At 40.4% G+C, this 144179-nt stretch overlaps 1 protein-coding gene and 1 pseudogene across 6 annotated transcripts; one reads left to right on the top strand and one right to left on the bottom strand.

The window, feature by feature from the left end:
• Positions 1–29719: 29719 nt before the first annotated feature.
• GUCY1A1 (guanylate cyclase 1 soluble subunit alpha 1) lies at positions 29720–105591 on the bottom strand. Of its 6 annotated transcripts, none has more exons than XM_075543630.1 (9): positions 105456–105591; positions 71937–72303; positions 60654–60715; positions 57022–57080; positions 54457–55166; positions 52092–52577; positions 48636–48779; positions 41119–41273; positions 29720–30579 (listed from the first exon to the last, which is right to left on the bottom strand). In XM_075543630.1, exons 2-9 carry the CDS (start codon positions 72189–72191, stop codon positions 30378–30380), a joined length of 2073 nt encoding a protein of 690 aa, XP_075399745.1. In that variant the 5' UTR covers positions 72192–72303; positions 105456–105591; the 3' UTR covers positions 29720–30377. The 6 variants fall into 6 exon arrangements, with proteins under 6 accessions (XP_075399745.1, XP_075399740.1, XP_075399739.1 ...); XM_075543625.1 differs by lacking the exon at positions 105456–105591 and adding an exon at positions 105185–105413; XM_075543624.1 differs by lacking the exon at positions 105456–105591 and adding an exon at positions 105229–105413.
• LOC142443228 (anaphase-promoting complex subunit 15 pseudogene) lies at positions 77330–77689 on the top strand (annotated as a pseudogene).
• Positions 105592–144179: the final 38588 nt, after the last annotated feature.

Raw genomic sequence — 144179 nt, 5'->3', positions numbered from 1 at the left:
TAAGCTGAAATCTGGCTCCTATTTTTGGATCGTTTTGTGGTGTGGCCTGTTTTGCAGTATCCACCATTGCTTGTACAATGATTTTCTTTGTGCTCCTATGTGTCTTTCACTGGCATGGTTCAGAGCCTGCGCGTTTCTGTGTGAAGCTCCTGGCCCTAGAGTTAAATAGGTGCACGGTAATCACAGTGCACCCTTCCGGTCTTGATTTGTGACAGTGCGGTCCCTCAACACTTAAAGCAAGGAGCTTAGAGTGTTTATCAAAAAATGGGGCGCAGATTCTAAACGCTTTTTGTAATATGGTTCTGAATCAAGAACAAAGAACAGTAAATGAAGATTCTTAAAGAGTTGATACCCAGATTCCTAAAAATTTGCACATTAACTATAAATTTGTTGTTTTTAAGTGTCAGCAGATAAGTTCTGTTTCAGAGCATCTACATACACAATACCATGGAAGACTACTACTGTGTCTTGGCCACCCTCACCATCTTTGCTATGTCTGAGTCTCATTGCAGCCACTGTGCCAATCCATCCTTTTGCGGGGGTGGGGCTCCTCTTTTATGCTGACCAATCTGATATCCTTCTTCAGACATGTCCCTCCTAATAATATAGCCAGACATACAAAGGATTGGGTTATCAGGATTGCAGAGATTTCTGGACTGGGAACACTAAAATGAATATTAGAGGCCAACTAGTGTAAGTTCCCTTTTATATGCCAATAACGCCGTTTGTGTGTCTTACTGGGTTGGAGAACAAGGAAAATTAAAACTCATAATCGCTGTTTTGCCTTGTTGTCCTCAGAAACCCTGGATGATGTTAAGATCCTCAACAAATGAAAGCGCAATATACTTTCCTACCCTCACCCAGTGGTACTCAGCATCTACCATATGAGCTACCTGTGTCTCATTTGAAAGCAATCCATACTTCTTAAAAGCCTCTAGTTATTACATTAAAAGATTGCTATTTTTGAGTTTGTTCAATTACACTTTAGCTATCACTGATATGAAGGGAAACAGTACAGAATGGGGACCACTAATTCAGTTATTTCATTACTTTTCTTATCTTTCCACAATTGCAAAAGGAAAGCGCAAAGCTAGTGCCGGGGGCAATTTGACTTAGTGGGTGTTTGCAAAACTTATTTAATCAGACTGCTTGGTGTCAGCCCTGGTCTTTGGCAGTTACTAGATGTGCGGCATTGGGTCGGTCTCTTGATCTCTTTGGTCTACAGTTTCCTTGACAAGGTATATTGACACTGCGGCTGTGACAATGGCTTCAAGCATATGAATAATTGTGAGGATGGTGCCGGACGGGAGGGTATTTCATTCTGATGTGTGTCTGTGTGAGCAGGAAACAACCCAACAGCACCTGGTGAAGATAACGCAATTTCTTCACCTGGACATTAGAAGACGTAATAGATGACTGCACTCCCTGGTGGCATAGGAGGTTACCAGTTGAGCTGCTAACTTGAAGGTCATCAGTTCAAAACCACCTCAGAAGAAAGACGAGGCTTTCCACTCCAGTAAAGAGTTACAGTCTCAGAAACTCATAAGGACAGGTTTACCCTGCCCTTACAGGATCGCTATGGGTTAGATTCGACTCAACAGCAGTGAGTGAGTGAGTGAGTGAGTGAGTGAGTGAGTGAGTGAGTGAGTGAGTGAGTGAGTGAGTGAAGTACTCCTGGCTGGAGCAATGTAGAATCTTACCAACTTCTCGGGTTTGCAGTGAATAACAAATGGCTTATTGCCAGAGTGATGCTTACAGTAGAGAGTGGCACATCTCAGAGACCGCTAGCATTAACTTTGAGGTAGCTGTTGTTAGTGTCTAAAATGCTTTCTATTCATAGAATAGGACTTCACCCATATCCACTGACACCTAACCTATTTGGGAAAGAGTGGAAACATGGGAATTAGAAGGTCTGTATCAACCTTGCCAGTTACTTTCATGTGAATTCAACTTATTTGAGCCATAAGTTTCTCATTTTATAAAGTTGATGACATTTCTGGTTCATTTTTCTCTACTAAAGTACTCTTAAGTTCAAATAGGTGAACTGTTTAAAAATTATGAATTTTCAAGCACATATTGCATGAGTAAAAATAATGAAACAGAGGCGAATTACCCATTAATCTGTTAACATAAAATATGAGTTTTTGTCTGAATAAGTTCTTCATTAGCATTATGAAAAGTTGAACCAAACCTAGGCTTTATGTAATGAAATTTTTCTGATTTTCATAAACATTTGAAGCAAAACAATTCCTTTTAATGGACCCACTATCACAAGGAAGAGATAAGTCAACCAGGGTGAAGTAAAGCGCTGATGAAACACAATATTCCTCTGGTCCCTTGAGGTTTCCTCACCCCCCACTATCATGACCCCACTGCTGCCTCTCACTTCAGACTAGACTGGAGCAGGTACACAGGTGCAGATGAGATAAGACCTTATGACATGGAATGCAGGAATGGGTGCAGCGATATCAGAAGGGTCGGGGGAAGGTGGGGAGGGAAGTGGAAGAAGGGGGAACTTATACAACAATCTATACAAAACCAGACCACCACCCTCCAGGGGCACAAACAACAGAAAGCATGGGGAAGGGAGACAGCGGTTGGTGTAAGATATGAAAAGAATAATTATAATTCATCAAGGGGTCACAAGGTGGGGGGAGATAAGTGATATCAAGGGCTCAATAGAAATTAAATGTCTAGAAAAGAATGATGACAACATATGTACAAATATGCTTGATACAATTGATGTATGGATTGTCGTAAGAGCCCCCAATAAAATGATCTTTAAATTTAAAAAAGCAACAAGAAAGGCCATCTCGGGGGCGGGGGGGGGCGGGGCTGGACCTCTGTGCAGACTGAGGATACGGAGAGCTGTGACCCTGGAGGCTGGCTTGAGATGGTGCCGTGGACGTCCACACCTATGGAACCAGATGGGGCCAGTGGGGTGTCAGCCCACGGAACAGAAGAGCTGAGCACTGCAGGCAAAACTCCTCAGGAAAGAAGGGTGCCTTTGGGCACATGTTGGTGGCGCTAGAGAGTTGAGCACATTTGGATTCTTAGGAGAGGCCTGACTGTGCTTTCAGCTGAGAAGTTGCCCTCACCAAAGAACCTATTCTAAGTTTGATCCTGAATTGTAACCTATTGCAATACACCCCATAACTGTGAAATAAAAATAAGTAAATGGACCCACTATTCTGTTGGTAAAATTTCCCTAGAAATAGAATAATAGGCCGCTTAGAATATATTTTGTGTTTTTAAGAATTTTATGGCATGTCATTTGTTTCTCATATAATTCAATAGTTCAGTCATATTAATAGGAGTTGTACAATCATCACCACAATCAATTTTAGAACATTTTCTTCATTCTTGTACTCACTGTTATAAGCTTTCTGTCTCCCACCCAGCCTCCCTTGCCATATCCTCAAGAAACAATTAATCCAGTTACTGACCCTATGTATTTACCTATCCTGGGTTTCATGTGCAGAAAAACATACCACCCTCCTCCCCTAACAACAATGATATCCAGTATCTCAACCTGAAAAGCCACAGAACATCTAACTGAAATATAGAAATATAAAAACCACAAAAGCCTAACTGGTACCAGATTTTAAGGATCATAAATAATGCTCCAATGAGAAAGATCAATATCGTATGGGTAAGATTAGAGTGTGAAATAGTACCTGTCCCAATAGAATGGCTGGTATGCCATTTAAATTAGGAAACCCATATATAAAATCTCCCTTTGCAGGTTATGCAGTACTGTCACCACACTATCTCCTTTGTTTCTATAGAGATCAATGCGGGGATGCTGATTTTGGATGTAGATGTACAGCTAGTAGTGATGGCTCACACTGTACTAAGGAACATTGAGGGAGTGATTAATTCTAAACTTAGAGCTCTTCACTCCTAACATCATTTTCTTCCCTTATGTGCCTATCGAGTCCCCAGTGTTTGCTTGTTTATAATACTTGGTAGCAGTGTGGGGAAAAACAGATGAGAAGGATTATATAGTGTGTTTGCTCTGCAATTTGTAGAATTGCAAATGATTACTCTAACTTCTTTATTGTTTGTGACGTAAGGCAACATGGAAACACATGTTCGCACCTACTGCAAGGCTGCGGTAAAGATCAAATGAGATCGTGTGTGGGTGCAGTGCTTTAATGGTCACTTTATTTGTTACCTTCATTCTCTAGTTCACCATCTGAAGTATATCTGTTTTGAACATTCTTCCTTAAAAACATGAATGGTACAAGAAAAGGAGGATTACAAAACAGCTTGGCCCCATTCTGGGAAGAACATGGACAAGTTATTAAACCTCTCTAAACTGGGTTTTTCTTCTAAAGATTAGGCAATTGTGTGATTCTGGGTTGACTAGAGAAACAAATCCAGAGACACTTATATGTGCATAAGAAAGAGCTTTATATACAAGCTCAATTGAACACTGAGAAAACATCCCAGCCCAGTCCAGATCAAGTCCATAAATTCAGTATTAACCCATATAACTGATTCTAATCCACAAATTCCTCTTCAGACTCAGGAAACCCATGCAATGATGCCGAATGCAGGACTATCACAGGCCAGTGGGTGGGAAGTCTTCTAGGTCCAGTGGTGGAGGTATAAGTATCTCAGTGCTGGCAGGGGTCTCCACGTGGTTTCTCTATCTCCGAATTTCTGGATGCCATCAGCCTGTCTCCCTGTGGCTTGTCAACAAGATTATCTGGCAGGGACTGAGCTTCAATGTCTCCCAGGGAGTGAGCCTGTGTCCCGCCTCCAGCGAGCTATTTATCGCCAAAGAACCTCCAAATGAGGTCATCAAGCTGTGACCTGATTGACAGGCCAAAATCCACCCCTTCACTGCTAAGTTTCAAATTGACAACAGATTATGTAACTACCACAGCAATCAAGGAAATTAAATGAGCCAATATATGTAACAGCAAAGATGACTGTATAAACTGACTGGAGAGGCATGAATAACAGAATTGCAGGGGAACGGATACAGTGTATGGTGTAAGATATGCAATCAATCAATCAACTAATAACTGTAATATAAGAACAAGGGCTCATGGGGGATAGGGTGGGGATGGGGGGATAAAGGGGAGCTGATATTGAAGAGTTTTAAAAATAAGGGGAGTAGTAATTGTGCAATTGTGCTTGATCTAATTGAATTATGGACTGTTATAATATCTGTAAGAGCACTCAATGATTTTTTTAAAAGACTTATTTTACTGACTGGCACATAATAAATGCTCCTCAGTCATGAGTTTTGTATGTTTCTAAAGCAATCTCAAAAATGCCAACCGCCCGTTTTCACATGTGTTGCCTTTAAGACAACTTGTTTAAATGTCATATTGACAATATAGAGAATAAACCCCAAGTTTCCTGATCCCTTCTTGTATTGATCACCCATAGACAGTAGTCAGTCAGCAAAGGCAACTACCCCGCTGTGTTTTATATCATTATTACGAATGGTTATCGATTACCTGAAGGCCTTGTTTGAAGTTTGACTGACACGTCATCCACATGTCGTACAATTCAATAGGTCAATCCTATTAAGAAGAGTTGCACAATCTTTACCGCTATTGCTTTTGAACATTTTCTTTCGCCTTGTCCTAATTGTTGGTGTAGGGTTTTATTCTCCCTCTTTCAGCAACAATATGCATAACAAAGCATTCTCCAATTCAACAACTTCTCCATATAATTCCGTGCCAATGATCTTACTCTCCATGTTGTACAACCATTATAATAAACTCCAGTCCCCCTAAGCAAAGCTCTCTCTCCTTCATTCATGGTAACCACAGGTCATTTGCTCATTTGTTGGCCATGCTGCTTCAATGAGAAAACAGTCATATTGGGATAGGTTCTGAATATGGGTCATATTGTGATAGGTTCTGTATAGTGGGTCTCTGTAACCTTTTTGGAAAAATGGTATGCCTCCCAGGATTAATTTACAGATTTTTTCTATTTTCTATTAGACAAGGTGCTGAATTGCAATCACTAGAAATCCATGGTAGCGACCTAAAAAGAAAAGGGAATTATGAATATTGGATGGTTCACAAAATCATGAGGAAGAATGAGAAATAAAAACAGGAAAAAACATATTGTTCATAATGGTACTTACTATTTGACAACTAATGCAAATGATATTTATTGGAGTCGGTTGTTTATGTTACATGTGTTATGGGTTACTTTTGCAAGGAGATAGCATTATTTAATGGTGGTTTGCCTTTTAAAATATTGGATTATCTTTTTTTAATTTGGAGAGATAAGAAAAGAACGAGGCAAGTAGCTTTGTCCTGCGTATGGGAGCATAGCAGGATCTAACATTATTTTTTTTTTCTTGCCTGGCCTCTAACAACTCAAAACTGTCTTCTGCTGTCTGTTGAGAAACTGTCTGCCAAGGAAAAACCAGCAGTGATGTTCAGAAGCCTGGGAAAGGCATCTGCAACTTTTGATCGTGGAGGATAGGGATCTAGATAAGAAGATGAGTCCACTTCAGAAATGAACCTGTGAATAAAAAGAAAGTTGTTGAATATAAAACCAGTAAAATTACTGTCAATTTTTCTCAACCCTGCCCCCTACTCCCCTCCAAAAATCTACCAACTCATCTCTTGTCTCTGACTTATCTATTACTCACTGACTTCACTTTAACTTAGTCAGTATCCTTTACTGCGGGTCCCAGAGGTAACCTGATGGATGTAACCTGACATTGTCCATCTCAAGCACTGTCTTAACCTACGGACTCATGATAACTAGGATTAAGCAAAACGGAATGAATCCTAGGATACGTGATGTCCTGATTTTCCCGTAAATACAGCAATAACCCAGTAAGCAGGATTTATAAGCACTTATAACCGACTTAACAGAAACGCTAGCAGGGCCTGCCACCTGTGGTTAAACAAGAATAGATGACTTAAACCAACTTCAAGCATCTTGACTCAATTCTTGGGATAAAGATCTCAGATAGAATTTTCTAGGGAGAAGGCTTTGAAGTTTAAATTTCTGCTCATTTTCAGAAATCTGAAAGTTTAAAATCCACCTTCCCCCTCCAGCCCCCACCCTACTCCCCATTCCCACCCACCCACACCCACACCATGATTCATGGTGAGCTCTACTGCATGGTTACTAGGTGAAGACGGACTCACAGTGCTCTTGGTCGCTTTCCTGATCTCCAAGTTGGAAAATGATTGTCACCCAATGTGCAGGAAACTCCTTGTAAAAAAAAAATGGTGAGATTAGTAAGCTACGTGCTATCAGCTATGTGAAAGTTTTGTATGGACTTTTTGCAGCTCTGGCAGTAATGAGTTTCTGTCAGCAACTACTTGGCAGGGTTTCTACCTTTAATGCAATTTGTTTCCCGGAACAAAGCTTCCCCCAATGTGTAGTTGGCTGGGTTGGAGGCAACCAGTTAGTTAGAATTGATTATCCAGAGTATCTTGTAAGGTGGAATTTAAACCCTTCTAGAAATATGAACTTTCTCCCCATAACTTTAGCCAACAAAACTTCTATACCCATTAAATAACCCCTCAACAATGGGCTCTACCTTTGACATTTAATAAGAAATCATTTTTATAGGGATCTAATTTGTGGGGGTACCCGACCTTGCCCACCTGGGAGCTTGTGGATGGCATTTTCTACTTTCAATTCAGCTATGTTTCACATATCTCCAAAGCTAAGGGTACTGCACCCTGGTCCACTAGACTTAGCTATTGGTGGCCATAATCTAAAAGGCACCAGAAATGATTTTCCTAATTTGGGCAAGAAGGGAGGCTCTCTCAGATGCTCCCCCCATGAGTACTAAAATAGTTGCCTAGAAGATTCTTCCTTCACTGTCACCTACTCTCGGTGGTACATGTCTTCTGGGCCTGTCTATAAAATTCAAACTCCTGATTATATGATGCTTTCAAATAATGTGTAGTTCAAAGTATAGAACACTGTCTGATACCAATAAAATTATCAATGAATATTTGTGACAGAGATAATTTTGATCACCCTAAACATTCCTACTTCTTCCTAGCCTACCTTGCAGTGAAGGTGACTGTGTTAGACAGGGTCCTTTAGAGAAACAAAACCAGGGAACTTATGAATATAAATATATATATGAAATAAACAGCTAAATACTCCACGGAGCAGTACAGAGAGTTCAGTTCAACTCACTTCCATGAGACAGTTAATACACTGGCAGTCCTTCAACTCACAAGGGCTGCTGGGTGCAAATCAAGGAAGCAGAAAGCTGAGTCCTCTGTAGAGCAATACAGGCAGTCCGGCCACAGGCAGCAAACAGCAGTGTGGGTCACCAACAGTCAGCCAGATAACAGGGCCCAACAGTCCCCAGCTCAATTAATGTATACACCAGCAGTGTGGCAAAGGAACCTCAAACTAGAGTGACACGATCCACATGTTGGGTGTCCCACAGGCAGTGTAGCTCACAAGTTGAAGCAGTGAACTAGCTAAGGCAACTACACACTGCTCCAATCACCAGAGAACAAGAGAAAGAGAGGCACGGCTCTCCAAGCCATTTATTTCTTTGCCCTTGACTTAAACTGAAAATTTATTAATCTTACGTATGTTTATTGGCCAGGTTGGCACTATAAACCTACCATCGCAGCGACCATGCCACTTAGTTTAATGTAATAGGGTATAAACAGAATGGACATATATCAATTCCAGGATTGCTCTCCTCATCTCTTTCCTCACCTCCCAATAGATGCCTACACCAAGAGTGGCACTGAGGAGGAGAGCTCTGTCAGTCTTGGTTTGCAAACACGAGTGGGACATAACTGCATGCCTAACTCCATCTTTAGCTGCTCGTGTGCAAATTAAACTGATCACAGGAGACATCAAAATTTGGGGAGCGATTACATGACTAACTTACTGGTAGTACAGTGGGCTACACACTGAACTGCTAATCACAAAATCAGCAGTTAGAACCCACCAGAGTTCCATGGCAGACAGAGGGCTATTACTCCATTAAATATTTAAGGCTTCAGAGACTCAAACGGGAAGTTCTGCACTGTCCTATAGGGTCACTATAAGTCAGAATTGATTCAATGGCAGTGAAGTTGGGCTTACCTTAAATAACACAGAAGCACCCAAGAATCTGGCAGATTCAACACTATTTACCTCTGCTTCTTATACTATATAGAACCTTAACAGGGCAGGAGGCTGAGGAAATTGATTTCCTCATACTTGATCCATTCAAATAGGTATGCTTTGACCCTATGCTAAGAATTCAGACTACAGGAAAAATGGTACTTCTTCTATAAACAGAATGCGAAAATGTGAGCTAAAACTTTATCTCATTTCAAAATCACCAGGTAGGTGTTGATATTAGACTCTCCAGAGATTGAACCCCGTGCTATGAATGTCAGACTTTTGAGTCAGCTCCAGATGCAAACTACCAGCCCTGTGACCCTATAATATACGTATGCACAACTCCATTCTGAACTGTAAAACACCCAACCTCGCGTCTCAGAAATTATATTCTTGCTATGACATATGACTCTAATTACTTTTAATCACATCACAATTAAATATACCAAGGGAACTGATCCAAGGGAATCCTATTATGAAACCTGCTGAAAAGGAAAGACCAAGGTGAGCATATAACCTTATATTTATCATATTTTTCATGGAATAGGTCAATATATTAGTTGCTGCTATACTAGTGGTAGGATGGTATGGTTCAAAACCAGGAAAGGTATGTGTCCAGGATGTGTCCTCTCACCATATTATTCAATCTATACACTGTACAAATCATCAGAGAAGTAGGATTATATGAGCAAGAATGCTGTATCAGGACTGGAAGAAGACTTATGAACAACCTTCCATAGGCAGATGACACAATCTTGTTTGCTGAAAGCGAGGAAGACTTGAAGCACTTGCTGATGAAGATCAAGGATTACAGGTCTCAGTATTGATGGCAACTCAAAGTAAAGACAATCAAAATCCTCACAACTTGTCCAATAGGTAACATGATCAATGGAGGAAAAAGTTGAAGTTGTCAAAGACTTTGTCTTGCTTGGAACTACTATCAGTCCTCTTGGAAGCAGCAGTGAATAAATCACAAGATGCATTGCATTGGGGGAAATCTGTTGCACAAGAGAGCTTTAGAGTGTGGAACAGCAAGGATGTTACTTTGATGACTAAGGGGCCCCTGACCCCATTGCCTCATAAGCTTGTGAAAGTCAGACATGGAATAAGGAAGCACAGACAAGAATCGGTGCATTTGAAGTGTGGTACATGGACTGACAAAAGGAGAAGCAAATCTGTCTTGGAAGAATTAAGGGGGAAATATTTCTTAAAGGCAAGGATGGTGAGACTTTGTTTCATGTATTTTAGATATATTGTCATGAAAGATCAGTCCTTGGCGAAGGACATCATGCTTGGTAAAGTCGAGGGACAGTGAAAAAGAGGAAGGTCCTCAAGGAGTCAGGTTGACATTGTGGCTGCAACAACGGGCTCAAAATTAGAAGAGATTGTGAGCCTGACCCAGGACCATAGGGTTGCTATAGGTCGGAACCAACTCCATGGCACCTAACAATAACAATATTATTAATATCATATGCAAATAAAATTTGCTAAAGATCATTCAACAACAGCTGCAGCAGCTCATCGGTAGGGAGCTGCCAGAAATTCAGGCCTGATTCACAAGTGGACATAGGATAAGAGATTTCATTGCTGATATCAGATGAATCTTGGGCAAAAGCAGAGAATACCACAAAGATGCTGGACTTGTGTTGTATTGATTATACAAAGATATTTGACTGTGTGAATCATAACAAACAATAAACAGCCTTGAGAAGAATGAGAATTCCAGAACACTTCATTATGTTCTTGCATAACTTGTGCATGAATCATGAAGCAGTTGTTTGGAAATATCAAAGGAATATTTCATGGTTTTCCATCAGGAAAAGATTGATGCCTTCCTCACTTGCAGCAAGCAAGGTCATGTCATCTGCATATGGCAAGTTGTTAATAAGCCGTCCTCCAAACCTGATATTGCTTTCTTCTTTGCATAATCCAGCTTCTCTGATGATGTGCTCAGAATGCAGATTGTAAGTATGGTGAGAGGACACATCCCTCATGTACACCGTTGCTGATTTTAAAGCATTCAGTATTCCTTGTTTTATCCACACCACTTCCTCTTGATCCATGCACAGGTTCTCCATGAATACAATGAAGCGTTCTTGTATTCCCATTCTTCTCAAGGCTATCCATAGTTTGTTATGATCCACACAGTCAAATGTCTTGTCATGGTCAATAGAATACAAGTAAACATCTTTCTGGTATTTTCTGTGTTCAACCAAGGTCCATCTGACATCAGGAATGATATCCCTTGTTTAATGTCCTTTTCTGAAGCTGGCGGCTCCCTGTCAATGTGCTGCTGCAACTGTGGTTGAATGTTCTTCAGCAAAATTTTACTTGCATGCCACATCGACCATATTTTCTATAATTTGAGCATTCTCTTGGGTCACCTGTCTTTTTAATGTGTACCAGTATGGATCTCTTCCAGAACGTTGGCTCCAGCTCCTCTCTGAAATATTCTGTTGAGCTCTTTGACTTGCTCATTTCCTTCTTTCACATCTTTTTCTTTCTTCATGTATGATGTTCCTGATGTCATCCCCCAGGTCAAGAGGAAATACCAACAACAACAACAAACATAACAGATGGTTCTTGGTAAATGGCAGAGGATTATTATAAATTCAAAACATGAAGACTCAAATTGCAGCCACTGTTTCAAACATGGTTTTATTATTTTAGGAAATAATACCTTTAATAATTTCTCATTCCAATATGCAATTATTAATAATCTCAATATTTTTCTCAATTCTGGTTTCAAAGGATCATCAAGAGTGATTGGATTTCAACTGCAAGGGCAATTGAATATATACATACCTTTACCATTCTACACAAGATGCGTATTTCCTCCCTAGCACTATATTTTATATACAGGGACATTAATCAACTTTGCCTTCCACAAAATTCACACTAATTCATTACATAGATAACATTATGGTGATTGGAAATAGTAAGAAGAATTATCAATGACTAGACTTATTGGCAAAACACCTATGTGCTAGAGGAAAACTCTGGGAATTTTTTTTCTCAATACCATTTGTAGGGATCTAGTGCCGTGGGCCATATCAAGCTAGTCCTACTAATGTGAAAGGCAAGCTGTTGCATCTGACCCCGTCAACAGCTAAAAATGAGGCATAGCACCTAGTGGGCCTCTTTGTATTGATAAAGATGCATATCCCTCATTTGAGCTTGCCACTCCAACCAAATGACTTGAAAACATAGTTTTGAGTAGGGTTCAGAACAAAAGTAGAATCTGCAATAGGTTGAGGCTGCTAAAGAGCCATTCTTCCACTTATGGGCCTAAACTTAGAATTTTGTAGCAAAGCTCTGCCAGTCCCCACAGATGTTAACTCCTTTTTAAAGAAACAGTCTTTGGTTTGTTATTGGGCCTTAGTAGGGGAAGAAAACCTAACCATGGGCCACCAAGTCACCATAGGGCCTGAGATAGCCATCATGGAAAGAATGCTTCCTGACTCGCAGAATCATAAACTTGTACAGCAGCACCCTATTAGTGTAAGAGGGGTACCCCCCAAAATCAGAAAAAGAGCATCCAGCAATTTCCCAGTGGCACTGCCTAGGAAAGTTCCTCTGTTCACAGTGGATTTTTTTGTAAAAAGCAGTTTCGCTTGAACCTCCTTTTGTATAAAGGCCCATTTAAGAGAACAGAGTGCGGCTGTGGAATTTTCTTTCCTGTAAGGGAAAAATGCCACAGAAACTGTTGTGATGTTGAACATAGCTTACAAGGAAAGCACACACTCAGTGTATGAGTGGTTTTCCTGTTTCCAAAAAGGTGAAATATTGATTGATGACAAGCCTCATTCTGGACATCCATCAAATTCCTGAAAGGATGAAAATGTCAACAAAATTCATGCACTTGTGCTCAAAGCCTGACAAGGGACCATACGAGAGATGGGGAAGTTACCTGGACTATTTTGGAGCTCGGTTCAGCGAATTTTACAGAAGACTTGGGAATGAGACGGGTGGCTGTGAAATTTGTGCCTCGGGTTCTGACTGACCAGGACAAAGAGAGATGAGAGGAACCATGTTGTGCTTTTAAAGCACTGCTCCAAAGCAACCCAGACATTTTTCCAAGGTCATTACTGGTGACAAGACATGGTACTATTCTTATGACCCTGAAAGCAAACATCAATCAAACCAGTGGAAGATGTCATTGTCATCTCACCCGCCCCCACACACAAAAAAACTCGTCAAATGAAATCAAAGATAAAGACGATGCTCACTTGTGTTTTGACATGAGGGGGATAATGCACTTGGAGTTCATTCCACCAGGTCGTACTGTTAAGCTTTCTATTTAGAGGTTCTGAAAAGATTGTGTAACAGCGTGGGACAAAAAAAGGCCTGAACTGTGGTAGACAAGGGACTGGTTTTGCAACCATGACAATGTACCTGCTCGTGTGGCCATCTCAGTGTTCCAGTTTTTGGAACCCCCCAAAACAAACAAACAAACAAACAAACCAGCATGTCTCTCTTGGTCCACGGACGTCACTCACCTGACCTATCCCTGGGCAACTTCTTTTTGTTTCCCCAAATAATGAGGGACGTGAAAGGACAGCAATATGATGACATAGAAGAGGTGAGGAAACAAACGAGGGAGGTGGTGTCAGCCATCCATACAGATGATTGAAAAATGTTTCCAAGAATGGAATCGCAGATTTGACAAATGTATTAAGTGAAATGGAGAGTATTTTGAAGGTAATAAAGTTGTCTTGTTAAAAAATTTTAAATACAAGGCTTTGATAAAAAATCCAGTTTTGTTGGAGGGGGGTTGCATCCTTGTAGATTGGCTAAAATGCCTATGGTTTCCACTCCTCTCACCTCATCTGCCTTCTTCATCTGGCCCCGTGGGGAGTTGCTTATGATCAGCTAACTGAGGAAGGGAAACCCATGCTTGACTTACAGGTAGTTCTTTATAATATAGAGATGACTTTGAAAATGTGACAGTAGCAGTACGACAACCCCATTGTGGCACCTCCCTGGAGGGCAGTGGTGAAGGTAAAGCCCACCAATGGGCATGGATCTGAGCAGTACACCTGGTTGTTCATCTTGCTTGAAAGGAGAAATGACCATCTGTGTGACTCCGTGTTTATAGATGAGCTGTGTTCCATGGTTAGCTCGATGGGCAGGTACTTGAAAGCAGCATGATTAGGAAGTTTGGAGAAGAGGCGTTGATGGACTTTTCTGACTGGGTCAGAAAAGTGATGGTATTTGGGTTCCATGTGAATGCTTACCCAAAGGTTATCTTGGTACAGAAGCATTTTTGCTATCTAGAGCATAGGACGACACATTTTGTGGAAACCAGTCACCTCTTTCCTCAGCTACTCTTGTCATTACCAATGAGCTCATGAACAAAATGGCCATGGTGTCAGGAATGGGAATTATGGGTGGATACTTGGCTACTGCCAAGTACTCAGTCTGCCAGAAGCAGAGTGTTAGCTATGGGGCTAATCCTCAAAGAGATCCACTAGTAACTTGGTGGCAGGTTGAGTACCTGGGGCTGCTTCCAGCATGGAAAGGGCTGCATTTTCTTCTTATTGAATAGACAATTAGTCTAGATGAAAAACGTGCCTTCCAGCATGCAGTGCTTCAGTTAAACCTACTACTGTAGAGTTTCATAATCTTTATACACAGCTTTGGCATCCCACATGGTATCGCCTCAGGGTAAGGGACACTCTTTAGTAAATGAACCATGGCAATGGGATTCATTGGTCTTGCATGGTCCCTTGTCTACCTGAAATTGGATCCATAGAACAATGGAGTGGCCTTCTAAAGATGTAACTACAGCACTAGGTAAATGGTCTTACCTTGCAGGGTTGGGGCAGTGTTCTCTAGGATTCTCTATGTGCTCTAAACCAGGGCCCGGTATATGGTGCTATTTTTCTAGTAGCCACGGATGGTGGGTCCAGGAACAAATGGGTAGAAAATGAAGCGGCATTTTTCACTAATACCCCCAGTGAAACACTTGCAATATTTTATTTTACAACCCTACGCTCTTCAGGTCTGGAAGACTTAGTTCCCAAAGGAAATAATCCTGCCGCTGGAAGACACAGAGACACAGCAGTGATTCCATTTGACTGGAAGTTAATAATGTCTGACCACTTTGTATTTCTCATGCCTCTGGATCAACAAACATGGAAGTTATTGCCAGACAATAACACTATTGTCACAGGACTGCTATTGACACTGTTTACCAAGGAGATTTGTATTATGTAATGGAGATCTTGACCACAGCAAATTTATTAGGATATCTTTTAGTACTGACATGAACTGTTTTATGTTTGTTTGTTTTCTTTTTCTAAACATTTTATTGAGGGCTCATATAGCTCTGGTAACAAACAATCCATACATCGATTATATCAAGATCATTTGTATATATGTTGCCATCATTATTTTTTAGACATTCATTTTCTATTGAGCCCTCGGTGTCATCTCCTCATCCCCCCTCCCTTCGTGGCCCCTTGATAGATTATAAATTATAATTACTTTCATACCTTACACCGACCGCCGTCTCCCTTCCCCCATGGTTTCTGTTGCATGAACTGTCATTCAAGTAAATGGAAGCTAGAGCATCCCTGTGTTGGCTTGACTAATGATGGTCCAGACGCGCCAGGCACAGAACCACCATCAGCTGAGGTGATTGCTGAGCACACAAGAATGCAGAACGGGTGGTGAAGAAGCTAGAACATCAACAACGACAGCAAACAAATGTAAAAACCGAAAATCACTGTCAGTGAGTTAAGACCAAATAGAACCGGCCCTGTGGATTTCCAAGTCTGCTGATCTTTATGAAAGCAGAACGCCTTACTGTTCTTCTGTCGAGTGACTTGTATGTTAAATTCCTGACCTTACAGTGACCAGTCTGCTGCGTAACCCATGATGCCTCCAGATAGTGCTAACCACCAGCTAAGTCCGTGAGTATTTGCAGAAATGAGGACCGCGTTTCTTATGAGTATATCCTCATTATATGCACGTGTCAACTGCTTTTGTTCAGTTTGAAGATAGAAGGTGTAAGTGAGGTTAGTGCATTTTTGGCTGTACATATATGAGATGTATCGTGTTAGGGCCAGATATGACACTTACATACTTCATTTAGAAATTATGCATGGCTTAGTGATATGGTACAGATGCTCGGTTGATGAGGGGGGCACTGTGACAATTAAGATTTTGTTTCATTTTGGTTGGACCAGGATTGCCGTGGTTTGGTAGGTAACACCTAGTGATCCCTTAACCTGACCTAATTCAGGTTAGTCACAACCAGTCAATTAGAAGTCTCCATAACGGGATAAGATTAAGGTGTGACTCAATACTTTGACTCTTGTTATAACCTGGATGCAATTAATTGCCCCAGAGGCGTGACCTGCTTCCATTGTAAATGAATGCTATGGTAAAAATTATTTCTCTGTTTTACTTTTTGCCGAGTCCGAGTGATATATCTGGCTCATTAGTCTAGTACTTTAATCTTGAGACATCAGGATACCTTATTACATATCTCTCCTCACAATTGCCATTGGCCTTTCATCTGTCCTGCCAACATGAGATTCATCAACTCTGCAGCTACAAAACTGAGCTTCTGACCTTGAATTCATTTTCCCCTGCACCTTTCAGCTTGATGACCATCAGACTCCACAGCTCTTAGAGTCAGGAGAAACTTCTAGCCTTATATCTATCCTATAAACTTGAACACTGTCTTGGCGTGGACTTGCCCACTTCTACAACCATGTGAGTCATTTTCTTGACATAAATATTGCTCAATATATTCTTAAATACTAGTCTAAGGTGTGAATTACAACTCAATGTAAAGAAACCAAAAATCTTCATAACTAGACCAATGTGTAACATCATGATCCATGGAGAAAAGAATAGAGGTGTCAAGAATACCACCTTGCTTGGCTCCACAACCAGTGGAAGCAGCAATTAAACAACCAAATGGCATGTTGCATTAGGCAAATATGCTGCAAGAGACTCCCTAAAAGTGCTGAATAGCAAGGATGTTACTTTATAGGCTAAGGTGTGCCGGACCCAAGCCATGATATTTTTAATTGACTCACGCATGTGAAAGTTTGGCACTGAATACGTAAGACCCATCTATGAAAAACTGATACATTTGAACTATGATGTTGGTGAAGAGTATTCATCAAGAATATTAGACGTACAGCCAGAATCCTCCTTAGAGGTGAGAACGGTGAGGCACAGCCTTACATTCTTTGGATATGTTGTCAATATAGAGCAGTTCCCAGAGAAGGAAATCATGCTTGGTAAAGTAGTGGGTCCGTGAAAATGAGGGAGACCTTCAGTAAGATGGATTGGCACAGCTGCTGCAAAAATGGACTCAAATATAAGAAAAGTTACAAGGATGTTGCAGGACTCGGGGATGTTTTGTTCTGTTGCACATAGGGTCGCTATGAGCGAGAACCAACATGACAGCCCTTAACAAGAACAACAACATACTTATTTATGTCTCATTGGTTTTTCTTCTTCTTTCTTTTTTTTTTTTCTCAATGTGTGGAGGTGACTGACAGCGTTGATAAGTCATGGTGCTAATTTACCTCCAATGATTCATCTGGAACATTGGTTTTGCTTCTTAGAGAACCCAAACTTAGATATCAGCTATATCTAGGTTATCAAATCCATAGAGACAAACAGCAGGCGATGAGGATGAATGGAATAGACAATCAGTTAATGGGCACAGTTTAGAGGGTGATAAGATGTTGGAAACCGGAGAGATATAGTGATTGCACAATATTGTGAATATACCACCTACTATTGAAATATGTATTTCAAAATGTTAAATTGTATGTGAATCTCAATTAAAATATGAACACACAATGAAAGAAACAACAAGTACACATTTTCCCTTTATCCCTTACATCTTAATCCTCACCAAAGGAGCAGTGTTGAGGAGGTGATTGCTTTCTAGGGGAAGCTGCATTCTGTAGTCCACGTCTGTTAGTTAAAGGATGTTTATGAGGAAGAAGTGAAGAGAGTTGAGTCAACATTTTCAGCCAAACTTTGAGAACAATATTCTAGAATTGAACCATCCCACATGCTTGAAACGTAAATCAAATAGCTTTACCATCAGCACGCTGTTAAGTGATTTTGCAAAAAAAACAACACACCACACTCTTATTAGACTGTGAATGTCCCAGAAAGCTAAGGATGACAAAGCTTATCTTCAAGGGTTACAATAGTGTGATGAGCGTACGTTGATTGGACTTGCACTTGTTAAAGTGATCTGGAAGAAAAATTACCCACATTGTTCAGGCATAGCTAATATTTCCAAGAGTTTGTGAAATATCTGACACAGTCTATTTGGTAGTATTGGATGGGGACAGTGCCCCATGAAATATGGTCAATCTCATTTCCAGAAAATGCGTTGTGTTTTCTTAAGTCTGCTTTGAAGTGGCTGCCTCTGAAACGGAAACAGAGAGTTCTTTACTTTGTGCCTGATGAATGATGGCCAATGGCCTGTGTTTTGTATGAAGAAACAGGCAATGTGAGTGACTCAAACTTAATCAGCCCCTGAATTCCAGTCCATGGATCTCCTCAGAGAGCAGACCTGCATCATAGTCATTTATTTGAAGGAGGCAGGCAATTTGCGATTTGGCCACCAATAGAGATTTGTTTCCAAAGGTGCCTTTAACCTTCCCATCTGTACTTTACTAAGTAGCAGACCAAAGAGCAAAGGGATTATCAATAACGAAATTCGCTGCTATTGAATCAATTCTGACTCATCGCTACCCAATAGAACAGGTTGGAATGACCCTGATGGGTTTATGGAAGTAGACAGCTTTGTCTTTCTCCATCGGAGCAGTTGGTTGTTTCCCACTAAACCACCAGAGTTCCAGTCAATGACTGAAGAATAAGGGAAATTAAAACAGTACAATAGGTTTCCATTTAGAATCAGCGAACCATGCCTGGACACTTAGGCAAAACTAAATGTGAATCAAAAGTTCCACTGAGACACTGTCTTTGCTGTAGCTCCCCAATAAAAAGTGTTCTCCATAGTCTTAACTGTCACTGTTTTCCTGAAAAGTTGAAGTTTTGATGGTGAAAGGGTAACTGCATTCTTAGAAATATTATTCATTAATGGAGCGAGACTTTTTGGATCCTCCCTTCTTGTCCATTATCGTGTCTGGGTTGATTCATCCTGAAATAAAATATTAGACTGAAGAATAACAAGGCCTTTTTTTGGTAGATCTGTCATTTATTTTACAGAAAAGCCTAATGGGAGACTTCCAAAGAGAGCTTTGTGTATCTAGGTGGAGGCTGACTTTCTTTATCGCGTACTCCAATCAGCAAAGTGATCAGCTTCAGACATCTGCGAAGTGGTCGGTAGGGTTTGGGGAATCCCTAAGAACTCTGGTGGCGTCGTGGGGATGCCGTGCGCTCAGCTGCTAACCACACAATCAGTGCTTGGAACCCACTGGCTAGTCTGCAGGGAAAAGATGGGCTGTCTGTTCCATAATGATTCAAAGAGGCAGTTCTACTCTGTCCTTTAGGATCTCTATGAATTGGAAAAGACTGGATGGATGTGAATTTGTTGTTGTTTTTAACATCCTAGCATCTAGTTCTAGCTAACTCTTACTGATCTGTGAAATTTCTCCTACACTTATGGGATGAAGAAATGCAAGAAAAAACATGCCAATTTGTATCATATAGGCAGACAGATGAGCGACAGTAATAATGCATTCAATTGTCCCGAGATGTATCTCTTCCCACAAGACCATATTATCTTCCCTAGCTGTGAATCTCATTGAAGTCCCATTAGTAGAACCCAGTTGCCCAGTTCTACAAAGGGACCAGGTGGGCTGTTGACTTCAGTGCCAGTATGCTACAGAGCCAGAATCCCCTTCTCCCCAAAGTACTGGAGGAGAAGGTTCTTAAGACCTTCAATCCCTCTTTGAGCCCTTCTTGCCCTCACTTCTGACAACATTCTTCAAGACCTTTAAGAGAAGTATAGAGAGGGAGGTGGGGATCAAGGAAGATAGCAGGAGAGAGTGGCTCCATGGCAGTGAACAAGGAACATTTGCTTTCCCGTTGAAATGGCATGCCAGATGCTCGCGGCTTGAAGCAAGTGGCAGACCATGTTTTCAGCCTGCCTAACGATCTGCACCAGGTGTCACGTGGCCATGCTTTACATCAGGCATTATAATTTTGGGAAGCCTTGACTCAGCAGCCACAGCAGCATTATATTACACTCAGGGCTTTCACTGGTTAGAGATTGCCTCGCTAGGTGACTGTTATATTTCAAACACGTCCAGTTTAATCCGGGGTATTTGCTGTTCCATTATGAAGGCCAAATCAAGAAGTTCCTAAATTCCTTCCAAATTTCATATTACAGGCCAGGGGAGGTTTCTTGTTCTGTGGGTCTGAAATCAAGTTAAATCCATTTAGTCACATTCATAAGCATTGTAATTTTAATTAGGACGTTAAGAGCCTCGATATCAGGCAATGGCACATGTATAATTTCCCATATGGGAAAGCCAAAGCCATCCATTGTACCCAGGCCCTCCTGTAAACAAAACAGACAAAAAAGAAACCTTCAGAGTGCACGGATGTAAGTTTGGCATGATAGACTGCAGAAGAGACTAAGTCTCCTTAATGTCTAACTCTTGCCATTTTTCTTTAAGCAGTATCACACTTATGATGTAATTGTGTTCCATCAAAGATATGTACTGTTAGAGCTATATATAACAAAATATGCGATAACTATAAATATGATCCTAATTGGAAAAGTGTTTTCTTTTTTATGTAATGAGGTCATATTTTTGGGTGGTTTCTAAATCTAGTAACTCCTAAATGACAAAATGAGTAGAATAGACACAGAAGCACACAGAAGGAAGAGAGAAAAGAGAGACTAGAAAGAAATGCACCTAAAAGGATAGCTGAAAACTCCTAGAAACTGAAAATGAAGAACAACTTATAGACTGATAGCATGCTCAAATTATAGAATATCACTAGGCTCACATGTGGGTAAAATTTTGCTGTGCACAGGTAGTTGCCAGAATTTCAGGGCAGATTCATAAGAAGACATGGAACAACAAGGAACGACATTGCTACCATCTGAAAGCAGAATACCAGACAGACGCTTACTCGTGGTTTATTGACTATGCGAAGTCATTCTATTGTGTGGATCATTAAAAAAAATCTGGACAGCCTTGAGAAACATGGGAATTCCAGAACACTTCATTGTGCTTATGAGGAATTTGTACCTGGATAAAGAGGCAGTAGTGAGAGAAGAACAAGGAGACACTGAATAAATTAAAAGAAAGAAAAGCGTGCATCATGGTTCTGTTAGGTCAGGAATGAAAGGAAAGTGGACCGAGAGGGTGGGCTTCAATGACCAGTTTTCATTAGCGTGAACAGCCTGCCCAGGGGTTTCAATGGGACTGAGAGTGAAGGGAGCAGGGTGAGGGGAGATTGGAAGGCAGCGTGGAGAGAGAACAGCCAAAGTAGGGAAAGGGAGCGCGAGGAAGAGACAGAGGGACGGACACGCAGCCACAGGAGAAGGTGAAGACAGACAGAGAGAGAGAGAGAGAGAGAGAGAACAAAGCAATCCTGAGTTAATAAATGTTTGGGACAGAAATGATCATGTCTAACAGGAGCCCACGCTGCCCCGATGGGCTGTGGCACCAGCAGAACGGTGAAGAGAGGAAGATTTCTGTGAGATGTCTTGAGAGGGCGAGGTGTCAAAAGAATCTAGGTGGGGATGGAGAAGGAGTTAGAGAGGATGGCTATGGCTGAGGACCATCGTGTCACTGTTGGACCCTGGGGTGTCTGCTTTTGTCATGCTTATTCAGTGTCTATGCGACCAAATAATCAGAGAAACTAGATTATATGAAGAATGCGCATCAGGATTGGAGGATGGCTTATTAACAGCCTCCAATATGCAAAAGACACAACTTTGTTTGCTGAAAGTGAGGAGGACTTAAGGCACTTGCTGAGGAAGATCAAAGATTGTAGCCTTCAGTTTGGATTTCAACTGAATGTAAAAAAGAACAAAAGCCTCACAACTGGGCTAATAGGCAAAATAAGGATAGAGAAAAGATTGAAGTTGTCAGGGACTTTTGTCTTGTTTGAATTCACAAGAGGTGTTCATGGAAGTAGTAGTAAAGAGATTTTCCCATTCCATTTGGTAAAGCCGCGGCCAAAACGCAATTTAGAGTACTGAAAAGCCAGGATAAGACTTAATGGACTAAGGTGCTCCTGACCCAAACATGGTATTTTCGGTTATCTCAGATGCATGAGGGTGTTGGACGTTGAATAAGGAAGAAGAAGAATTGATGCCTTTGAATGTCGATGCTGCTGAGGAGTATTGAGCACACCCTACACTGGCAAAAGGAGAAACGCATCTGTCTTGAAAGAAACATAGCCCGAGTGTGCCTTTGAGGCAAGGATGACAAGATTTCACCTGACAATCTTTGGACATGTCAGGAGAAATTAATCCCTTGAGACGGACAGTATGTTAGGGAGAAGACCAGGTAAAAAGAGGAAGGCCCTCAAGGCGATTCGTTGACAAAGTGATTGCTACACAGTAATAATTGAGATATGGCCTGGAATCGAGCAGTATTCACTTCTGTCCTGCTATGCATTGTGGGTCGAAATGGACTGGAGGGCTCATCAACACCTTGAATCTGAAATAGAGAAGGAAGGCCCTCCTTCTAGGACCGCACCTTGAATCTGGTTCACTTCAAGTTTACAAGATGCCATTAACTTTGGGAAGATGGCAGCTCAGCGAGGTTACTATTTGCCTTGTTGTTGGGAATTACCAATTAATTACTAAATTTTAAAATTACTAAATTTAAAAAATAAACCAAACTCATGCCACCAATTCATGTGCCACCAATTCTTGTGGGTTTCTGAGACTGTGTACATGAGTGGAAAACTTAGTCTTTCTCGCGGGGAGTTGCTGGCGGTTTTGAACTGTTGTCCGTGCGAACTGCAGCCCAGTTTGTCCTCAGTCTACCACCAGGGCACAGAAATCCAGGACTATCTTCATCACAGCTTCCCAAAGGACGGCAGCTCTGCTCTGATTCCATTCCAGATGTATAACACGGAGTAGATTGAGTTGTTTAAGCTCCTTCAGCTCATTATTAGTTTGCTCTATTTGAGAAACTACCTCATAGATCTTCACTCAAATGAGATGAGTTGGCAGCATTTCATACTAAACGACCGCCTTTCATTTGGGCATTACGCTAAGTCAATTTTTGCCAAGAAATTGTACCTCTTATTTGTGAACTCTACTTGCAATTTAATTTTTATAACTGCAAAGAATCAAAGGCCATGCAACCTTACTCCAAATCTTCAATCATTGCTTAACTACAAAGAATCTAAGGTCACGCAAATCTTCAATCATGGCAATCCCGATCTTCCATTCGAATTCTGTCCTGATTTCTATATCAACGTTTAACTTTAAGTGTTAACTTTTTTTTTCTGAAGCTAGGCTTGTTATGATGAAAAAGTAGTCTGCAGTGATGAAAAACAGTAATCTGGCTTCTAGAATATCACATTTCCTCCCTCCATTTTGGCTAAATGTAGTTGTTTTTCTAAGTTGGAATTAAATCATTGTAACCATGCATGAGAGGAAATGGACATACCTAAAATAAGGGAATCGTTCTAGATAAAAAAGCATGTGCATCTAGGGCCAGCCCCTCCACAATACAAGACATCCCTTAGTGACTCATATCACTATGAGGGACAACACTGGAGGCACAGTGGGGGAATTGTGGCCAATGTGATCTCACCACACCAGGGCAAAACACTAAGGGCATGCAACAGAGCCACAAGGGGAGCAAAGCAATGAATTCCACTGGGAATACAAAAAATAGGTTGGGGCCAGGGCATGACACCCCATCAGACTCGAATGGAAAACATTCCTAAAGGTCAACAAACAAAACTATTTATAGGCTTTCTTTTCTTTTCTTTTTCTTTTTGTCTTTGGTAGTTGCTGTTGTTTGTTTTAGTTGTTGATGTTGTTTTTTCTCTACCTTGTTTTTGTGCTTACTATTGCCTCTTCTTATCTATCTAGATAAGATAGGTGGGATAAACAATCCAGAGGAGAAGACAACAGGACTGACGGTTCCGGGAACATAGGAGAGAGGGAGGCAGGGGAAAGGAAGTGGCTGTTAACAAACCCAGGGCCAAGGGAACAACAAGTGATCTAAAATTGAGGGTGAGGAGGGTGTAGGATGCCTGGTAGTGGTTGATCAAGGGCAATGTCACCGAGAGGAATTACTGAACCCCGAATGAAGGCCAACTATGATAGTGGGACAAGAGGAAAGTAAAAGGAAATAGAGGTAATAAGTAGGAGGCAAAGAGCATTTATAGATGTCTAAATACAGGCATGCACATATGTAAATATATTACTATATAATGATAGGGAAATAGATCTATGTACATATATTTATATGTTAAGTATCAAGGTAGCAGACAGACATTGGGCCTCTACTCAAGTACTCCCTCAATGCAAGAACACATTTTTCTAATAACCTGGCATTCCATGGTGCTCACCTTCCCAGAATGATCACTGAAGACAAAATGGGTACATAGCAAATGTGTTGAAGAAAGCTAATGGTGCCTGGCTATCAAAAGATATAGTATCTGGGGTCTTAAAGACTTGAAGATAAACAAGCGGCCATCTGGCTGAGAAACAACAAATTCCACATGGAAAATCACACCAGCCTGTGTGATCATGAGGTGTCTATGGGATCAGGTATCAGGCATCAAAGACCCAGAACAAAAAATCCTATCAATGTGAATGAGGAGGAGTGCAGAGTGGAGACCCAAAGCCCATCTATAAACAATTGAACATCCCCTTACAGAAGAGTCACAGGAAGAGATGAGCTAGTCAGGGGTGCAGTAGAGTATGAATGAAATATACAACTGTTCTCTAGTTATTTAATGCTTTCTGCCCACCATGATCATGATCCCAATTCTACCTTACAAATCCGGCTAGACTAGAGCATGTACCTGGGTATAGATAAGAGCTGGAAACACATGGAATCCAGGACAGATAAACCCCTCAGGATCAATAAAGAGAGTAGCCACACCAGGAGGGTAAGTGGAATGTGGACGGGGAGAAAGGGGAAACCGATCACAATGATCTGCATATAACCTCCTCCCTGGGAGAGGAACAACAGAAAAGTGGGTGAAGGAAGACATTGGTCAGTATAAGACATGAAAAGTTAGTAACAATTTATGAATTATCAAGGGTTCATGAGGGAGGGAGGGAGGAAAGGAGGGAGGGAGGGAAAAAATGAGGAACTGATACCAAAGGCTCAAAGTAGAAAGAAAATATTTAGAAAATGATGATGACAACAAATGTACAAATATGCTTGACACAATGGGTGGATGTACAGATTGTGATAAGAGCTATAAGAGTCACAATAAAATGATTAAAAAATAGAAAAGAAAGAGCATGTGTATCTTGTGGGTTACTTAAAACATGCCAGTACCAATATATTATGAATAATTTCTTTCAAAGAAATATGGATGGCAATAAAATGTGTAATATGTACTTATTACCATATAAGTACTTATTGCCATATAAGTACATATAATAATGGAAATATTTTAAAGTGAGGACACTTTTATCTAAGGTCTACCAGCTGACTTGCTCAAATCAGATGAAATGGGGCTCAGTAAAGACAGACTACAAAGACGAAATTACTTTGCTACTGTCCACCTCACAGATTCCAAAATGTAGTAATTTGTAACTTACTCGTTGAAAGATAAGAAATATCCCAATATTTGAAAATAATGCTGATATAGATTGTATACTACAGCACTGTCAACTTGGGTGTGCAATTATGTTGTTATAATTGTAACCTAAGTTTGCACTAGGCGTCACCAAGACCTCATTTCTTCATTCGTGCAACTTCTTTTGACTGAGCCATGAACTCTCAGACTTTGCTTGATTTAGGCCCCACGACCAAGAGACTTTTCCAATCCCCGAATCCTCAATTTACAAGGCAAGCTATCCTTGCACTTAGCCCACTTTTAAACAAACAAGCAAAAACCTTACCTCAGTGCTGAGGTGTTGTATTAGAGGAGATGGTAAGTAAGTACCTCTTTACAAGAATTGCATTGCCTCTGGTCTAGCCTCCTCCAATCGTCTCCCGCCGCTCACACATATCACATATTGCAAGTTTGCCTTCATTTAACTTTCTAAGTACAGTTATCTGCAAGTGAAGTGGCGCCCACGGGCACAGTTAGGCAAGGCAAACCCATGGTTTTGTTGCTCAGTGAGGGGCAGAGATCCTTCCAACCACAGCAACTAACAGGTCTCAAGCGGATTTATTTCCACCGATTAATGATCAATCCAGGTCACACCCATGCAGTGAATATTACCTTGCTCTAATTCATGAACTCATTCGTCTTGAGACTATTAATAGTTGTTTCAGCTGGGACTTGCATAGGGATTTATAGCATTTTATAACCCGAGTTTTATATTTATGGTTTGCAAGTAGGCCTCCAGATGGGCAGCTTGCCAGCTAAGTAATCTCGTGTCTATCTCACAGGCACTGTTTGGAGCTAATACTCCTTCTTTCTTTCACTCGCTGGACACACCATGGAACATGCTGTTCTGTCCAGGACTTACTTCTGGTCACAAGATACGACTAGACAGTCGTTCTGACAGTAACTGGGAGAGGTATTTATGAGTAAAGCTTAATTACAATTTTGAAACAAATCTTCCTTCTTACCAATGTATCTGAAGGACTGATGGTGTGTTTTCACTGCCCGGCACCCAGCCATATGCTGTCCCAAACCAAGCTCACTGCCATGCAGCCAATGCTGACAAATAGCCACCCCAAAGTTCCAGGGGAGGGAGGAAAGCGGCTTCAGTGACTTTGTGAGACTATAGCTGCTCATGGCAGTAGCAATCCCTGTCTTTCTCTTGAGGCGGGTGGTTTGGAACTGTGGACCTTGCAGCTACCAACCCAATGTGTAACCACTCCGCCACCAGAACTGCCTACTACATGTTGTATTTGTGTAAATTGCTCCAGGTATAACATGATGCATTTCCTTTAGGCATCGAGAATGTGAGTCACCCCTGCAAGTGAATATCCATCCTGATGCATGCGGGTTCTGACTCTCTTTCTAAACATGGACCCGATCATCCATTGAGTATCTGGTTCTTTCCAGTAGTTTAAAAACTATGCTGTAGGAGGAAGGCAGAAGCCTATGAGTCTGCTCTTTTTGTTTTGGGCCCCACACTCTTCTGGGTAAAACATGTTGTTGACATTTCAGGGAAACCGGTGTTGGGAATAATCATATCCACATGGAGCACACACACAATGTCTCTCCCGATTCATGTCCCTCATTTATTCACTCAAACTCACCCAGGGCACTGTTGAGGAGCCTTTGACTGGAGTGTACCAGGACACTTGAAGAGACCTTGTCCCTCCCCACACCGCTTAATGAATGTGCCTAGAGACTTCTCCAACAACAGAGTCCCCAAATTCATGCTCCCAATTACAATGGATTGTTTACCTTACTTTGTGTCTGTCTTTCTTGATAGAATGAATCACAACTTATCTTTGTGTATCTGATACATAGCATTCAATAACTGCTTGATACATAAATCCATGAAAATGAGCAAATCAATATATTAGTACTTAGAAACAAAATTTGTGTGTTCTTACCTGATTTTAATGGAAACAGAGAAGGTAAGACACAATGGGAAGGAACCCTGGGCTCAACAATTATATTTGCTTCATTGTTGCTGTTGTTATTCTTTTAAATTTTTTCAAGATCATTTTATTGGAGCTCTTACAGGCCTTATAACAATCCAGACATCAAGCATATTTGTACATATGTTGACATCATTGCCCATTTGTTTCTTGATGCAAACTCTTTAGACAATTTTAATGTGACTCTACGCTAGCTTGCTTGATATGTATATAATAGCTAACTTAATTTGTATATTGAATCAAAGAGACATTAACATTATGCATGGAAACAATAACATTATAACAGAAAGAGCCTTTTCCGGGGTTCTTAGGAGAAATGGGCTGAGCAGGAAGCCATTCTGGGACCCACACAATATTGTTTTAGGAATAGCTAATAGGGGAACCCAGTATCCTAAATCTCCAACCCTACTTGTACATTCTGTTCTCCATTCTCCATTCCACTTCCACACTCAGAGTTCTGAGCTTGGTCTTTCCTTCCACTGATAGCCTAGTCCCCAAGATCTCTGACCATAGTGCTATCAGTTGTCATGTTCTCAACATGTTTTCATAACCTCTGCCCATAAAAGTAGAGAAAAGGAATTCTTTCTTCTTCTTCTTTTTGACATTCAAGTTTTGAACGTGGATTGCATGCATCACGACAGCGTTACACGCTCATATTGCTTAGGTCACAAGAGCATTCCATGATTAACGAATCTTTATAGGGTGCCCTGACCAACATATCGCATTTCATCTACCTGGAAAAATACTTTTTTTGATTCATTTTTATTTAGGTAAAATGTTAAAATTTTAGGAAATTTTCAGAAATAGTATAAGGAATATATCTAGATAACCTTTATCCAGATTATTTACATTTACTCCATATGCTCTCTTGCTCTCTCTCTCTGCGCACACACACACACACACACACACACACACACACACACTTCCTGTTCAGCACAAACATAAATGATCCACTAGCAGCAGAGAGAACGAGTCGTAATTCCCATGTCTGAGCTTAGCTTTGCCTATTGGAGCTTTGCATGGTGGAGTATGGCAATGAAGGCTTTCTGCAGAAATCGGGCTAGATGACTGCTGAGTGGGTGCTAAGAACTGAAGTGTGTCCACAAAGAAAGTTCTGTAGTGTGAGCTGTACTGGTGGGTTTGAGCTGCCTTAACCACTGTGCCACCAGAGTTCTTAAAATGAACTAAAAAGTCTATCATCCTGAATACCTTTCTCCTAAGACATTAAAATGAACTATTATTAATTAAATAGTATGAATAATACTAGCCTTTTCCAAACCGAAATCAAGCAATTCTATTTTCTAGGTCCACTCTTTTATTCTCTTTGTCTTGTCTTTCTTGCTTCTCTATCATTATGTGCTCAGACCTATCCTGCAAACAGTAGCTCCAGGACTAGTAACTTACCTGCCTTGGAAGCATGCCATTTATATCCTGAAACTGATGCTTCTGAATTTCCGCACGGAAATTCAGTCACCCAGGGAAACCAAATGCACTGACAAGAAATTCCAAATGTATATTATAACCTCTATTCTTTTTTGATCTTCAGTGAAAATAATCACACATTTAGAAAATGTCCTCCTAAAATAGATTACTCTACTAAAATAAAGTGAAATTCACGTGTAAGGAATATATAGCAGTCTTTCCAAATTACTGATTAGACTGTGGAGCTGTAGGAAAGAAAGTAAGCAGTTTTGCAGAGATGTGTATTCTATGGCCAATTTGCACTCCTAACAGCCCGTTGGGAGAATGTAGACGTGTCCAGTAGTGTTTCCAAGCCAGAGACCTTCATGCAAGCTCACTGCCACATATTTCTCAATGGAGTGGCTGTGAGGTTCGAACTGCTGACATTTTGATTAGCACTTGACCATTTCTCCTTACAATAGCCTTTGCTGTGTATAAAATAAAAGGTAATAAGTGGCAAGCAAAAGGAAATGTTTATTGTTATGACATACTCTTTCATGGAGAATATTTTTTTAACTCCAAGAACCAAAAATCATTATTAATACTTCCAGAAGGCCTACTGTAGATTTGTATTGCATCTAACCCATAATGGCTTATTTTCTAAAAGAACTCAAAAAGAAGAAATGATAATAATCACACTTCAGTCTACTTTTTATAGGAATTACAATGCGAATATGTGATAATAAAATGCAGAGTTGAAAGAACATATTGTATCAAAGAATATAATTTCTATTCAAAAAGCTTTTTTAAGGCAAAACTATCACAAATACACTTTAATAACCATGGCATTGAACCAGGACACAAAACTGCAGGCAGCTCCATCGCTTCATAGAGTTCACTACAATGACCAGGTATATGTACAAGGTGTTCGATTCTGAGTACAGGTAGTGATTGTTACATAACAGAAACTGCCTAAAATTTTCCCTATTGAGTCTCTTATTTGAAACAGAAGCTTTGCAATATTGAAGTGAACATATGCACTTTTCATGTGAAGTGGGACAGAAAGTAGCTGGTGCCTTCAGCTGATATTTTAATACTGTTCTATGGCCATCTTCCCGCTTAGAATGCCTTCCAAGGTTCCAGGTAGCCTCAAAAGAGCCAAACCTCAAAGACAGTCAGGTATGCATTTCGCTAATCCACTCCTGATGCTTGGCCTAAAAAATTAGCATTGCCGTTTTCATCATCGAGCTTTTGGAACCATGGCTTTGAGTTTGTTGCGTGTAGATAAGCATCCAGAAAATAACAGATGCCAGGAATTTCACTGGGGAAGTTTTGTGGTAGCTCCTCCCTCGATCGAGGGGTAAACACAAAACCAGGGCAGTCTTTGAGTAATCTGAAAAGATAAGAACGGGACTTTTAAAACTGAGCACTAAGATAAACAGTGGTCTACTGAACACAGCATAACTAAATGGCTATTTCTGAGCACAAGCTGAGAAACCAGCGATGACATTGGATCTCTTTGCACTATCTATCAGTTGCAGTATTTCCCCTGCTTAATCAGTTCTACCAAATTTTATTATTTGGTACTTACAATATGCTTGTCCATTATGTTAAACCCATATTAAATTCCAGGTCTTCTGATTATGTTACTGGCTCCTCTTCCCTTTCCTGTGCCTAGCTTTCTGTCAAATGTGAACTTCATGAGCATTCTCTCTATTCCATTATCCAGGCCATGGATGAAATATGTTAAGTAGCTCTGGTCTCTAAACCAAATTCTACAGAACATCATTTATCATATCTGCCTAACCACACCAGGGACTTGTACTTCACCAGCCTGGGATGTCATATGCAAATAAGAGAGAAAGATGATATTGAATTAAATTCTGGTTCTGGATATTTTGTGTCCATGTATTGCAGCACCAACAAAATAGAAATCTATATGCCTAGAGTTATTGAGCTTGAGGAGAGTACATGTGAGTAACCTAGTACCTAATTTTATTTTGGGTGGGAGTTTTTGCACATTAAAAATTTTTTAAATAATTTTATTGGAGGTTCTTACAGATATCATAACAATTCATATATCAAGTAAACTTTTACATGTTACCGTCATCATTTTAAAAACATTATCTCTCTACTTGAAACCTTATTCTCAGCTCCTCTTCTTTCCCTTCCCCCACCCTCATGAACCCTTGATAAATTATATATATATATATATATTATATATATTCATATCTTACACCATTCGCTGTTTCCCTTCACCCACATTTCTGTTGTTTGTGCCCCTCAGCTGAGTGGGTGGGGGAAATACATCCATCATTGCTGTCAGTGCCCCCATTCTCCCGCTTCCTCCCCATCCTCCTCCAACCTCAGGGTGTCACAATTCCCATTCCTCTTTCTGGGAGGGGTTGTCTGTCCTGGCTTCTGTGTGTGTCAAAAGCTCTTACCTGTACCAATGTATATACTCCAGTCTAGCAGGATTCATGATGTAGAACTGGGGTCATGGTAGTTGGGGGGAGGAAGCATTAAAGAAGCAGAGGAATGTTGTGTGTTTCCTAGGTGTATAACTGAACCTTGGCTGAATCATCCTTTCCGTGTGACCCTTCTGTGAGGGGATGTCCAATGGTTTACAGATGGGCTTTGGATCTCCACTCTGACGCCTCTCCTTCACATCGATGTAATTGTTAGGTTTTGATCTTCTTATGCCTGATCCCGGCAACACCTCATGGCCACATAGGCTGGCATGCTTCTTCCATGTGGGTTTTGTTGCTTCCTTGCTAGATGGTCGCTTGTAATTCGAGCCTTTAAGACCCCAGATACTATATCTTTTAATAGCTGGCACCATCAGCTTTCTTCACCACATTTGTTTATGCACCCGCTTTGCCTCAGCGATCATGTTGGGAAGGTGAGTATCACACAGTGCCAGGTAATTAGGACAACCTGTTCTTCCATTGAGGGAAGACTTAAGAAGAGGCCCAAAGTCCATCTGCTATCTTAACACTTTAACATATAAATATATGTATGTAGACCAATACCCTATCCTTATATCTTAACATATTTACATATGTATATTCCTATATGTATACCTCCCTGTATAGCTTTTGCCTCCTCATTCTTTCCTCTGTTTCTTTTCCTAGTACCTGATTTTTATCAGTGCATCAGTTTACTGTATAATAGAATTAATAAAAATAACTCCTTCACTATGAATCCATAAATATATTTGAATGTCTATTGTTTATCAGGCAATTTCAGGTAAGCATTGGACTGCTGATCCTAAGATAAGGCTCTCTACTTACTCCCATAAAGATTCACACACCCAATCTGGGGTTCCCGTAAGCTGGAATCAACACAGGTGGCATTGGGTTGAATTTTGGTTATGAATTTTGGCAATATGTAATGCTGAATATTTATATGATACCAAAAGTATAAGCTTAAAAATCCTGACAAATTCACGTTTGAAGTGCAACAAGTGTGTCAATTTTTCAGTTTTTAAGATGGAGCTAATAGGAAGAGATTGCTGAATATTTTTGTAAAGACCAAATAAACATATTAAATAAATTCAATTAGATTCACCTCATGTCCATTATTAACCTGGTCATAATTAATGACCCCCAAGTTATTGGATTTGGTAGAAATATGTGGGAACCTTCATACACTATTCCTGGAATGTAAAATTAATTTGGCAGAGCTTGTAAAACTAGTTTGGACAGTCTATTAAGCTGAAAATGGGGATATTCTGTGATCTGGGAAGTTATCTTTTAGTATGTAATCTCGAGACATTTGTATAATGCTTTTAGTCACATTACTTTTTATTATAATGATAAAATATACATTCCAGCTTCCTCATACACTAGACTACATACTACATTACATGCTTACAAAGTTATGTTCTGTATCTGGCTTTTATTGGTTTATTGGAGCCAACTGTTAAGCTCTCGGGAATTCTGCAAGCTAGTTAAAGATACACAATCTAAAAGAGGCCATGGTGGGAATATTTATACTATAGGATTTCATTATCTCTCTCAGAATAGTTGAAATAAAAGTAGTCTTATATGAGTCATTAAGGGAGAAAATGCTTCCTCCCCACCCACTATTATGATCCCAATTCTACTGCAAGTCTGGCTAGACCAGAGGATGTACACTGGTACAGATAGGAACTGGAAACACAGGGATTCCAGGGCGGATGATCCCTTCAGGACCAGCGGTGTGAGTGGCGATATTGGGAGGGTAGAGAGAGGATGGGTTGGAAAGGGGTAACAAATTACAAGGATCTACATGCGACCTCCTCCCTGGGGGATGGACTACAGAGAAGTGGGTGAAGGGAGACATCAGACAGGGCAAGATATGACAGAATAATAATTTATAAATTATCAAGGATTCATGAGGGAGGGGGAAGTGGGGAGGGAGAAGAAAACATGAGGATCTGATGCCAGGGGCTTAAGTGGAGAGCAAATGTTTTGAGAATGATGAGGGCAATGAATGTACAAATATGCTTTACCCAATTGATGTATAGATTGTGATAAGAGTTATATGAGCCCCTAATAAAACTTTTTTTTTAATGGAGAAAATCTCAAATAATAGAGTGGGTTTGAGAGAAATTAAAAAATACTCCCCTGTTGATTGGGAACTACTTTTCTGCTTTTAATTTCATCTGGAGGGACCTAAGTGAGAGTTACAGTGTGAGGCTTTTTATGCATAAATTCTGCCTGTTAAGCAGAAGTGATACATCGTACTGGCGGGTGTTGGAGAAGACTGCGTATATGCCATTCAGCACCTCCCGGCCTCTCTCTCTGCGAGCCGCAGTGCCTGCAGGAAAGCTGCTCTTCTCAGCTGCGCCTACAAAACCGAGGGCATCCCGAGTCCAGTTTTGACTGGAAGAGGAGACGAGGAGACCTAAGTTTTATCTGCAATATTTTCTTTCTTTTATAAAACAAGAATCTGAAAGAAATATAGGTATATGGGCACTGCACTATTTTTTTCATTCTTCCATTTGTTTGAAAAATTTAATAATGGAATGTAAGGTGTATAGAACTGTATGTGATTAACACAATATACACAATACTGTATATTATTGATACATAAATTGTATAAAACTTAAGTAATTGATAAATGTAGTGATTTATTTCAATTATATTAACCTAATATTTCTTAATATGATACATTTTACATATAATTTATATAAATTATTCAGCATTAACAAATTGGCTTTAAAGATGTATAATTTAAAGCTCAAGCATTGGGTGAAGTGCCATCTTAGACAGACTATAGTATAGTTTTTGAAGACAAATTCTGTTTTCTAAAGAAACTTAGAAAAAATAACATGTCATGGAGTCAGAACCCAGGTAGGAGGAATGGTAGGGTGTGATCAAGGGCTATGTAACCAAGAGGAATTACTGAAACCCAAATGAAGGCTGGGCATGCTAGTGGGACAAGAGGAAAGTGAAAGGAAATACAGGAAATAAGTAGGAGGCAGAGGGCATACAGAAAGGTCTAAATACAGGCATGTACATATGTAAATATATTTACAATTATGGGGGAAATAGATATGTGTAATATTTAAAGGTTTAGTAGTAAGGTAGCAGATGAACATTGGGCCTCCACTCACATACACCCTCATTACAATAACAATTTGCTCAACTAAATGGTAATTCCATGATACCCACCTTCCTGACACAATCGCTGAAGACAAACATGTGCATAAGCAAATATGGTGAAGAAAGCTGATGGTGCCCAGCTATCAAAACATATAGCATCTGGGGTCTTAAAGGCCTGAAGGTAAACAAGTGTCCATCTAGCCAAGAAACAAGAAAGCCCACATGAAAGAATTACACCAGCATGTGTGATCATGAGGGGTCAAAGGGACCAGGTATAAAGCACCAAAGAATAAAAAATCATATCATCATGAATGAGGGGGAGTGCGGGATGGGGACCCAATGCCCATCTGTAGGCAACTGGACACCGCTTGCAGAGGGGTAGTGGGGAGGAGATGAATCACTCAGGGTGCAGCGTAGCATCGCTGAAATACAGAACTTTCCTCTAGTTCTTGAATGCTTCCTCCCTCCATCTCCCCCCCCCCACTATCATGATCCCAATTCTACCTTATAAACCTGGCTAGACCAGAGAATGCACAGCGGTGCAGATAGGAATTGGAAACACAAGGAATCCCGGACAGAGGAAGCCCTCAGGACCAGTGGTGAGAGTGGTGATACTCAGAGGGAAGACAGAAAGGGGGAGGGGAGGGGGAAGGGGGAACGGATTACAAGGATCTACATATAACTTCCTCCCTGGGGGAGGGACAACAGAAAAGTGGGTGAAGGGAGACGTCAGGCAGTGTTAGCTATGATAAAAAAATAATTTATAAATTATCAAGAGTTCATGAGGAAGGAGGGAGCGGGGAGGGAGGGGACAAAAGAAGAAAAATGAGGAGCTGATTCCAGGAGCCCAAGTGGAAAGCGAGTGTTTTGAGAATGATGAGAGCAGCAAATGTATAAGTGTGCTTCACACAACTGACGTATGTATAGATTGTGATAAGAGTTGTATGAGCCCCAATAAAATGATTTTTTAAAATTCATAGTCTGTTAGAAAAGTAGATTGAAAAATAAAGCTATGTCGACACAATTGTGATGACATTTACACCCAGGGAAAGCAGAAACAGTCCAGTGAGTGATGTTTCTCTCCTTCTTTCCCTCAAACTTCTGCAATGACTCCCCAGTTTTCTGTGGCACCTCTCTTGCTCCCCCTTTATTCTCTTTGTTCTTTACCCTTACAGTCCTGGTTTTCTATCATTATGTTCTGACCTCTCCTGTAATTAGGACTTCCTAGGTCTGATTACCCACCTGCCCTGGGCAGTTCGCCAATTTTGTCCTTATGATCTCTGGGTCACACAGTCAAACTTCTAACACTAATCCAATGATCTGAAACTAAAAATGGCCGACCTAATTGACTAGTTTTCCATACTGCAGTTAAAGCACAAACACGTATACAAACACATAATGGCAAGTGAGCAAGTTTACTTTTATACTGCTTAGCAACCACCACAGGAGAAACAGGGGCGGTGGGGGGGGGGGCAGTTGAATGTAAGCTTTTCTTTTAAAGATCCATCTACAAATGAAAACAAAACAAACACTAATTCCATAGACTCAACTTCAACTCAGAGCAGGCTAATATTCTGTCAGGGGAGGCAGTTGAAAAACTCATAAACCCATCGGGAAAGTTTTGATTCTTACACGAGCTAAAAAAATGATGAAGTCGAATACGGCAAGGGTGTGCGAAGGGCAGGTTGTGGCCCTAGCAGCAGGGGTTAAGGAGCCACTCTTGGTAGAAGGGACATTGACTTTGGACCTAATTACCATGAGGACCAGGAGAAAAGTGCAGAAGGCAGAAGTCAAGTATTACTTATTCATAAATCAGTTTGGCAAATTTGGTGAACAAAGTCTGACACCAGGTAGGCAAGAGTTCAGTGAATGAAGTAGAACGTGGAATAAAATGTAAGCAACTGGCAGCATCGGAGCAAACATAATAGTTTGGCGTTTGTTTTAAACGTTTACGTTTGATTCAGATGGAGGGTTTTAACCTTAGAATGACAAGGTGTGATTAAGGGTTTGGAAAGATAATCTTGCTTTTGCATGGAGGGTGTGGTGTGTGGGGAGGAGGGATGGAAGAACGAAAGGAGGGAGAGAACTGATGGTGAGAGGTGAAGGTTGCTTGGCTGGGGTTGTAACATCAAGGGTGGTAAGGACTCAGGGTGGAATTTTGTAGACCTGGTGGGTTCTGGTAGAAGGAAGGACTGGTCTCTCTAAGGCAGAAGACAGTAATTACAAGAAAACATCTGCTTTGGAAGAAGTATAGCCAGCATGATCCCTAGAAGAGAGGATAGTGAGACGTTTCCGCTCTTGTTTTGAACATGTGATCACGAGGAACTAATCCCTAGCGCTGGCCATCCAGCTGGATAGAGCAGGGGGACTCTTAATGAGGTGAAGGGATACAAGGAACCCAGAGCAACGTCTGTGAGGATGGTGCAGGGCCCTGCGGTGTTCCTTTGTGTTGTGTATAGGACACTAAGCATCTGCATCGACTCCACAGCACCTAGCGATAACAACTAGATGATGATGCCCTTTAATGAGATTGGTAAAGTTTGGCTAGGTGGGAAGTGGATTTCCTGCAGGGAGGGAACACTGGTTTTTCTAACTGGGTGGCATCTATAGTTCGATGAGCAGAAGATGTGGCAATTTGCCTCCCCCAAGGTTACAGGGTTGGCTCTACTTGGACCTGCAGGATTGCTTTGGATCAGAATTTAGTAGATGACCATTGATTTTTTGAGTAGCTCAATGGAGAACTATGGGATGAACAACAAATGAAAATGGCAAGAGTCATAGAAGTTTGGAAAGAAGATCATTCCATTGTTAAGAGATTTTATAGGCAACCAAAACATTGAACACAAGTACCCAGGAAGTAGCGGAAAAATAAGACAGTGTACTATTACAAAAGCCAAACGGGAAACATTTAATAAGAGACAGTGCTTAATCAATAGACTCAGGCATAGGAACAATTGTCAGGACTGCGCAAGATCAGGCAGCGTTTAACTCTGTCATTCATGTGGTTACTATGAGTTGGAACCAACTGGACAACACCTAACAGCACAATAATGCTAAAAATGTTTACTTGTGTTTTATGCAAAGGCATTTGACTGTGTGGATCATAACAGACTATGGATAGCCTGGAGAAAAATGGGAATTCCAGAACACTTCATTGTACTCATGCAGGACCTGTGCAGGGGTCACGAGGCAGCTGTGAGGACAGGCCAAGTTGAAAATCTTGTCTTGTGTGTGTCATAGATATAGCTTCTCACCGTACCTATCCAATTTGTGTGCTGAGCAAATGATCAGAGAAGCTGGATTATATGAGGGAAAATTAGGCATCGGGGTCAAAGGGAGGCGTATCAACAACCTGTGGTCTGCAGATGACACAACCTTGCTTGTTGAAAGTGAAGATTTGAAGCACTTGCTGATGAAGACCAAAGATCTTCAGTGTGCTTGACCCAAGTCACGGTATTTTCAATCACCTCCTATGGAAGTTATACACTGAATAAGGAGGACCAAAGAAGAATTGATGCACTTGAATTATGGTTCTGGCAGAGATTGTTGAAAGTACTATGAACTGCAAAAGGAACAAACACATCTGTCTTGGAAGAAGGATGGCCACAAGGCTCCTTGGAAGCTAGGACGGTGAGACTTAGCTTTTCCTACTTTGGACATGTTATCAACAAAGACCAGTCCCTGGAGAAGGACATCATGCTTGTTAAAGTAGAAGGGCAGGAAAAAAGGGAGAAGCAAAGAGATGAGATGGGTTGAAACAGTGACTCTTCTGATAGGCCCAAGCCCCAGAGCATCTGTGTGGATGGCACAGGACCAGGCAGAACTTCATTCTGCTGCACGCAGGGTTGCTATGAGTTGGAATGCCTTGAGGGCATTTGACACCAACAATGATGCTAAGCTGGACCATTTCAGTGATGGTAGAGGGGAAATACTGCTTGGAATGTGTTGAAGAGAATCCCACTGTGATCCAGGCAATTCTGACTCAGAGTGACTCTGCGGGACCACATAGATCAGGCTACCCCTGTGGATTTCCGAGCTGGTGGTAATGCTCCACAGGATTAGAAAGCGTCATCCTGGAGGTTTTAAACTGCTCACCTTGCGGTTGGCATCCCGGTGAGTAATCACTCTGCCACCAGGACTAGAGGCAGTGAACAACTCCTCTAAGGAGTTTTACCTTCAAAGGGTACAGAAATCTCGAATGGTGCCTGAAGTTGGACTTTGAAATAGGGCTTGCTTGCTTTTGTTTATTTTCTTCAAGAGCACTGATAGAAAGATAGGTTTGTATCTTCATAGGAAAGACCTTTCCACCAGAGATAAATCATCAGAGAGATAAGGGGTTATTTTAAGGAGAAGAATCATGGAAAGGCCACACTTGTCTTAGAGAGAGGGGCAGAGACAGCTGGCTCGTGGTAACAGGGACAAGACACAATATCGTGGTTGCTATTTTTGTGGAAAGTGGTAGTCCTGGAATCGAGTGTTACTCATGGTGACGTCAGGTCTGTAGAGTAGAGGTTTTTCAAGTCTGCTCTAGAGGGCGTTCAGGCTTGTGAACTTGTGGAGCCGTGGTTACCTGACTGGCTGCTAGCTGAACGGTTGCAGCTGTCCCATGGGAGAAAGATGAAACGCTCCGTTGGTAAAGACTTACGGCTCCAGCCACCCTCTGGGGCAGGTCTGCAGTGTCTTCCTGGGTCACTAAGAGCCAGAGTGGAGTTTATGGAAATGGGCTTTATTTAGTTTGGGACTTTTGGGAAGTAAATTGCAAGACCTTTCTTCCAAGATGCTTCAGGGGAGACTCAAACTGTCAACTTTTGGATAGTCTTAAAGCCCTTCATTGTGTCACTCAGCCGCTCCCACAAGACAGGGCCACTCTGTTGAGAGAATCTGTGGCGTGAGTGGGACTCCAGCACGTTCATCTAATACTTTCATTGTGAAATATAAATTGATGTTGCCAATGAGGGGGTTGGAGAGAAAGCTCACTGGGGCTTTAAGATGCTGTCACACAGCATCTAGCTGAGAATAAGAAAGCTAATGTGCACAGCAATATCTAGAATATGGATCTCATAAACCTATTTGCCCATGAAGAGTTTTCATTAGAACTGGACTTTTGAAGGAAGATATAATTTATACAGCAGATATATTTTTACTCCTCTTGCATTGGATGGTTTTCTGGTTGAAGAAAATGATAGTGAAAGAGTATAGTTTATTGACTTGGGCTGCCTGGTGCCTGTTTTCAGGGAGATGGCTAACACAGAGGTTGTCCTGATGGTAAATGGTACGTGGCCCTGCTTGTACTGTGTTAACATTTGTCGACAGCCCATAACACTTGTAATCTTGCAAAACGCTTTCTCTAGCTTTCCGGCAGTAAATCTTCTGTTGGGTTAGTAAGAACATTAATGCAGGCTTTTATCAGAAGGAATAGAGTCTTGAAGAAGATATGATGTCTGCCAAGGATTACACATGCCCATCACATGTTTGCATGCAATTAATCAGTAGTTAAAAAGAAGTTCATAAAAGCTTAAAAATATCCAAATGAGGGCAATGAAAGTTATGGCTTTTCCTTTCTTTGAAAAATATCATTGTGATGAGTGGGGAATGAGGAGTGAAGACCCAAAGCCCATTTGTAGGCCACTGGACATCTCCTTACAGAAGGGTCGTGGGGAGGAGACCAGCCAGTCAGGGTGCGATGTAGCAACAATGAAACATACAACTTTACTCTAGTTTCTAAATTCTTCTTCCTCCCCTACTATCATGAACCCAATTCTACCTCGCAAGTCTGGCTAGGCCAGAGGATGGCCACTGGTACAGATAGAAACTGGAAACACAGGGAATCCAGGGCGGATAATCCCTTCAGGACCAGCGGTGTGAGTGGTGATACTAGGAGGGTGGAAGGAGGGTGGGTTGGAAAGGGGGAACCAATTACAAGGATCTGCATGTGAACTCCTCCCTGGGGGACAGACAACAGAAAAGTGGGTGAAGGGAGACGTCGGACAGGGCAAGATATGACACAATAATAATTTATACATTATGAAGGGTTCATGAGGGAGGAGGGATTGGGAAGTGAGGGGAAAAAATGAGGAGCTGATGCCAGGGGCTTAAGTGGAGAGCAAATGTTTTGAGAATGATGAGGGCAATGAATGTACAAATGTGCATAACACAATTGATGTATGTATGGATTGTGATAAGAGTTATATGAGCCCCTAATAAAACAATTAAAAAAAAGAAGAAGAAAAATGTCTCAGCAAGATCCCACATGATGGAGAATGAAACAAACCAATTGGGGGAGAGTGGCCGTTATATATAAATAAAAAGGATAGATCTCAGGTGCTCAATGCGACCAGTACCTGTAAGTAGTTGGACTGACATTGATCTTCCTCGGGATACTGCATGACTCAAATTTATTAGCCAGGGTGACATTGTTTCCAAAGAGACAGTAGCGAGGCATTTTAACACCAACAACTCCAGCAAACACCGAACCTGAATGCAGTCCAATTCGCATCTGAAAGCAAAACACAGTGTTCTGGGTCACTGGTGAAATACTTTCCACTTGTGACTATGGCTCAAAGGCCTTGTCTAAAGCACTGTATTGTTCATTCTCACCATCCCATTCTTCCCCAAACCTCCAGTCAACTCCCTTATACTTTGCACATCAAATTACAAATATCTAGTTCAGCATCAGTAATCACACCTCATAGATCCCATCTGTTTGTGACACAACCCATCTTTATTCCAGCTACCTATAGTACCAGACACAAATATCCATGTCCATCCGCCACAGTCACCACATAAGAAGATGTCTGGAGCATGTGGATAAACCTACCTTGTTCATTAAGTGACATAAGAGATACTATTTGGGTTCTGGGGATTCTTTCCCAAAACTCCATCAGAAAAACAAACCCAAGCATATGGTTGTTAAGTATTGTTTAAAAGAAATGAATGCCCAAACCACTTCACTATTCAAAGGACCAATAACTGCAGAAAGAGATTGTAATATGTATGTACAAAGTAGAAGAGGAAGAAGACAGTTGGATTTGCTTAGGCTTGAAGAAGAGACAGTAAGCCAGTTGGCTGATATCAAGTCAACTTTGGCCAATGGTAACATCATGTGCATCACAGTATAACACAAGGTTAGGAATTCTGAATCTTAGTAGTGATTTGGAGAGTCATAGAGACAGAATATTATAAACTGGGATAGCCAAGAAATTCTGAATACATGATGATCTTAGAAGATGCATACTCTCTTAAATTACTGTTATAATATAGCACGTGAAAGTGGGGGTATGTTATATTACCCATACCATACTATGTTGATTATTTTAAGTTATAGATTTAGCTGACTTTTTAAAAGTTTTATTATATGCACACATTTTTTTTAAAGATGAAAGCGAGCCAAAAAAAAATCCACCACCATCTAGTTGATTGCAACTCATAACGACCCAAATAAAGTTTCCTATTTGGTAATTACAAGGCTGTACATTTGTACAGGATCACATAGCCTCATCATTCTTCCATAGTATGCCAGGTGGGTTTGAACCACCAACCTTGTGATTAGCAGTCCAGTGCTCATCCAACAGCAGCACTAGGGCTTCTTAAACAAAAGATAAAGTACTCACTAATTAAAAGGGAAAGTGATTAGAAGAATAAATATATCTTATTTTAAAGCTATTTTCAAATATCTCCCCCAAAAAGATGAAACTCTGCAATGACATTAATTGATACATAAGTTATAACAATGGGCGAGAGTGGGAAGGATGGCACCAGACCTGACAATATTTCCAAATGTTATGTGTACTGTTTCTGTGTATAATGTCTGCCTCAACTGTACAATACTTAACAATGATAATATCAGAAACTTTAAAATGTAAAGCTCATGAATCTTATAATACAATTATAAAAAAGCAGTAGATTATGAGACGGGAGATTTGTATTCTAAATCAAACTCTTTCACTACTTAGTAAATTGACTTTATGTAAATCTATTTTCTTCTATTTCTTCATCTAAAAAATTAAAAGATTCAATTATTTTAAAAGTCTTTTTGTTGTCATAATTTTACATTAAATAGCAAAACGTGTGTGTGTGTGTGTGTGTGTGTGTGTGTGTGTGTACTTAGCACGACATAGCTGGCTGGCTGGCTGGCTTCAAAGCACAAGTCTGCTTATTCTTTTTTTGTTGTTACCCTGTAGAATGGAATCAAGGTGAAAGATTAACATCTTTCTGTTCTACCTTACAAACTATGTTCTAAGCTTGTCTACAGCATGACACGTGTCTACAACATGACATTACTTATTTTATAAGTAAATATGGTGTAGTGATTTACTTGACATGGTCCTTCTGACCATAGTCTCTGTATTTTCTACCAAATGACTGGATGGAACTATGCAAATTGGGCGTATTGTTTCATTCCTTGTAGGTCTTGTTGAAAGGACGCGAGGAAGTCGCTGATAAGATTATAAGAATCCATTTGGGATGATTATTAATGGAGTTAATTGTGATTGTAAAAACATTGAACGATGACAGGGTATCGGTCAATTCTGTGATCCTGCTAGGTATAAAAGGAACCATATCAGAAGCAGGAGGTGAAGGAAAGAATCTTGCTGTCATCAAAAGACAGGAGCCAGGACTAGACCTTTGGACCCTTAGATCCCTGCACAATGAATCGTCTTGATCTGATCCAAGGACAGAAAGCTGTAGCATCAGAGAAGTGGTGGAGGGCAGCTTCCCTAATCAAGGATCAAATAAAGTGGATTACCTTAGGGCGGAGTGCTCACTTGCAGAGTGAGGTGCCTCCTGGCACTTAATTGGGGAGCTAGGTTTGCTGATCCACAGAGCTAGAGCTGATAGCCTACCAGCTGAGGCTTATGGGGGAGCAGCGTGCCCTTTGGGACATTTCATCTAGAGTACTAAAAGAGCTCTATAACCATGTCTGAGCAGGCAGAGGGTAAGGGCTGTGTGAATGGGCTAGTGAGAGACATGCCTGCCCGAATGGCTGTGTGGTAGACCGGGCAGACTACAGAAACAAATTCAGAAACACTCATGTGTATAAGAGAAGCTTTATAGCAAAGAGCAATTTTATATTGACAAAAGCTCTCAGCCCAGTCCAGGTCGAGTCCATAAGGCTGACATTAGGCCATAAGTCAGATACTAGTCTGTAAATCACCCTTCAGGCTCATGCAGCACATGCAATGGTGCTAAATGCAGGAAGCACACAGACCAATGCCGGTGGAAAGATCTCAGTGCTGGCGCAGGCCTCCACCACATGGCATGCTCTGGTCTCAGCAGGACTCCACATGACTAGCCAACAGGAAGGTGAAGCAGAGACAGTGTGTGTCCCGCCGCCAAGGAAAAGAGGAAATTTCCAGAATCCTCATGAGAAGGCCATACCCACCAAGAGGTACCATCAGGATGTGACCTGATGGACTAGCAAAACTCCACCCCTTCATTTTATATATCAGCTTGACATGAAATTATGAAACTACCACAGGCTGAGAAGAGGCTGTCCTGACCAGAACTGTGTTCTGAACATTTCTGATTCTGACTTGGGCTGACCTCTGAACTTAGCTAATACACCCTTATCATCTCGAGTTTTGCCTGTGAAGATTTTGTAGACATTGCAATGGACCCTTGAACCCAGCAAGGAAATCGAATGCCATGGCAGTGACTCTCGGTGTCAGAATATGATCAGGAAGGAGGTAGGGCAGAGGCATCTCTCACCTCGTCTCATGAGAATCAGGTTTGGACAGAGACTAATTGTGATTCTTTCCTCACCCCCCTGTGAAGTCCCATGTCAAACATGCCTCTACACCATTCTTATAGTTGTTGCTGTTGGTAGGTTTCATCAAGTCAGTTCCAACTCATAGCGACCCTGTGTGTCATAGAACAATACACTGCCCACTCCTGGGCCACCTTCACATGTTTATGCCTGAGCCCATCATTCTAGCCTCTGTGTCAATCCATCTTGTCCACGGCCTTCCTCTTTTCCACTGACCCTCTGCACTAACAAGCACGACATCCGTCTCCAGGAACTGCCATCTTCTGGCTACATGTCCAAAGTACATGAGACGAAGTCTCACCATCTTTGCATCTCAGGAGCATTCTGGCTGTCCTTCTTCCAAGAGAGATTGGTTTGTCCTTTTGGTAGTTCATGGTACTGTGGATACTCTTCACCAGTTTCATAATTCAAATGCATAGATTTATTATCTTTGGTCTTCCTTATTCCATGCTGAGCTTTCACATGCATATGAAGCAAGCATACTGAAGCACACACACAAATAGATATGGATGTATAACTGAACACACACACATTCTATTCATACAAAACCAAACAATGCAGATAAAGCAGCTGTTTCCCCGTTGATTCTTCCCACCCTTCCATTCTCGAGGGCTTGGTCTCACTTTCTTTCCAAAGGTTTTCTAATGGGGCTATTCTCAAATTCACGAGCACGAACTCATCCGAAATTTAAGATGCACATTATGTCTGTGTCTTCACAAATCCTGGTTCACTGGAAACAGATTTCTATATAGAAATAGTTTAAGGCAAAGATAGATTTCCGACATTGTCGCAGTAAACACTTGCGCGGGGACATGGTAAAGGAGTCCGGCATTTTGTAAGCCACTCTTGCCTTCTGGGACTGAGGAAGGGGGAGTACCAGGAGGTCGTTAAAAAGCTCACTCACCACTTGCCAACTTTCAGTGTTTCCTCAGCCTCCTGATCTCTATCCTCAATCTAGCTGAAGTTTCCTAAACCTAAGGGGATGGATATTAGTGAAACAGTCATAAGGAATCAGTAAGGAGATGGATGATTGGTACATGTGTCATGCTGTAGACAAGCATAGAACATAGTTTGTAAGGTAGAACAAAAAGATTTTTATTTTTAGTCTTTCACTCTGATTCCATCCTACGAGGTAACAAACAAACGAATAAACAGACTTGTGCTTTGAAACCAGTCAGCCAGCCAGACATGACACCAAATTTGCCACTTGAGCATCTTGACTAATAGTGTGTATCAGTGAATCGTAGTCTTTTCATAATGTTGTAAGAATGAAATGAGACTGGATTTAAAATCACATTGTTCTTCATTCCCATACACATCAATGTATTTTTTCTATCTGTTAAAAATAGTCTTCACACCGCCTCTGTGTTATTTCTCAGAGAGCTCCTTCCTATCAGATATATCCTGTGTACAGGTTACTGTTGTTTTTGGGTGCTGTTGAGACATTTCTGACTAAGTGTCATCCTATACACAATAGAATGAAACCCAGGTAAGGTTCATTCAGCAGAGCACTTTACACATTGCTAAAGTTCAATTATTATTACCCAAGTAGTTATCTCTGAAATGAAATACAGATACTGTATATACTCGAGTATAAGCCAACCCGAATATCAGTCAAGGCATCTAATTTGACCACCAAAACTGCATTAAAAATGTGCTTTAAAAACTCAACTTAGACTTGAGTATATGGTAATTCTTCTATCTGCTAAATCTAAAACTGCATTTCTTCTAACAAAAGTAGTACCACTAACTAATACCCTAATCTAAATATATATACATATTAATTACAAAAACACAGTTAACACTGGTCTTAATATAAATATTCATCCCCAGAGAGAGAGCTAGAGAGAGACAGACAGCGAGACAGAGACATACATTCATCATTCTATTATTCTACTTTTGGGGAAAAATGAAAAACCAATGATAGAAACTAAGTATATAATAGTCAAATGCTGGGGTGGTTGTAAAATGTAAGACACAACCTCTTCATATTAAGCCGTGGAATCAAATTCCACTGCTTTGTGGGCAGCTTCCACCTGCCTTGGTGGATAAAATGAAGCAGTGTCATGGCATGTCTTTCGAGGCTTGGCCCTAAAAGAACATCCTGCTTCCACTCATCTTTCATCTTTAAGAGGTCCAACTTCTCCGGGGTTGGTACCTTTGGAAAAGCCACGTGGAAGCACTTGGGCTGCCAGTCCTTGCCAACACAACCCGTCAGTTATTGCCACCGAAGGACAAGACCTAGTGCAGAGCTCATGTCAGCGTAGCCTCTTTATCCCTTGCAGTGTCTCAGCCACAGCTCTTCTGTTACCTCAACCATTAAGGCTTCCCAACAGGGCTCCCAGACATTTTAGAGCAGAGAATAAACTTTTCTGCCATGACCTGCTCGAGTTACTAATGCATGCAATCCATAGCATAATGAAACGTTTGTAGTTTCAAATCACTTCGGTTTAAAGAGGTGTGTTAAGTGGCAATCAATAACTAGGGCAACTATAACCTAGGCAATAGGTTGGGATGGCTTAGGTATACGTTTTTGCTTAAGCTAAAAGGAAGGCAAGATTAAACCTGTAAATATCATCATTTAAGTTTTCTTTCTTCTCTATAGGTTTTACTATCTGCAGAATGGAATTCTCTATTACTTCCAAAATCCATTTCTGGAGGTCATTGTTTGAGGATCCTTGTATGAGAATTAAAAAGATTCACCACCAGTGGGTCTAATATATGAAGGAAATCTTCACACGTTCTATTAGTTTAAACCAAGGCCCAAAACATTAATTTTCTGTTTCTCCTCTTCAATGAGGCATTATTCCATTATCTGGAATAATGCAGGCATATGCAGACATGTTGGAATGGAATACAACTTGGGAAATATGAGTGGGTCAGTAACCAGCCTCTATCCCAGTGCCAACCGCTCTCATCCAGGAGTTAGAAAACTATAAATCACATTTTCCCAACTCTATTGAATACTCTGAATGCATTTAGGTTCTGTCCATCATGGGGACTTGTATGAGTTAGTTAGTTTATTGTGCCAACCTTGCCAATAAACACATGTGGGATTAATTGAAAGGCAGAGGGATAAATGGCCCCGTGAGCCTCGCCTTTCCAGTTCTGGGGCCTCTTGCTTTGTGATGGTCACACCAGGGTGCAGCTGCCTAATCAGTTCCCTGCTTCAGCTTGCAAGGCTGACTTCCTGCAAGACATCCCCAAGGAGAAGCCACATGGACCTACCCCGATGCAACCCTGGGTGCTGAGACCCCTGACAGTGCTGAGATGCTTGTACATTCCCTGACTCAGCTTTCCTCCTGCAGCTGGCCTCATCGTGTCTGTTTTGTGAGATGGAGGAGGATTTTGTGGATTGATGTTGGACATAAGGGTTAGTGGGTTAACGTTGGACTTGTGGGCTTGGGCAGCACTGGGTTGGGATGTTTTCTTGATTTACACTTACCCTTTATATAAAACTCTCTCTTATACATCAGTTTCTGTGGATTTGTTTCTCAAAAGTACCCAGACTAACACACAGGATTCAGCAATAACTGCATTTATTTTCTTTCCATATGAATATACCTCCATAGAAGTCATTGGCTTATGTATAATATGCTTAACAGAGAGCCCAGTTTTTTAAGTCACTCATTTTATGAATGTCATTATAGAGGTTTTGCATTAATTTGGGGATTCAAATGATATTGTGTACAGTATTTAGTTTAGTTTTGCTTTGTTCAAAGTCAGCAGTATAGGCAATAGCTTTCTGAAAGCAATAGACTCCTGGTTGTGGCTGCAGTAGTAGAGTTCTGTAGAAGAAGACAGTGAGTGTGAAATGTGTCTTAAAGGGCATTTTCTAAATTGAAAGCCTAGCTGATAGTTGACTTGTTCAGCCCTCTCATGTACAATGTGAGTCTTTCCATTCCCTGGAATGAATGCATTCCTGCTTCAACCAGTTAGAAAAGAGGTTTCTCTTTGTGATCACACTCTGACTTGTTCCCTAAGTAACTAGTAACCCACCAGTCGTTCCCTAAGTAACTAGTAACCCACCACTCGTTCCCTAAGTAACTAATAATGATGCCAATAGGATTTCTTGAAAAAGATGTGTCTTACCTTAATAGGTTCTCCATGGGGGGACATGACTTCATCGGAGAGCTCCATCATCTTCAGGGCCATCAGTGCTATCTGAACAGCATGGGTGTCACTTTCTTTGTGCAATCCTCCAGCCACACAGTATGCATCACCTATGGTCTCCACCTACACACAGCATGTTGACCATATTATAAAACTTGGTAATAGTCACATCATCAGTCGTACAGCAGAATGTTTAGGCCCTATGGCAAATAAGGTTAAATAAAGTCCTTCAGAGAAAGCTTTCTTTACATTGTATGTAGGGGAATCTAAGTACTCAGGAAATTCAAAAGATCTGGACCCCTTATGCCAGGCACTGAACTGAGAAGCAGCGTGGCCCAAGAAGGTGAACACAATACCAGGTGACTTCCACTTCCAGGCTTACCTCTCACTCATCACAGTACTTGATCTCTGTTTTCCCCTCGAACATGGAAAATTGTATTATCAGAAACAAATAACATATTTTAGATTTATAATAATTTTTTAAATGAAAGTCATTTGCTGACTTTACATGCTCTTTAGAAAAAACATATGAAGGCAGTGTAAAAAAACCAATGGACAGATGAAAGCAAAGATAATGGTATTTTTTCACAAGCCTTTTGAAGCCCTCTCCTACAGTGTTGTATGAAGTCATTACTCAATAAATATCATATGACTATTATAATAATGTACAATGTAAAACTGACACATTAATAACCTAATGAATTTCTTTTTTTTTAAATCATTTCATTGGGGGCTCGTACAACTCATCACAGTTCATACATACATCCATATGTCAAGCACATTTGTACATTTGCTGCCAACATCATTTTCAAAACATTTTCTTTCTACTTGAGCCCTTGGAATCTGCTCCTCATTTTTCCCCTCCCTTCCTGATTCTCCCTCCCTCACTCTCAAACCCCCAGAATAATTTATAAATTATTCTTATTTTGTCATGTCTTACACAAGTCCGATGTCTCCCTTCACCCACTTTTCTGTTGTCCATCTCCTAAGGAGGAGGTTATATGTAGATCATTGTTATCAGTTTATCTCTCTCCCACCTTTCCTTTACCCTCTTGGTATCTCTACTCTCAGTGTTGGTGCTGAGGGGTTTATCTGTCCTGGATTCCCTGTGTTTCCAGTTCCTATCTGTACCAGTGTACATCCTCTGGTCTAGCCAGATTTGTAAGGTAGAATTGGGATCGTGATAGTGGGAGTGGGAGGGGGAAGGAAGTATTAAAGAACTAAAGGAAAGTTGTACGTTTCATCAGTGCTATACTGCACCCTGACTGACTCGTCTCCTCCTTGTGACCCTTCTGTAAGGAGATATCCAGTTTCCTACAGATGGGCTTTGAGTCCTCACTCCACACTCCCCCTCATTCACAATGATATGATTTTTTGTTCTTTGATGCCTGATAACTGATCCTATTGACACCTTATGATCACACAGGCTGGTGTGCTTTTTCGATGTGGGCTTTGTTACTTCTCAGCTAGATGGCGGCTTGTTTATCTTCAAGCCTTTAAGACCCCAGACGCTATAACTTTTGGTAGCCGGGCACCGTCAGCTTTCTTCACCACATTTGCTTATGCGTTTGATTTGTCTTCAGCAATCATGTCGGGAAAGTGAGCATCATGGAATGCCAGTTTAATAGACAAAGTGTTCTTGCATTGAGGGAGTACTTGAGTAGAGGCCCAATGTCCATCTGCTACCTTAAAACTAAATCTATAAATATGTACATAGATCTTGTTCCCCATTGTCATATATAAGTATATTTACATAAGTACATGCCCATATTTATATCTCTATAAATGCCCTTTGCCTTCCAGTTCTTTCCTCTATTTCCTTTTACTTTCCTCTTGTCCCACTATCATGCTCAACCTTCATTTGGGTTTCAGTAATTCCTCTCGGTTACATTGCCTTGATCAAGCCCTACAAAGCCTCCTACACCCCCCTCGCCATCTATTTTAGATCACTTGTTGTTCCCTTGTCCCTAGGTTTGTTAAAATCTCCTTCCTTTCCTCTGTCTCCCCCTCTCCCATGTCCCCCCCGGAACCATCAGTCCTGTTGTTTTATCCTCCAGCTTGTTTATCCCGCCTATCTTATCTAGATAGACCTGCAGAGATAATAATATGCACAAAAAACAAGACGGAGCAAAACCAAGCAACAAAACAACAACAACGATATTCCTGCTCAGAGCAGCCAAAGTGCAGAGAGGACCCTATAAATCATTAGCACACTTCTAATCGTAAGCTGCAGGCAGAAGAGAACAGCTCTTTTACACGAGTGATATCATTAAAAGGAGCTGGTGAGTGAGTTTTTCACTCCCAGCAACCCGGTGGAGCAGCATATAACTCCTCCATTAGATGTCTTCAACTGTAATTTTTCCAGGTGCGACCACCAGGTGTTTCTCCCGTGGAACTTACTATGGACAGCTCCTAACCAAATCCTTCACGCCGCACCACTAGCGCTCCTGTTAATGTTAAACAAATAACGAGATGGGCCGTCACTGTTTATTCTTAGTGACTGGAATGATGCTAGCACGCTGGTGGATAACATTATCTACTACAACCCTCAGAGCAACTTTATTTGTAAGGATTATAAGGTATAATGTATATTAGTCTTGCAGACATATTCTGTGGGAAGATAATTATGTTCTCTGTTTCAGGAGCGATGAAATTATTTCACCTTTTGAAAAGCAATACGGTATAGAGAACATAATCTGAAAATGGATCTCTTATGTAAATGTGTCTGCCTTTGATTTCTCTACAGTAATGCCTTAAGCAGGTGATTATGGCATGGGGCTGGGGAGGTGTTACCTGGTTAGGCACCGCGTTAAACAATTTAAAGACGGTTTCTATGATCCTCGGGTCACTTTTACAAATACCAAGGTTAATTTTCTCTGAATAGCTTTCATTATCTTAGGCTTAATATTTCAATTGACTAGGAGCCCTGGAGGAATTCTGTTTGCATAGTGGTTATGTAATGGCTGCCAACCACAAGGTCAGCAGTTCAAAACCCCCAGCCACTCCATGGGAGAAAAAAAATGAGGCTTTCTATTTCTATAAAAATTTATCAGTTTGGAAACCCACAGGGCGCATTTTACTCTATCTTGTGGGCTTGCTATGAGTTGGAATCAACTCAATCAACTCAGTGAGTTTGTTTATTCTTTGAGATTATTTCAATGTAGGTCTCACAATGAAATGTCAAATCTATTTGACTTTTGAGCTTTATTTTTTCGTATGTCCTACACTCCACCCTCCTCTCAGTCTAAAATTTCTCCACGAGCCTTTCATGCAAGTTATCTCTGTTTCTGAGCAGATTTAGAGCTATTTCTGGCCTGAGAACACGGCACTAATGCACAATACCTGGGCCCATGGACACCCCTGTAGAGAAAACCTTCCATTTGCACTGTAACAGAGGCCCTCAGGAAAGCAGTCCTTGGCTGGCTCCTTCCCTACCTTGTAGACATCCAGCTCTCCGCACTGCTGGTCAAAGCGGGTGTAGAGTTCATTGAGCATTGTGATGACCTGCAGGGGTGAGCACTGGGAGCAGATGGCCGTGAAGCCCACGATGTCTGAGAACAGCATGGTGACATCGTTGAACTTCTTTGCGTGAACAACTTGTCCTTGCCACAACTGCTGTGCCACTTCACTGGGAAAGATAGAGCATAGAAGATCTACTGTCTTCTTCTTCTCCTCCTCCAGGGCTTGGTGGGCTTGCTCCAGGGTGGCCTTGAGCTTCCCCAGCCTTTTCTTCAGACCGTCTTGAGCTCGGGCTTGCTCACCTATCAAGACCACATCCCGCAGGGCGTTATGAATTGGGATGTCTGAAAGGTAGAGTCCTCGCCCTGTGAAATCCTCTAGTCTGTCCACACAGGGTGACCCCAAGAACAAGAGAGCACTGGATTCAACAATGTAGATCATTTGGCCCTTGAGATCCATAACCTGTGAAGCAAAAGAGAAGCTACTGCTATGGTTTACTCAGGTTTATCCGACACCTCCCTGAGACAAACGTAGAGGCAGTATATATTGTGATAACCCGTTCGGTTTTAAGCTTTACCTCATCAACCTTCTGAAAAAGAACGATATGCTTTGGTAAAGTTTCAATTTGTTGAGATTTAAATGAATGGAATACGATCTACATCAAAATCATGATTTGCAACGAATAAGACAAAAAAAGATCTCAAGGCTTTTTCACTAAGCAGCATGCTAATGCTTTGTTATTGTATTTTTGTAGTCTTATGGAAATGTAATGCTTCTTTGGGGGAAAAATATTCTCTTATCTTAGCATGTTTCCTCCCACTTCCCCTCTGTGTTTTCCCTGAGTTTTTTGTTTCAACTGGCAAATAAGGAGGTTTAAAAGCCTTTGGATATTAGATTTTTCTTCTAAATTTTTTCTGTCAGAAGCCCATCCCCACCCCACCTCTGAGCTATCATTTTGAAACTCATTATTTTGCCAGACACTAAACTGAGCTAACTGGATCTCAGATAGTCTGAGAGGTAATTTCCCTATTTTAACTTAGTCGTATGCATTTAATCAACTCAGCTCCAGTAATACAAACAAAAGAGAGACAAGGCAGCCAGCAGAAAGGATTGTATCAAGGGGTCCTTCGGAGAGGTGTAATTAATATTCTCAAACCCAGGTTGTTTCCTTGCCTGAGTGTGCACACATGATGAATGTATTGTACACATGTGTTCACTGCAACTGAAGGTCAATGCAAAGAAAAGATCCTTTAATGCCGACTGATTCCAAAGGTACAACACAATGGAATGCCATGGAACACTCTGAAAGAGTGAACAGGATTTACATTTGATGACACAGAAGGCTGTCCAAAATCATTGGCTTGTAAAACACAATAAAGTTTTAAAATAGTATTTTTGCTTGTTTTAAACAAAGATTTAGAAGCTGTTGTTGGACTGAGGGTTCAGTTTAACTCACAGTGACCCCATGTCAACAGAAAAATGCACCCCTCGGGCCTACACCATCCTCTCAGCTGCTGGGCCTGAGCCCATTGCTGCAGCCACTAAGGGCTTCCTCTTTTTTGCTGCATGTTCGCTTCTTCCACTTTACCAAGCACACCGTCCTTTCAAATATAGCCCCTGTTTTATATGTTGCCATTATTATCTTTTAATATTGGCTTTGGGGGGGGGAGTAAGATTTTTTAATGAGGAATAAACCAAATTAAAGCTGTTTTCATAATTGGGAAAGGAGTGTTTCTCCTGGGACTTTGTGTGTTTAAAGATATGTGTATTACGAGAGGTTCAATTAGCTTCGTTTGCACTAGCAATTACAATTCAGTAAACTTTATTTTCTGAGACCGACAGCTACAAAGCTGTGTGATGTATCAGATCATGTTTGTTTTTTCTTGACAGTAGGTAGCCATTAATTTTTTTTTAATTTTATTTTCCAATTTCTAATAAATAATGACTAAAAAGTTAATTGTGTGGCTTTATGTTAAAAACGTGAGATCTTTTTGTGTATTGTAAAATAATATTCTTAACATTCCAAATTAAATCATGTATTTGATAATTAATCATCTTTTACATGTTTATTTAACAAAATTAATTATAAAAGACTCTAAATATTTTTGTAAGTTGGACTATGTTCAATAAATATTTGGTAAACCAAGGTATTAAGTATAAAGAAAACGAATGCAAAAATTATTTTTAGAAATGTATTGCAGTCTTAAAATTATTATACAGGTGTTAGATGTAAATGTTTTATCTAGAGCATTTGAAGTCAAGCAAGAAATTCTCGGTCATTGTTTCCAGTCCTTGGATATGAAAACTAAAATTCTAAAATGGTAATAGATCTTCTCCTTACCCTCGAAGATTTCTTCACGGACTTGTCCCATCTCCTCACTCGTACAACAAACTGCATATTCAGCATAGTCATGATTCCGCTAAATGTTTGGTTGATTTTGGGAGTAAGGATTTCAAAGTATTCTTCAAAATTAGGCTTGCCTTGGTAATCTCTCCTGCTCATCAGTCTCCGAATGCCATTGCCAAACTGTAGAATCGCCATGTCTTTGTCGCACATGAAATGGAACGGAAATGTCTTACAGAAGAGGGATGTGGGAATCACCAGAGAGGACTGGGGTTTGCCTGGGGACAAGGATGGCTTGATGCTTTTGACGTGAACAGAGTAGGACAAATAGGGCTGCATAACGAACTCACTGCAATCGTTGTGCAAGCGGGAAGGGATGGAGGACACGTCCACTTCCGTTTCGTACAATGTGTGTGCAGCTGCCTTAATAATGCCGGGAAGAATCATGGACGTGGTTTTCTTTGGGAAGAAGTAGTAAACATGTAAGGAATTGTGATCTTTATCCAGGCATAGAATGGAGACGTCCTCATAGCGACCGCTCTTCTCTGCCTCTTGACAGTGGATGCTCTGCTTCAGAAGGGTGCTAAAGCTGTTTAAAAAATCTTTCAGGCTTCCTCCGACCACCCTGAGGACATGCTCATCTTCCTCATACCGTATTTTGAAAAGCTCTTCGCCGAGAGATTCTCTGATGGCCTCCACGGGCATACCTGAAAACACATAACACGTGGCCGTGTATCAAACGCGTCATCTAGTTTTAGTTGAGTTGTGCTAATATTTACTAATTTTCACATGGTCTCCTTTGTTGATTTAGTGACCTTTATATCTGGTAATAAGTAAATCAATCAAGAAATAGATAGATAAATAAATAAATAGATAGATAAATAAATAAGAAAGATTCCTAACGGTGCGGTGCGTAAGAGCCTGGCTGCTAACTGAAAACTCAGATGCTCAGACCCAACAGCCACTCAGCAAGAGGCAGATTTGGTAGCCATGGAAACCAAGGGGGCAGTTCCACTCGATCCTGTAGGCTTATTCTTCAGACGTGACTCCGCAGCAGCCAGTTTGTATCTGATAACCCGAATTTCAACCAAAATTGTATGTTTTTCGGTGTACGAAATCTAGGATTCTTCAGGGAGCTTGGGGAGAAATTGGGAGGGAATAACAGTGAGTACAAGAAAAAGAAAAGGTCCTAAATCTGATTGTGGTGATGATTGTACAACTCTTCTTGATCTGATTGGCATATTGAGTTGTATGACATGTAGATTCTGTGCCAATAAAGCTCCACACAATTCAGTATCTATATTCAGGTATTCTACACAGATTAACTTAAAAAACTCTTGTTGAACTAAAAACCCCAAATCAGGCAGATTTTTTTAAAAAGGTAAATTAATATGCTATATAACATTTTAATATCCTTTATACTTACCTTTCCAATTCTAGGACCAAGTCTGTTTCAGAAATAAAGTTCTCCTAGCTCTCTGTGAATAATAAAACACGTACTTTCTTAAAGGGGTACTCGCCCCATTGGACATCCAGGAAGGGTAAGAATTAACCACCTAGGTTAATTTAAAATCGCTTATCTTGAAAGTCAGTTTTGTCACTTTTCTCTAGATAAGGTTATAAAGTGATGTTTGGGGACAGGAGGTTGTTGGCAGTTATACAGTGTGTGCTTGTGTGCAAAACAGCGTTCTTGTTTAATACTTTCTGAATAGAAAGTGGCTTGGAATGTACTACAGTGAACACTGTGAGAAGCAGAATTTGTTGTGGCTGCTTTTTTTCCAGATTTTGAAAATTGTCTGCAATTGACAGGGTGCAGTCTTAGCACTGGTATCATTTTTTTCTGGAAAATATATTATTACTTGAGTATTTGTTTCCTTTATCCAAAAGGTTCCCACCTGATGTAGGTTCCACCTTTTGCAAGTTGTACTGTTTATACTTTAGAGTCTCCTTCTCTGCCTCCCTGACTCCCTGACTTTGACGTACCACAGTTTTCTCATCTGCAACACAGGAGAGGCAAAATCCACTCATGGTAGCACTGCTATGATGTGTGAGATCATATCCCAGGACGCAGTCAAAATGCTAGCTATTATTAGCCTCTCAAAATTTCGTACTTTTAGAAAGCTTTAATCTCTGGGTCCGTGATTTTTAATCTCAGGGTCAAACTTTCAAAAGGACAATGTCACAAAGCCACAAAGCTGTTCTTTACCAAATTCATCACTACTACGAGAGCTGCCAATGTGTGAGATTGGTCGCAATTTAGAAAAGAAGTCTTGACTCCTACTCTGCTGAACAGAATTTCTCATACATAAGTGACGATAACTTGTAGTTAAGTTCCAGGTCATACCCTGCCCAGGCCTGTGAGTCAGCTTTGCATCCCACCTCGGCTACCTCTCAGCCGATACTCAAACAGAAATATACAGTGTGAAAAACAGCCATCACTTATGCTAACCCAACACGTAATCTCGAACACTTCTCATGGCGAGTAGCCAATAAATAAGTAGGAGTGTTCTGAGAGAACACATTCGTTCTACGCGTAGAGAATATACTTCCCAATTCCATTACCTGTTGCAGTTGCTTGATCTGCAATGATATTTTCAAAGTCTTCTCTTTCCGACAAGCTCCTGGAAAGATGTCAATATCATGAATTATAGACTGACAAATGAAAGCTCACATTTCAGATTCAAACACCCAGAAATGCTGATGAAAAGTAATTTCATTGACCTTCTTTTGTCGAGTCAGATATTGACTCTCAAGATTTGCTGGAAAGAAGCAGTGACATGGACAATGTAGAAGCAATGCTGACAATTCTACAAGATTGAAGATGCAGAGGGTCCCATCCATCGTCCCCCCCACCCCACCCATCATTTTTATGAAGCATATTTGACTTGTCATTATCTTTACATATAAAGCAGCCTGCGCTGGCAGGATGCCAGGGTTGTGAAATATCCAAGAAGGTGAAAGTGATAAACTGTCCTAGAGTTTTTATGATAACCCAACCCAGAAAGAAGAAAAAGGAACATACAGATCGATCTTACTATTGTCACTATTGTTTCCTCCTAAAGAAAAGCTTTCTTTGACTATCCAACTATCACATGTTAAACTTGTATCCTGTATAGGGTCCAGTGATTTAGTGATCAAAGTTGTAATACTTCTTTCAATGGCTGGACTGGTTTCTATTGCAGTCTAACTGACCCTTCCTATGGTGATCCCAAATGTGTCCAAGTAGACCTGTGCTCCACAGAACTTTCAGCAGCTGATTTCAGGAGGGGATCACCAGACTTTTCTTCAGGAATACCTCTGGATTGACCCTAAATCCAACCTTTCGGTTGGCAGCCGAATACCTTACCTGTTTGTCTCACGCAGGAACTCTGCTGTAATCCGGTTGTGGTGAGACCAAGGCACGGATTTAGACGCAGAGCTTTCCCACGGGGTTTACTCGACTACCATCTTTACAAGAGCAGACTGCCCAGTCAATCTTTGGTCCCTGGGTGAATCACACCACTCATTTTGGGGAGGCTAGCAACTAAGTGCTTAACCATTTGACTCACCAGGTGGGTGATATAACGGCACGCATGTGAACGATATAAAAATTCAAATCAAACCCCCGTCTTTGAATTTCTAATTCATAGGGAACCTATAGAGCAAGGTAGAACTATCCCACAGGGTTTCCAATTCTGTAAACCTCTGCAGAACTAGACGGCCACATCTTTCGCTCCTGGAGAGGTTAGTAGCTTCGGACTGGCGATCTTCTGAGAGCAGCCATGCACTTTACCATGACACCGGCATTTCTAGGTGATCTCAACCTAACAATGTATTAATTCATGACTTCTTAATTATTTCTCATAGTGAAAACCAGACAACTCCCAAAGCACATTAAAAGATCGCCAAGGTTCTATCTGTATTGACAGGCAGACAGCTGAACTGTTCAACAGATTTCAATAAAAGCTAATGAGCACTTTTTAGAAGGAATACTGCTTTGAGAAAGAAAGCCAACGTATCTGCTTTCCCCACAAAGGGATGTTACGTGTAATTATTTAAAGTACTGCATAGAATTTTTAAAATCTATGTTGGCTACGGATCACAATGCATTGTAGTTGCTTTGAACTCGAGACCCTCAGTGATTGTTGTATACTTATACTGTGCTATACTGATCTATCTTTAGAGTTGCTTCTTTTCTCATTTAAGTAACTTTTTAAAAAAAACTTCTACATAAATATGTTATTAAAGAAAACACCTCCTAGCTCTCCGGCCTCATCATAGGAAATGTAAGCAAAGTTTTGCTAGTCCAACAGCCCACAATGCTTTTCCCAGTTAAATCCCTACCTTGACCTTCACAAAGAAGAAGGAGGAATAAGCGCATGCTCGTGCACCTGCCTGATCACAGGAAAATACCCTAAGCAGAAGTTCTCTGGCCAACTAACCTAGAGAAATACCAGTCATACTCTACATACTACATTCCTTTATTTATAAATAAGTGAATGGATGAATACGGAGGTGTGGCTTTAAGGACAGTGGTGTATTATACTGGTTTTCTAGTTTTCAGCACTAGGACATGCGCAGTACTTGGCAAACTTACCTAGTAGGAATGTCGGCTGACTGGGTAAGAATGTTTGGGGATGGCAGGCAGACCCAAAGAATACATTCAAGATATACTAACATACAGAGCAGGGAGGAGTGGCCTCGGCTATCAGCAGGTAGGCTCATGAGCAAAATCATCTGTCACCTTTGTCCAACAACAGACCAATTATCATTAAAATAGGATCTGCTTTTCCTCTTTAAGACATGAGAAAAGTGGCAAAAGAATTCCCAAGATCTCCAAATAAAGCGACGATTGTTTTTCCAAGTTTTTGAAATGTATACATATCACACTGTGAGGAAAGCATACGAGTAGAATGCTGGCTTGCAGCTGAAGAAACATTGCAGAACACACAGCTACGACTAAGTTTTTCGTAAACTAATGGCCAAGGACTTGTGCAGACAGACACAGTAGCGAGGCGGGAGTCACTTCTGGGTATCTTATCAGCTTGACTGAGAATTTAGGTCAGAGGCCCTCTGGAATGTTTCTCACATCACTCATGGAAACACTGATTCTGTCAGACCCACTGTCACACCCTCTCCTCCTGGACCCATCCCTGACCTCTTCTTGGCTCGCTTCTGCTCACTGCAGTCTGGGACAGTTAATCATCAAGGAAAATTAAGCGCAGAACATCCACAAAATATCCAGTCATGAATAATAGATAGTCGAATGAATCCACAAAACATTTTCAACAATGGAATTGACTTGCCACACTTCAATGTTCATTTCTGCACGTTCTACTACTGTTTATACATGCAACAATGCAGGCAGATCTAGGGGATCAACAAGAGGCTCAATGATTTAGACAGCTAGCAGTAATATGCCAAGGTATATTTGGAAAATTAATGAGATGAAAAAATTAAGGTTCGGGTTCTACATAAAGCTTTCTACAAGAAAATTTCAAAGACAGACCGGGAATAAGCTGTACTGCATGCCAGTACAACCAAACTGGTTGTTGAACAAGCAGAAACAACCCCACTTTATCTCCTGCTTCCCAAGTCCCCCTCTTTCCACCCACTAGATCCTTTCACCAACTCTTAGTGTTGCACCTAAAGGCTAAGTAAATCATTGAGGTGGGGAGGGGGTGTAAGGGGAGGAGGCTGCTGGGATATAATTCTAACCTTCGGTGGCCTCTTTGGGCAAGGACTCTATTCTAATTGTTTGAGATCTACCAATCTAATTAGGATCTGCCCCTTAGCTGGTGTTTAAATGCCTTAGAAATCACCCCTTGGCATGACAGAATAGTCCTTGGGTGGTAAAATAAACGAACAAAAAACAGTTAAAGTTGATTGTTGTTACCCAAAAGGTAAGATGCTTGAGCCCACCCAGGAGTGCCTTGGGAGAAAGGCCTGGCCATATTCTTCTACGAACTTGGTGATTCAAAGTCCCATGGGACACAGGTCTTCTCTGGCACACATGGAGTGGCTACAAGATGGATTGGCCCAAGCGAGCTGTTCTTTTACTGGTATTGGTTTCAGAATATTCAGGAACTTTCCTGCTTGATAAGATATTGGTTGTAGCTTCAATAGTCATTCAAGTATTCGGTAATTTGTAGCAACAATTGTGATTGCAATATGAGAATGATCTTTATTTATACAACGGAAATCATTCAACTTACCTGCTTTCTCTTATCTTATGTTTGGCCAGTGTTCTCTGAAGTGCAAGATTTAGCTGTTCAAACTGAAATAGAACAGAAAAGATTTACATAGCCCCTAAATGAAAATTCATTTGGAAATAACTATTTTAAAAATCAGTCCCACAAGTTTCTAATGAAGAAGCAGACAGGTATTTCCTTTTCTCGCTGCAGCCACCAAACAGTCAGGCTGAGTTGGAATCCAGAGGGCTCTAGTTCGGTAATGGCAGGTCTTCTCTGAAGGACCTCATGGGAAACAACACTTCCTCTTGGTCAGGAAATCCCGCTGGCTATGCTGTCGTACTGGCAGCTGGACTGTTTCATGGTGGTCAGCAAGGCCATGCACCATGGACAAAGTGTGTGCCCACAGTAGACGTCCCAACTCACATTAGTCAGAGTCCATGGTTGCTTTAACCTTGAACCCCTCTAGAAAACAACCCCAGTTCCCAAAGTGCCAATCGCTGTCCTTACGAAAGGACATGAAAGCAACAGTATGGGCTTGGCTTTTCACAAACGACACCCAGTGATGTCATCTTTCACCGTGAATCTGTAACGATGCTTTCCATCTTCTGCCCCATCCCAGAAAACGGTGGCACGATCTCCGCCGCTTCCTTCTTGTTAAATCCAGTTTAGCACCAGGATCTGTTGATTGTTTGCTAAAATGAACCTTGGATTTGCACTTACTTGCACCAATTTCCTTTCTGAAAATCCTTAGCAGATAGTTATCGTTTGGATTGCTCTTCTTGATTTCTGAGTTTTTCTGCCTTATAACATATGTGTGCATAGCCTTCATACTTGTAACTGAAAACTACCTAACTGAATTATCTCTTAATATCTCATTGTTTCTGAAAGAATGTGGACTTTTTTTTCAATATGTAGAGAATAGTTTAGTAGTTTCTGTTATCAAACCCAAGACTAATTTCAGTGTTATGCTTCAACAGCAGCATCAGCTACTCCAGTTCTGCAGTAATTTGAGCAAAGTTATAGAGACATCCAGCACACTATTAAAAAATAACAAACAAACTCAGAAAACAGTAAAAATCTGTAACTGTTGTGGTACCTGGTACCAGGATTGTTTTTTGGGGGGCGGGGGTTATTAGCTTCTCAATTTTCATCTGGACAGAAAACATTCTAGAATAACATCATTGAAAAACAGCCCTGGTACAGCACAGTCAGTCACCATTACGAATCGTAAGAGGGTACAAGATGATTTACATTCCCAGAGGTATAATACAGTGCAATCCTATATCTAAAATACTAGAGGGTACAATTAAAAATGCATTATTTGAGACTTGATTCTCCCTTTCCAGCAGAGGGTCTAAAGGATGGGGTGACACAGCGCTGGTACAGAGATGCGCCTTCTTAGACAGGAGCTCCTTCCATCCGTGGCACAGCTTTAAGTACTCCCTGTTTTCCCATGAATACCAAATAATTCATGTTTCCTATGAATACCAACTAAAAATGTTTTTAAAACCCCCAAAACAAGACCATTGGATCCATGTAAAGATGACCAAGGGGAGGCAAGCAGGACACTCGACCCAACTATTATTTTACCAAATCTGTTGCATTTCAATGGTGAGCGCTCCATGGGAAAATAGATGCTGATTAGCAAGCACGTCATAGCTTTGGGCCACAACCTAAGCAAAGCATGGGTTCAAGCAAAAGCAGTGGCCCAGCATTATCTGGAGAAGCTCAAGGTTGTTGACATCCACATGCTATCATCTGGCCACCTATCCAGGAAGAAAGGGAGATAGTTACCATCAAAATGCAGTGAGCTGCCATAATAGGACAGAAGGCTCCTTGATCCAGCACCAGCCCATCTCCGCTTCTTCACCACCAAGCTACAAATGCTGCTGTCACATCCAAAGAACACAAGGGAGGTCAAGGAAGCACTTTCTCATGCAGTGGCTGGAATCACCACACTGCTCAGGCTGCACTACTCAGGGTTGTTCCTCACATTTCTGGTGATTCATCTTATCATCAGGATTTTAGTCCTAAACTATATGCACTCAAAGAAGGTGTGCACATATTTGCAGATCAATTCTGTGGGCATTTTTTTGCCTCTTACAAATATTATGCCTAACTGTGTGTGTCGCTGGTTCTTTCTACAGCTTATGCAGATGAAAGAGGAACATTGTATGGCTCTTTGCCAAATGGGAAGTTCCTTTCACTTTAAGACTTAGTTATAGTTCTGTTAGCATTTGCATTGACCAGGGAGGCAACTGAGTTAAAAAAAATACAGAAAGAATCTGTTTTCATAGAATGGATTATGAAAAGTTCTTTCAATATTCAAAGTGTATATACATGTAGCTTAGAAAATAAATTTGAAATTTACTGAAATAAAATGCAAATGCTGGTGAGAAATGAAAAAAAAACTTATATGTAAAAGGTAGGTAAGGGAAAGGTGAGAGGAGAAAGGGGGAACTGATCACAAGGATCTATATAGAACCCCCTCCCTGTGGAGGGACATCAGAAAAGTGGGTGAAGGGAGACATTGGTCAGTGTTAGACATGACAAAATAAGAATAATTTATAAATTATCAAGGGTTCATGAGGGAGAGAGAGTGACGGAGGGGGGGGGAAATGAGGAGCTGATATCAAGGGCTCAAGTAGAAAGCAAATGTTTTGAGAATAATGATGACAACAAACGTATAAATGTGCTCGACACAATGGATAGATGTATGGATTGTGATAAGAGTTGTTTGAGCCCCCAATAAAATGATTTAAAATAAATTAAAAAAATAAAGCTTTGTCAGAAAAAAATGTAGAACAATTTTTCTGATGATTCAATTATTGAGAGGAAGAGCACTGCCAGCAGAAGATGAAAGCAAGACTGACAGAATTACCCAGGAGAAAGGTCCTGAGCAAAACCCAAGTGATGGATCTGAAAGCAGTGGATCAGAGAGAATGGTGTCCAGGAAGGAAAATATGGGTGTGTTTCTTGGCAGTCTTTCTTATGCAGGGAGGACGATAAGTGACACTACATTCATGAGATTATACATGAGGTAGAGCGGCCAGGACACTTGGAAGTTGTAACATGACAAGGACTGCTTACTGGATAGAAACCTACTCTGGCATTAAAAAGTAGCCATACATAATTCAGGGACCTTGAAGACGATGCTGGGTGTTCACAGGCTTGCTAACCACAGGCCAGAGCTTCACATCCATCAGTAGCTCCTAGGGAGAAAACTGCTCCTATAAAAAAATGCAGCCTCAGAAATTCGTATAGGGTCACTAAAGTCTGAATCGACTAAATGGCGGTGTAGGCTTTGGATAATGTAAGAGCACAGATAGATGAAAACTCAAGAAACCATGAATTTCATGGAAAACCTATTTAGGTGGCGTGGGCAGAAGGTCATCAATGAAACAGGGCTTGGTTTCCATGTTTATGAGATCCTCGTTTGTGTGTTTTTTTACAGTAGCATTTGCTATCTGGCTTGTGTTATTAGTGGCCTCCTCCATTAGTATTATTCCAAAAGAATAAGGAAGGCTTGATTTGGTCATCACTCTGTGGTCAGCCATTCAAGTCTTACTCTATAAAAATTGTTCATCGATGACTTGCTATTTCCAAGTACAAAGGTTTTACTCTGTCAATTTGCTTTCAAATGGATTAACATGACTGGCCATGTAAACTCATTTGAATTACATCGGTTTACAGAAGAATGGTTTCTTGGACCAGGACTATTTGAAGTGACATGCTGCTGTTACTGTTGTCATGGGCACGTTTTTTCACTGCTCCTTTCCCAGGCTTACTGCAGACAAATGTCTCCTCTTGTACATTCCTGATGAAATCACCAGGTCTATTTTGGTTGTCGCTCTAGATCTCTCTTGAGTTTTCATTCTCGTCCCATTGTCACCAGACTATCTTTTTCTAATACGTTCCTTCTTACATTCTTGCTGTCATTATAATTTGTTATTGTTAGTTGGCATCAAGCCAGCTTTGACGCATGAGGAGCCTACTGTAACATGATACAACATTGACTGGCCTTGCGCAGTTTTCATGATTGTTGGTACCTCTGAATCGATTCTGGTGACTCTTGTGTCATTCCTCCTAGCTCCCTGGATATTTCTTTAAATTTGGACTGATTCCCTAATTCAGTGGTTCTCAACCTGTGGGTTGCGACCCTTTTGGGGGTCGAATGACCCTTTCACAGGGGTCACCTAAGACCATCGGAAATCACATATTTCCGATGGTCTTAGTAACCGAGACACCGCTCCTCTATCCCTCTCCAGGCAGGTCAGCCCACATGCAGTTATATGAGAACCCAGCATAAAGTACCCACATATGAGTAGCCGGCATGAAGACTGTTACCCACACTGCACCATGCTTCAAGACACCATTTCATTGATTTTTTATTAGAAATAAATATTTCACAATATATGATTACATATTGTTTTTGTGATTAATCACTATGCTTTAATTATGTTCAACTTTTAACAATGAAAACACATCCTGTATATGAGATATTTACATTATGGTTCATAACAGTAGCAAATTGCAGTCATGAAGTAGCAATGAAAATAAGTTTACAGCTGGGGTCCCCACAACATGAGGAGCTGTATGAAAGGGCCGCTGCATGGGGAAGGTGGAGGACCACTGCCCTAATTGACCATGAAAAGAAAGTCTTCACAAGAAGCCTGACGAAAAGATCACAGTGCACGGAGGGAAAGAAGTCAAAGCCAACTACTTCACTCTTCTTGGGTAAAAATAACATGCCCTCGAAATCAGAAGTCAAAGAATGGAATAATATATTGCATAGAAAAATCTGAGAAAAAAAACGAGGACCTGATGCAAAGGGCTTAAGTGGAGAGCAAATGCTTTGAGAATGATTGGGGCAGGGAATGTATGGATGTGCTTTATACAATTGATGTATGTATATGTATGGATTGTGATAAGAGTTGTATGAGCTCCTAATAAAATGTAAAAAAAGAAAATGATTAGGGTAAAGGATGTACAGATGTGCATTATACAATTGATGTATGTATATGTATGGATTGTGATAAGAGTTATATGAGCCCCTAATAAAATGTTTTTTTTAAAAAAAAGAAAAATCTGAAAAAGATTTCTTTCAAGCTAAAAAAAAAGAAAGATGAATAAACTAGCTCCATTTCAATCACCTCATTGCTGCGTGTGAAAGCTGAGTCTTAGGAAAGGAAAATATAGAAACGGAAAGGAGAAATGGTCTTCATGCCGTTACTAGAGTTGACAGAGAAGATGTATGCCTGGCCTTTCTATTTCAATCAGAGCTTGTTTTCCTAAAGAAAGGGTGTTGGCATCTCTGATAGCTACATAATTTCATGTCAACATGATAAATAGAGTGAAGGGGTGGGGTTTAGCCTGCCAATCGGGTCACTGCCTGATGAAGCCACCTTCTAGGGGTGGGCCTTCTATGAGGATACTGGGAAATTCCTCTCTTTTTCCCTGGAGGGGAGCCACCTTCTCTCTCTGCTTCTCTTTCTTGCCATTGAGGAGCCACATTCAGAGAGCAGGAGGAATCAGCACTGAGAGGCTTCCACTGGCACTGGATCCACAAGACTTTTCAACCACTGGCCTGTGATCTTCCTGCCTTTGTAATCACTGCATGTGTTGTGTGAACCTAAAGAGGAATTCGTGGACTAGTGTGTCAGATGGATCTTGGCTGAAAACAAAGAATACTAGAAAGATGTTGATTTGTATTTTCTTGGTTATTCAAAGGCATTTGATTGTGTGCATCATAACAAACTTTGAATAACCTTGCAAAGAATGGTAATTCCAGAGTACTTGGCTGTATTCATTGGAAAATTATATATGGTTCAAGAGGCAGTTGTCTGTACATAACAAGGAAACACTGCATGCTTTATCATACTGCATGCTAAAAAGAAATTATGTGAAATAAGGTCGTATATCCACCAAGATATTGAATACTTATTCAATCTGTATGCTGAGCAAATAATCAGAGTAGTTGGCTTATAGGAAGAAGAACGTGCCATCAGGATGGGCTAATATCGGATTTATAGACTTGATTTGGACTGGGCTGGGGTGTTTTCTCAATATTCAATTGTTATTTTATATAAAGCTCTCTCTTACACATGTATGCTTGTCTCTGGATTTGTTTATTCAGTCAACCTGGACTAGCACAGCATCCTATCTAAGCACTGGTACCACTCTATGTTAGGTGCTATCCAGTTAATGCCAACTCAGATTACCTTTAAGTCCAACAGAATAAAATATTGCCTGGTCTTGCATGTTCCTGACAATCAGTACTATGTTTTAGTTCAATGTTGTAGCCACTGTGTCAAACCATCTCAATGAAGATATTTCTCCTTTTTTATTGACCATCTACATTTTACCAAGCATGTTGTCCTTCTCCAGGGATTAGTCCATCTAGATAACATCCAAAGTACTTGAGACAAAGCCTTGCACTGTTTGCTTTGAAGGAGCCTTGTGACTGTTTTTCTTCCAAGGCATATTTGTTCATTCTTTCGGAATGTCCTGATATATTCCATATACTTTTCCAATACCATAATTGAAATATCCCATTCATCTTTGGCTTATCTTGTTGGCTGTCCAGTTTTCACATACATAGGAGGTGATTAAAAACATCAGAGCATGGGTCAGGTCCACGTTAGTCCTCCAGGTGGTGTCTTGGCTTTTTTTAAAAACACGTTAAAGAAATCTTGTGAATATCTGCCCATTGCAGTATGCGATTTGATTTACTGACAGCTGCTTTCATGAATGTTATACACCCAACTAAGTGAAAGCCTTGAAACCATCAACCTCTGTTCTGACGTCACGATGTTGCTCATTGCTTCAGATGTAAGGAATTTTGCTTTCTTAAGATTGAAATTAGCAATCCATACTGAAGGCTGTATTTTTGGATTTTCATCAATAAGCGTTTCAAGTTCTCTTTGCTTTCAGCAAGCAAGGTTGTTTCATCAGCAAACTAGAGGTTCTTTATGAGTCCTCCTCTAATCCTGACTGCAAATTCTTCCTCAGACAATCCAGCTTCTTGGGATATTAGCCTATAATTCTTATAATATATCTAGTACTCAAATCCTGACATGATGCAAATCCATGATAAGCCCATGGCAGTAGTTAGCTTACTCTTTTTATATATAATTCAGTTATTGGGGAATCTTACAGCTCTTATTACAATCCATGCATCAATTGTATCAAGCACATTTGTACATATGTTGCCATTATCATCTAAAAAACCTTTTCTTTATACTTTGGACTTGGTATCAGCTCCTCTTTTATCCCCTCCTTCACCTCCCTTCCCACCTTCATGAACCCTGGATAAATTATTATTATTTTCATATCTTACCCTGTCTGCTGTCTCCCATGTTTCTGTTGTTCAACCCCCTCAGGGTGTGTGTGTGTGTGTGTGTGTGTGTGTTTTACATCGTTCATTGTGATCGGTTCCCCTTTCTCCCTCCACCTTTCCCCTACCCTACAGTATTGCTACACCCATTGCTATTCCTGAGGGCTTTATCTGTCCTAAATCCCCTGTGTTGAGAGCTCTTATCTGTACTGGCATACATGCTCTGGTCTAGCTGGATTTGTAAGGTAGAACTGGGGTCATGATAGTGGGGGGAAATGGGGCAGAAGCATTAAAGAACTAGAGGAGTATTAAGTGTTTCTTTGTTGCTTCACTGCATCCTGGCTGACCCCTCCCTTTCTTGTCACCCATTTGTGAGGGGAAGTCTAATTGGCACTAGTTGGTTTTCAATGAGACTATCACCTACAGCCAATCCCAGGGCTTTAGGACATAAAACCAATCACTGTAAGATTGCTAGTGTGTGGGTTTTCATATGCTAAAAATATTGGCTCGTGCACAATTGAATGCTCCTTAAAGACATTCTATCTAAAAATTTACAAGACTTTTGAGACAAAAAGGAAAAACATATCAAACTATGTTTTTGCCATTAACTTGGTTCCCAGCCATAGTGACCCTACACGTATTAGAATGAAACACTGCCTCATCCTGTGCCGTCCTCACAATTGTTCCTATGTTTGAGTCCATTGCTGCAGCCACTGTGTCCATCCATCACTTTTTGCTGGCCCTCTACTTTACTGATATCCTTCTCCAGGCATTGGTTTCTCCTAACAGCATATCCAAAGTATGTAAGACTAAATCTTGCCATGTCTGCCTCTGAGGTGCACGCTGGCTGTCCTTTTTCCAAGTCACATTTGTTTTTCCTTTTGGCAAACCCTGGTACTTCCAATATTCTTCACCAGCACCACAATTCAAACTCACTGTGATACTGGCAAGGAATATTGAAAACTATATTATTGTAAGAATAGCAATGGATATAATTCAGAGTCAGATATGTTCCATCTCCTCAGTTATCTATTTTACTTTAAGCGAGTGACTCAAAAATGTATTATTAATTTGGAGTTTGTACATATATTATGAGACAGTCACAATCTGTTTTCAACTTGAAACTATTAAGAGGGAAGGGCTGGAATGTAGCCTGTCAATCAGGTCACAGCTTCATGACCTCATTTGGAGGTGCTAAGGAGATAAATAGCTCTCTGGAGGCAGGACACACACTCAGTCCCCGCAAGACATTCCTCTTGACAAGCCTGCTGATGGCAGCCAGAGCCTTGGAGCTGGAAGGGCCGCATGGAGACCCATGCCAGCACTAAGATGCTTCCACCACCACTGGATCCACAAGGTTTTTCACCCACTGGCCTGTGATTTTCCTGCACTTGACATCATTTCATGTGTTGCATGAGTCTGAAGAGAAAGTTACAGATGGGTACTGGACATATGTACTAATACAGGACTATGGACTTGATCTGGACTGGTCTGGGATGTTTTCTTAATGTATGATTACTCTTTATATAAAGCACTTTCCTACACACATGAGTGTCTAATTTGTTTCTCTAGTCTACCCAGAGTAACACATATCATATCATTCCCTAGTTCAATCATGTCAAGCAGAATAGAACACTTGCTACCACAAGTAGTTACCAAATAGCCTTTCCCTTCCTAAAACCCTTGACATTGTCTCCCTTTGGCCTTCCCACCACCACCATTGTACACTGCCCTCCTTCACCCCTGAAACCCTTATTCTACTTGCTGTCCCTATAGGTTTATCCATCCTGGGTTTTATATACCAAAACCCATAAAAACATAACACAAAATGAGTGACTTTTGTACTTCATTTTCAAACAAAAATGAGGAGTTTGCATGATATAATCTATACAATATTTAGAATCTCTAATATTCCACCACTCTGGTATGACATCTTTCATGCACATTTTGTTAATTATAAGGTACTTCAATATTTGCTTTCTTAAAAATAAATGGGTGACGAGCTAAATTTGTCTGTAGAGAAAAATAGCTATGGTGTGGTTAAACGTTATTGCAAATCTCGTCATTTGGGTTACTGATAATGCTATAACTAATCAGTAGCATAAGCATTAGAAACATCATTTGGAACAAAATTACCCACAAAAAGCTATTATCTCAATGACAAGTAGATGTTTTAGTACTTGGTGATTTAACCTAGTTTGATTATTACACAGTTCAAATTTTCCAACATTGGGACATTTATTATCCTAAGGCACATTGTCTCAGCTGGGTAAAAACAAAAATAAAGCTTTTGGTCATAAATACCAAACATATCCTCTCTCTCCCCTAGAGTTTCTATGACCTTGCCAGTGTTGCTACATGACACTGCATTCAAATCTGGGTGGTTATTCCGTATGAGTTCACAAATGGAACATATAAATATTACTGAGGATTAATAATGACTTTTAAAGACTTTAACATGTATATGCTGTGTATTATAGGAATTCAACACTCATCAAACAACGTAAGCATGGTAATGACAGGGCTCATGGAAACCATGGACTTGATCCCTCACCACCATTTGTGCAGCTGTGCACTCACTCTGTCATTGGAAACGAGGTTAACAACTGCTTCCCAGACTACGATAACCATCTAAAGAGAACTTTAGAAACAAACGTTTACCCAAACAAGTCAAGTATAGAAATAAAGCATATAGCGAACTGCTTTCTGTCTGCTGGCAGATAGAAACTATCCAAGAAAACTGTACAAGAAAAACTGCTGCCTGAATCCCAGGCAAATATGGTTATCTAGTAACTGGAGTGGGTTTACAATAATTAAATATTTCCATTCAAAGCCATTGACCGAAATCCTACTGTGTTGATTATGTTTGCGTACCCTCGGTTTTCTTTTCCTCCCAACTTGTTAGACACCTAATGAGCTTCCACTCAAGTTCTTTCTTTCTCGCTCACCGCAGTCCATAATGTTCACAGTAAGAACAGCCCTACTCTTCAATAGTTGTACGATTTTGGCTAAGTCACATATCTTTCCCACCACTTCCTCAGTGTGAGATAAACATATCTCGGGCCCATTAAAAGCCAGTGGATTTGCTTTTCTTCAGTGTTAGCCAAAGGGCTTGTACTGAGTGGCCTGAAAATTATCAACACATTGTTACAGTAAGAATATGATTATATAAGTGCTCAGAGGTTAAATAATTTGTGCAAAACTGGCAGAAGGCAGAAGGTATAGTGAGGACTTTCAATTGCTGTTTTCTTTAACCAGCAGACAGAAAGGAGTTCGTTATATGCCCTATTTCTGTACTTGACCTGTTTGGGTAAATGTTAGTTTCTAAAGTTCTCTTAGCAGAAGGTGGACTAAAGATGTCCTAAGTCTCAACATAGGCCTACCCAGCTCTTAAAACTGTATCAGAATTTTAGCCCAAGGTCACAGGACAAGTCTAGCTCAAGCACAAACATGCAATTCAGAACCAATTTAAAGATTTTTCACAGTTCCTCAAATAATAGAATGCGTCTGATGCTCTTCAGAATTAAAGAGGAAAAACACCTAACAGAGAAAAAGGTTTTCTTCAAGGAGTTACATTTTAGATGAACAATAGTTAACAGATTTTGAATAATTAAAAATATTCTAAAACCCTCAATATGGGTGACAACCAACTAGAGCTCTATAAAGTATTATAATTATTTCCATTTTATAAATGAGGACATTGAGGCTCAGAAGGATCAAGCAGTTGTTCAAAGTCATTGGGCTTGTCAAGGTTAAAGGATCCTTTAGAAAAGAATTCAAAATTCTAAATATTTTAAGATTAAGTACAATTTAAGATCAGGATTTGTAACATAATATTTTTTATGTTTTCAGGAAATACTTTATTATAGCCTTGGGGGTGAGAAATGAACAACTTACATTCACCTCAAAATAATATTCTTTTATCATTATCAAAATGTCATGGCGATCACTCGAGGGTAAGGACTCACCTCTGGGAATATTAATTTGCAAATACTCTCGGCCAGAGTGTGAAGATAGACTCGGTTCCGGCTGGTCTTTCTTTGGGGAAGAGGTCCTTGCACATGCTGCTCAGGGCCATCCTGGCAGATGGGCACGGTTGCTTGGAAGCTCTCTGAGCCTCCGGCTGCCTCCTGTGCTGGATCCTTTGGGCCTTGGCCTGGCGTCAGTAAGGAGAAAGGGCATTCCCCGGTGATATTGAGGTTCTTCAGCTTCGTGCAGAACATGGCGTTGGCGGCCTCGCACCTGGTCGAGGCTTCCTTCCGAGGAGCTGTTCTTCGCAGGCGGGGCTGATGCACAGAGGCCACTGTCTGATCGAGGAGACTGGTGACAAGGTGTCTGTGGAAGCAGAAATCAAAAGGGAAACAGCAGTGAAGTGATCGACTAGGAAAACAGGTGTGAAAGCAAAGACCACTTGGGTTATATGTCACTTTCAAGTAAAAAAAAATCTAATTGTAATACTGATTATATAATGAATGGATTATTTCGGTAGCATTTTATTTAATATGTATTTTAGTATACTTATTTTAAATAGCTTTACATTATACAAATAAAATGCAGTTTTCTCCAAAACTCCCTTAGAGCCAAGTCGTAATTTCGATTTGTATAATCCCCTTGGTCCAGTTGATTCTACAAGAGTGGAACACCATGGTTTTGACTGAAGTCAAGTCTAAACCTATGTGTACTGGTACTCGCAATGACTATATTTTCATTATGTTATCCTTTCTGAAGCTACAGAATCATACAAACCCATGTCTCCCCAAAATATCTAAAGAAAAAGTCATAATGATGGCCAATCTATTATATGTTTTCAGATGTGAAACACTGTTCTACAGATGAGAAAAAATAAGTTCAAATGAGAATTATTATTACTTTTAAAAGGACTTGCTTCTTTTTTTAACATTTTATTAGGGACTCATACAACTCTTATCACAATCCATACACATACATACATCAATCTGTACATTCTTTGCCCTAATCATTTTCAAAGCATTTGCTCTCCACTTAAGCCGGCTTGCTTCTATAATTAGTAAAATAATTTAAAATACCATAATCAAAATAAAAGTATTTTTGTATTTCAGAGAACAGCTGATCAGCAAGAGCATGCCTTTGGCGTGGCAGGGCTCTCTGAAATGGAATCGAGACAGTATGGAGTAAATCAGGAAAGCTGCCTTCTAAATTAGCCCACTTAAATCATACACCTTTGTCATGCGCACGTAGCTAACTTCCTTCATCCCTTTGTTTTTGTTGATCCTATGGTTGTGAGCCCTCAGTTACTGAAACTGTCCAATTGTGAAGTCTATGTAACAACGATAATAAAAGTCAACACTGACCTCATGGCAACGAGTTCACTATGTGCCTAGTACAGTGCTAGGAACTGTATGTATGTTCAATCCTCCCAAGGAGTCATCCACACAGTAAACTACACAGTGATGATATGATGCTCACCAGCCTCCGCCATCAAACAACAGAACCAAAATCACTGCTATTCAACCAATGCTGACTCGAAGCATCTTCATGCGGGTTTCTGAGACAGAAACAGTTTCTGAGTAGAGCCCAGTCTTTCTACTACTGGTGGCTTTGGACTGCTGACAACATGGATCACAGCCCAAACTGAAATCACTACATGACCAGGGCTCCAAGTCCATTCTAATTCATACCTAACCTACACCGTATGACGCAGGCATTCTCTACATAGGAAGGGCTCTAAATTTTGGTTAATTTTCTTCATTTCAAATACTATCCGGGCCAGCTACAAATGTAGATCCAATCGAATCCAGAACTAACACATTATCAATGACCAAGTTAGATCTATTTCCAAACAAGCACACTTAGTTTATAAACAAGAAATCACTTCATTTGAAAATATGCTTGTTGTTTTGTATTTTTTTTTAAATCAAGTACTTAATTATCTTGCTCATTGGCTAGTGGTATTTGAATCATACAGGACACAGATGCAAATGTCAGTAGTTAGAACTAGAATTCATTTTATCCTATTCTGTGGTGCCCAAAAGCCCTTCGTATTTCTCCGGGGTCTCTTTATAGGCAACAACTCCTACTTGGTCACAGGTAAGTTGTCTAATAATGTTTAGAAGCATGGACAATTCATTTTCTGAAATGAAAAGGGCAAATAAGGAGGTTAAGTTCACCATTCACCAACAACTGACAATCCTTGCGATGTTATGGGAGAAGATGTTGACAAACCAGAAGATGCTGCTAGTGCATCCTTTGATCCTGGATCTTTGATCCAAAATCTGTGATTACATGTAATTTCTGAATCTTCAAGAAGACACAAAGCAATATTCTTTATACTCATGATCAGAAAAGATACTTTGACTGACTAGAGAAAAGATACTTTGACTGACTAGAAAAAAAACAACAACTGTCCATTTCAGCAGGCTACTGAGGTGACCGAAAGATACCTTAGTGACAAAGAGGGATAATGAATTCTGAAACATCTAAACATGTGAGCCCTCTCAACATGCTTCGAACCACATTTCTCTTTCCACTTGAAATCCATAAATTCCATTCCTCAGTCTTTACTACCTCTCAATGTACCACATATACTGGAGTATAAGCCAATCCGAATATCAGTGGAGGCACCCAATCTTACCACAAAACTGCATTAAAAATGTGCTGAAAACTCGGCTTATACATGAATATGTACGTAACTATTATAGTTTGCTCATCTCTGTCCTGATTTATGGTTTACGTCAATGGTCAGCAAACCTTTTCGGCAAAGGGCCAGAGAGTCTATATTGACAGCTTTGCAAGCTCTGTGGTCTCCATGGCAACTACTCAACCCGGCGACTGTCGCATGAAAACAATCAGAAACGATGTGCAGACAAATGGGCATGGGTGTACATGGTCCAGTAAAACCTTATTAAGGAAAACAGATGGAAGATTTTGCCACAAGCTATAAGTTGGTGATGCCTGGTTATAAAAAGAAGCCAAGGAGGTTAACTAATTTATTTTCATCCCAATATAATTGTGAATACAGTTACAGTTATTTGTTCATCTTCTCTACCCTTGTCTTCCTGGAAAACAGCAGCCTGAGTGGATCCTCAGGAGTCCAGCTAGTAGAAACAGTTAAGCACTTGATTGCTACCCCAAAAGTTGGTGATTCAAACCCACCACCTGCTCTGTAGGGTATGGAAGCGGAATGGCTGTCATTGCTATACAGACAGATAACCTTAGGACCCCTCACAGTACTGTTCTGTCCTGTGGGGTTGCTGTGTATCAGAATGGACTCAAGAGCAATGAGGTGCATTATATGGATCCAGTTTTCGCATAACTTGAAAAGAATAAAAAAGTATAGTAGATAATAATAACAATTTATTTATAAGAATGTTCAGTGCCATTTATATATACAATATATATATAAATTTTTTAAAGAAAAGAGATCTAACTGAATGCCACAAATTCAACTATAGGAAAATAAGAGGGAATTTCAAAAAGTTCATGGAAAGATTCAACTATCTTTTAACTCCATTTCCCACAAGCTTTTTAAGGCCCCCTTGTATCCACATAAGTGTTGGTGACACATTAGGCTGAGAACTACAAGGTGAGCAACTTGAACCCACCAGCTCCTGTAAGGCAGAAAAATGAGATTTTCTGTTCCCATAAGAATTTCCTGCCTCCAAAGACTCTAGGGAAATTTTTACTCTGCCCTCTAGGGTCAACATGAGCTGGAACTAACTTGATGTACACCACACCGAACAAACACACTAACATCAAGTCAACTCTGACCCATCGTGACCCAATAGGATAAAGTAAATAGATGGAGTAGAACTTCTTCTTATCGGGGCTCCAAGCCTCATCTTTCTCCCTCAGAGCATTGGTGGGTTCAAACTGCTGATCTTTGGATTCTCAGCCCAACATATAACCCACTATGCCACCACTCCACCTTTACATAACCACAATAAGTAGCAAAAGAGAAGACGCCGAACACACACAGCACAACAAAACAAAAAAAAAAAGACAAAACAAAAACAGAAGGTAATAAGAAAGAGAAGATTATTAGGTGGATTGAATGAAGGAATAGTACCAGTTCTTAAATAATATGTCAATATTAAAATTAAGAGCTTCATATAGCATCGTTTATGATAAATCCTTCCACTAAATTCAAACTTCTTGATACCACTAGATTTCAAACCTGATCTCAATAACCCCATTCTCCTCTGACTACTTAGTCTTCCTTCAGTAGGACACAATGGGCTTGTCAAATCTTTTTTAACATTCTGTCTTCTCCTATATTTTGTAGTTCTATAATTGACAGAAATGTCTCTACAATGTGTTCTTTATTAAGGATAAAAAGCAGCAGGTAACACTGTGCTTACTTCAAGACCAGTTAAGTGCCATGCTCACTGAATCACACATGTGTAAACAACCTAATTCTTCATCTCTCCTACTGATCAAATTACACCACCAAACAAAGGAGGCACGCAGCAGCCATACCTGGAAAACTTATGTCCGCTACGCAGAAACTCAAATATGCATATGGTCCTCCACTAAATGAGTAATGAGTTCCATGAAGGCTCTTCGCAGCAGCTTCAGGAATATTTGCTAACCAGCTAACCAGCTGCTGGAGTCTCTACAGGGCGGGCTCTGGAAATGGCAGTGGCAGGTTAAGGCAAAATGCAATTAAACGAGTAATTAGGTGACAGGCCCTTGATGAGCAGTTGGAAATATGTTCTCGAGAGTGATGATTAAGCAGCCTCCTCCACAGCACTGGATGTTCTCTTTCTGAGTAGTTAGTGCTTAGCCTGCTTTGTTGAGAATGACCTACCTGTTAATACCTAGACTATGCAGAAATAGGATACATTGCTGTCCAGGGACAGGGATGCCCCATCATTTAAATTCCAGTATTTAATTCAGTATTGAAACTGCATTTTCTACATATACAAAAACATACGGGAAACCCACAGGTGCTCCAAAATTAAACATTAAATAAAACTCCATAAACCAGCCTTATAAAATGCGTTTCTTTTGACCTTGTAGTAGAAAGCATTGAAAAGAGAATCTCAAGAGTGAAAACAAAGTCCAAATAGCTTTAGATGTATTGCTTACTTATTTGCCTATAATGTTGGCCTGCTTCCCCAATACTGTTATTTTATCTGCTAACCTGAAGTATAGAAGAAAATGGAAGGCTAGACTGCTGGGCTTATCAATAGAGGAAGTGATAGCTAAATACAAAACATAAGAGGCCACATTTGCACACTTTTGATTGGACTTTCTCTAATTTTAGTCATTAAAGAAGAGCCAAGGAGATAGAAGTGCCTCCGGGTCACCTTCGGCCGTCCGACGGGCGCGATGAGGTAGCTGAGGCGTGACTTGACCAAGGTTAAATAGCCATCTAGGAGCCATGTCTACTTTGTTTCCCTCACTCTTCCCCCATGTGACCGAGACACCCTGGTTTAATCTGGATCGGTCCTGTGTGGAGGAGACCGAACTGCCGCCGCAGGAACAGCAGCTTCAGGCCTGGCTCCAGAGCATTGCAGAAAAGGACACCCTGGTACCTATTGGCAAGCCAGCCTCAGAGCACTATGGTGACGAGGAGGAAGAAGATGGTGAAGATGATGAAGATAGCGAGGAAGACTCAGAGGATGATGAAGATATGCAGGACAGGGACGAGATGAATGATTACGAGCCCCCTGACGATGGAGAGGTCAATGAGGTGGACATGGAAGACAATGAGCAGGATCAAGACCAGTGGATGATCTAGGCACACAGGAGTGCCCTAGTGACATCCTGGTCAGCCCAACCCACTGTGCACCCCCTGCAGAACCAGCTGGGGGTCCCAGTACCTAAAAGCTGAACCTTGGACACTTCCACGGCCGCTGCCAACGCCTGGTCTCCTGGGCCTCTCCCAGGTCATTGTCCTGCCCTTGAATCCCCAGGGACTGCACCCACCCCATCTTCCTGGCCAGTATGTCTCCCCTTGGCTGCCAGGTCGTTTAGTTCTGATTCTCTTTAATAAAGACACAGGACTGGTAAAAAAAAAAAAAAAAAAGAAGAGCCAAGAAGACTATGGGTGTAAAGGGTGCCTCTGAAATCCTATAGGACAGACATGGTTATACAGGTTGATGTGAGTCAAAACTGAGTTTATGGCAATGGTTTGGTTTTTAGTGGTGGGTATAGTATAACATGAAAAAAATGATGGAAAAGTATTTTTTCAAAGAAATTAGTTGGTTAAGGTCGTGGGGGGAAAAAACCTGAAAAAAGTGGAAAGAAAATGGATAGAATAATGTTGACATAGAAAACAGTCCTATTCCGACTAAGTCATTCTCATCTACAATTTACCCAAGACCCCCTCAGGGGAAGACACATTGCCCTGCAGAGGCCGGCCCGGCCGTGGCTAGCTCAAGGACAGTTACAGGCCCTTCTAAGTTCTTAGTACAGCTTCCCAACTCTTTCATGAGACAAAAAATAACCCATTGTCACAGATACCGGGCGACAAGTCCTCCATGGTCCTGCTAGAACTAAGTCAGAACCTGTTAGCAAATTACACAATAAAATAATTGTGAAAGCTTACATAATGAAATGCTGGAAGAAATCAATACCATTACAGAGATTTTGACTTCTGAAATCTGGAGGCCTGCAAAGTGACTGCGGAGCAGGGCTGACTTTTCCTCCCCATTGGGGCCATTGCTGTTGTCATTTGTTGCTACTGAGTCCCTGACTCAAGGTGACCCCTGTGCAATGGGAGTGGACCACTGGGACCCTCGGAGTTAGAACTGACTCATTTTCTTGGAAGGAGACTTCCAAGAAAGTCTTCTCATAATCTGGGAGCCCTACAGAGACCTGCTCAGCACTGTAACAACACGCAAGCCTCCACTGACAGGCGGTGACTTCACACGAGCTACTGGCTGGATCCGGAACCCTGGTCTTCCACATGGAAAGTGATCATTCTTACACTGAAGCACCGCCGCACCCTTTTCTCCCATCAAATCCCATTACATTCCCAACCATCATATTTAATAGTTTAGTTCACAGTAGGCCTCAATTTTTCTTCCTCGGTTAAGTGTCTCATAAAATCCAACACACACACACACACATCCAACGCATGTGTGTGTAGGCATATATAAAATAGAAGTACCAAGCCAAAAGAGGTGCTAGAGATTGTTTATTGAACTCCACCTCACTTGCAGATACAAAATAGAAGAATTCACACACTTGGCCCAATCCCCAGAGATAGTGGGGCACAGAGAGTGAGATAGAGGAAAATAGTTTTACCGCAGGCCCAAGCTGGCCATCGCAGCCACTGAGCTCAAGAGAGAAGCTGAAGACCCCTTCCTTTGTGGCCCTCAGATTGTAGAGCACGTTTTGGTGCAAGGGAACACATAGTATTCTCATTTAAGGTCCACACTTAGCAATCATCTTTATTTCAACAGAGGTATCCATGCCATATCATATCACACAAGCATAATTCTAATACGCTCTCTAACATCTGTGGGTTTCCTAGAGTTTCCAATATAGTTCCCTTGACACCTTTTTATGATTAGGTTATTTGTCACTGTGCCTAAAAGACAAGCGTATTGGCTTCAAGCCCTTTGGTATAAATTTGAGAGAAAGAGGCATGGCAGAAGTCCTTGCCATCAAATGTACTCAGTCTTTTATTTTATTTCCCTTGGATTCCCAGATACATAAACATAAACCCAGATACAACCACACATGTAAAATCATATACAGCACACAGAGATTGGCAAGAAAAGAAATTTAAGGATTTTCCCCATATATTTTCCTTTGTACTGTCCACTCTGTTCAATTCACGATGAAACCATGGTTGTTGTGAAGGGACCTTGGTTCCGATGCACAGAAACCTATGAACAACAGAAAGAACAACGCACGGTCCAGTGCCACCCTCACAGTGGTAACATTGGTGCAGCCATTGTGTCCGTCTCTCTAGAACAGGGTCTTTCTCCGTATGACTGGCGCTCTGCTTTACCAAGCAGGATGTCCTTTTCCGGAAATGATCTCTCCTGATACCATGTCCAAAGTATGGGAGACTGATGCCGACCATCCCTGCTGTACTTCTTCCGAGACAAACTTATTTGTCCTTGTGGCTGTCCACGGAACTTCCAACATTCTTCACCAGCACCCTTATTCCAATGCATATATTCTTGTTACTCTTCTTTATGTATTGTCCATTTTTACCACACTGATGACGTCATCGAAAATACCATGGCTTAATAAAAGAAAACAAAAACATGGCTTGGACCAAATGGTTCCTTGGTCCTCAACTCTTTAAAGAGATTTTGCATAGCAGATTTGCCCGGTGCATTATGTTATTGAATTCCTTGACAGCTACTTTCAGGAGCAATGATTATAGGTCTTACGAACTGAAATCTTTGACAACTTCACTCTATTCACCATTGACCGTGATACAGTTGACTGAGAGAATAATGAGGATTTGGTTTTGTTTGCATTGAGTTGCAATCCATACTGAAAGCCTTAGTCTACAAGTCCTCCTCACTTTCAGCCAGCAAGTCACCTCCAGTGGCTGTTAAGAAGTCTTCCTCCAATCCTGATACTGCATTCTTCTTCATATAGTCCAGCACTTGGATTATTTCCATACAATTATTAGCATACAATTGATTGAGTGTCATGAAATGATACAACTCTGATACACATCTTTTCAAAGGACTACCTCTTGGTCCAGGTACAAATTTCACACAAGCACAGTGCATTTTTCTGGAATTCCTAGTCTTCTCACTGTGATCCATATTTTGCTATGATCCGCACACTTGTGACAAACTGCATGTTCAGTAAAACACAAGTAGACATCAACCAAAATCCAGTTAACATCACCAATGGTATCGCTCATGCCGCCTCTTTTCCTGAATCTGACTTGAATTTCTGGCAGCTCCCTGTGTAACTGGTGCAACTCCTTGTGAATCATCTTCTGCAAAATTTTACTTAGATGTGATATAATGATATTGTTTGCTAATTTCCATGCTCTGGTAGCTCACTTTTTTTGCAGGGTTGGTATGGGCACAAATACGAATCTATTCCAGTTGTTTGACCAAATAATTGCCTTCCAAATTTCTTAGCATAAACAAGTGAGGACCTCCGGTGCTTCGTCATCCTTCTTAAATATTTCAGTTGGTAATCTGTCAATGTCTAGATCCTTATTTTTTTGAAAATGCACTCAGTGTGACTTGGATGTCTTCCTTCAGTAGCATTGATGCTTGATCATGTGCTACCTCTTCAAATGACTAAACACAGACAATTTGGGGGGGGTACAATGATTCTGTGTGTACTTTTCAGAATCTTTCGATGCTTTCTGAATCATTGCCCCTGGAGTCCTCAATATAGCCTCTCGAGTCTACCATGAAACCAGCTAAGTAAAATATCATACATGCTTTTTATAGTATATTGTCTTATCAGAAACATTTAGCATTTTTAGAGTTAAATAACAGGCGGGCAAGTAAAAAAAATGTTGCTATAAGAATAAACTTTTATTACACAAAAATATGAATATATCAGGCAATTGTCCTATATCTAGCTCTACATACTTCTGAAGGTGGTGTTTCCATATCTCTAATCCTTTCCTCCAAAATTATAGTTTTGATTGCATCTTACTCCCTGGATTATATTGGCAATTCTAAGGCTCATTCAGGAGCCCTGGTGGGGTAGCGGTTACACATTGGGCAGCAGTTCAAAACCATGAGCCAGTCTGGGGGTAAAACAGAGCTTTCTCCTCCTGCAAAGAGTTACAATCTCAGAAATCCATAGGGGCAGTTCTACTCTGCCTTAAAGGGTTGTTATGAGTCAGCATTGACTTGATGGCAGTGGGTTTGGTTTGAATACAAGTTTCACTTACAATTAAATTTGTAAATTTAATTTAAAATAAATAAATTTAATTTAAAATAAAATAGTCTTCACTTCATTAGCTTCAATTTGCTTAAAAGACTGATGCTTGACACAATGCATGGATGTATGAATTGTGATAAGAGTTGTACGAGCCCCCAATAAAATGATTTTTTTTTTAAAAAAAGACTGATGGAAAGGTCAGCTTTCCTTTAAGCTAGCTGATCTTCAAGCAGCACGTTTGGCATGGAGTCAAACGATTGCAGGATCTATGAGGCTTGCTTAAAATTGGAAACGTCAAACCATGCAAGAGCCTAACGCTAGTAGGTATGATATCAAGGAAGTACTTCAGTCTTCTTCCCAATGTTTCTGTCCTTCAGCCACAGTTGTGTCATTGACTGAGATTACAGTCTTCCTTCTCTTTGCCCATCTTTAAGGTCTTCCTATGCTTCCTTTAAAATTAGATTGATCTACACACCATTGTCTTATATGGGGCAGCATTCCTGTCATTTCTGCAACTTTTAATGACTTGGGAAGATGTGCACTTAGATTTTGTTTGAAATTTGACATAACTCCATCTTCAATAGCCCCCCTCCCACGGCATAAAGAGCACCCTTTGTTTTTGAATCCTTCCTCACTGGTCTTAGGCAGATGCATGATTGTAAACACAAAACCTTTTTTGCAACTAGTTACTGATTATGACACATGTATCAACACATTTCATTTGAAAAAAAAACCTGTGCATGCATGAACTGAAACACCACTTGAAATATTTTTTACCTACTCTCATATCCATTAATGTTAATAAAATATCTTAGTATCAGCCTATTAACTACATCCAGTCATAGGAAAAACAAAGGCAAAGCACAGGGCAAATCAAAGGCAAAAAAACTAAAAAATGCCACCACCACCACACCAACAATCTGCAGCCTAAAAAGGTCTTGATTTCTGTAAATAAATTTTAATGAAGTATTAATGAATATATTTATAATTATATAAAAGTCTACTGAAGTTCTAAAAAGAATAAAATTATTTCTCTGTTTAATTTTCTAAAAATGCAGTGTGAGTGTTATACACACTAATTGCTTTTTCTTAATTGGATATAATTAAATGTAGATGTTAGTATGTAGAGATAGAAGTCTAACTCTATATTTATCTTCCAGACATGGATGCTGAAAAGATAATTAGGAAAGGCTTCATAGAAGGTAAGGGATTTGTGCTTAGCTTTTTAACTGAGTAGGATTTAGAGATTTAGACTTTGGCTAAAGAGCCTGCCATAGAGACAGAGCGATGTGAGGGAATGTACGGAGGGGGAAGAAGTCATGGGAAAGCCAGGAAGGAATGGGTGCCAGAGATAACATAAAATTAAAGTTAGTTTGATGCGGGAACTGACTCGTACTGGAGAGCAATGAGCCGGAGGTTTGTCTGGTGAGATAGAGCGGCTATTAATAGCAAGAGATAACAGACATAGAGTAATATTAAGTTACAGATGCTGAATTCTGTTTTGTACAATGGGTGCTGAACTGGCAAGAGCGTTAATAGTTACGGTTGTAGTTCAGAATTTGCTATTGTTGCCTTTCGGTGCCATTCAGTCAGCTACAACCCATCATAACCCTGTATGTAGCAGAAAGAAACACTGCCCAGTCACGCACCATCCTCACAACTCTTCCCATGTTGAACCCCAATGTTGCCGCCGCCACGGGGTCAAGCCAACCTGCCGAGGGCTTTCCTCTTTTGCGACACCCTCCACTTCACCAATGGGAGCCTTGAATTAATGAACATGTAACACAATGGATAAGTGAAGTTTTGAAAGCCATTGTGTTTCCTTCAAACATTTGTGTCAGAGGTTGCATGGAAAGAAGGAGGATGGCATATTGAGTGCTCTATGGAATGGTCCTTATAAGGAGAAATGCAGTGCTTCTAAGAGGCTTCTTGCAATTCAGATTTGTTTGTTCTTCTGGCAATTCATGATATATTCATTCTTTACCCAAATGTAATTCAACCATCGAGTCTTCCATATACGTAGTCCAGCTTCACATGCTTAAAAGGGGATTGAAAATACCATAGCGTGTGCCAGGGCACCTGAGTCTTCCAAGTGACAGCTTTGCTTTTTAACACTTGAAAGAGGTCTTGTGCAGCAGATTTGTCCAATGCAGTGCATCATTTGATCTCTTGACTGCTACTTCCATGAGCACTGACTGAGGATTAGTAAAGGGAAATCCCTGAGCACTTCAACCTTTCCTCCATTTATTGTGATATTTCTTATTGGTCCATTTGTAAGATTTTTTTTCTTTCTTTACTTCTGTTCCCCAAGTCAACCATCGCCATTGAGTCAATTCTGACTCATTGCAGCTCTATATAGGGGTTTGGAGGCTATATTGCCATCGTTAAGGAAGCAAATAAACTTACCTTGTTCCCAGAGAGAGGCTGGTGGGTTGGAATCACTGACCTCGCAGTTAGCAACCTAAAGTTTAACCTATAGCACCCCCAGGGAGAGGATGTAGAGAATCACTGCCCTATATGTTATCCTTAGATCACTTATAAAATCATGTGATTGTTGTTAACTTCCAGTAACTTGGCCTCCAACTCTGATAATTCCATGCATTTCTTAAAAATCTATCCCAGGACATCTACAAAACTTGTACTGTTAAAAATCTTGTTTAATGTTAAAAAGTGTATTGCTTTTCCAATCTGATCAGCAACACAGCAAGGATGCCTGTTCTCACCACCTCAAACCAATCCTGAACTGGCATTAGGTGCCAGCTATTGCAATAAGCTAAGACAAGCCCTAAACTTCAGAATAAGTAAACAATACTTTGCTGTAAAAAGTCAAATGGTGTCTGCTTATATAATATCTCAGTAGAAAGCCCGAGAAATCTATAAGCATTCAACTAAAAAATGAATTTAGCATGTCTTTGTACATAAGATTACAAAAATCCATTGTAATTTATGTGCCAATAAAGAACAACTGGGGAATCACCTTTAAAATTATCTCTTCATAACATTGTCAACAAATGAAAAATACATAGTAATAAGTACCCAATATCTCTATCATTAAAATTAAAACACCAGGTAGAAAAATAAAGGACAAAATAAAGAAATGGAGAGGCATACCATGCAAACAGATGGATGGTTCAATATTAAAAGGCACTTGTCTTTACATTGATCCATAGAGTCAGTACAATAATAATCAAAATCCCCATAGGCTTTTTAGTAGACACTAATGATTCCAAATTTAAACAGATGACATAGCATAGCCCCAAAAAAGTGCAAAGGAAAATGATGAATGACAACATATCTTACTATAAAGTGTATTATAAAGCTACAGTAATCAAATCAGTTTGATATTGGGGAATAGGTAACTATAGAATTCAATGGAGTAAAATTTGTATATTCAATTTATTTTCAACTAAAGTGCGAAGTCATCTATGGAGGGGATGTTTGTTTGTTTGTTTGTTTTCCAATAAATCTGTTTTATAAGCTGAATATGTTTTCATGTGGGAAAAATACACATCGCCCCATAATTTTTATCATACAGAAAAATAAATTCTGCATGGCTCACAGTCATAATAATGAACACTAAAATTGCAAAATTTGTAAAGAAACCTTGGGAGTAAATCTTAATCTTTGATAAGGCAAAGATTCTAAGAAGTAAAAATAAAGCATAAAAGAAACTTAGAAAAAAAAAGAAACAGGGTTCAACAAACTTTAAAAATAATTTTTTTGCTCTTCAAAAACCTCAACTGAGAAAATCCAGACAGGAAGCTAAAAATGTGCAACACAGATATCAACAAAATATTTGAACCAGAATATATAAAAAGGTTTGCAACTCAATAAAAATAAACAACCCAATTTAAAATTTAACCAAGTATCTAAACAGCTACTTCACTAAAGAAACTATATGAATGACCAATAAACACATTTTCATATGATAAATGTTATTAGCCACAGCCACAATACCCACTGGAATGTATAAAACTGGAAAATTTGAAAATGTCATGTGTTAGCAAAACTGTTCAGTAACTGGGGTATTTTCCTGCTGGTAGAAACAGAAAGCAGCACAATGATTTTAGAGAAAATTTTGATGATTTTTTGAAACATTCCCTATCATTCAATCAAACCTTCCCATTTCTAGGTAGTGATCTAAGAGAAACATATCTATTAAAAAAATCAAGCAAAACCTGTACAAAATTGTACATAGTACCTTTATTTGTAATAAGCAAAAACTGGGAACAACTCAAATGCCTATCACTGTGCAAATGAATAGCCAAGATGTGGCTCATCCACACATGGGAAGGGATACTATGCAGCCGATATATGGAACATAATGTATAAAATTAAAGACTGTATGCTAAGATGAAGCCATATACACAAGATTGCATGCTGTAAAATTACTTTTACATAAGTCTAGAAATGACAATCTAATCTATAAGGAGCGAGCCGATCAGCCATCACCTGGGAACAGGGGTGAAGGGAAAGGAGGTTTGGAAAGAGGCAGGAGAAAACTTGTGGAGAAGATGGCAATATTTGTTATCTTCATAGCGGTTTCTCAGTTGTATATATTTTGTCAATGTTCATCGAATTGTGAATTTTACATTTGTGATGCTTATATGTTATACACCCATGAAGCGGCTTTTAAATAAACTCAGAGACAGAAGGACTCAAACCTCACGAATTTTGTTTCCAACAAAATAATAAACCCTTGGCAAGCTGAAACCCGTGGCTAGGTTTGTCCCACCCCCCAAAGTGATGGAAGGAGGCAGAAACTCCCCTGCATGGCTCCCATGGATAACACTCATGAATAATTAAAACATGCATCCCACTTTGTACTACTGCATGTCGTTACCATGACATAGTACAACTCAGAGGAGCCCCATATATCCAAAACCTCTTCCCTACTAGTCTTAGTCAGGTGTTGTAGATTGTCAAATTTTGAGGAACGGCAGGGAATGAGGGACAGAGATCACATCTGTGGTGCCTTCCTCAACTGATAAGCTGACTCACTGAAAACTATGACCATGACACCAGGGCTCAGAGAAAGGTCTGCGACACACTGGGCTGCCAACAAGTGTGAAGCACTGGGTGCTGCGGAGTTTCTCTGGCAGGGGTTGGGAGTGCAGAGGAGAGAAAGGGAACACACATTCTCGCACAGGCTTCCCTGTGTCTAACCACACATAAACCATTGGCAAACATTTCTTTGGAAATATTGCACCTCTTTTGAAGAATAAGGAAATAGCAAGGCAAAGCAGACAGGACTAGGCATCCCAGGGAGAAAGTACAATATGTGCAAAAGGCCAAGACTTAGAAACAATGTGAGCATGTTGAACAACCACAGCTAAGGCAATCTGGTTGCCATCGTTGTACTCAAGTAAGGCATGCCTGAGACATTGGGTTGCAGTTATGTAATGAAGGATGCTGTTTAGGTCACCTGTGCATAAGCAAGCAAACTGCATGCTTCCCACACCACTCAAAATGCCTTTCAGCATATGGCATGGAGCACCACTTCTTGACCCTTATAGTTATTGGCCAGTAACTCATTATCAACGGGAGCTAATGTAAAGAATCATATCCAAAGTACCATTTTACTGCATATAAAACTGACCACAAAACTTGCAAGTATTCATTTCCAATAGACATTAAAACATATCCAATACCAAGATCAAAATAATGACCAATTTTACTGAGAAATAGCAATGTCACACAGTGAAGGGGGATAAAATGTCCTAACAACCCCTGGTAATGGAAACAACTAAGGGCACAGAATTGTGAAGAAGCGTCTGTTTGGGGGTCTTCTCTCACATTCTATTTTTAGGCTTTCTTGTCCTGTTTGAGCACCATGTTGCTGGCAGTGCCCCCCTCCCCACTTGTGTCTACCTTTTTCAAGTGTCCCCACATGCGGGATCTTTCAGTTTCCTTTTCAGTTACCTTAAAAAGTATACAGTCAGAATACCATTCTCCTAAGGGAAAGCAGAAAGCAACATCCTAAAACGGCCTTTACTCTTGGGAGGATGGGTTTCGCTGCTCATCTTGTAAAATAATTAAGGTCTCCCAGAGGGACAATCTGAATACTGCTGATGTAGTGCTGAAAGGTGCGCCTCCCAGGTTAGGAGACACTCAAGACATGACTGGGGAGAAACTTCCTTCTCAGAGTATAGTCTATTTGATGAAGATAATACAAAGTCTTTAGGATCTTCCTTTACTCATATAGAATGATCCCAGTGGGAATACATTGGTCAAGACATTTTGGAAGGTCTTAGAAATGAAATTGAATGCTTGGAATACATTATAAAGACGCTCAGTGAGATGGAATTACAAAGCAGTCACAAGAATAGACTCAAACATTATCAATGATCTTGAAGACGTCATCAGACTGTAGTTAATTCTGTTATATGTAAAGTCACAATGAGTTGCAACTGCCTCCACCGTGACTGGCAAACACAGAGATATAAGCCAAAGGATTGTGTAAACACAATGGAGGTCCTATGAAGGTCCTATGGCCCAGGCAATGAGAGAGAAACTTTGATGGAGGGCAATCTCAAAATTGGACATCTTTGCTCTCGGCCAAACCAGCACGTGAGCTGCAAGTGGTAACTGAATCTGAATCAAGATGAGCTCTCATTGGACCATAGGGTCAGCACCACCACAAGACACAATGTTCCCTTACTGACCTGTCTCAACTCACCCCATCAAGGCATAGCATGAAGGGAACACAATGGAGCAGCAAGAGGAACAAAGCAACAAAGACCCCAAGGAATTCTGAAAATAGACTTTGGACTCGAGGGGCAGGGCTTAGCACTGCATCAGACCTGATCGTAAAACATTCATAAGGGTCAGCAGACACACCTGGAACTATTCATAAGTCATTTTTTTCTTTTTTATGTCTATCTGTATAAGATTGGCAGGATAAACAATCCCGAGGAGAAAGCAACAGGATAGACCAGGGGGGACAGGGAAAAAGAGGAGGTGGTGGCGGGTGGGGAAGAAGGGGGTAGCCAACAAAACCAGGGTCAAGGGAACAACAAGGGATCTAAAATCAATGGGGAGAAGGGCATAGAAGGTCTTGTGGGGGTTGATCAAGTGCTATGTAGCTAGAGGAAGCACAGATAGAGAGCCAAATAAAGGTAGAATATGATAGTGGCACAGGAGTAAAGTAAAAGGAACTAGAGGAAAGAACTAGGAGGCAAAAACATTTATAAGGCATAAACATAGGTGTGTACGTATGTAAATATATTAATATATAATGAAAGGGATATAGGTCTATGTACATCTATTTATAGGTTAAATATTAAGGTAGTAGATGGACACTGGGCCTCCACTGATGTTCTCTCCCTCCAACACTTTGTTCTAATAAACTGGCATTCTGTGATGCTCACCTTTCTGATGCAATAGCTGAAGAAAAAAAATGGGTGCAAAAGCAAATGTGGTGAAGAAAACTGATGGTGCCTGGCTGTCAAAAGACAGAGCATCTGGGGTCTTAAAATCAGTTGTCTTAAAATATGACAGACCATTAGTATTATTGGCCATATTAGCAGGAAAAATGATAAGAACAACATGATTATATTGATAGATGCGGAAAAACCATTCAACAACATCCAACACCCATTCCTGTTTAAGGCACTCAAGAAGATAGGAATAGAAGGGAAAGTCATTAATACTATATAAGTTACATATAAAAAAACCAGCAGCCAATGTGGTAGTCAATGGAGAAAAGCCTAAAACAATTCCACAGAGAAAAGGGGACCAGACAAGGATGCCCCTTGTCCCCACCCCTATTTTACATCATACTGGAGGTCCTAGCTAACAACATAAGACAAATAAAAGACATCCAAGGTATTCATCTGGGGAAGGAAGAGGTGAAATTATCATTATCCACAGATGACATGATTCAATACATCGAAAATTCTGTATACTCTCCAAGTGGAGTGTTGGAAGCAATAGAGGAATACGGCAGAGTGGCAGGATACAAGATGTGCAAACAGAAGTTTATCGGTCTGCAAAAACATCAGACAAGATTACAGAAAATAAAATTTTAAATGTAGTACTCTTTACAATAGCCAAGCACAAATTGAAATAACTAGGGATATACCTGACTGAAAAAAACTAAAGATTGTATGAGGAAAAATTATAGGACATTATTACAAGAAACCAAGAGTGACTTCAACAAATGGAAGAATAGCCATGCTTGTGGATTGGAAGACTCAATATAGTAAAGATGTCAGTTCTGCTCAAGGCACTATATAAGTTCAATGTTATCTTGATATGAATATCACCATCCTCTGCAAAGAATTGGAAAAACTGATTACCAACTTCATATGGAGAGGGAAGAAGCCCAGAATTAGCAGAGAACTCCTCAAGAAGGGAAAAGTGGGAAAGCTTGCTCTACCTGACTTTACACGCATTAAATGGCTACAGTAGTCAAAACAGGGTGATATTGGTATAATGACAGATATTCAGACGAATGGAAAAGAGCTGAAGACCCAGAAATAAAAACACCAGCATACAGGCAACTGATCTTTGATAAGGGCCCCCAAAATATCAAATGGGAAACGGATGCCCTCTGCAATAAATGGTGTTGAAAAAAAATGGATATCTACCTGCAGAAAAATGAAGCAAGACTTTAACCTCACTCCATGCACAAGAATAAACTCAAGGTGGATCACAGACCTTGAGGTAAGACCCCAACCAATTATGGTCATTAATGAGGGAATTGGGACAAACCTGAGAACTTTCACACAGGGAATACATAGGCTTTCAGAAATAGGGAAGGATACAAATACAGAGGAGTCACAAATAGACAACTGGGATATACTGAAGATAAATCACCTGTGTACAATAAAAGAATTCACCAAGAGTAATAAGAAAGCCCACTGACTGGAAAACATCGTTAACAATGACACATCAGACAAAGGCCTTATTACTAAATCTACAATACTTTGCATGTTTATAATAAGCGAAAACTAACTGTCCACTGAGGAGGTTGGCAAAGGACTTGAACAGAAGTTTCACAGGGCAGAAATCTGAATGGCCAATAAACATATGAGAAATGTTCCTGATCATTAGCCATAAGAGAAATGCAAATTAAAACAACAAAGAGATATCACCTAACACCCTCAAAGATAACCCAATTCAAAAAATCAGAAAGCAACAAGTGTTGGAGGGGCTGTGGGGAGACAGGAACTCTCATCCACTGCTGGTGGACCTGGGAAATAGATTTGGCAATTTCTAAAACAGATGGAAATTGAGCTAACATATGATCCAGCAATCCCCCTACTGGGCATATACCCAAAGAGGCAAGAAAGAAACCGTGGCCAGACATCTGTGCTCCAATGTTCACTGTGGCACAGTTCACAATTGCAAGGTGTTAGAAACAACCTAAATTTCCATCAACAGATGAATGGATTAAAAACTGTGAGACATACACATAATGGAGTACTACACATTGCTAAAAAGCAGTGATGAACGCACGAAGCATATTGCCGCATGTCAAGAACTGGAAGAAACTGTGCTAAGTGAAGTAAGCCAAGCACAAAAGGACAAGTACAACATGAGTCCACTGATGCAAGCTTTAAAAAAAAGTGCAATAGGGGCATAGGGAAAAAGCTACAGTATACAAACATTCCTGGGTGAGGTCCAGGTGGTACGGCAGGGGCCAGACCAAATCCAGGGGTACATATGGTAGCCAACTAAAAAGGAGGATGGGGAGAGAAGGGGGGGAAGGATAGAAATGTGTAGCGGAGGAAGAGGGCACTAACACACGCAAGGGGAGGATATTGTTTATATCTCCACAGTGAAAATGAGTAGACTTGAGTCCCGTGTGCCGGGATATGAATGCAGCGTGCCAGCATGGAGCGGGGAGCCATTGGAGAGGTCTGGGGGCCTGGCCCCAATCCCAACTACATGGACGGCAAGTAGAATTTACTTTAGAGGATAGCGCTGAAGTTGCAGCTCTAGGAGAGGGACATGCCTCATCAGAGCACACGGGAGCAAATGAAGGGGGAGGAAGAGAGAGAGCAATGCATCCTGGTCCACCAGGTCTGGAGGACAATATCCCCACCCAGAACAGCCCATGCACAGAGTGGACCATATGGCTAGCCCCACTATGAGACAGGACATCCCTTGCTGACCCATGGCCCTATGGGGGACAACACAGGATATTCAGTTTGGGGATTGGCCTGTTCCGGGCCCACCACACTGAGGCAGAATACTAAGGGCTTGGGGCAGCGCAGCAGGGGAAGCAGAGCAGTGAGATCACAAGGGAGTGCAAAGGATAGACTTTGGGGCAGGGTGTGGCACCCCATCCAACTCAACTGGAGGACATTCCTAGAGATCAACAAACAGACCTTGAATTAATTACGTTTTTCTTTTTAAAACTTTTACTTTATTTTTCATCATTTTTTGTTATTGTCATTGTTGTGTTTTCCTTTGTCACATCATCTTGATATACCTTGCTTTTTTGTGCATATTATTATCTGGATGAATAGTCTGGAGGAGAAAACTACAGGGCCAATGGTTCCGGGGAAACATGGGAGAGGAGGAAGTGGGGAAAAGGAGGTGGTGTTGAATAACACAGGGACAAGGGAACAAGTGATTCAAAATTAGTGTTAAGGAGGGTGTGAGAGGCCTGGAAGGGTTTCATCAAGGGCAATGTAACCAAGAGAAATTACTGAAACCCAAATGAAGGCTGAGCATGATAGTGGGACATGATGAAAGTGAACCGAAATAGAGGAAAGAACTAGGAGGCAAAGGGCATTTATAGAGGTCTAAATACAGACATGTATATATGTAAATATATTTATATATCAGGATGGGGAAATGGAACTTGCATATGTTTATAGGTTTAATATTAGGCAGCAGATGGACATTGGGCCAACACTCAAGTACTTCCTCAATACAAGAACACTTTGTTCTATTAAATTGCCATTCCATGATGCTCACCTTCCCAATAAGCAAATGTGGTGAAGAAAGCTGATGGAGCTCAGCTATCAAAAGATAAAGCCTCTGGGGTCTTAAAGGCTTGAAGTTAAACAAGGGGCCATCTAGCTCAGAAGCAGCAAAGCCCACATGAAAGAAGCACACCAACCTGTGTGACCAAGAGGTGTGAAGGGATCAGGGGTCAGACATCAAAGAACAAAAATTCATAGCATTGTAAATGAGGGGGAGTGCAGACTGGGGACCCAAAGCTCATCTGTAGGTAATGAGACAAGCCCACAGAGAAGACCACTCAGCCAGCCCCACTGTGAGACATGATGCCCCTACAGGGGACAATACCGGAGACACAGTGTGAGAATTACACCCATCTGATCCCGCCATGCCGAGGCAAAACACTTAAGGGAGTGCAATAGAAAAGCAAGAAAACAGAGCGGCGAGGTCCCCAGGGAATGATTAAGGGGGATTTTGGGGCCAGGGAGTGGTGCCCCAACAGACTGGACTGGAAAACACTCCTAAAGGCTAACAAATGATCCTTGAAGTAAATACAAGCTTTTCTTTCTTGTTGTGTTTTTTTTTTGTCATTGGTTTGTTGTTGTTGTTGTTTTATTGTATATTGTTGCTTGGTTTTGCTCTGTCTTGCTTTTGTGCATGTTATTATCTTCACAGGTCTGTCTAAATAAGACAGGCTGGATGAACAATCTGGAGGAGAAAACAATGGGACCAACAATTCCGGGGCGACATGGGAGAGGGAGATGGGGTGGGGAGAAAGAAGTGTTGTTAACAAACCCAGGGACAAGGGAACAACAACTGATCCAAATTGGTGGTGAGGAGGGTGTGGGAGGCCTGGTAGGACATGATCAAGGGCAATGTAACCAAGAGGAATTGCTGAAACCCTGGTGGGGACTAAGCATGATAGTGGGACAGGAGGAAAGTCAAGGGAAATAAAGGAAAGAGCTGGGAGGTAAAGGGCATTTATAGAGGTCTAGATAAAGGCATGTGCATATGCAAATATATTTATATATGAGGATGGGGAAATAGATCTATGTGCATACATTTATAGGTTTAGTATTAAAGTGGCAGAAGGACATTGGGCCTCTACTCAAGCACTCCCTCAATGCATGAATACTTTCTTCTATTAAATTGGCATTCTATGATGCTCACCTTCCCGACACAACCACTGAAGACAAAGTGGGTGAATAAGCAAATGTGGTGAAGAAAGCTGATGGTTCCTGGCTTTCAAAAGATATAGCGTCAGAGGTCTCAAAGACTTGAAGGTAAACAAGCGGCCATCCAGCTCAGAAGCAACAAAGCCCACATGGAAGAAGCACACCAGCCTGTGTGATCACAAGCTGTCAAGGGGATCAGGGATCAAGCAATATCAGAACAAAAATTTTACCACAGTGAATGAATCGGGGAGTGCAGAGAGGAGACCCAACGCCCATTTGTAGGCCACTGGAGATCCCCTAACAGAGGGGTTCCGGGGAGGAGACGAGCTAGTCAGGGTATGATGTAGCAATGATAAAAATACAACTTTCCTCTAGTTCCTAAATGCCCCCCCTCCACTGTCATGATCCGAATTCTCCCTTAATAGCCCCTAATAAAATGATTAAAATAAATAAATACATAAAATATACAACTTTCCTTTAATTCTTACATTCTTCCTCCTCCCCACTGTGATGATCCCAATTCTGCCTTACAAATCCAGCTAGACCAGAGGATGTACACTGTTACATATAGGAACTGGAAACACAGGGAATCCAGCATGGATGATCCCTTCAGGACCAGTGGTGAGAGTGGTGATACCAGAAGGTAGAGGGAAGGTGGGGTAGAAAGGGGAAACTGATTATAAGGATCTTCATATAACCTCCTCCCTAGGGGGTGGACAACATAAAAGTGGGTGAAGGGAGAGAGATGTCAGATGGTGTAAGCCATGACAAAATAATAATAATATATAAAATATCAAGGCTCATGAGGGAGTGGGGAACAGAACCAGAAACATGAGATGCTGTGGCATATTCAATTATTACTTGGGGAAGAGGTGGGTAAAGAAAAATGGTGCTAATAAGTAAGGATGGCAAAAAGTGTAGTTTCATGGAGTGTTTTCCAAAGGGTTTTCAGTGGGAGGATTGTCTTTTCTCGCTCCCATTTATGGATGTGCGTTGTTAATCTAGTGCAAGACTATCTTGTTTTAAATCCTGACATCTCAAATGTTGACTAGTATAATGTGTTTATTCAACTTTCCTGCAGGTTACATTAATTATCATACTCTGAGCATTTCATACATGGTGCTATCTTATGCTCAGAAATACAAGACTGAAAAGTTTCTATTATATTACTAAAACACTGAAACTTCTTGTCCTACGTTTTATTAACTTTTTAATATATAATGAAGATCATTTAATAGCTTTAAAGAACCTATTGGTAGCTGCAACATGATTGAAAATGAGAGCAATAAGCAGCTAACTGTTTCAGTGCACAGAAGCAGAACGTCAAGCTCACTGCCACCTAGATTCCAACTCACAGCGACCTTGGAGGACAAAGCAGAGCTGCCCCTGGGGGTTTCTGAGGCAGAAATCTTTACAGGAGTGGAAAGCCTCATCTTTCTTAACATAGAACACAATCCAAGATTCCTAATAAAAGCACAGTGTTAAAACCATAGAGTTTCTGAGCCTTAGAGGCTGAAACACCTGACTCAAAATAAGGATAACAAATAATTTTCTCATATCTAAAATGTGTATCTTGAAATACTTGGAATTGATTTGTGAAGGCCTAATTAATTATAAGTAACTAAAGTTCCCTGGTGGCACCACTATGAAAGCATTCCAATGCTAAACAAAAGGCCAGCAGTCATGAAAATGCTATATAAATTCCTTCCCCCAAACTAATAATAAAAACAATAATTTGCCTCACCTAATGAAACAAATACAACGTAGCATCCTATTGTTTTTAACCTAATTTATCTCCACCTTAAGTCCTATGTAAGTCGTCCCCATATTACACTGAGTCCCCTTCTGATGGCTTCATTTTAATTCAGTCTGACCAAGTTGAAAACCTCGCTGGAATTTTTGGTTCTCATTATTATTACCTTTATTACCCTGATGAGTAGAGCAGTGTTTTGGACTGTAAATCTTAAAATTAAACATCTATGACATCACAGCAGCCAATACACATTGCTAGTGATCGAGTTATAAATACATTTCTTCATTACTCGAATACATGGAAAGCTGGGGGGCTACTTGTATGCTAATATTTCCCAACATGGCCTCATTGCTCAGAATGTTTCAGAACTGGTAGATACCATAGCACGTATTTTTCCTGAGTACATACGACCCATACAGGACTCTTTAGAAAGTGGTAATAAACTGAATTGGTAAGTAAAGACTAGTGGCATTTCCTCCTACTGGGGATGTAATACATAGTAGGAAAAACAGACACTACAACAAGCAATTGTGATGAAGGATACAACAAGCAAAGGAGCCCCGGTGGCATAATGATTGAGCACTCGGCTGCTCAGGAAGAGGTGTGCTGCGTGAACCGTCCAGCCCGTCTGCTTCCATAGATGACAGCCTTGGTTTCCAAGGACAGTTCTCCCCTGCCCTTGGGCTTGCTGCGAGTTGAAATCAACTTGACAGCAGTGAGTACACAATGAAGAGAACTACAGTGTGTTGCAGGAAAAATAAACAAGGCTTTCAGATCAGAGAATGTTTCTGAGAAATAGAACCCATACTGAAGTCTAAAATAAGAGCAGGAATGGACCTCACAAGGAATGAGAACAAAAATGGAAATCAAGAAAAGGGTGGAGAATAGGTAATAACTCCACAAGGAAAATAGCCTGAGAAGACTTGGTGGTGTCCTTTTGGCCTCGGCACCTGTTATGAATCAAATTTAGTCCCCACCCCCAAAGTTGTGCTTGAATCCGAATCTCTGTAACTGAGCATGGAACACTGTCTTTAAATGGAGCTATTGTTTTGTTCATTGCATCACATCCTAGTAGGCTGGGTTCTAAACCTAATCACGTCTGAATTATCAAGAGGACAGAGCAGACAAAGAGGAACATGCACATAAAGAAAAGCTTTTGCCATGTCACGGTCACCAAGGAATCAAGGGGAACCCGGAGCTCATTTTAAGGAAGGTATCTTTATCCCTGATTTATACTTTTGTCATCTGGAACCATGGGAAATGCATTTCTGTTCTTTAAAGCAATTCGTTTAAGGGACGATTCAACCAGGGTGCAGTATAGCACCGACAAAACACACATCATTCCTCTAGTTCCTGAATGCTTCCTCTCCCCCACTACCATGACCCAGTTCTACCTTACCAATCTAGCTAGACTGGAGTACACACATTGAAGAGCTCTGGACACATGGATTTCAGGGCAGATAACACCCTCAGAAACAGTAGTAGGAGTAGCAATACCATGAGGGTATGGGGATAGTGGGGGTTGGGGAGGTGGGTAAGGAGGAGGAAGGGGGAATCCATCACAAGGTTGGATATATAGCTCCCTCCCCCCACCCTAGCAGGATGAATAAATAGAAACGTGGGTGAAGGGAGGCAATGGACAGTGTAAGACATGAAAGAACAGTAATAACATAGAATTAATCAAGGTTCCACAAGTGTGGGTGAGGGAGGGAAGAAAAGAGGAGCTGATGCTAAGGACTCGAGTAGAAAGAAATTGTTTTGGAAATGTTGATGGCGACATATGTACATGTGTGCTTAATACCACTGAATGATGGCTTTTTATAAGATTTGTAAGAGTCTCCCTCCCCCAATTACATGCTCTTTTTAAAAAAAGTAAATAAAATGTAAAAATAATAAATAAATTCATTTGTGGAATTTTCATTCCAGCAGCACTGAGTCACCAAAACACTATGCCAGTGACACATTCGCACACACGAGCGTACAAGAGCATCCACAAGCATACAACCCCTTGCTTCCTGAGTCCTACTGTACCTCGTTTCCTTTCTTCAGGCTGGAGCGCTCTTCCTCCTGTGTATGTTGAAATGCTGCGGATGTTTAGAAATCCAACGGCCTGCTCTTTTTAATAATCCAGAGAAGCCCTAGTTCTCCTCTGCAAGGCCTTCCCCAGTCGCCCCACCTGCAGAGCAATCCCTCTCTCCTCAGTTCTTTAAACATTATTAAAAATGGACTACACAAAGTAGGCTCAATTGTAACTGAGATTGGGATATATATATATATATATATATCTGCATATATATCTGCACATCCAGACCGCAAATTCCCTGAAGTCAAAGAGTATCACATAAGCTTTGTATCAGCGACAAGCATGATGAGCTTTAGTGGGAGGAGTACAAAACTGTGTCTAGACTATAAGAAGAGTTGCAAAATTTCAGCCAGGAGATAAATGGAGGCTCTCACAAAATTCCACGAAGACATTCCTCTTCCATTCTTAATTATTGTCGCATAAAGTAGTGATGCTGAGACACCAAATGTTGTGCAAGTGAGGACGAAGACACACCTGGTCTTTTCTGGTTTTAGCGTATCTTCTTTCCTCCAGGAAATATTACTCAAATCAGCAAGAGTAGAGTAGATAGCTAAATTACACATGTAAAGCCTAGGACAAAATATGCTCTTACACAATCTCAATAGGTGTACATCTATAAGTCTGGAGAGGTTACATTACAAAACACTGAAATAATTGGTTAATTAAAGGAATTGCTAAAAATACATATTTTAAATAATGTGGTGAAAAGTCCTCCAAGAAAAAAGAAAGCATCAATTGTACCAATTTTCAAGATAAAAAAGAAAACGGATTCCACCAACTTTGGCCCAAAGATTGTGCACTAATTCCAGGTTTTATTCCAAAGAGTATCTTAAAAGTAACATGAGACTGACCCACGTTGCTACCAGGGACAACACTGGTGGCAGAGTGTGGGAATTGTGCCTGATCTGACCCCACCACACTGGGATGAAACTCTAAGGGTGTGCAATAGAGCAGCAAGGGGATCAAAGAACGAAGTCCCCAGGAAACACCAAAATTAGACTGTGGGGCCAGGGCATGGCACCCCATCAGACTCGACCAGAAAACACGCATAATGGTCAACAAACAGACCTTTACATGCTTTGATTTCCCTTTTTTTGTCATTGTTTTTTGTTGTTTGTTTGTTTGTTTTTTGTTTTCTTCTGTTGTTTTGTTTCACTCTGCCTTGTTTTTGTGCTTACTATTGCCTCTGCAGGTCTCTCTAGATAAGACAAGTGGGATAAACAATCTGGAGAAGATGGGTGTTAATAAGCCCAGGGACAAGGGAATAACAAGTGATCTAAAATCGATGGCAAGGAGGGTGTAGTATGCCTGGTAGGGCTTGATCCAGGGCAATGGAACTGAGAGGAATTACTGAAACCCAAATGAAGGCCAAACATGATAGTGGGACAAGAGGAAAGTACAAGAAATAGAGGAAAGAACTAGAAGGCAAAGGGCATTTATAGAGGCCTAAGTACAGGCATGCACATATATAAACATATTTATATATAATGATAGGGAAATAGATCTATATACATATATTTATATGTTAAGTATTAAGGTAGCAGACAGACACTGGGCCTCTCTCAGGTACTTCCTCTATGCAAGAAAACTTTGTTCTAATAACCTGGCATTCTGTGATGTGCCACTTCCTGACTTGATCGCTGAAGACAAAATGGGTGCATACCAAATGCGGTGAAGAAAGCTGTTGGTGCCCAGCTATCAAAAGATACAGCCTCTGGGGTCTTAAAGGCTTGAGGACAAGCAAGTGGCCATCTAGCTGAGAATCAACAAAGTCCACATGGAAGAAGCACATCAGCCTGTGTGATCATGTGGCATCAATGGGATGCATCAAAGATCCAGAACAAAAAATTATATCAATGTGAATGAGGGGGAGTATGGCATAGAGACCCAAAACCATCTGTAGGCAATTGAACATCCCCTTACAGAAGGGTCACAAGGAAGAGACGAGCCAGTCAGGGTGCAGTGTAGCACTGATGAAACATACAACTCTTCTCTAGTTCTTTAATGCATTCTCTGCACTATCATGACTCCAATTTTACCTTACACATCCTGCTAGACCAGAGGATGTACACTGGTCCAGATAAGAGTTGGAAACACAGGGAATCCAGGACAGATAAACCCCTCAGGAACAATAATAAGAGTAGCGATATCAGGAGGGGCTGGGGAATGTGGGAGGGGGGTAGAAAGGAGGAACCCATCATAATGATTGACATATAACCCCCTTACAGGGGAATGGACAACAGAAAAGTGAGGGAAGGGAGACATTGGCCAGTGTAAGACATGAAAAAAATAATCATTTAAAAATTATCAAGGGTTCATGAGGAAGGAAGGTAGGGAGGGAGGGAAAAAAATGAGGAGCTGATACCAAGGGCCCAAGGAGAAAGAAAACGTTTTGAGAATGGCGATGGCAACATATGTACAAATGTGCTTGACATAATGGATGAATGCATGGATTGTGATAAGAGCTGTATGAGCCACCAATAAAATGATTAAAAGAAAGAATGGAAAAAGAATACTAGTATATAATAGGTTGAGCAGCCTTATAAACAGGTCAAATTCATGAACAATAATGCTGAAAGGTCTTTAGGGCCATGCTAATTGTACTACCAAGCGTTTGATATTTTGAAGTTAATTAGATGAAGAAAGTATTGAAATAGTGATTAATGTTTTTTATGTTCCTAGCTTGGTAAAGATAAAAACCCCAAAGACCATGATCTTCTAGAAAGATAAGCTAATTAAAGATAAAGATTAAATTTAATCATGATAGGTAATTTTTAAAGTTCAAAATCAAAGGGGTCAAATGTAAAATTGAGACGTATGAATGTAAAAATATATGGGAAAAAGATGAGTAATTATTCAATGAAATAAGGTTGCAAAACAAGTGGGTGCAGGTTTAGATATCTGATTGCTTTATTATGTAAGTAACAACTTGTTAAATCCAGTAACAACAAGCTACTCCTCTATGTCCAGCTGTAAGCACAAAATTTCAAAAGAAAACCAGGAACGTTTCTAGAGGAGAAATGCCTAATGATTATTAGACTCCCAAACCATGCCAAATAAGGATGGGCTGAAGGCAGAGGGTATTAAGCACATGTAAAAGTTATATATGCATTTTAAGTACTCTAGGAGGTAAAATAAGGATGTGGATTTTATAGAAATAAGTCTGATAGCTCAATATGGGTAAAGTTTCCATATATCTTGTTTACATTAGTCATAATATTCTTTGTAATTAGGACATATGATTATCTGCTAAGAATGAAAAGAGAAGAGATAATTGGGGTGCACTGAAAAATCTGGAAAAATGTGGAGTACGTACTATGCATATCTGATTACCAAGACGAACGCAATAACTTATTTGTACGATTAACCTCCTGTTAAGCTTAAGTCTGAGTGAATCAACTTGTAGTGGGCTAAAGGATATAGTTGCAGTCCTTTATCTAGCTACATTCAGCAGCAAGGAAGGTAAAGCAGGGATAAAGGGTGAGACAGAGGTTGGGAAATCAGGTGTTGTAATATGGCTAGTGGCCAGAGATTTTAGGGTGAAAGCCGATTTGAAATTCTGTCCTAGATAAAGTGGGGTTATCAAAGAGAAGAAGGCAGTTCAGATAAAAACAAGCATGTGACCAAGGAACAAGAAAAACCAAATAGTCAGTCATGAAAACAGAGCAGAAAGAAAGGAGGGTAAGAGAAGTCGACCGAAAACTGCGAGCGCCGCGGGTTTCAGTGGAAGTACGTGCGTAACAGAAAGGCTAAGTGTGGGTAAGTGTCAGTGGATCCCCAAAGGAAAGGAAAGCGGGCTAAAGTCCTGTGAAAGTCACAAGTGAAGATGCCCAATCAAGACCTTGGCAAGGAAAGCAGATTACAGTGCAGAAAGAACAGAAATAAAAACAACACTTTATGAGTTCAGATTTTACGTGGAATCATCTTGAATAAGCAGGTACTGAACAGAAGAACTGCTTATGGTGAGATGATTAGCCTCATGCAGCATTGTAAACAGATATGTGAAATACCCGAGTTCACTGTAAGGGGGGGGGGATGCATTTAAGTGTGCCTGTGTTGTGGGAATGTGTCAGTCAAGGCTCACGGTAATTGTGTTCTACTGTGGCTGAGAGGGAAGTTGTCAGTAAAGCCAAATAATTCTTTTCAGACTCTACAAGGCCCGACACTATAGAAAAATGAGGACTGGTGCCCTGAACTCAGGGGAGAGAAGAAATAGGAACTAGATACGACCCATTAAAGCAATCCGAATGAAAAATCAGATACAGCTCTTTAGGACCACCTACGCTTACTCTAACCCCAAGTAAATCAAGCAGTCCATGGGCACCTAAATGAAGTCATTTAAAGAACAGAGCATTTCTGGGAGTTCATCTTGTCCCGTGGTCATGCTGGAGAGGATCAGAAAAAAACACTATTGCACAGACAAGGAGTACTTGTGAATGAATCTGGACATCAGAGAGATTAAGATGACTTACATGACTGATATTTGTAGAAGGGAAGACTGTAGAACTGTGTGTGCACAAGAGTAGAAATGGGTAATATTTAAGGAAAGTTTTTTGGGTAAACATTTCCAATAAAGTAATATAAAATTTAGTGCCATAAAAGTGGGTATCCTTGGGAATAAAAGAAACTATACAACTTCCTATTGATATCCAACATACAAAGGGTAATTCTGAGTACTCACTCCCCTGAAACATTTTCTCTCATTCACAGCAGACTTTGGGGTTTGGTTTATCCAATATCCAAATATCATTTTAGCATTACTTGAAGTGATTCAATTGTAAGACTAATTTTATTTGTATCAATTTCTGGGGAGGTGGTAATAGGTTATGTATTTGAGGGAGGGACATTTGATATTATTATAAATTATGTGCAAAAATCAATATCCCCCTCATGTTAATATACATGTAAATTCAGCTTAAGTGGAGAGCAAATGCTTTGAAAATGATGAGGGCAAAGAATGTACAGATGTGCTTTACACAATTGATGCACGTATGGATTGTGATAAGAGTTGTATGAGTCCCTAATAAAATGTTTTTAAAAATTCAGTATTAATTTTCTGGTGAGGCAGAAAATTATGATAAACCCTAAGGTTATTCATTGCCTTATTGTACAATAAAGCGGCGTTACCTGGAGGCTCAAAAGACATTTTCTATCATGTTTGATTGAAAAAAGTAATTAAAGCTGTTAAGGTTCCTGAACTGGGAAATGGTTGTCAGTCTGTATTATGAATTCAAATAAATGTAATAATCTAGAAAAATAAGTTAATGAGCTATTACACCTCTATGACAAGCTGTTGAAAAGTAATCAAAACTATCTTATTTACTTAAGTATAGTGAGATAATTTAACATTTTACAAATGAATGCAATAATCTAGAAAAATAAGTTAATGAGATATTACACTTCTATGACAAACTGTTGAAAAGTAATCACAAAATATATTTTATTTAATTCAGCATAATGAGATAATTCAACATTACAATATTTATTCCTTAAATTTATAGTATCATTATTAATTAAAATTTCTAAATAATGCTCTAAAACAAGATGATCAAATAAGTCATAACTATGAATTATAAATACTAAGCTTTGTGAAGGTTTCCATACTTTTTCCTTTGATGTCGCTATATACAAGTAAAATACCATTTGGTTGCCTTCGATAAACTCTAAATTACAGAAGACAATTTGGGAAAACTATCCTGTTATTTCACCCAGGAGTATCTTTGATGGTTGTTAATAACTAAAGTGGTGATTTCCTCTTTTAAATACTAGAACAGGATCTTGCTGCACAAGTAGAAGTAGCAAGCACCCATCTAGGCCTTGAAAAAAATTAATATTAAATGAACCACTAGCCTAAATGTCCTAACTGATTCATGTGGTAAAACACCCATTTAATATGAAATGTTTACACTATCGCAGCACTATGAACGATTGTAGAACTGTTCCTCTTAGTCCATGGAGACAGATCCCTCTGGAAAGCTGAAGACTGGACACTTCCCGACAGATGCGGCCGCTCAGAGCGTTTGAATGCAATTCCACGGGCTTCATAACCCTTTGAAGCAGATCCGCAGGTCTGGAATTGTTTAATAACAGAGCAGATCACAGACCCTACACATATACAGTCTCCACTGAAGGAGCAGTAAGTTTATATGGATTTTTGATCCAAGAATTTTTAATTCTAGACATGCTTGGTTGTTGATATTATCGATTTTTATAACTATTGAAAAAGAAAAGCCACTTAAGGTAAAGCAACAGATTTCCTGTTATGAACCTTTACCTGATATCGTTACATGCTTAGAGACTTATCTAAATGTAACTAACGGGTTAAAGATGTTACTCCCATGAATTACAGAGAGCAGTCATTTAATAAATGTGCCACCAGGAAGGCTGATTTTTTAAACCACTACGGTAAAAACTAGAAAAGTAGAAAAGACGCTCACATTTTAAACGACCCTGTTCTATTTATAACCCAGCGTGGTTTCCAATAGGAATGCCCCCAACGCCTTCTGGGTTACTTGGGAAGAGGTACCCTGCCCAGGGAAGGCCAAAGGAAGGGGGCAGCCCTGAGGAACTAAGCAATAAGAGAAAGGCGCAGGAAGCCCTCGGCCTGAAATCGCACGGCCACGGAGCCCACAGAGCCACAAAGCCCACTGAGACAGCACAATGTCACCCACCCACGGCAGCCCAGCGCAGGGGCACGGGCTGCTGGCCAGACCAGGGGCGCGGCCACGATGCCTGGACCCTGCTCACCATGGCTCAAGTCCGAAATTACATTCAGCTAAACAGCAATCAGGAACAAGAGCCGTCACCACCACCCAAGCCCACCGAACCCACATTTACTCGTTTCTCGTGCCCCGGCGGCGCTGCCCCAGGGAAGTTTGCGCGCAGCCCGCGTCCAGGCAACCCCGCGTTCTCCGCTGGCTCTCCGCCGCAGCCCAGGCTGGAGCTGCTGGAGCCACGGCCGCCGTGGGAAGCCCGTGCTCCGCCGCGAGCCTCCGCCGTGACCCCAGCGCCGCCCGGCTCCCGGCCGAACTCCGGGCTGTGGGAGAGGAGCGGCCCCGCGCGTTCTCACTGCCCGCGGGTCCCCGGCGCCGCCGCCAGCGAGCGCAGCCAGGCGCCGAGCCCGGCGCTGCACGTCCCGAGGGCCCCCAGCGGGCCCCTGGGCGCCGGCTCCTTCGCTCTCCCCCTACGTGGGAACCGGGCCTTGGGCGGCTTCCCGGGGGGAGGCAAGGGAGAGCAGGGACCCGGGGCGAGACCCGGCCGCTGGACTCTCGCGACCCTAGGACCAGACTGGGGGGCCTCGATCCGGGTGGGTACGCGGCGACCACTTACTATGACTTCCTGGACCTCGGGGCTGCGTTTTGGATCCGCAGCATCTGCAGGGCGCGCCCGCACAGCGAACGCAAACTGCGAGGGGGTGTCAGGGGCGGAGGGGTGGGCGCCAGAAGGAACCCCGCAGTGGCACCTGCAGGAGCGCACCTGAGGCAAAATCGCCGCCGCGACGCTTGCTCACACCGGCTTACCGGGTCTACCTGCTCAACACGGGTCAGGACTGACCACGGGAACCCGAATTCCCCCGCTTCTGCTACACATTCAATCCGCGTTCGCCTGGGTCTCTCCAAGAGTCTCTCAGTCTCTTTCTGTTGGTCCCCAAAGGATCCCTTGCGGTGTCTGGCTTTCCTGCATTCTCTTGAAAGCCCCTCCCCCTCCAGTCCACGAAAGCCTGAAAAAGAAAGTGCCCAGCACACACCATCAGGAGGTGAAACCGGGCCCAGGGCCCTCTGCTGCTTGCCAAGATCCCTCCCAGGCAGGTGCCCTTAGGCTGACTTGGGGGTTACTCCCCCAGACCACTGGCTGCTTTTTGCTTTGGAACTAGCTCAGGCAGTGTAGGGAAGGAAATCCTGGATGGAAACTGGCTCCTGGAAAATCAACTCTGTGCGGAGGCCCACCCACTACTCCAGACTATGGCAGGGGACTCAATCCAGGCCTCGCTGAGCGCCAGTGGAATAAAGGAAAAAGAAGGTGGAGTTTACAGGAAAGTCTGGCCCACTGTACAACGTATAGAGAGGTATATTTCCACTCTCCAATGCTCTTGAAAAGCTGTAGCTTCTTGTGTGTTTTCTGTAGTTAAAAACTCCCAACTTTTCTGTGTGAAACTAAACTCCTGAGCTAAAGCAGTTCCATGGCCATACAGCATTTGCTGGTCTCAAGTGAAGTTCCCATTCCGCTTGGCTCCCCGCACTCAGTTCCGGATGTTCTTTGTGTACGTTTTGCCATCACAGAGAAAACTTTTTGCTAGTCATATGTTGGAATCACCCTTCTTGATGGTTCAGAAGTCCTCGTGGCTTAGTGGTTACATGTTGGGCTATGATCTGCTAGGTGGGTAGTTCGAAGCCAACACGCTCTTGTCAGGAGAACAGGGCTTTCTACTCCTCTAGATACTTAGTCTCCTCTCAGCAACTCCCAGGGCAGTTCTACCCTCTCCCATGAGATCACTTCGATCTGGCGTTGACTTGATGGTCATGAGTTTGGCTTTTGTTTGGTTTTCTTACATTTTGAATATGACATCATGCTATATCTTATTGTGAAACCACAATTAATCATTCCCTGGTCCTTTGCAGCAAGGAACGCAGAAGCAATTTGTTCAAGTCCAATTTCTATGCATTTTTTAAAACCCCACTCCTCTCAATCGGATTCCATTTTAGACACCTCCCACTTGCACATTTTCCTCACCGTCTTGCCAACTATGCTTACCGGGTGGCAGACAACAGAGTTGTACGGGTGGAACAGGCTGAAGTGTTTTATGTGAAGTAGGAACAGAGTTAGGAGCAGCAATAACCCACATGGAAGAACACACCAGCCGGTGTGATCACGTGGTCCTGAAGAGATCAGTTATCAGGCATCAAAGAACAAAAAATCATATCATTGGCTGCACACCTCCATGATATGATCGCCGAGGACAAATGGGTGCATAAGCAAATGTGGTGAAGAAAGCTGATGGTGCCTGGCTATCAAAAGAGATAGTGTCTGGGGTCTTAAAGGCTTGTATGAGTTATATGAGCCCCTAATAAAATGGTTTTTTTTTTAAAGCATACGTGACCACAGGCACAAAAGAGGGCATCGGATTGGGCAAAAACAAGAGCAGCAAGGTTGTGTTTTGATGTTGTTTCGCCATTTTTTAAATCTTCTTATCCTCCACTTTCAACCCAAGATATTCTCTTAGGTCACTAGGGATTTTATCATCAAAATACTTAGAATTCAACACTTAAGGAGGAAAACAAAAGAAAAGCACACAGTAACACATAATTGAAAGGGGGCCACACGATTTTAAAAATTAATGTTCTTTTGGTACCCCATGGTATCTTCACTATTCTATTTCAACCCTATAACTCAAATGCACCAATTATTTTGGGTCCGTCTTATGTAATACTAGAAAACGAGGCCATCTGGTAGAAATCTAACTTCCATCTAAACTTTACATTCTTGTCTTTATGTATCTTTCACCTAATGGCACCTAGTGATTTCAATGGTACCATTCCCTGTTTCTTAAATAGTAACACATTTTCACCTCCATGGCTTTGCTCAAAAGTTTTATCCTGCTTGAAAGGCAGTCTTCCATGTCACGTTTCTCAAATAGTTGTTGTTAGGTGCTGTGTAGTATCGTCAGTTCTGACCCATAGCAACCTGATATACAACTGAAGGAAACACTGCCAGGTCCTATGCCAGCCTCACAGCTGTTATCGTGTCGGAGCCCATCGAGTCCGCCACTGTGTTAATCCATCTTGTGAAAGATCTTCGTCATTTCCACAGCCCTTCTCCTCTACCAAGCATGATGTCCTTTCCAGGGACTGGTCTCTCTTGATAGCATGTCCGAAGTGTGTAAAGTGCAGTATTGCAATCCTCGCTTCTCAAAAGCACTCCGGCTGTACTTTTCCCAAGACAGGCGTGTTTGCTCTTTTGGCGGTCTATGGCACTTTCAATATTCTTTGCCAACATCATAGCTTAAATGAATTGATTTCTTATCTCGCTTCCTTATTCAGTGTTCAAATTTCACATGTATATGAGATGATGGAAAATCGCATGGCTTGGTTCAGGCACACCTTAGTCCGCAAAGTAACATCTTTGCTTTCCCACCATGTAAAGAGATCTTGTGCAGCAAATATGTTGGGGTAGCCTCAAGCCTGTCAGGTCACAGTCTGCTGATGGTAACTCCCTGTGGTCATGGCCTTCTCAGAAGGAGGGCCCTGGGATCCTTCCCCACTCTCTCTGCCTTCACTTTGTGCTGGAGATGCATCCACCGCCAGGCTGGGCATCTACTCACCGCATTTATTCTGTGTGAATGCTGAGCAATTCATTAGCGCATCTGGATTATATGAAGAAGAACGTGACAGCCGGATTGGAGTAAAGGGGATTAACAATCTGGAATATGCTGATGACTCGACCTTGCTTGCTGAAAGTTAGGAGAAGTTGAAGCACTTGCCGATAAGATCAAAGGCTGCAGACTTCGGTTTAGATTACAGCTCAGTATAAAGAAAACCATTATCCTCATAACTGGAACAATAGGGAACAGAGGGGAAAAGTGAAGTTGTCCGGGATTTTGTCTTGTTAGATTCACAACCAATGTTCCTGGAAGCAGCAGTCAAGAATCCAAAGGATGCATGATATTAAGTAAATCTGCTGCACAAGACCTCTTAGTGTGGCGAAGAAAGCTGATGGTGCCCGGCTATCAAAAGAGATAATGTCTGGGGTCTTAAAGGCTTGAAGGTGAACAAGCGGCCATCTAACTCAGAAGCCACAAAGCTCACAAGGAGGAAGCACACCAGCCTGTGCGATCACGAGGTGCCAAAGGGACCAGGTATAAGGCATCAGCCAAAAAAAATATATATATACACCATAGTAAATGAAGGGGGAAGTGCAGAGTGGGGACTCAAAGCCCATTTGTCGGCCACTGGAGATCCCCTCACAGAGGGGTTTAGGGGAAGAGATAAGTCAGTCAGAGTGAAATGAAGTACCGAAGAAGAATATAGCTTTCCCCCCAGATCCTGGATGCTTCCTCCCCCCAAATACCATGATCCGAATTCTACCTTGCAAGACTGGATAGAGCAGAGGTTGTACACTGGTGCACATAGGAGCTGGAGGCACAGGGAATCCAGGGTAGATGATACCTTCAGGACCAGGGGTGTGAGGGGCGATACTGGGAGAGTAGAGGATGAGTGGGCTGGAAAAAGGGAAACCGATTACAAGGGTCTACATGTGACCTCTTCCCTGGGAGACGGACAACAGAGAAGGGGGTGAAAGGAGACTCCCGACAGGGCAAGATATGACAAAATAACAATCTATAAATTATCAAGGGCTCATGAGGGAGGGGAGAGTGGGGAGGGAGGGGAAATGGAAAAGAGGACCTGATGCAAAGGGCTTAAGTGGAGAGCAAATGCTTTGAAAATGATTAGGGCAAAGATGTACAGATGTGCATTATACAATTCATGTATGTATATGTATGGATTGTGATAAGAGTTGCATGAGCCCCTAATAAAATGTTTTTTAAAAAAGAGTATTGAAAAGCAAGGATGTTACTTTGAGGATTAAAAGTGTGCCTGACCCCAGCCATTGTACTTTCAATCCCCTCTTATGCAAATGAAAGTTGGACATTAAATGAGGAAGACTGCAGAAGAATCAAAGCATTTCAATTATGGCACTGGGGAAGAATATTGAAAATACCACGGACTGCTAAAAGTCAATCAAATCTCATTTGGAAGAAGTACGGCAAGAATGGTCCTCTGAGACAAGGATGGGGAGACTGTGCCTCACGCTCTTTGGATGCGTTGTCCGGAGAGACCAGTTCTTGAAGAAGGCAACCATGCTCGGCATAGGAGAGCAACAGTGAAAAAGAAGAAGGTTTTTAGCATGATGGATTGATACAGTGACGGCAAAAATGGGCTAAAGTATGGAAACAATTGTGAGGATGGTGCAGTGGGCATAGGGTCACTATGGATGGGAATGAACTTGATGACAACAGAACAACGTAACAATAGGCCCTAAACTCCACAATCTATATATGTATTATGCCACTGGGCAAGAGAAAATTGATGCTGCATTTTAAATCAGAGATGCTCATCAGTTGAATGTCTGATAGTGAGATCAACCTGGATTCTCCATGCTGATCCAAGGAAATTACAGAACTCCTTACAAGGAAAGCAGGGAAGGGAAACCAGGGAGTCATGTCCTACTCAGAATGTCAGGGTGACCCAATAGGATGAAGTCTCACTGAGCCACTGTTGATTTTGAAGATTCTTCCCCAGAGAACTGTGAAAAGAACCTTGATTTTAGTCCTCTGAGACACAGACTTAAAACTGTCAGAAATACAAGATAATAAGTTTGCATTGTTTTAAGCCATTAACCTCGTACTGATTCATCATCGCATCAATAGCAATGCAGAAGTTATTTTTGTTCCTTCAAGTAGAGTGCCATTGTAACAAATATCTAAAAATGTAAAGTGAATTCTAATTGGACCATAAGCAGAGCCTGGAAGAATTTTGTGTAGCAAATTCTTTTTTTAAAAAAAATAATTTTATTGGAGGCTCATGCAACTCTTATCACAATCCTTACATACATCAATTGTATAAAGCACATTTTTACATTCGTTACCCTCATCATTCTCAAAACATTTGCTCTCCACGTAAGCCCTGGCATCAGCTCCTCATTTTTCCCCTCCTCCCTTCCCCTCCCTCATAAAACCTTGCTAAATGATCTTATCTTGCACTGTCTGACATTGGTCTCCCTTTGCCACGTTTTCTGTTGTCCGTCCCCCAGGGAGGATGTTATATGTATAACCCTGTAATCGGTTCCCCCTTTCTACCCCACCCTCCCAGTATCGCCACTCTCGCTACAGGTCCTGGAGGGATCATCTATCCTGGATTCCCTGTGTTTACGGTTCCTATCTATACCAGTGTACATCCTCTGACCTAGTCATATTTGTAAGGTAGAATTGGGAACATGATAGTGGGGAGGTGGCTGGAGAAAGCATTTAGGAACCAGAGGAAAGTTGTATGTTTCATCATGGTTACACTGCACTCTGACTGGCTTATCTCCTCCCTGAGACCCTTCCAAAGGGAATGTCCAATTACCTACAGATGGGCTTTGGGTCCCCACTCCCCACTCCCCTTCATTCACAGTGATATGATTTTTTGTTCTTTGATGCCTGATACCTGGTCCCTTTGACACCTTATGATCACACAGGCTGGTGTGCTTCTTCCATATGGGCTTTGTTGCTTTTGAGCTGCTTGTGTACCTTCAAGTCTTTGAAACCTCAGATGCTATCTCTTTTGATAGCTGGGCTTCATCAGCTTTCTTCACCACACTTGCTTATACACCTACTTTGTCTTCAGCGATTGAGTCGCTAAGGTGAGCATCATGGAATGCCAGTTTAATAGAACAAAGTATTCTTACCTTGAGGGAGTATTGGAACGGAGGCCCAATGTCCATCTACATTGTGTAGCAAATTATTTTAAAAGCCTAGATCATTTAAAATAATTTAGTAGAAATATATATAATAAAAATCCTGCTTCTCTACAGCTCAGGAGAGGGACATGTCATATCAGAGCACACAGGAGCAAATGAAGGGAGAGGAAGAGAGAGTGAAGAAATTTTGGCCCACCAAGACCAGAGAAAAATATTACCACTCAGAGCAGCCTAAGCACAGAGAGAACCATAGGGCTGGCCCCAATATAAGACATGGAATCCCTCAATGATCCACTGGAGTCACAATGGGGACAACACTGGAGACACAGTGCAGGAATTGCACCCTATTTTATCTCACCACACCAAGGCAAAACACTAAGGGCGTGCAACAGAACAGCAAGGAGAGCAGAGCAAGGAAGTCCACAGGGAATACCAAAAATAGACAGGAGTCAGGGCATGGCAGCCCATCAGACATGACTAGAAAATAGTCCTAAGGGTCAACAAACAGACCTTTAACTATTTATAGGCCCTTCTTTTTATTTTTGGTCGGGTTTTTGTTGTTGCTGTTGTTTTGTTTTGTTGTGCTGCTTTGTTTTGCTCTGTTTTGTTTTTTGTGCATATTATTATCTCTGCCTGTCTATCTAGATAAGATAAACAATCTGAAGGAGAAAACAACAGGACCAAGGGTTCTGGAGGACATGGGAGAAGGGGAGGCAGGGGAAAGGAAGAAGGTATTAACAACCCCAGGGGCAAGGGAACAACAAGTGATCCAAAATCGATAGTGAGGAGGGTGTAGGAGGCCTGGTAGGGCTTGATCAATGGCAATGTAACCAAGGGGAATTACTGAAACCCAAATTAAGGCCAAACATGATAGTAGGACTATAGAAAAGTAAAAGGAAATAGAGGAAAGAACTAGGAGACAAAGGGAATTTACAGAGGTCCAAATACAGGTGTGTACATATGTAAATATATGACGATGAAGAAATAGATCTATGGGCATATATTTGTTGGTTTAGTATTAAGGTAGCAGATGGACATTGGGTCTCTAACTCAAGTACTCCCTCAAGGCAAGAACACTTTGTTCTACTAAACTGGCATTCCATGATGCTCACCTTCGCGACTTAATCGCTGAAGACAAAGTAGGTGCATAAGCAAATGTGAAGAAAGTTGATGGAAAGATCTAGCATCAGGGGTCTTAAAGGCTTGAAGATAAACAAGTGGCCATCTAGCTCAGAAGCAACGGAGCCCACATGGATGAAGCACACCATACTGTGTGATCATTAGGTGTCGATGGGATCAGGTATCAGGCATCAAAGGACAAAAAATCATATCATCATGAATGAGGGGGAATGTGGAGTGAAGACCCAAAGTCTATCTGTAGGCAACTGGACACCCCCTTACAGAAGGGTCACAGGGAGGAAACAAGCCAGTCAGGGTGCAGTATAACAACTTTCCTCTAGCTCTTTAAGGCTTCTTCTTCCCCCCCACCACCACCCCTCCCCGCCAACTATCATGATCCCAATTCTACCTTTCAAACCAGTTAGACCAGAGGATTCACAATGGTACAAATCAGAGCTGGGAACTCAGAGAATCCAGGAAAGATAAGCCCCTCAGGACCAATAATGAGAGTAGCAATACCAGGAGGGTAAAGGAAAGGTGTGGGGAGAAAGGCAAAGCTGATCACAAGGATCCGCATCTAACCTCCTCCCTGGGGCACGGACAGCAGAAAAGCTGGGGAAGGGAGACATTGGACATGAAAAAATAGTTATAATTTATAAATTATCAATAGTGAGGGAAGGAGGGAGGGGGGAAATGAGGAGCTGATACCAAGGGCTCAAGACGAAAGAAAATGTTTTGAAAATGATGATGACAACAGATGTACAAATGTGATTGACACATGGATGGATTGTGATAAGAGTTGTATGAGCCCCCAAGAAAATGATTTTCAATTAAAAAAAAATCTTCCTCCTGATGACACAGAAAATGGGTAAGAACAAGTTAAAAAAAAAAAACCTTTAACCTTTTAGAGTAGAAAACATTGCAATGAACAGACTTTGATAGAATTTGGATGTGGGAGGAGCTGCCAGTGAGGCCCCAGATGGCAATGAGGAGCAGCATCCTACTGGAACCTGGAGGAAAGGAGGCACTTAATTACATGGTGATGGACACATAGGTCATGGTGGTCCATAGTTATGTGGAAGCAATAAACTGTGCTATGTTACCGAGGAGATTTCCAAACTGTGTTTAAAGCACAACCTTGTTTCTTCTTGTAGCTCATTGCAAACTATGAGAGGTTTCTGTTTGTGAAAGCTCCTCGCTCGCGGTCTGTGTATGTGATGGCAGCACTACGTAACCAAGACAGTTGTTCAAAACTACGTATCGAATGTAACTGTGCTTATGACATCAGCAGAAGATAAGTGAAACAAGTTCAAGTTGGCACATTAATTTTGTTAAAAGTTCGTCCATACACTGATATGTCTATAATAAAACATCTGTAAGAAAATGGGTTAAAATTAAACTCTCACCCTATCTTGGTTCAGCAACACTCTTCATTTCCAATAGTGATTTTTCTTCTCTAGCTTAGAGTACTTCCTCTTGCCTATTTTATAATAATTTCAGAATCTTGAAAAAATTTACCAGTGAAAGACAGATTATGTTTTCTGGATATTAGGAATTATTCTTTTAAATAGGAAGAATAATGCTAGCTGCCTTTGAAATTTTTACTAAAAAATAGCAAATTAGTTCTTTGTAGGGTTTCTAATATGGTAAAGAGAGAATCATATTAGTTTGCTCTACAGCAAAATTATGGACCAAGTTCTGTTATGAATGCTTCATATGCATTGTGCCATGTGTTTTCACCAATATCAATAATATCATTGTGCTTCACTTCAGTTGAGAAAATTGGGGTTTAAAAGCTTGCCCAAAGTCATAGCTAACAAGTAGCAAAAATAGGCTTCAAATTCAGGCCCCAAAGCTACAGGTAATTCTGTCTCGAAAATAGTTAAACATTTAAATAGTTAAACACTACTACCAACCAAAATGTTGTTGCTTTGAACCTACCAGGTCTTCTTCCAAGGTACCACTGGGTAGCTTCAAAGAAACTGTTGAAAAGTCGATGGAGTGCAGTTCTGATCTGAAATACTTGCAGGCGTCCTAAGACTACGGCCCACGGGCCATACACGGCCTGCCGAGAACATGTATCCGGTCAGCCGGGTGTGTTTGCCCCCTTTGTTTTTTTTACTTCAAAATATGTGCAGTGTGCATAGGAATTTGTCCATAGTTTTTTGTTTTTGTTTTTGTTTTAACTATAGTACAGCCCTCCAACGGGTTTGAGAGACAGTGAACTGGCCCCCTGTTTAAAAAGTTTGAGGACACCTGGACCAGAGTCTACTTATTGGCAATGATTGTTTTTGTTTTTAAAGTGATTCTGCTGTTTAAGAATCACACTCAGAAACCATGAAAAAGTCTCAGGGTAGTAAAGGTATTGAAGACATTATTGGACCAGTCCAGCTTGGTGACGCCTCTATGCAATGGGCTTGAGTTTACAGGACTAGCATTTCAGGATGATTACATTATGCTGGTTTCTTTACCTGAAATGAGGTTCTGCTGCCCTGGTGCTGCAGTGACTAAGTGTTTGACTGGCAGGTGAAAGGTAGAGGGAGAGCCCCCCAGGTCCACTTCTCTGAGAAGGAAACGTCTTGCCCATTTCTTCCATAAAGATTCCAGTCTAAATTAGTTCTGAAATCATGGCCCTGCTGATGCTCGCCCTCAGGAAGTGAAGACAAAAGATACAGGTGCAATAACCAAATGTGACAAAGAATAGAGATGGTGCCTAGCTATCAAATAGAGCCATAGTCTGACAATTTGGACGTGGCCAATAATGTCTTTAATTCTTTTACTACCTTGAGATTTTTCATGGTTTTTAAGTGTGATCCTCAACCAGCAAAATCACTTTTTTAAAGCAACAATAATTGTCAACAAGTAGGCTCTGGCCCAGAGAGGATTGACTTAAAGGCTGGTTTCCAAACAAGTAGTTGTCCAACAGAGATGTCAACTCAGTCCACAGGGAAGAAGCACACCAGCATAAATCACTGAGGGATTAGAATCCATATGATCCAAAGTTGAAGGAAGAACCAGTATTAGGAATGCAGAAGGGGAAGGATGACAGCGGGAGCCCCAGACTCGTTTGTGGAACGACCTAGGAAATACGTCTTCTGAGAACTCCCCCTATCTAAAATGGAGGGAAGGGAGCAGAGAGGTCACTAAACAGATTGCTTGGGAGAGATAGGTATAGAAGATTGAAGGCATCGATCTGTCTTGAACAGTTAGAGCTTTGGCAGTAGATTTCCCCCTATGATGCAGGCTGGACCTGATCTGGTTTCCAATTTTTTTCTGTATTGTTTTATTTGGTTTTTGTTTGTTCATATTAGAGTGTGTTTCAGGGGTGTTATGTCAATGGAGGTCCCCCTCTTGAAGCTGTTACATGCTTTTCTGGTTTTCAGTATATGAAACCCAGGATTGATGAACCTATAGGGACAGCAAGTAGAACAAGGGACTTGGGTGTGTGGGGTATACGGGTGGTGGTGGGGTAAAAGGGAGATGATTTTAAGGAGTCCAGGGAGAAAAAGAATGGTTGGAAACTGATTGTGACAGCAATTGTACAATTCTACTTGATGTAATTGACATATGGAATGATATATGTATTAGATTACAACTAATACAAAAATAAAATAAGTCATATTTTAAAATAAAGATCAGAGTCTAGAGAATGTTACAGGGTAATTCTATTCTGTCACACTGAGTCCTTGTGAGACAGAATCAACTGGAGGGAGCCCAGCAACAAGGACAGCAACCAAGTGATCAATGGAGTGTTGCTAGAGAACTTGAGTTTCAATAGCTAGATTGTCTAACTTATAGGTTAGTTATAAAGAGAGTATATTTCCATTTCAGGTTGCATTTGCACAAAAGAAATCAAAACAAATTGAAATCAGCACAGAAATGAAAGGAGGAAAGGCGAGAAGCAAGGAAGGCCTCTACTAAAGTAGGTAGGCCTCAAAATTACATATATACGTGTATTTACTAGTTATAGTAGAAAATATGAAGAAAATGCACTACGGTAACTTTTTCCCAGCTCTTCAAATATTGTGGGGGTTGATTTGTTCCTGCTTCCCTTTGTGGCAAAGCACGTTCCAACGGAATGCCTTTGAGAGAGAACTGGGAATTCCTTAACACTTTATTTCCAGATTCAGGTTTGCAATCGGCATAACTTTCATAGTTGAGGATCCCAAGAACCGCCCTCACCAGTTTGGTCATCTGTCATTTCAAGGATTCCTTGCACCACTGAGTTGAAATAGAGTTATAAAATCACAGTCTAATTGACTATCATTTAGAGGAAAGCACCTAATGCAAAGATCAGGTTTTTCATCAGGAGAGTTATGCGTCCTCAAACTAAGAGAAGTGAACCAGGGAAACAGGAACTGCTGAAATCTAGGAAGAGAGATGCAACTGCACAGTGAGGCATGTTTGCAACTTTTCTAACAGCGGAGAACAAAAGGAAAGCTTCGTGCTGAAGCCCACCGCCCTTATTCTCAACGTGTTAGCAGACACAGCTTTCGCCCACGATTTCTAATAGTCTAGTTTTATAAATTAAATATAAAAAACATATTGAATAAAACTATTATACCTTGCATTAAATAGCGCAGTGGCAGGAAAATCTAGTGATTTTTTCATATAAGAAAAAAATCTAGTAGATAATTTTCATATAAGAAGCTAACTCATCAGAGATGTTTGAACTAATGAGCTTCAAAGTCTGTGCCAGAAATATTTCATGAAGAAATATCAATTTTCCATTTGATTTTTATTTTTCTTTGCACGTCAAGATGTTTGACATCCCCCTGAATCTTGCCCATACCAGTGTTGCATGTCTTGTTTCCCCATCTGAGGGGAAAATGAAGCACAAGATATAAAAATCACAAAAAATAACCAAATGAGGTTGATAAATTAAAAAAATAAAGTACAGAACTGATCATATAATTAGAATAACCAAAATATTACCTGCTTGAAACTGAAAAAGAGAATATCATAAATAAAAAATTACAATGATTGAAAATAAAACATTCGTGGGTTAAGTAGGCTCGTTAGGCGAATTTGAAGAGAAGGTGAAGGAATTACTGAAGAATCACTCAAACGAAACCCAGTGCCATCCAGTCAATGCCAACCGACAGAACTACCCCTACACCTTTAGGAGAGTGTAAACCTTTAAGAGAGCAGAGAGCACCAGCTTTCTCCTGCAGAGTGCCTGGTGGTTTGGAACTTTGGACATTGAGGATTGCTGCCCAAGTTGCAACCGCTACACTACTACCAAACGAATTAATCCAGAGTCCAAAGAAGTAGCGAAACTATGGAAGCAAATCCAAACCCCTTCAATGTATACTGTAGGGAGCAGAGATTTAAAGGAAAGACAATATTTAAAGCTTTAGTGACTAATATTTTTCAGAGTCTTTGACCCAGCCTCTGATTATCCCAACATTTTTAAAGAAGGAAGTGTAATTTTTAAAAATCCACTTTATCAACACATTCAAGAAAGTGATTGAACTAAAGATAAAAACAAAACAAACACATTGCTTTCCAGCTAATTCCAACTCATAGTGACCTTGTGGGACAGAGTAAAACAAAACAAAGCAAAAAAATATTACTGCCATTAAGTCAATTCTGACTCACAGTGATCCTGTGGGACAGAGTAAAAGTACATCTTCCGGTTTCCAAGACTAAATCTTTATAGTCATAGAGAGATAGTAGAGAGATTTCCTTGGCAAACTATGATCCTGGGAGTGAGACTTTCCCTCCTTGTGTAATCAAGTCTGTGTGTGTCAGTCCATCTGTGCCGGGAGTTGCAGAAGGAGGTCTACAATCTGACTGGATCCTTACTTTGTGCATTGTGTATTTGACTTCAGGATTGCTCCATTTCTACCTTGCTGCCTGTTAGCTAACTAATAGGACTATGTGGCTCTGTGAATTATTTTATTGATTTGTTATCATTTTGAACAAATAAATCAGGCTCTGTGGAAAGACATGATTTTTGCTCAGAACAACTGGTGCTTAGCTCAGTGCACAGTCCACAACAGCAGCAGAACAGAGCAGGTCTGCTGTCTAGGTTTCCAAGGTTGTAAATATTGAAGGACGCAGAGGCCAAACCACTGACATTTTGATTAGCAGCACCCTAGCTCTTAACCACTGTGCTACATAGAGAGTCTAAGAGCAGCCAGTGGGGGCTGGGAGTTTGTGGGGGCTATAGGGGGTGGGGTGGAGGCTGGGATTTATATCACCTACAGTGAATGGCAATTAGATTGATTGCCGACCTTGCTAAATTCCTAACAGAAACAACTGAAGGTAGAAGAAAAGAGACGATTGTCTCCAGAGTTCTGGGAAGGGCTAAGAAAAAGTGACTGTCAATCTGACATTCAAGGATGGGTGGGTGAGGCAAGGTTGTTTCAGAGACTTTTACAACCAGTGTATCATCACTAAAAGTATTGCGAAACACATATTTCAGAACGATGCACACGATTTCCACCTGGAAAATCTGAAAGCCACCAAAAATAGTGAGGAAAGGAAATAGAAATCATAGCGTGTGTTTACAAAATGTAAGTAAAGGAATTGGTAAACTGTGACTATTTTTAATTTAAGAGCTTCCTTTCATCAAAGATAATAAGAGATAAGCTATCAACTAATTAAAGATATTTCCAACACATCTTTTTTGGTTAATATATATATATATATATATATATATATATATATATATATATATATATATATCTTTCCTCATATGCCTTACATTTTCCTTTTATACCTTATTAGATCTCAAAGAATGAGTTGTTTATACTTAATGAACCACTTTTATATATTTTCATCCATTTATAATTTCAGTTCTGGGCTTGCTATGATTTTTAGTTCTCTGTTATTGACTTTAAATGTTTTTTTTGGTAAAAATCACATTACAAAATTGTATTTGCTCATAGATGACTTCAAATATTTAATATGTTATTTTTCAGTGTTGTTATCACCATCCATTGGTTTTTGGACTTCAGTCTATATGTTTCATCTTGGATGGATGTTTTAGTGTTTTTCTAAGCTAGTTGTAGGAGTTACTTACCCATTGAGACTTTTTCACCAGATATATCAAAATTATAAACTTCACAATTGAACTAAATTGGTTAAATTTCCAAGAAACTATATCCTACAAAGACATGTGATGAAAGAAGCATGAGAGGGATACTATTCAAGGGGTGTGCTGTTGGTGTTCTTGCAAAGCTAGTTAAAGACTCTTTGCAGTAAAGTGAGACGGCATCACATGAAGAAAGCAGAGCACATTTGAGAAATAATGCGGAAACATCAGGAATAATTTTAAAGACTTGGTATTTGAATTCATAATTCAATGTGATCTAGAAATCATAAATTATTCTAAAGTCACAGATTAAGAAACTGAAGCTCAGGGTAGTTAGGTAACTTTATGAAGGCCATAAAGTGCTAGACATAGTGCCTGACACAGATAAAAGGATAAAAATGTTATTTGGTAATTAAAGAAATGAGGATAACGATCTTGAATTTGCTGAAGTTTTCTAAGATTTATATTTTTGAACTTCAGAAAGATCAGATGCTTTGTGCTGGACTCATTATTTTTAAATTTCATAATGTATTTTTGTATCATTTTATTGGGGGCTCATACAACTCCCATCACAATCCATACATACAGCAATTGTGTCAAGCACATTTGTACATTTGTTGCCCTCATCATTCTCAAAATATTTGCTCTCTACTTAAACCTTGGTATCTGCTCCTCTTTTCCCCCCTTCCTACCCCCTCCCTCATGAACCCTTGATAATTTATAAATTCGTTTTATTTTGTCATATCTTAAACTGTCCGATGTCTCCCTTTCCCCACTTTTCTGTTGTCGGTCCCCCAGGGAGGAGGTTATATGTAGATCCGTGTAATCTGTTCCCCCTTTCCAACCCACTTTCCCTCCATCCTCCGGTATCGCCTTTCCCACCACTGGTTCCAAAGGGATCATCTGTCCTGGACTCCCTGCGCTTTCGGTTTCCACCTGCACTAGTGTACATCCTCTGGTCCAGCCAGATCTCATGTGTTTTTAAAGAAAAAAAGAAAGTGAAACTATACACTTATGTAAATGTCCATGTATCACCAAGATGCAGAAAATGCTTAATGAGTAGATAAGCTGACGAGGTAGATAAGCAGAATTAAGAGAACACGAAGAAAAAAGGACCGCTTAAGAAGAAATCCACAACTATATTCAACAGAATTAATTACGATTTTTTTCATTTTTAATCATTTAACAAATAACTAAAGATAGCTGGTTTTGAAGTTAGCTGTGGTAAATTGATTATTGACAATTTCAGTTAATTTCTTAAACCTCTTCTGCTCATTTAAAGTAATGATATCAACTCATTTAAATATCAAGTAGATTTTATGTGTCAGTGAGGGAAAGTTTGCAATTAAATCTGATGATAAAGCCAAAAGTAATCCTGGTCACACTGTTTGAGAAGAGTTAGACTACAAGCCATAAGGTCAGGGGTTCAAAGCCACCAATCACTCTGCTGGAGAAAAATGAAACCATCTGCTCCCATGATATTTTACAGCCTTGGAAATCTTATACAGGTTCACTGTGCATCATAAAAGACTCGATGGAAGTGCTTTTAGCAAACGGGTAATGAGAAATTTTTGATTATCTTAATGTATTTTAGTCCATAAAATATGTTTTTGCTTTAAATTCTAAAATTTAAGTATTTTTACTAAAAATCTATAATTCAAGATCATTTACTGAAATTCTCTCACTTTTACCTGGCTTACCCGGCTCTAGACAAAGTGGTGTATGATGAAATGAAGATAACTTCCAAAGAAAATATCATAATCCAAGACCATCTCCATGATGGTAGAGTCTCTGATGTTTCCAGGGAAGGAATGCAAACATAAGCTGCTTCCCCTTTGTCAGCATGCGGCATGAGACACGTTTGAAAGTAGCTTAGGAAAGGTAGCTGATAACTTTATGCATCATCATTCTCTAGATTCTTTACCTGTGCTTATAAGAGCTTAAGTAATGTTTTATGGATACCTGAGTATTTCAAGTTAACATTTATTTCCTTATTAATCAAACATATTCCAGTAGGTTGGTGAAAAAATAATCAATACAGGGGAATCTAAAAATGAAAATCATGATATCATGTAAATGTTTACCATGGAGAGAAAACCTCATGTAATATTTTGGTAGACACATCTTGCTTTTAAATAGTTTTATTGGCATATATTTCATAAATCATACAATTCAATAGTTCAACCATATTAAGGAGAGCTGTGTAATCATCTCCACAATCAATTTTAGAAAATTAATCCCAAAACATAGAGGTATTGGCCTATGTACACATGTTTATATGGCAATGCACTGAGGTAGTGGATGGACTCCGAGTCCCTGCTCATACCCTTCCTCAACACAAGAACTCTGTTCTAACCAAATGTCATTCTGTGATGCCCACCTCCTGGTATAATCACTGAAGACAAAAATGGGTGTATAAGCAAATGTGGTGAAGAAGGTGGATGGCGCCTGGTTATCAAAAGATATAACGTCTAGGATCTTAAAGGTTTGAAGTGAAACACGTGGCCAAGCAGCAGAGAAACCACAAGCCTGCATGGAAGAAGCTCACCAGTCTGTGAGTTATGAGGTGTCACCGGGGACTTGGTAGCATCAGAAGACCCATAACAAGCAAACAAACGAAAACATATTGTTAAGAATGAGGGAAGTCAGAGCAGAGACCCAAAGTCCATCTGTAGATAATGGAACATCCCCCCCCCCCCCACAGAGGGGTCACAGGGAAGGGATGAGTCAACCAGGGGGCAGTAAAGCACCGACGGAACACACAGTATTCCTCTGGTTCCTTGAGGTTTCCTCACCCCCCACTATCATGACCCCAATTCTGCCTCTCACTTTGGACTATACTGGAGTAGGTACACAGGTATAGATAAGAGATAAGAGCTCACGACACACAGATTCCAGGAACAGGAGTGAGAATAGCAATACCAGAAGGGTAGGGAGAAGGGGAAGAAAGGGGGAGCCAATCATAATGATTGACACACACCCCTCCAGGGGGAACAGCAACAGAACCCATGGGGGAAGAGAGACAGCGGTTGGTGTGAGATATAAAAATAATAATAATTTATAATCTATCAAGGGGTCACGAGGGTGGGGAGGGGGGGGGAATGAGGAGCATATACCAAGGGATTAATAGAAAGTAATTGTCTAGAAAAGAATTATGGCAACATATGTACAAATCGGCCTGATAAAATTGATGCATGGTTGCGACAACAGTTGTAAGAGCCCCCAATACAATTAGTTTTTACAAAACAAGCACAAAGAACATTTACTTCTTCCTTGCCTTCATTGCCATAAGCTCCGCACCTATTCCAAACCTCCCCAAGAAACTATTGACGCAGTCACCGTCTCTAATGCTCTACCTAATCTGGGGTTCATATACAGAGAAACGTGGAAAACAAAATACAGAAAACACACACACAGTCACTGCACTCTGCACGATAGCAAGGCTGTCCACGTTGTGGCTCTGTGATGAGAGGGGATTCACTGGAGGCTTAATCTACAAGGATGAATGGACTCTGAGTGGATTGGGCGCTCCCACTGATGTCAATAGCCTTCTGCAAACCAAGTGTTCACAATTGAAGCTCTGATACCACACTCTCTTTCCGGTCGGGCTTTTCTAAGTCACGGTCCGTGGATCTCACAGGCTGGTTAGCTTCTTTCGTGTGGTTCTATGGGGCCCAGTTGGGGACTCACTCAGATGGCTGCTGGTGTGAAGGTAAGCTTTAAACATCCCAGTCCCTATTTTTCCCTTACAGCTGCTTCTTTATTATTTTATTCATGCCTATTCTTATTGAGACATTTAAAAACATACTGAGAGATCAATCCTACTTCCCCCGGACTTCTGAGCATTCTTGAGGAATGCTTAGATATGCTAAGATAAGTTTTCAAACATATCATTGCTAGGTCAAAAAATGCTTTCATTGTGAAGCCTTTGTTTGTTTCAGCAACCTAATGTATTAATGAAAGAGCTATTTGTTGTTGCATCAGTGACATGCCTCTTGGCGAAATGAAACACAACTAGATATATTATTGTTATTGCTAATTTCTAATTATTATTTCTAGTTAGTTAGGCTAATTTTAAAAAATAAAAAGTAAACCAATCTAGTCTATGACCCAACAGTTACCCCGAACCCATGCTATGTAAGATGACACAATGTGTTTCTGTGTTCGCTGTTAGAGGACATAAAGAAATTGGACAAGTCTCTGTTCCAGAGATTTGTCCTGTTTACCAAACAAGACAACATGCTGTGCAATCATTCAGGAGCGATACTTAAAGTAGGATGTATGATAAATTAAAATTAAAAAGAAATAAACAGATATGGTGAGTGTATGTGTATATGTAATTGTCCCTCGATTTGTGACTTCAAAACTACATCAAAATGTTGCTTTAATTTCAGATAACCATTTCTTTTCTGCCTGCCCTAACATATGCACATAAGAAGAAGGTGATAGAAGGGTGGCCCTGACATCATCTCACATGGAGAAGGTAGACTCTACCCTGTTTCCCATATAACTGGAGCTCAAGAAAGAATTAAGTCAGGACTCAGAAGCATACTTCTTATACATCTAATGTAATAGTTACACATTTTTTAGCAACCCACAAGTAGACAGATTACTCGTGGCTTCATGCATAACGGACACATTGTCTAGTCCTGCGTTGCATCACAACATCCAGCATGCTCCATTTAGTCATCCGAGCTTTGTGCCAACCCATCTCACGGCGAGGCCTCCTCACACTCTCCAGCCCTGGACTTCCCCAACTGCTTGGTGCTCTTCCAGCAGGAGATTCTTTATCTTGATGTCCTCAGAGCAAGTGAGATGAATAATGTCCTATTGGGATGCATAAGATTTTCATTGCCAAGTCATTGGAAATAGATGGCTACATCATTTTTACTTGTTTGTCTTAGTCTGGAAACTTTGCTTAAACCTATGTACCAGGGGTGACCATACTGATACTGGAAATATCAATAAGTGCCATTTTTTTTCACAAGATGACAAACTGACAGAGAGGTGGTGGGATAGGTGACATATAGGAAAATCTGACAGATAAATGTATTATTTGTGGGAAAACTGGCAAAAATCATTATCTTATATGGTTTACATATCTCATGTAACACTCATAGTGTAAATATCAATGCTATTGGCAGGCCTATATGTTCCAGGGAGTTGGAAATGGCATCCTGTTAAATCCTGGAAATGGGATGGCTCATAGAAAAGGCAGCTCTACTGCATGTGAATGATGGCCTTCAGAGGGATCCACACAGATCTGGTTTCTATGCAGCAGAAGTTAAAGGCTCTCATCATTTCTAACATTAACTATGCCTCTTCTCTTCAGCAACCTCCCTCTCCTCTTTGGGCCCTGTAATCCGCCACAACTGCTCACAGAAATCACACCTTCAAAAGTCCAAAATCCACGGGTCAACATTCAGGCTGGAGGCTTCATTGAACTCACATAGTTGAAGGGACTGATGAAGCCAAAATGTCAGTTCAGCAAATAGGCTGTTGGCTCAGATTCCAAGAACCAGAGATGCCTGGTGAGCTAAAGAAAGGGTCTAGAGCAGTACTTCTCAACCTTCCTAATTCCTCAACCCTTTACACAGTTCCTCATGCTGTGGTGACCGACCCCCCTCCCAACCATAAACTTATTTTAGTTGCTACTTCATAACTGTAATTTTGCTACTGTTATGAATCGGGCGACCCCTGTGAAAGGGTTGTTCAACCCCCCAAAGGGGTCACAACCCACAGGTTGAGGACCTCTGGTAGAGAGCAAGCCAGAGAATTTTGCTAGAGCCTTCATGAACACTGAATGCTGCCCATATCCTCAAGGAAACTCTTGTACTTGAGCAAAGCAATTCAAGGTGGTGAAGTGTGCTGAACAGAGTCTCAGTCATGCCCTGTAGCAATGTGATGACTCAAGATAGACCTCACCCCAGTTGAGACTCATTAATATAACAACCTCAAAAGTAATTGCATCAGATCACTACATGTAGGGTGACTAAATCGTTATATAACTGACAATTTACCTACGTAATTAAATAACTGCCACTGCACTAAAATTAGGGCTCAGTTAAGTGTGACACATAACTTAAGTCATCCGTTAGCATTAGCAGCAAATGTTCCATCCCTTTGGTGGCCCGCAAGTATTGCTTGTATAGTCTCACTTATTCATTGTGTGGGAGATAGACAGAAAGAGCATCACGAGAAGAGTCATATGAAGGAATTCATGGCACCACACACTATAACATAGTGGGTGATGTGAATCAGTTAACAGTCTCTGATACTCTTGCCCAGTGCAAACTTAAAGAGCTGTTTTAATTGTTGTTTTTTGTTGCTGTTGTTGTTGTTCTGTTTTTCCCCCCCTACTTGCAAAAAGGCCTGCAATAACCCAGGAGAAAGGAGAACAGCATTCGGGATCAGAGAGCACACCTTGTTCATCTCTGGTCCATGCATACAACATGAGTATGTAGTTGGAACTAGTAAGCGTGATCCCACTTGAAGTAAGCTAATAGAAGGTTTAGCTGTGCAGCTTTTTCTCTATGGGCAGTGTAAAAATGGTTAACTTGCTTGGAGTCTTTCCAGAAACAACTCTGAAGAAAGACTTGATGATCTATTTCTGAGAGAATAGCATTTACCCCACGGAGCACAGTTTTATTTTGGCATGCATGGTTTTCCATGAATTGGGATCGGCTGAATGGCAACTGGGACATCAAGTAAACAAGCTGGCCATTACGCCTCCACTGGGTTATTGCATTTTATTAGTGGAGATCTATAAAAGGGGTATCATAGTGAAGTTTATTAGAGAGGATGGTTTCCAGGATAGAGTGGGAAAATGTGCTAAAAATATGTTGATCAACTTTAATGTTCGACATAAATGATGTATTAGAAAATAGCTCCAATGAGCCTTCTCCTCAAAATGTTAACATTTTGTTATCTGGATGAAAAGCAACACACATTTCCTCACCGACATGCTTTATGTAATCAAATAAGGGTAATCTGCACCATTAACATACACTTTTCCCAGGAGACTGAAAAATTCTATTTTTAAAGAACTAGAGAGTTGTATGTTTCATTGGTGCTATACTGCAACCTGACTGACTTGTTTCCTCCCTGCGACCCTTCTGTAAGGGGATGTCCAGTTGTCTATATATGTGCTTTGGGTCTCCACTCCCCATCATTCACAATGATATGAATTTTTGTTCTTTGATGCCTGAGTCCTGCTCCTTTTGACACCTCATGATCACAAAGGCTGGTGTGCTGCTACCATGTGGGCTTTGTTGATTCTCAGCTAGATGGACACATGTTTATCTTCAAGCCTTTAAGATCCCAGATGGGCACCATCAGCTTTCTCCACCACATTTGCTTATGCTCCCGCTTTGTCTTCAGTGATCGTGTCAGGAAGGTGAGCATCATGGAATGCCAGATTAATAGAACAAAGTATTCTTGCATTGAGGGAGTACTTGAGTGGAGACCCAATGTTCTTCTGCTACCTTAATACTAAACATGAAAATATATGCACATAGATGTATTTCCCCATCCTCATATATAAATATTTTTACATATATACATGCCTATATTTAGACCTCTATAAAAGCCCTTTGCCTCCAAGTTCTTTCCTCTATTTCCTTTTACTTTCCTCTTGTCTCATTGTCATGTTCAGCATTCATTTGGGTTTCAGTAATTTCTCTTGGTTACATTGCCCTTGATCAAGCCCTACCAGGTCTCCTACACCCACCTTGTTATTGATTTTAGATCACTTTTGGGTTCTTTAATGCTTCCTCCCACCCCCACTATCATGTCCCAACTCTACCTTATAAATCTGACTATACCAGGGCATGTACACAGGTACAGATAAGAGCTGGAAACACAGGGAATCCAGGACAGATAAACCCTTCAGGACCAGTATTGATAGTAGTCATACCAGAAGGGTAAGGGTAAGGTGGGGGGAAATAGGGGGAACCGATCACAATGATCTGCCTATATAGCCCATCCCAGAGGGATGGACAACAGAAAAGTGGGAGAAGGGAGACATCGGTCATTGTAAGGCATGAAATAATAATTACTATTTATAAATTATCAAGGGTTCATGAGGGAAGGAGGGTGGGAAAGGGAGGGAGAAAAATTAGGAGCTGATACCAAGGACTCGAATAGAAAGAAAATGTTTTGAAAATGACACTGGCAACAAATATTCAAGTGCGCTTTACACACTGGATGGGTGTATGCATTGTGATAAGAGTTGTATGAGTCCCCAATAAAATGGTTTAGAAAGCCCCAGAAAGTAAATGTCTAGAAAGTAATGATGGCAATTACAAATGTGCTTGATATAATTGATAGATGGATTGTAAGAAGAGATGTAAGAGCCCCCAATAAAATGATCTTTAAATTAAAAAATAAAAATAGGATGCTATAAAAATTCTACTTTTAAGCTTGAATGGGATAAATGTGCATCTCATAAAAATACTGACTCCTTTCCCCAAAAAAGGTGCTATGGAAATAATAGTGGCAGGCAAAGGCCTTTATTTCTATTTCAACTGCATTTACTACCACATCAATCTGAACATGGCTTTCTATGCTCACGGAGAATGGTATCTTTAAAATGTAGTTTATAGGAAGTCAGGTTAAGCTGTTTTCTATTTAGCATCTTTCTAGTTTTGTGTTATCTGTAGATAGAAAGGGTTCAAATTTTAATAAACATTTATTAGAATATGAGAATGCACCTTGAGAAAGGAAGAGAACAAAAAGAGCACGATATAAATACAAGATTTTAATCTCAGCATCACTTAAATTAGTTCATGTGTATGCATGGGTGAGTTGAACAATTGTTACTTTTAGAGTGAATTCAGAGTCCGTATCACTTTTCCTGTTATTCTTTATTTTATGTAGATGCAAGTGCTGAGAAAACTTCATCTACAAACTAATAGGTGGGGATAGAAAAATGTATTTTAGTAATGCCACACAGTTATTTGAAGTCCTTCAGAGTTACCTTGTCACAATAACTTACTGCTTTATCAAGTGTTTCTAAGAGACAAGCCATCTGGAAGTTCATGAGCTTTTCCTTCAATTTTACCAGAATCACAGAATGGTGAACTCTGTGACATTTGAAAAGATTTACTTTGGTATGTCCACTGTATATCATACTCTTGATCAAGAAGTGTCCCCCCCCCCCCCCCCCCAGTAAGAATCGGAATGGATGAGCCTACCTTGTTGTCTGAGGAAAGAGTGTGAAAGGTGAGAAAAGGAAGCCGGATTCTAGGGCAGGGTAGTTTTCGGAAGTTAGGAACCTACGTGGCATAGTGGTAACTTAAAGCTGATTATTCAAGCCTGCCCACCTCATGACTCCCTTGAAGAAAGTCCTGGCAAACTGCTTCCATGGAAATCAAACCCAAGGAAACTCTAAAAGAGCAGTTCGACACTGTCACACCTGGAGTCACCATCAGCTGGAGTTGACTTCACGTGGGTTTTGATTTTTGGTATGCACTCGTATGTAAGTTGAGGATTTGGATGTTAATTCTTTAACTTTGTTAAGAAGTCAGAAATAAAGACTTTGTCAATCCCCTTAGAAACGGAAGCCTTATTTGACATAATGACCCATGCAAAAGCTTTGAGTGAGGTTCTGGCATTGAAGTCTCAAAATTAAAGACATAACACATTAAAAGCAATGCATGCATTTCAGGTTTTATTTTGTTCTCCTTCTAGTGTGGTCAAAAATAAATAGACAGACATGTCAACTCCCTTCTGATCTACTAGGCCTTACACTGCTCTATCAGGTTGTTGTTTTTATTAAGGCATTTTAAAAGCTCCACATAATAGTAAATGCACTTCATATCACCATTCAAGTTAATGTTGCCTCTGTGCACTAGCATTCTGCAAGTGACTTGTGGAGAGCTAAGGTGAGTTTATACCATTTTCTGGCCAGGTAGCTTCTATCAAGGAGCCCCGAGAATGTAGAGTGCTACCCAATGGGCCGATAACAAAGTCAGCATTTTGAACCAACCACCTTTCTCACAAGAGAAAGATGAGGCTGTCTATCGCTGTGAAAAATCAAGTCATAGGAACCCAAAGAGGGAGATCTACCCTATCTTATAGGATCTCTGAGTTAGAGTTGATCGGAGGGCAGCGAGTATTTTTGAGTTTTTAATCAGGCTTAGCCTTTATGTGTTTAACCTTTACTTGGTTTAACAAACTAGTTCTAGAAAAGCTGACTAGTCAATAATGTTTGGAAATTTTTATTCCACTAAAATGTGTACTATTGAAATAGGCAATACACTTAATAAGTGAAGCCATAGAGGACATATTTTAAAGAACACTTTAACAGTCAGTGACATTTTATAATATTTATTTGAGCCGTTGCTGTGGGAACTAACAACTCATTTAATTTTCTATAACACATTTTCACTTAAGTGTTCTTACTTTAATCTTTGCCGAAACTCATGATTGCATATCTTCTTGTTTTGCTTAGTAAGTGACTAAAGTGATGATTTTGAGGGTTTATAACACACTCCGTATATTCACTACGCACAAGTTACTAAATTGGTTTTTTATACAAAGACATGATAGAATATCTGTCAAAATTATATAGGGCAATTTTTCCAAATCCACTTGGAATCTGTTTTCAAGTATAAATTAAAGTGGAAGAGAAAGGATGGGAGAGTGGCTGTGGTGTGTTTGGGGTTGGAGAGGTTGATGAGCACAGGTATTTATATATATATATATATATTATCAAGAGGGAATCCAGATAAGAGATATGGACCCTCTACATGATAGTTGAGAAGCTCAAAGTAAAAGCCTATATTTCAGCCCAATTTAAAATGGAATTGGTTGTTAATGCTCCTATTAATTCTTTTATAATCATTTGGATCTAACAACACAGGATTCATAGTATGTATTTCAGAAGTGGCTGAAAAATTTTTCAAGAACACTACTAAGCTATTCTTCAGTTTTTTATTTAGATGTGGTTCAGGTTACTGCATCATGAAACTTTAAATAGTCTAATTTATACGTTTCTGGAGCTGGTATGAGGTCATAGGAATGAAATTCTTACTATCTCAATTACATTAAGTACATTTTATGCACAAATTGGACAATACTTAAAAAAAATTTTTTGACTATACTTTTATGAAATCCACATTATGTTACTAAATTCCCCTATGTTTCTCAAAGCAAAATGAGCTCAGAATAAATAAGTATGTCATTGTCGTGGAACTATGTAAAGCTATTGGTTAATTGCACAAAAGCAATAACATATACAAAAATTATAAAATATTGTAATGTAAGAGTATCATTCACACATAGATTCAAACATTTTTGGTGTACATTAAACAAATCAGTAAGAAAAAAATCAAGTTCCTTGCATTCACAACATTGGGTGCCATCAAGTGGTTCTAAATCAGAGCAACCCCATATGCAAGAGCAGGAAATACTGGCTAGTCCTTCCTCACAATCATTACTAGGTTTGAGCCCATTATCGCAGCCACTTTGTCAACCCGCTGTATAGAGGGTCTCCTTCTTTTTCTGCCCCTCTACTTTACCAGGCATGATGTCTGTCTCCACAGACTGGTGGCCCTGATGACAGCATGTCCAGAGCACCTGAGACAAAGCCTTACCATTCTTGCCCCTAAGGAGCATTTGGGATATACTTCTGCCAAGGCAGATTTTTGGTTTTATTTTTCACTATCCATGGTACTTCCAATAATAGTCTTTGCCAGCATTATAATTCAAATGTGTTAGTTCTCCATTGGTCTTCCTTATTCAATGTCTAACTTTCAAATACATATGAAGCAATTTAAATACCCTGGGCTGGGGGTGGACATTCCTCCTTAAAATGACATCCTTGGAGGTCAATACTTTAAAGAAGTCTGTGCAGCAAATTTACCCACTGCCATGCACCTTCTGATCACTTTGCTGCTTCTGTGAGCATTGATTCTGGATCCAAGCAAGACGAAATCCTTGACAATTTCAATCTTTTCTACGTTTATTGTGATCTTGTCTATTGGCACCGTTGTGAGCATTTTTATTTCCTTCACGTTGAGTTGCAATTCATCCTGAAGATACCATCCTTGACCTTTTCAGCAAGTGCTTCAAGCCCTCTCACTTTCAGCAGGGAAGATCAGGTTATTTGCATATTGTGGGTTGTTAGTAAGCCTGGATCCACTCTGATGCCAAGTTCTTCTTTATACAGTCCAGCTTCTTGAATTATTAGGGGGAGAGGATACAACTCTGATGCTTAGCTTTCCTGAGTTCTGGTCAAACAACCATCCATGTACAGGTTCCACGTGAACACAATGAGGTGCTCTGGTATTCCCATTCTTCTTAATGCTATCCAGAGTTGGTTATGATTCACATGGCTAAATGTCTTTGCAGAATCAATAAAATAGAAGCAAAAAACGTTTCTTGTATTCTCTGATTTCAGCCAAGAATCAGCTGACAGCAGCAGTAACTCCCTTGTTCCATGTCTTCTGCATCTGACTGCTGCAACCTCTGTTGCATGATCTTCTACAAATGTTGCTCGCACATGATATTAATTATATTGTTTGCAAAGTTTTACATTCTTTTGGGTCACTTTTCTTTGGAAAGGGCATAAAATTGGGTCTCTCCCAGTCAATTGGCCATGTAGCTATCGTCCAAATTTCTTGGCATACAGTAGTGAGTGCTTCCAATGCTTCTTCATCTCGTTTGTTCCAATATTTCAGTTGGCGTTCCATCAATTCCTGCTGCCTTGTTTTTGTCTAATGTCTTTGGACTTCTTCCTCCTGTGCCACTGATTCTTAATAATATGCTACCTCTTGAAATGATTGAATGTTTACTAGAACTTTTTGGTACAGTGACTGTGTTGAAAAAAGGGTTTTGGGATGAGAAGTTATTGGTTTTGCAGAATTCTATCATGCTATCTTCAGTTTCATTTTGATCACCAATGCCACATTTTCTAAATACTACTACTTCTTTGTTTCCAACGTTCACATTCCAATAGTCAATACTTATCAATATACATCGTAAGCATTAACACTAAGTTGTATAAACTTTAAGTTGTATACACTTTAAGTCAGTGGTCCTCAACCATCCTAATGCAGTGAAACTTTAATACAGATCCTCATGTTGTGGGACCCCCAGCCATCGGAAATATGTGTTTTCCGATAGTCTTAGGCAAACCCTGGGAAAGGGTCATTCAACTCCCAAAGGGGTCTCGACCCACAGGTTGAGAACCACTGCTTTAAGTTGTCAATAAAGTATACTTATTGATATTATGTATAAATAGTAAGTATTCCCATACATTTGATGAGACAATTATTTAATGTCAGTTTCTGAAAATGAACGATCAATTTCTGTGATAAGAAATTTTCTTGAATTTGTGCTTCCATTCTTAGGTGGAAGTATATAATAGCAATAATGAATTTTTTTAGACGGTGTCAAAAAGGAAACATAACTTCCTCTGTGATAACAGAAATTTCCTGTGCCCCACATTAGCAGGGCCAGCAGCTCAGAAATTTTTGCTCATAAGAAATTTTTAAGATAATTTCAATGTTGTATAAGCAATGAACAGAAAGACCAAAGAGAAAAACTTACAAATATTTAAGCCTTCAAGTCTTACTCTCTATATAGTAACGATCATTTACTTTTGTGTTTCAGTGATTATGAAATACAGGATGCAATGTGAAAAGAACCAAACATTTTGTCCGAGCCTTCCACATGAGATCCAGAAACGGTGGCCAACACCGAAGCAGATGCAGCAAAGGAATGTGTCAGGGATAACCTTCAAATTGATGTTCAGAAATAAAGCTGAGTATGAACACAAACTAGCAAGCGAAAGGAGTCCTCCAAGTTATATCAATTTAATGGAACACCTACAAAACATTGCAGAGTTTTCAGAATAATATTGGTGTTATTGTTTTTTCAGTATCTAACTTTGATTCGTGTATTGATAGCTTACTGTGTGCCAGTCTCTCTGCATGGCATGAACAAATAGCCACTGATATAGGTAAGGTATCCGTGTTTTAGAAATAGTTGACATACATTAGGCTGCTAGGTGAAAAGGTAGGGGTTAGTGTCACTCAGAGGCAGCCAAGAAGAGAGACATGATTACCTACTGTTGGAATATCAGACAAATGAAAGTCCTGTGACGCTCAGTTCTTCTATTGTGACATACACAGGGTGGCCATGGGTCTGAACCAACTTTGCATTAACTGTTTCAGTGTGGGACAGGCTACAGTACACCTGCCAGACTAACACGGAGTAAGAAGAAAGGTCTGCAAATCTGTTCCTGAAAATTAGCCAATGAAAAATTTATGGATATAATAATCTGATGTGCGATTGATTACAGCGGTGGTATAGGACCAAACGGCATTTGTTCCATTTTGTCCTGTCCCACGTGGAGTAGCCATCAGAAGGAGGCTGACTTACTGGCTGCTAACAGTAACACCGTGCTGCAGGACACATTCAAGACCAGTAAAAACGTGGGTCTTGATCCTTCATAAAAAGCTCTGGTGGCACGGTGATTAATTGCTAAACTGCCAACTGAAAAGTCAGCAGTTTGAGCCTACAAGCAACTCTGTTTCATAAAGATAACAGGCTTTACAAATATATATATTTACTGAGCAATTGCAATGTATCAGCTTAGTTTTCTTTCTTTTTTACTAACACCAATAACCAGATTTATTAAGGCCGTAAGTTGTAAGATCAGTATACCAAAAAAATCTATTGTACTCCTTTACTCTATTGGATAGCTGTACATGCAGAATACAAATTATTTTGTGCCCACCCCATCCTCCATCACTCCCTTTCTGTTCCAGCCTCAGTCCCTGAACTCCTTGTAGTGGTCAAAGTCTTGCCTGTTAGTTTATACACCATGGTTTCTCTTCTTTGTTCTTCCTTATAACATTGCTGATATTAAATATTTGTCATGTAAGATTGACTGAGTTTTTAAGACGTAATGCTCTCTAGTTTTGTCTGTGTCTTATGGTCTTCAAGAGAGTTGTTATTGCTTTCTATCGATGCACAAAACCCCATAGCATGAATGTACTAGAGCTTGTTTATCCATTCTTCTGTAGTTGGGGTTTTGGGTTGTTTCCATGTGTTAGCTATGTAGAAATTGCTGCAATAAACATAAGGTGTACTGTTTATGTTGTATTCTTACTTTCTTTTGAAATTAAGAATTATATACCCAGTAGAGTCATTCCTGGATTATAAGGCAATTGCATTTGGAGTTTTTGAAAGAAACACCGTACTGCTTTCCAGATGATGGAACCGTTCTGCAGTCCACCAGCAATGTAATAAATAGCATTCTGATCTCTCCACAGCTTCTCCAGAATGCCTTGTCTTCTGTTTTATTGAATCTTGATGAAAGTGTTGGTGTGAGGTGATATTTAATTGTTCTTTAAATTTGTATTTCCTTTATTATTAATTATTGCAGACATTTCTTCATTTGATTGTTGGCTGCCTGGATGTCATTTTTGGAAAATTGTCTGGTCATGTCTTGTTCTCACTTTTAAAAATTAGATTACTTGTTTCTTTTTTGCTTGAGAAGATGTAGTTTTCTGTAGATTATGGATATTCACTCTTTATCTGGTGCACCATCACTGAATATTTTCTCCCAATCTGTGGGCTCTCTGTCGACTTTTTCGATGAAGTCCTTTGTTGTGCATCAATGTCATGATTAGTAGATCCCAGTTCTTTATTTTGTTTTCTACTGTGTGGATAACCTTCATTAAGGTTGGGAGCATATGTATGCATTGTATTAGGGTCCTTACATTTATCCCTATTTTTTCATTGATGGCTTTAATAATTGCATGATTTATATTTAAGTCACTGATCCATCTTTGAGTTTGTTTTAGTATGTGATGTGATATATGGATCTGGTTTCCTTCTTTTGCAGGTGAAGATCCATTTTTTGTCTATAGATACTTGGTTGTGTTTCTGGGTTTTCAATTCTAATCCTTTTGTATTCATATCATTGTACCTGTATCAGGCTGCTTTTGATTACTCTGGCTATATTGTAGGTATTAAGGTTAGGAAGTGAAAAAGCCTTCTATTTTGTTTTTATTTTTAATTGTATTTTATTTATCCTAGGTTTCTTTCCTTCCCATATAATGTTGGTAATTAAGTTGTTCATTTCTTGAAAAATTATGGTGGGATTTGAATTGGAATTGCATTGAATTTGTAAAGTAATTTTGGTAATACTGACGTTTTCACAGTGTTTAGCCTGCCTATCCAGAAACATGGTAGCTAGTGCAATTTGTTTTTGTGTGTGTTTTTTTGTTGTTGTTGTTTTTTGTACTTTAGCTAGTTACATTTGTGTAAAGGTTTTTTTGTTGTTTTTTGGGTTTTTGGTTTCTTAAATGAGTATTTTGTGGTTTTCTTTGTCTTGGTCTTTTGTGTAGTTATTGTAAATGGTATTGTCCTTTTGATTTCTTTTTTGGTATCATGATCTTTAATATACAAGAATCCAACCAATTCTGTATGTTGATCTTATAGCCATTTACTTTGTCCAGTTTTACCTTGAGCAATTATTTAATTGCATCTACGAAGTTTTCTATATAATGATAAGGAGGCTTTATTTATTAATTTTTGTGAATACAAAAGTATCCACAAAGTCAAAAAAGAAATAAAAATCTCTTTATTCTTCATGTCTTAATTGCACTATTTTTCTAAAATTAAACCATCCTTGCATAAATGAATCTCACTTAACCATGATGTATTTTTCTGCTTAGTTGAATTCTAGTGACTTGAGTTTTATTGAAGATTTCCTAATTATTATTTGGAACTGGTTAATAAAACTAATAAATAAAATTAGTTATGATACATTTGAAATTTAAGCTGCTTTGAAAAGGAATCACCTAGTGACCAGATCTTGGGCATTCTACTTACTAAATTAAAAAAAAACAGGAGGAAAAAGACAAACAACTTGTACAGAAGAATTTCAAATACTACTCCCCTCCAGTAAATGAAGTATAAGTCAACATTCCTGAAGCGAGGGCTACATACAGTGATTTCCTTCCAAATGAAAAAAGCAGGAATAAGTAATTTTATAATAAGAAAACTCAACAAACTACCTCAACCAGATAATCTAGGTCAATATAAAAGATGGTCAGTCAATTTGATAGTGTCCTTGAAATGGTGTGATGAGAACAGAACACTTCCTGTTTGGCCTTCTTCTGAAACCTAGGAACTACCATTTAACCACGACAATCCCTCAAAACAAGTGCAAATTGGAGGACTTTCAACAAAATATCTGACCAACTATCCTCAAAACTGCTAAGGTTATAAAAAACAGTAGAAATCTGAGAAACTGTCACAAAGTAACAAGGCAATAAAATGTCATATGATAGCCTGGATGGGAGCTTGAGATTTTTTTTTAATGCCATTAGTTAAAAACTAAGAAAATCTTAGTAAATTAAAAATTTTACCTAATAGGAATGCATTAGTATTGGTTCATGACCTGTAAAAAATGTACCATGTTAATATAATAAGTTATTGATAAGAGGTAAAATAGGTATTCAGGAAATCTGTACTACCTTTGTATTTTTTCTATATAGCCACACTTATCCAAAAATTCTTTTTTTAAATGAAAACTTCCAGTCACCATTAATTTCATTCAAGGTGTACAGTTATTTGAAAGTTGGCTGGGTTACAGAAATTAACTTAAAAGGAAAGGAAAATTCTCCTTCCTTCCTTGTTCTTGTCCAGTGATATAAGGGTCCATTCACTTATTTACTCAAAAAATGTACTTTGAAAGCAAATCCTGTGCTACTCTCTTTGCCAGGTGATACGAGAAAACAGTTCATTTAATATTTACGTGATGGCTTCGCAGTTAGTGATACACCTGTGTGTGGTAGTGAGTGGCTGAATATGTAGTTTAACATGACCGTGTTCGTGTTGTTGTTACATGCCATGGAGTCCATTCTGACTCCTAGTAATTACATACACAACAGCACCAAAGCGGCTGCTGTCCCGTGGCATCCCTCTAATTGCTATTATGTCTGAGGCGTTGTTGCAGTCCGTGCGTCAGTCCATCTCATCTAGAGCCTTCTTCTTTTTCCCTGCCCTCCCACTTAACCAAGCACGACGTCCTTCTTCAGGGACTAGTCCCTCCTGATAACCTGTCCAAAGCACGTGAGATGCAGTCTGACCATCCTTGACACTACGGGCCAGTCAGGCTGTATCTCTTCCAAGACAGATCTGTTTGTTCTTTGGGCGGTCCATGGTGCTTCCATATCTGTCACCAACACCATAGTTCAAATGCATGGGTTTTTCTTCAGCCTTCATTATCCAATGTCCAACTTTCACTTACATACGAGACAACTGAACATAACATGGCTTGGGTCAGGCACACCTTAGTCCTCAAATTAACACCCTTGCTTTTCAACACGTGCAGCAGAGTTGCCTAGTGCAACGTGTTGTCTGATCTGTTGACTGCTGCTTCCGTGAGCATTGATCTTTTAGTGGATCCAAGCAAAATAGAATCCTTTACAATTTCAATCTTTTCTCCATTTAGCATGATGTTTCTTACTGGTGCAGTTATGAGGATTTGGGTTGGGCTGCTATGTGCAAAGGCAGCAGTTCAAAACCATCAGCTGCTCTGGGAGATAAACACCTTTCTACTCCTTAATAAGTTATAGTCTCGTAGTATGAGTCCCTAATAAAATGTAAAAAAAGAAAAGAGGAGAAAAAAATGATGAGGGCAAAGAATGTACAGATGTGCTTTATACAATTGATGTATGTATATGTATGGTGTGTGATAAGAATTGTATGAGCCCCTAATAAATTGTTAAAGAAAAAAAAAAGTTATAGTCTCAGAAACTAGCGGGCAGTTCTACCCTCAGCCACAGGGTCACGATGGTGAACATTCACTCAAAGGCAATGAGTTTGGAATAAATTTTACATTGAGTTCTAATCTAACTCAAGGCTTTGATCCTTGATCTTCATCAGCAAATGCTTCAAGTCCTCCTCATTTTCAACAAGCAAGGTGGTGTCATTTTTGCATTGAGGTTGTTAATTAGCTATCCTCCAATCCTGATACTGCATTCTTCTTCATGTAATCCAAATTCGTTATTTTTTCAGCATATGGATTGAACAAATGTGGTGAGAGAATACAACCTTAACAAACACATTTCCTGATTTAAACCATAAGACAGTCCCTAATTCTGTTCACACAACTGCCTCCTTATTTATGTATCGGTTCAATGTGAGCACAATGGAATGTCCTGGAATTTCCATCCTTCTCAAGACTACCAATAGTTTGCTATTATCCACATGTATAAAGAAAGAATAGTCTGTCCACTTCAGAGGACTTAGCAACTGAAAACCCTATCAGTAACACTGAAACATTGCCAATTACTGAAAAATTACCATAGGGGTTATAAAAGGAAAGTACGGTGAGGTATGAGACTTACAGAGTTGAATCTCATTTGAACAAGTGGTTGGTTGGGATATGATCAAACACCCACCCAGTGGAAGTAAAGTTATAAAGGGAAAGATGAAGTGGGAATTCTAAGTAGTACTGGGAAGGAGGTAGTTTTCCAGAAAACAAGAAATATGGTATTTTGGAAGAGTTGAAAAATGAAATAGCAAGAATGGAAACCCAGGAAGAAATACATAATCTCCTTGGCTGTCTTTAAGGTCAACCTCTTGTAAGTCAGACACGTTGTTAACAGCTCAGTGGTTCTGGGAGGGGTTAAAGGTGACATTTATTATCTTCACTTCTTCTCTGGACCCCTGTGGTCATCTAAATCCTCTTGTCAACATCTGCACCTCTTCCCAGAAGGCACAGTTCCCTCCAAAATGAAGTCCCACTGACTTGTTGTGTGACGCCCGAGCCCCTTGCCAATTCTTTCTATGAAGACTTCGTCTGATTGTACTCCAGAATTTAGATTCATGGGCCTTTCTTACTATATTGGTCTCCGTATGGGAGTTTTGCTGAAGCCCATTCAACATCACAGTATGCAGAACAGATGAAAATGTCTGAGATATTTGGGTTGGGAATTGGTCTCAGCCTCCTGAGTGAAAGGGGAGCCTCGTACCATTGGAGAAGCGAGGTTGTTCTTTACTTTTTATTTCAATAAGGGACCTTCTCAATAATTCAAAGGATATTTCCACAGGAAGGCCTTCAGTTAATTCAAAATGAGTTTTAAATTTGGACTCTGCAGAACATATGTGTTATGGTGTGATAAGGAACACACATTGAAGCAGTATATCCAGATGTGTATTTGCCACGTGAGCTCCAGCACAGAAACAGGTAGTATTCTGTTCTGTTGTGCATAGGGTTGCTCTGGTTTGGAACCGACTCAATGGCCCCTGAACATTTACAGCAAGTGGATTTTTAAGATCTCACATTATAATGCTAGCGTGGTGAGCTATTCTAGTTTCCATGGCAGGCAGGTGGCAATCAATTTCATGCTGCCAACTAAGAACTGTGCACTCCAACAAAGGTGCCAAAGTCCTGGCCAGCAGCAGGTGCAGTAAAATGTCCACCAACCAGCTGATTGTAAAAGTGCCAACCAAACCCTACCGTGCACAAGAGTAACGATAATGACGAAGGTGGAAGATTTTTGGAAAAGGAGTCAACCACATAAAATGTGGGCCAATAGTTGGAATTTTTAGAATAGAAACAGCTGCCTACTGTCAACGTGTTCTCTATTAACAAACCTTCTTTCCCACTTGTTAAAAGGCACTCTTTCAAGGCAGCAAACCATGTTTGAAAGAGCTATCACATCAACACACATCTGTATGATCTTAAAGGCTACATGGTATGACTTTACAATGCAATTAGTGCAGTTGCATTGGGATGAAGCCAAATGAATGCCAAAAGAAGTAAACATCTTTCAATAAGAGGCAAAAGGACGTCTGGAAGAATAATGATAACTTTCCACATTAGTGCATAATAAATGTCCATTTTGTTATTGTTTTACTCATAAATCCTACTCAAGCAAGCAATAATGAAAAGATTAGCAGGGATGAGAAAGCAGGCTGTTCTCATAAAACTGGTAAACCAAATTTCGCATGAGATTTCAAATCAGCTCATCCTTCCTTTTATACACTGATAGTTTATTTGAAGTGAAAGAAATGATCGTTCCTAAATGGGCTTTTTCAATGAACAGCGGGCAAACTTTCCCGTGTTTTGGATGGTGGTGAAGGGTGGAAGCAAGGGTACCTGAAGGAAATTAATAATATTAGGACTCCCTATGTAATGTTAGGACCTGTAGGAAAACGAACAACTGCCTGGTCACTACCTGTAGCGTAGATCAAAGGAGCCCTGCTCCCACAGTCAAGTACTCGGCTGCTCACCAGAAGCAATCCGAATCCACCATCCACTCCAAGGGAGAGGGGCAGAACCATCCGCTGCTGTAAAGATGTCTTCCTTGGAAGCCCCATGAGGCAGTTCTACTTGGTCACACGGAGTCATTGTGAGTCAGACTGCCTTGGCGCACAGCAAACACAACATCCTAATTCAAGTTCTAAGGGCCTTTAAAAATGATCAGGAATAAAAATGTCTCTATAAATATATCTCCCATAGATAAAGGGGAATGAAATGCATTTGATTATCGGCTTGTATTACCTATGCAAGTTGTTGGACCCAGGGCAGCAAGTGGTAGCCATCCTCTGTACGAATGTCGTTGATTAGCGATAGCTCTCTGGAGCACTGTTTTTAAAAAGCTTCTCAGGTCTCGTTTAGCAAGGGTATAGAATAGATGAAGGAGCCCTAGTGGAGTGATGGTTACATGTTGGGCTGCTAACCTATTTTGGGTGGTTTATTAAAAACAAAACACAACAAAACAGAAGCACGATGCATACACTGAAGAACACAGCATTTCTTATAAACTGACTAACGGGTACTAAAGTGGTTTTATTTTTTTTTAATCTTTTTACTGGGGGCTCGTACAATTCTTATCACAATCCATATACCCATCCATTGTGTCAAGAACATATGTGCATTTGTTGCCATCATCATTCTTAAAATATTTGCTTTCTACTTGAGCCCTTAATATCAGTTCCTTGTTTCCCCCCTCCCTCCCCACTCCCCCTCCCTGATGATCTCTTCATCATTCATAAATTATTATTATTTTGTCATATGTTACACTGTCCAACGTCTCCCCCTGCCCTCTTCTCATGATATTAAATAAGAGTCTACAGTAGTGAGACTGCCGATCAGTGACTGTGAAAGTTGGCTCTAAGTCAGGTAACTAAAAAACTGTTAAAAAGGAGATGATAACTTACGCTTAAAAATGTAAGTTACAAAAAGGACAACTCTGGGTCTATTGGCAGAGTGAACCCACTAACTCCTGTTGCTTGACTTGGAATTTTTGTTGTTTTCCTAAGTATAAAAATGTTCAAAGTTCTTGATGAATACTGGGTCCTCTACACGAGAGGTCATTGAAATGTAGGTGACATTATTGGAAGTACTTGCTGAGGGGACCAATGCGAAAGGAACCCTCACCCCCTAACGTGATCCACGAACACCTCCAAAAGGAACAACCGGTGCGAGAGCGGGGGTACGCAGAAAATACTTTCCCAACGTTTTAATGTTCTCCAACTTCTGTTCAGGCGGAGCTGACTCAGTCTGACAGTTGAGTTTCAAAGGAAGAATGTATGAGTCATGACAGAAATTGTGTCGATTTTGCTTTTATGAGATTTGGCAAAGGACTCTCCATTTTCTGCATATTTTATGAGACCTCAAAATAGATGTCAGAATTTCCCCTCATGGCATGAACATTGTAACACTAACTTTGGTTAGAAAAGCATTTTTTCCATTTTCACATGCTTTCACGTGGATTATGCCACTTTGCTAGTCCTGACTGCCCTGTATGGAATGGGGTTATTAGTACCTTGGTTTTATAATGACAGCATTAAGAGGTGAGCTTATTCAAGATTTTCCAAGGACACACACTTGCTGTGTGGCAAAAATTGGAAGTAACACCCAAGCCATCCAACTCACTAGTTTAATTTTTTTCTGACCACACGATGCCAACTGCTGAGGGGGACCTAGAAGAAGTGAAAGCTATAACCCTTCATTTCCAAGAATTAATGCCCATCCTTTACTAATAGAACAATAAAGTTATTTGAAATAAAATTGTCTTCTAACGACTTGCAATTCGCCGTCGCCTCACCAGGCCTTTCTTTCAAGGGATCTCTGGATAAGCTGGGACCTCCAACCTTTTGCATTAACTGGGATTCCTAATAAGGTGATAGGTAGATACACCCAAAGCAAACACAGAACAGGAACTGAATCGGAAAATGTGGATTGTCTTTTCTCTTCTCTTTTCCTCCATCACACCGTCTCCCTGAATGCCATCACTTATTTCCACACTTTGCTTCTGATCTGCATTCTGACGGTTCCCATATTTGTAACTCTAGTTCACCGTTCCCTTCTTATTTAACTTTCCACCTAATTATTCATCTACCAACTATCTACTTCTGCCAGAACGCCTTCCAAGAAAGCCGGGCTTAACACGCATCCAGTGGAACTTACCAACATCTTCCCAATCAGAGGTCTACCTGTGTTTTCTGTGCTGGGATTAGTATTATTCCACCCACCTACCCAAACGGGGGACTGCAGTCTCCAATGCCATCCTGGTACTCGCCCATCTTGAGATATCCAGCAAGCACAAGTGATTCCGTTTTTAAAATGGCTGTTGAAAATTATGGGCTCATGCCACCCACACTACTTTTATCCAGGTCAGGCCCCTATAATGTTTCAGTAGATCAAGGCTTCTCTACTGAATAACTGGCACTTTCCTGCCATTTTTCAGATTTTCAGTCCTACTTTCATTAATGACTGCCAAAAGCATTGATGATAAAGTTGCAGCTCAGCTACTCCTTGATGTAGTCCGTAGGGCCTGCTTTTTCTAGCTTGTGCTTACGGATCCAATGTCTTCCCTTACTGCTTTCTGCCTGGCTAATTTCCCACTAATTTTCAGTTGTGTTTCAATTAAATCAAGTTTTAGGTCATAACGAGTTCCACATTACATTCCTCATTTTGGTAAACTCTTCAGCTCAACTGTCTGGTTGTCATTAAACAACTCATTTCCTATTGTAAAATTGTACACCCTCTCCCTGTAAACTTGGCCACATGGCTTGCCTAGTGAATTGTAAGCAGAAACAGTATGTGCCATTTGGGGGGATACTTTTGGAACCATTGTGTGCTTAGATAGGATCTCTGCCTTCCCTCCGTCAATAGACAGGTAGTGTCTCAGTTGGAAAATGAATCATCAACCTGTTTCCTGGATAAGAAGACTGGAGCAGCGTTGTACTTGACCCATGATGGACATTAGAATTAGTGCAAAACAACCCTTTGTAGTCTGAAACCACTGACTTGAGGAAAGTTTTTGGTCATGATAGCAAAACTTAGTCTAACTTTGCTGATAAATCTACCTGGAAGTGTCTCTTTCCTCTTTCCAGTGAAGTTCTATTCACTGTCTCAGCTTTGAGTTCATTCTCTTGAAAACTTAGCTTTAACTCCTTGGCTGCTTGTCACTCTTTTGTGTTTCCATCATGACCTGTACTTGTCCTAATAATGATACTTAGTGCATGGAAATATATGAATGTGTGTGTCCCTTAGTGGATGGTCAACTCTGTGAGAACATGGACTATTTATTTCATGTTCAGCCTTTTTGTTTCCAGACGTAGGGATCTTTTGATAGAATTTACCCAATTACTATGTTGTATAAATGAGGATACACAAAGTAATTATCAAAGAAAATAATCAGAGGAAATCAGTCCTTACATAACCAAGTATCCCGAAAAGATTTTAGTCAAATAAACTAAATTTAAATTACAGTTAAAAAGCTGCCTGACATCATGCACAAAAAAGATATATGTGTGTATATGTACCATATGTATATACATACATATATATACCATATTGAATGAAGGGGG

The sequence above is a fragment of the Tenrec ecaudatus genome, chromosome 3 (assembly GCF_050624435.1).
Source record: "Tenrec ecaudatus isolate mTenEca1 chromosome 3, mTenEca1.hap1, whole genome shotgun sequence".
Taxonomy (NCBI): Eukaryota; Metazoa; Chordata; class Mammalia; order Afrosoricida; family Tenrecidae; genus Tenrec; species Tenrec ecaudatus.
This window is presented reverse-complemented; position numbering and strand designations above follow the sequence as displayed.

Excerpts from the sequence above, each read along its gene's own strand:
- GUCY1A1 (XM_075543630.1), bottom strand. The coding sequence starts at position 72,191 with ATGTTCTGCACGAAGCTGAAGAACCTCAATATCACCGGGGAATGCCCT. Across the intron at positions 57,081-60,653 it reads CATAAGATAAGAGAAAGCAG|GAGCTTGTCGGAAAGAGAAG; the intron begins GTAAGTTGAATG and ends ACATCTTTCCAG. Across the intron at positions 52,578-54,456 it reads CCGTGAAGAAATCTTCGAGG|GTTATGGATCTCAAGGGCCA; the intron begins GTAAGGAGAAGA and ends TTTGCTTCACAG.